At 42.8% G+C, this 130,130-nt stretch overlaps 1 protein-coding gene across 2 annotated transcripts; it reads right to left on the bottom strand.

Annotated features, from left to right (window-relative positions):
- Positions 1 to 24,075: 24,075 nt before the first annotated feature.
- LOC134392915 (cytosolic phospholipase A2 epsilon-like) lies at positions 24,076 to 100,598 on the bottom strand. 2 transcript variants are annotated; one of them, XM_063117674.1, is made up of 20 exons: positions 100,552 to 100,598; positions 91,932 to 92,004; positions 83,305 to 83,441; positions 79,946 to 79,987; positions 75,354 to 75,394; positions 73,327 to 73,369; positions 71,948 to 72,014; positions 65,343 to 65,497; positions 61,348 to 61,437; positions 58,696 to 58,733; positions 51,068 to 51,203; positions 48,314 to 48,450; positions 47,187 to 47,409; positions 45,142 to 45,256; positions 43,979 to 44,116; positions 36,221 to 36,331; positions 34,258 to 34,449; positions 31,952 to 32,118; positions 30,185 to 30,371; positions 24,076 to 24,318 (listed from the first exon to the last, which is right to left on the bottom strand). In XM_063117674.1, exons 1-20 carry the CDS (start codon positions 100,576 to 100,578, stop codon positions 24,110 to 24,112), a joined length of 2,328 nt encoding a protein of 775 aa, XP_062973744.1. In that variant the 5' UTR covers positions 100,579 to 100,598; the 3' UTR covers positions 24,076 to 24,109. The 2 variants fall into 2 exon arrangements, with proteins under 2 accessions (XP_062973744.1, XP_062973746.1); XM_063117676.1 differs by lacking the exons at positions 73,327 to 73,369; positions 79,946 to 79,987; positions 83,305 to 83,441; positions 91,932 to 92,004; positions 100,552 to 100,598 and having other exon boundaries at positions 75,354 to 75,390.
- Between the last annotated feature and the right edge of the window lie 29,532 nt (positions 100,599 to 130,130).

The following is a 130,130-nucleotide window of genomic DNA, read 5'->3' as shown; positions in this document are numbered from 1 at the left end:
GGGCCTTGGGGCTGGATGTAAAGCCGCCTGTACCAGCTCTAGAGTTTGGGAGGGGGGGAAGAACAGAATCCTTGAATGCTCTGATTCACATCTACTTCCTTTCTAACATAGTTCTGCTATTTTCTGAGAGCCCCAGAACAGCAGATAAAACAACAACAACAACAACAGAATATGCCTTCCTGGAAGGGAAAAAAACCACAAGCTCTTTTGTCTTAAAATGTTCCTTACCGGGTATGAATGGCAGCATGATGCGTTTGGTAGGTGATCCTGAAACATATTTACAGCTGTTATGCTGGCACGAGTCATTGAGCAGCTGTCTTAAAACGAAACCCAAGGCCCGCCCTTCTGCATTGCAGAAGGGAAATGAATCCCAGCCCATTTTCTCCTGCTCCAGTCTGCAGTAAAAGAGGAAGCCAATCAAATGATTACAAAAGGAAGAGACTCATGGCCTAGAGGAATGGGGTTGTGAAAGCTGATGCCTTTGCTTCTCTCCTTCTCCCTGCTTCCCTGTTTTTCTCCTTGATATGTTTGCAATGGAGGACCAAATACCTGGGAACTTTGGATCCATGGTAGATAATGAGCACTTGAATAACATCATCATTTCCCTCCCTTCCTGTGAAAGAAAACATATTCTATACGGTTAATTTTAAATCCTTGCCCACGGCATGGCTCAGCAGAACATCTCAGATCTACTTACAATGTAAATAGAGATGAGATGCTGCTGCTGTCTAAAGGGAGTGCAGGGCTGAATGTTTCGCTAGCTAGGGGCCTTTTTCAACACATTGGTTGGGGACAGAAAGAGTAGAGAAAAGCAAAATCATCATCAGTGGGCTGGAGAAATTTGTTTAAACATTGGGCATTTCTAGACCAGGGGGGTGGAGGGGGAGGATTTTGCAATATGCTGATCGTGAGATCCACCCCCTCAGTCTACATGCAGCACGCGACATCCAGGGAGGAAGAGGACATTGCACCCGCCATGTTTTTTTTAAATTGGAAATGAGTGCAGGAGTGCTCCAGTGACAAAGGTATTTTTTTTAAAAAAAACCCTCCCGCTCCCCCCACCCCACCCCTGATGGGTGCCTCATGCCCTGTTTCCAGCTCCTCACAGTTACTCATGAGGAGCCGGAACAAAAACAAGACAGCTGCCCACACCTCCCACAGTCTCTGGACGATCCCAAGACCACAGGAAAAACTGGGATTAAAGCTGTCCTGGTTATCCCGGGGCAAGAAGGGATGGGATCATCCCTCCCTGCCCCCAGGATCCCCCGTGTGTCATGTGGACACACAAGGATGATCCCAGGGCGATCCCCAGGATATCCCATCGTCCAGACATGCCCGTTGTTGCTTAAGGACTTATGTTTAATAGCAGGAAGCAGAAGCTTTTTTCCCCACTTCTCTTTCTTTCTGTTTTAAAGCATTTTTTGCTGCTGCAGCGAACAGTGGCAGCACCCACTCTAGGGCCATTTTGACCACTAACGCTTCTGTGGAAGAATGCCACATTATGATGTAGTGTCCTTCCAGTGGCATTTTTGGAGAGGGGCTCTTCCCACTGTCCCATAGGGAGCAGCCATTTTGTTTTATTTTTATTTCATTTTAATTACTACATTTCTATTTCTCCCAATAACCAGAGCTCTCTGGGAGGTGTGAGGAAATAAAATAGTATTCACCTGACATCAAAAATACCACAATGTAGCCTCTCTTTCCACCTCATGAAGGAGGCATTGCATGTGATTCTGTGTGTGGGAGGTGGATTTCCCCAAGTGTGCTGAGAGCCCTGCTGCCTATTGAGGCAGAAGAAAACAAACAAACAAGCAAACACCCCACAAGTCTTTAAAAAGAAAAGGGCTGAGCATGGGAAGCACCTGGAGGAGCTTCTGCTCCTACATGGAAGGCGGTTTCCAGAACGAAATGTTGGGAGATTACTGATTGGCTGGGTTAGGACAACACGCTAAACAACTGGAGGGGTTAAAAGAGGCAATTGTCCATTGTGTTGATTATTTTGTCATCTGGGGGGCAACACACAATGGGAACACAACTCACAGTACATCATTTTCTGGAATTAAACAACCGGGTGGAAAGAACGGGCTGCTCCAGTGCTTATCCAGAGACCCATTGATTAAAATGTTGTGCGGCCAGCTCTGTTGTGTAATTTTCCCTGTCAAGTGCACTATTCCAGAAGGTCATAGAGTTCTCCGACAGGAGCTACCGAAAGCACCTTGGCTGCTCCTCTACAGCCAGCAGAACTCACAATGCTTGATGGGATAGGGCCGGGAGGGAGGCCAGGAGGAGGACCAGCCTCCCAGAAGGATGCCGGGACTTTCAGCCGTGCGACGGGGAAAGTGGCAACATGCCATGCGAGGAGTACCTCTGGAATAAGGTACTGTGCATTGCCTATTCCTTCCTCCACTGCCTAAAGTGTCATCCAAATGTGGCCACTGACTCCTTGGCAGTTATACTTTGATCTTTCTGATCTCCATCCTATGTTGTTTAACAATTGCATGAAACAGCTGAGAGAGGTTATCTGAATATTTGATCTGAAGTGCCACCATTTCGTGGACAACACCCAGCTTTTATCTCTCTTTTGCAACAGATACAAGTAAAGCTGTGGCTCTCCTAGAACAGGACTTGGGTGTGGTAATGCGACGAGAGCAAACAAACTGAATCTCAGGTATGGTTGGCTGGTGGCTTATCAATCCAGGTGAAGAATGTTCAGCCTATTCTAGATGGGATCACATTCTCCCTAAAGGTTCAGGATCTCAATCTGGGGTTGCTTATTGATCCAGCGCTGTTGTTGGAGGCACAAGTCACCTCTATGGCTCAAATTGCCTTTGGTCTGTTTCAGCTGAGATGCCCACTCCAACCTTCCCTGGATGGAGATAGCTTGCCTGCAACTTACCCACACACTGGGCACCTCCTGTTTAGACTATTGCAATTTGTTGTGTGTACATTATTGCAATAATGTAGTAACCCTGTGTGCACCAGTTGCTGGGGAACATGGGTGGGAGGGTGCTGTTGCACCATGTCCTGCTTGTTCAGCCCTGGCTGATGGTTGGTTGGCCACTGTGTGAACAGAGTGCTGGACTAGATGGGCCCTTGGTCTGATCCAGCAGGGCTCTACTTACGTTCATTGTAGCTGCCATTAAAAATAGATTGGCTACTACAGGGCCACTTGGTTTTAATTTTTGTGAACCGCCCAGAGAGCTTCAGCTATTGAGCAGTACAGAAATGCAATCAATCAATCAATAAAAACTGGGCAATTTGACCATATTGTGCTTATGTTTTTCTAGCAGTATTAGCTCCCTGTTTATGTCAAAGTCCTCCTTCTCCCTTATGCACCTACCCAAACCTTAAGATCTTTTTCAGAGGCCCTGCTCCAAGTGCCTCCACTGAATGAAGTGAGGCCAGTTAATCCCTAGGGAGAGGGCCTTTTTGGTAGTGGCATCCTGGTGCCATCTTTGTGGTATTTTTGGTGCCAGGTGAAGAGCATATTTTTTTCCCTGCCAAGATTTTCTAAGATGCTGTTTTTGATTTTATGGTCTTTATTTTGTATTTAAATTGCTTTTAGGTTTGTGTCTTGCCAGCCAGCAAGAAAACTTTATGTTACAGAGTAGCATACTAGGCATGTGCTCCGCTCCGATTAGGAGCGGAGAAGCAGTAGCGAATTGGCCTGCTCCGCCTTACCCAGAGGCGGAGTAGAAGCAGACCACGGACCCCTAGAAGCAAGGCGAAGAGAAGCGACCATTTTTCGGAGCTCCTTTTTCAGGCGGACCGCTCCGGTCACCATCTTGAAAACACTTTGCCCATAGGATTGCATTGCGGGAAATAATCGCGGATAACTGGGTTGTTTTTGAAGCTATTGTTCTGAATATTCTTGTGCTCAGAGAGTCGTGGATGGGGGTCATTTTGAGACTACTCTCACCTCTCTGCGTCGTGCGGGTCGCGTGCTAGAATTTTTTAAAAATCGGGTAAACAAACGGACAGCGCAGGTCAAACGGCGGTTTTCGCCCATAGGATTGCATTGTGGGAAATAATCATGGATAACTGGGTTGTTTTTGAAGCTATCGTTCTGAAAATTCTTGTGCACAGAGAGTCGTGGATGGGGGTCATTTTGAGACTACTCTCACCTCTCTGCGTGGTGCGGGTCGCGCGCTAGAATTTTTTAAAAAATCGGCGGGAAAAATACCTTTTTCAAAGGGCTGAGGGGCAGAGTCAGCTCCCGGTCATGATGATCCCAAAGTTGGAGGAGGGCATAGGCAAAACGGGTAACTTGGGATTCTGGGAAACTTCTCTTTCTTAATCTGAACAGACTTTTCCCAGTGTTTTTTAACACAGTAGCCCCACCAAATGCACAAACACAACCTGAAATCATATACTAAGCCAATAATAAGAGATAGAAACACAGCACTGCTACCCACCCTAACTTTGGGGAACAACTGAAAAGATGTGGTGCAAGGGGATGAGCTCCCCTAGGGCATCTCATTGTGGATGTGCCCCCACTCTCTCCTGTACTGGAAGGCCATCAGAGCCTTCCAAAGAGAGTAACCCGGTGGAGCAATGCCTATCATGAGTCGAAGTGAGCGTTTACTTCTTAGTGGTGGAGCGATGCCTATTATGAGTTGAAGTGAGCGTTTACTTCTCAGAGCTCTTGGTGAAGCAATGGCTTTCTTGAGCTGAACTGGCAGCTGCTTCCCTCTCCCTCGGGCACGTCCCCCTATTACTGGTAAAAGACAGATATAGCCTTTTTTAAAAAGTTCTTCTTCTTGTTTATTCAGCAACACTGCTGCTTTTAATTCCACCCCTCCTTTGTTTATTGATTGATTTATTCCATTTTATATGCATTACTGGCTTATCCTTGGCTCACTTCCTTATGGCCCCAGAAATGCCAGCTGCATGCCTGCCTGCCTTCCCTCCCTCCTCCCCTGCCCACCTCGCAGGGATGTTGTGTGTGTGAGGCTTTGACTCAGGGGAGAAGTCCTTCCTGCGCTCACTTGGAGTTTTGGAAGTTCCAAATTTTGCAGGTTTAAGCCCCGCCAAAAAACAGGGGATAATGGGACTGCCTTGAGTCTCGGCATGCGGCGTATGTATCCCTGGATAAGCTGTCATGGTGGTGAGTTTGAAGGTTTTTTTTAACGTACAAATTGACGGAGCTATTGGAAAGGGGTGTGAATGGGTATTGGATTTTCATAAATTCCCCAAAAATCAGGGGATGATGGGACTGCCTTGAGTCTTGGCGTGCGTATGTATCCCTGGATAAGCTTTCATGGTGGTGAGTTTGAGGTTTCCAACGTGCAAATTGACGGAGCTATGGAAAGGGGTCTGAATGGGGTGCCCGATTTTCAAAAATTCCCCAAAAATCAGGGGATGATGGGATTGCCTTGAAACTTGGCATCCATGTGGACACATGGATAAGCTATCATGGTGGTGAGTTTGAGGTTTCTAACGTGCAAATTGACGGAGCTATGGAAAGGGGTGTGAATGGGGTGCCCGATTTTCAAAAATTCCCCAAAAATCAGGGGATGATGGGATTGCCTTGAAACTTGGCATGCGTGTGTCATGGTGCCAAACGTGAGGTTTCTAACTTGAACAGAAAAAAAGTTGTATAATTTTTTAGCTTTCAATGCAATCCTATGGGGGGGAAACGGAGCTCCGATCCGGATCCAGAGCTCCGAGCGGAGCGGAGCGGAAGTGGGCGGAGTGGGGGCGGGGCGAAGCGGCCCGCTCCAAAAATCGCGGATCTGCAAGTGAAGCGGAGCGGGGGGTCCGTGCACATCCCTATAGCATACAAATGTCACAAATAAATAAATAAATAAATAAATAAATATTTACTAATCTCTCCTCTCCCCACTCAAAATGGTAAAAAGTATTTCCCCCCTTTTGCAGCCAGAGAATGGGGTAACAATTGTAGGGAGGCTCCACCATTTTTGGCTCAGCATGATATTAGAACAAAAAGACTGACAGGCAGATTTTATCTATACAGTATTGGAATGAGAATTATGATAATGCTTGTTGAGTCACGTTCTTTGTTTTTCATGTTACCAAACATCTTCATTTATTCATTTATTTATTTATTACATTTCTACACCACCCAATAGCTGAAGCTCTCTGGGTGGTTCACAACAATGTAAACCATTAGAAAAAAATAAAATACAAACGACAGTTTAAAATGAAGTAAAAACCAGAATAAAATCTAGCAGCAATGCAGAGATCCAGAAGACAATATCAGATTTAAAACAACAGAGCTAAAAGACTAAAATACATGGGGAAATAAAAAAAGGTCTTCATCTGGTGTGAGGAGGTGCACAATGTAGGCACCATGTAAGCTTCTCTGGGAAGCTCATTCCACATCTGTGGTGCCACAGCAGAAAAGGCCCTCTTCTTTGTAGCCACTTACAATACTTCCTTTGGCAGCAGCTCCCGGAGAAGGACTGGTGAAGATGAACTTAGGATCCAGGCAGGTACACATAGGAGGAGATGATCCTTCAGACAACTTGATCTCAAGTTATTTAGAGCTTTGAATGTTAATATCAGCAGTTTGAATCGGACTGGGAAATGGACTGGCAGCCAGTGCAGCTGCAAAGTACTGGGATAATGTGATTACATTGGCCAGTCTCTATTAACAGTCTTGCTGCCCTATTTTAGACCAGCTGAAGTTTCTGGACTGTTTTCAAAGGCAGCCCTATGTATAACATATTCCAATAATCTGGATGAGAGGTTACCAGAGCATGGATAACTGTAGGTAGGCTATCTCTGTCCAGACAAGGGCATACACAGTATATGAGCCTGAGCTGATAAAAGGTGCTCCATGTCACTGAGTCCATCTGTGCCTCTATACATTATTGTGACTTGCATATATAACTATAAATTAAATAGGGTAATCATATGAAAAAGAGGACAGGGCTCCTGTATCTTTAACAGTTGCATAGAAAAGGGAATTTCAGCAGGTGTCATTTGTATATATGGAAAACCTGGTGAAATTTCCTCTTCATCACAACAGTTAAAGCTGCAGGAGCTATACTAGAGTGACCAGATTTAAAAGAGGGCAGGGCACCTGCAGCTTTAACTGTTGTGATGAAGAGGAAATTTCACCAGGTTCCCCATATATACAAATGACACCTGCTGAAATTTCCTTTTCAATACAACTGTTAAAGAAACAGGAGCCCTGTCCTCCTTTTCATATGGTCATCCTAAATTAAAGTCTATAAACAGATATGAACATCATCAGATCCACCAGAAGCTTGGCGGGTTCTCAGTTGCGGCACCCCACTTATGGAATGCCCTAACTAAAGCTCTGTATTTAATATTGTTCTTTTCGGTTCCAGGCAAAGATCTTCCTTTTCACCCAGACATTTTAGAGACCTAGGATAGATCGACCCCAGAGGGAGAGGCATCACGCCTGCCATTTTCTTTCTTTTTTCTTAAAGGGACAGCAGCGCACGAATGCTCATGTGCAAAAGGTGAGTGATTTTTTTAAAAAATACTTTCCCCACTCCCTCCACCTCAACCCCGATGGGCGCAGTGCTCCTGAGGAGCGCTGCACCCCATGTGTGGGTCCTGGCTCCTTGTGAGGAATTATGAGGAGCTGGGACAAACTGTGGTGCCTGGCCACACGTTGGCCTCCCTGATCCTGGGATCCCCTGTGTGTCATGTGGATGCACAGGGACGATCCCAGGGATCACCCTGGGATTTCGCCCCATCTAGCTATGGCCATGGAGAGTCTTCAGATGGGGGAGGGGAACCATATATCCCTACCATCACTATGGCCTCCTTCTGCTGTCCCACAATAGCAACAATTTCTTTACACAGGGAAAGAAAGAGGAAGCAGCAACAACCATGTGACCCATTCTGTGGGTGTTTTTATTGCACTGCTTTTCCTGCACACTGCAGGAAATAGCAGCAAGTTTCGCTTTAAAAAAATAAGTCGGATTTACTGGGTCTTTTTTTTTTTTTTGCAATGGGAAAATGAGCAGAAAAGGTGGGAGAATTGCGGAAGGTGGATGACATCATTAAGAGGACGTGTGAAAAACCAGGAGTTGGGCAGTAACAAGCATGAGATAAAACACTCGTCTGATGACGCCCCTACACTACTGCTTTACAGCAGTATTGAAGTGCAGTAATATATGTTGGGGCACATTACACATTCGTAAACCGCTTTCATGGTGTTATTTCTTGCTTTTTATTCGATATTATCCAAAATGCTGCATGAAATGTCAGTGTATGTCCTACAAGTCGGAGGTAGCATTATCATGATGGGATCATAATGATTTGACATAAGGTGTGGACCTGGCCCTAGTTTTAGATTTTGATGGCTGTTCTTATATATCTTTATCTATTCCTGAGCCGTTAGTTGTTTTATATTATACTTGATTCTTTTTAAATATTTGTATTACATTTTCAACTGTTTGTATTACATTTTAGTCTTGTAACCATTTGCAATCCACATAGAGAACATTTGTTATTGGGTGGATTAAAAATATTGCAAATAAATCAATGTTAGAGTGAAAAGTTATACCATTCTTCCAAAATGTTTGACAGAATCAAATGGTTTTAGTCATTGCCCAGAAACGTTAAACAGGGTGGCCTGACAAACTTCATATATGAGGATGTTCCTTAGGAGGTGCTATTGCTGAAAAGTCTTGTTCAGATAAAAAACGTCATTCTCACAGAGGCCTTAGCTAGACCTACCTGATAGTCCGCGATGGAGGAGGGAAGATCTCGCATTGTGTTTAACGCGAGATCCCTCCTCCATTTACACATGAGGCGCAACGACCTCAGGAAGAGAGTTATTGCGCCCACCATTTTTTATCTTTAAAGAAAGAGGAGCGCACGAACGGTCATGCACAAAGATAGGTGCTTTTTAAAAAATAATTTAATTTCCCCACTCCCCCCACCCTACCCTCGATGGGCGCAGCTCCCGGCTCTGCGAGAGGAATTGCGCGGAGCCTGGTCAAACCACGGCAATGGGCCACACATCATGGGGATGCACAAGGACGATCCCTGGGTTTTCCCCCAGATTTTGCCCGGTCTAGCTAAGGCTGGAGATAGTAAATCTGGGTCTCCTTGTCTATCGCTTCAGATTGTAGTTCAGAACTCACACACTAGAAAGATGTGTCATGTAAAATATAACAAAACTAGAATTACAAGTAGGAATGGGTAAGAAATTTAACTCAGTTCTCATTTCAGTGGGAACTTACCAAATTCACATCTCACATGAACCTGAATTGGAATGCAGATAGACGTTGACATCCATTTCCCCCCTCAAGTTTGTGATGCAGTTTACAGAGGGAGAAACGCATACATTTTTTAAAAAAAAATGCACAAAAATATATAGATTTGAAACACTGTGTACAAAAAATTCAGATATTTGGGGAAATGCACACAAAAACATTTTATTCAATGGAAGAAAAATGTGTACCTTTGCAAAAAATGTGTACCTTTGAAAAAAAAGGTGTGCAGAAAAATGTATACAAAACATTTATTTTTAGACAAATGTGCACGAAATTAAATATAATTGTCATGCAAAATTTTAAAAATCGCAGACCACTACAGAAATGAGGTGGAACAAGCTGAGCAGTGGAAAAATGAGAACCTGAGTGAAATCAAGCTTGACAGAGTCTCCTATCCTGTTTCCTGGAGGCAAAAATGCACTAGGGAGGATCTCAGTTTGTGGGGAGGCTGAATTTTCCCAAAAAATTTCTGGGAATGTACTTATCACAGACAGCTTGGCAGGATTTACAGTTTACTCATTGTATCTCTTCCCCCCCTTCCCCCCTTTTTCCACCACCTGTGGCAGCAGTTTTGCCTTCTTGTAGTGGCTGGCCGTGGCTGGCCACCATTGTTCTCCTCCAGAATGATGCAGTGTCAAAAAATAGTGTCATTCTGAGGGAGGTTCTTGGGGTAAAATATGACAGCACCCAATGTCCTGCTTGTGCATTTCCCATAAGCCACTGTGTGAACAGAATGCTAGACTTGATGAACCATTGGTTCGATCCAACATGGCTCTTATTTTCTAATGAGTCTTCCCCTTTCCTGACACTACTATTCCAATTTTAAAAGAAAATACAGGAGTATATCCCAGACTATTCCTGTCCTATATCTCAATTTCATACCTGGGTAAACTTGCACATTATCAAGCTAAGATCAGGCAGCAGCTGACTTTTATAGCTAGTACAATTTAAATATAAAAACAGAACCATGAGTAATTTGAGCCAGGTCTTGTCAGCTTTAGGCTGAAGAATATTTCAGAAGGAACCTACTAGCAGACATATTAAGTGAGACAGGCCTTAGCTAGACCAGGCTTTATCACAGTGCGAACCCGAGGATCGTCCCTGTGTGTCCATTTGACACACAGGGGATCCCAGGATCAGGGAGGGATGATCCCTCCCTTGTTCTGGGATAGAGCCCTCCCCTTTGGGCCCGCTTTTTCTGCAACCCCGGGCTGATCCCAAGACCGTGGAACGTGTGGCCCATTGCCGTAGTTTGATCCAGCTCTGCACGATTACTCACACAGAGCCAGGAGCTGTGCCCATCAGGGTTAGGGTTGGGGGAGCAGGGAAACTAAATTAAATTAGGAAAAAAACTTACCTTCAGCGCATGAGTGTTCATGCACTGCTTCTCCTTTAAAAAATAAAAATGGCGGGCGTGACACCTCTGTTCCTGAGATCATCGCGCCTCACATGTAAACAGAGGAGGGATGTCGCATTAAACACAATGCGTGATCTTCCCTCCTCCGTCCTGGATTATAAGGTAGGTCTAGCTAAGGCCACAGTTTCCACTGTACACATGGGCAAAAATAGATGAAAATGTTCCTCTAATCTTTCCTCACTAATAGTTTGGCACAGCTAGCCTATATACATTTGGGTCTAGGGGACAAGAAATACATTGTGTACCATTGTGTACAGAAATACATATTCAAGTTTCAGTTGACCTTTTCATGACACCACATGGCATTAGGTTCAAGATCTGAAAAATCTATGTCTGTGGAATAAATACATGTTCATTCATGTACATGACTGAGGAGATGTGCTAATAGCACAAAATCGCTGTTAAATGTAAGTTGAGAGAGATTGTTTCTGGGCTAAAGCACAGCTGAAGGAAACCTGAACCAACCCATCAAAAGTGTGTCATGAAATAAACAGCTGTTCTTATTTTTCATTGAACACTACCTCATCAAAACTTGAGTCTGAGATTTAAAATTAAGTTATATGAGATTAGGGACACTAAAACAATTGAACAGTGATGAATTATGAAGACGTCCTTTTTCAAAAACTAAAATCAGAAAGAATTATTTATTTATTTATTTATTTATTACATTTATATACCGCTCCCATAGCCAGGGCTCTCTGGGCAGTTTACAGAAATTCTAAAATTGAGGTAAAAACAAGTATACAAAATTTAAAACTAAATATTAAATAATAAAATTAAAACAAGTATACTAAATTTAAAACAAAATTTAAAACTCACTTCTGTTTGAGTAAGAAGACCTCATGACCGGGGATTTTTGTTGTTGTTGTTCTACATTTACACAGTGTGTGATGATTTTCCCCCTCCCCCTTATGTGCAACAGTGTTAACATTGGCTCTAATGTAATGCTGTGAACCTGTCACAATCACTCTCTATAGCTGACAGAACTTCAAATATAAAAAAAGTGTTGTGAATAACGTGCATCTTCAAAATCCAACCTCAAGTGTAAGTGTTAGCAAGCATACTGCGGAAGTCATAATACAGCTAAACTATGATAATGATTTGCACAACATTCCACACTGTGGGAAGATATCACATACCTACACAAACCGGCTGGTTTAGCCCATATTGCATAGTAATAGCTCATAGGTCATTCCATGTCACATATGGAAGTGGAAGTCTTGAGATGCAGCATAAAAGGGGGGATTAAATGCATTGCAGGAGCAAAAGAATAATGAAAGCCTGTTACTTATGTTTCCTGGGTATTCTTGTAACAAAATAGGGAGGGGGGACCCAGGAAAAGTGGAATTATTCTCTTTTTATTCTGCTCATGTTGTTGTGTTGTTTTGCTGGTCTTGTGACCATAAATAAAATTCATCATCATTCTCTCAGTATTTTAACACTTAATTTTAACTTAAATTTAAATTTTATAGTTCTTTTTTAATTTTTTTATTAAACTACTACATAAAATACAAACCAACATAACAGTTTAACACACCATACAAAAAGAAAAAATACATAACAGATTACTTGATTATATAATTGTTAACAAATAATACTTTATCCATAACATAATCTAACATAATTCAACATAATCCAACAAGTGCTCCCCCTTCCCTCCGGGATCATTCCAGTTTCCAAAATCTTAACACCTCTTCTGCTGGTGGTTTCCCACTTCCCTTAGAAAACACAAATATTAGGAACTGTTTCCAAATTTCCTCAAAATCGTTCGTTTTTACTATACCTCTTCTCACTTTAATATTACATGTCAATTTATTGTTAATAGCAATATCCCATACTTCTTTATACCATTCTTCAATACAATAATCACCTTGAATCTTCCAGTTCCTAGCTACAATTAACCTTGCTGCAGTCAGCAAATTTGTTATCAGTTCCTTCATTTCTTTTTTACATTTTAAATCTTCATATAGTGAGAGTAATGCAACTCTTGGTGTTTCTTCTATTTTCATTCCAACAATTTCTTCAATCTCTGAAAACACCATCTTCCACAACTTTTGCACATATTTGCATTCCCACCACATATTAAATACGTTCCTTTATCCCCACAACCTCTCCAACAATTTGCTGAATGCTGCTTGTTTATCTTATTAATCTAACCGGGGTTAGGTACCACCTCCATATAATTTTATAATAATTTTCTTTTATTCTCACTGACATATTTCTCAACACTCTTTGTCTCCATAATCCTCCCCAATTTTATAGTTCTAATTCTGTATTTTAATCTTATATCAATTTTGCTGCGTGGTTTTATCCTGGTTGTGCTTTTTATACTGTATTTTGTATTTGTGCTTTTAATCTGTTGGTTGTTTTATTATGGTTTAAATTTTTGTGAACTGCCCAGAGAGCTTCGGCTATTGGGCGGTATAGAAATGTAATAAATAAATAAATAAATTCATTGTGATAAGCAGGGCCAGCCCTACCAGAGTGATGCAGCTGCCTCTGGTAGTAGCTGGTGAAGAGTGTCAATGAACCTGTTCAGATGACACACTAAGCCACAGTGGTTAAGCATTTTGAGCTAAACATTGGGCCTGTTCAGGCAACACGCTAAGCCATGGTTAGGCCACTAACCCTTGTGCAGCAAATGGTTAGTGAGTGTGTTTAAACTATACTTATGTAGTTTAACCACTTTACTAACCACCATGGTTAGGAAAGGTTCACACAACACACTAAGACCTTTGCTAGACCTAAGTGAAAATCCGGGGGAGAGGAGGGGAGACCTAGCATTATGAATAATGTGAGATCTCACCCTAGTTTACATGTGAGGCGCGACAAGCTCAAGGAGAGAGCCATCGCGGCCACCATTTTTAAAAAAACATTTAAAGGGCCGGCTGCGCATGAGAGGACGAGTGGCAAGGTAATTTTTTTTTAAAGAACTTGATTTCCCCACTCCCCACCCCCACCCTAGCCCTGATGGGCACAGCACTCCAGGATATAGGCTGGTCTAGCAAAGGCCTAAGACATGGTTCACATGATATGCTAAGCCATAATGATCAGCTCAAAATGCTTAACCACCGTGGCTTAGCGTATTATGTGAACAGGGTCACTATGGCTTAGTGTGTTGTGTGAACCATTCCTAACCATGGTGGTTACATAAACACCGTTTAAACATGCTCACTAACCATTTGCTACAAAAGGGTTAGCAGCCTAACCATGGCTTAGCATGTTGCCTGAACAGGCCCAGTAAAGTGTTGGAGGGCAGGGCTGTGTGTGGCAGACACCCTCAAGCTTCCCTTAAATGCAGTGGAGAATGTTGAGGAAGGAGTCAACCTGGCCAGTCAAGTTAGCTTTAGTACATGGAATGGGGTGGGCACGATCTAATTTATTTATTTATTTATTATTTATTTATTACATTTTTATACCGCCCAATATCCGAAGCTCTCTGGGCGGTTCACAAAAATTAAAACCATAATAAAACAACCAACAGGTTAAAAGCACAAATACAAAATACAGTATAAAAAGCACAACCAGGATAAAACCACGCAGCAAAATTGATATAAAATTAAAATACAGAGTTAAAACAGTAAAATTTAAATTTAAGTTAAAATTAAGTGTTAAAATACTGAGAGAATAAAAAGGTCTTCAGCTGGCGACGAAAGGAGTACAGTGTAAGCACCAGGCGGACCTCTCTGCGGAGCTCATTCCACAACTGGGGTGCCACAGAAAGCCCTCCTCCTAGTAGTCACCTGCCTCACTTCCTTTGGCAGGGGCTCATGGAGAAGGGCCCCTGTAGATGAACTTAAGGTCCAGGCAGGTACATATGGGAGGAGGCGTTCCTTCAAATAACTTGGCCCCAAACCGTTTTGGGCTTTAAATGTCAATACCAGCACTTTGAATTGGGCCCGGACCTGGACTGGCAGCCAATGAAGTTGTAAAAGGACTGGTGTAATGTGATCTCGCCGGCCAGTCCCTGTTAGTAAACGGGCTGCCCTGTTTTGTACCAGCTGAAGCTTCCGGACCATTTTCAAAGGCAGCCCCACGTATAACGCCTTGCAGTAATCCAAACGAGAGGTTATCAGAGCATGGATAACTGTAGCTAGGCAATCTCTGTCCAGATGGCATAGTTGGTATATCAACCTGAGCTGATAAAAGGTGCTCCTTGCCACTGAGTTCACCTGTGCCTCAGGTGACAGTTCTGGATCCAAGAGCACCCCCAAACTATGGACCCGATCCTTTAGGGAGAGTGCAACCCCGTCCAGGACAGGGCAAACATCACCTCGCCGGACAAATGAACCACCCGCTAACAGTACCTCCGTCTTGTCTGGATTGAGTCTCAGTTTGTTAGCCCTCATCCAGTCCATTACCGTGCCCAAGCACTGGTTCAGAACAGTCACTGCCTCATCTGGGTTTGATGAAAAGGAAAGGTAGAGCTGGGTCCTGTCCTTCACCTCAGGCAGTAACATATCTGCGCATAAGAAGTGGTGACAGCCATCAACTTAGATGGCTTTCAAAGACCTTAGAAAAAATAATGGATAAGGTTAGCAATGGCTACTAACTAGTCATGATGACTTTATGCTACCTCCAAGATTAAAGCAACAGAATACCAGTTGGTCGGGAACAACAGCACAAGAAGGCTCTTTCCCCACATCCTGTGTGTGGGCTTCCCAGAAGCATGAGGTTGGCCATTGTGGGAAACCAGGTGTTGGACTAGATATGCCTTTGGTCAGATCCACCAAGGCTCTTTTGTCCTCATATGATCAACATGTTTATACTCCCAAGGATTAAGGGAATAAGTAAGCAAAGTTAGACAACATTCAAAACACATATGCCATTGCAACTAGCAGTATTTTTTTTAAAAAAAAATGTTGGGTTTTTAGGGCAAATTCAAGATGTAATATCATCAACAGCAGCAGTACATTCTCCCAACCCAATCTGGATAGGTTATATGAAAATCAAATTATTCAAGTAAAATTCCTGCTTGGTAAGGTGAATTCCTCTGAAATTACCAGATCTTAGTCTCCCCAAATTTTCCATCCTACATTTAAGCACTGAGACTGGTGAACTTTATTTATTTATTTATTTATTACATTTCTATACCGCCCAATAGCCGGAGCTCTCTGGGCGGTTCACGAAAATTAAAATGGTACTTGGGGTACCATTTCACCAAATATTCCAAGATGGGAAGAAAAAATTCTCCAACAGTTCCTTGTGGGGGCGGATTTGCCCATCAGCAGTAGCAGTGATTTCATGGCTTCTCCCCCACCATTTTTTGGGGGCAGCTCTGGGGCAATATTTTGTACCCCGAACAATGTTCCAGTGAATTGGCATCTTTTGGAGCAGCACTAGTGCAAGCTCTTCCACTGTCTGGGGTGGGAGGCCACACATGCGCACACACTTCTGCCACCACATGCTGCCACATGTCACCATGTACCCCCATCCCATCCCCCTTTCTTTCAGGTCGTGTCACCACCACACCCCATTGCTGCCACTGGCTGCCCTCTGAAGAGCTGCACCGGTTGCTTCTTCCAACTGACGCAGCTCTCCAGAGCTACCCTCTAGCTCATGTTGAGAGGAATCTCAGCACAAGCCAAAGGGCAGGTGGCGAAAAGCAGCTGCCCATCCTCATTATTGCTCTGAGAAGGAAACAGAAGGAAACATCCTCATTATTACCTCAGAAGGAAACAGAGGGTGGGCAGCTGCTCTCTCACTGCAGCAGTTGCCACAGTGGGAGAGTAGGAGGGGATCTACACTAGTCAAGTTAGAACGTGTCTTATTGTTTTTAAGTGTGCATTTGGTAGTATTTCGCCACATGACATTCAGTTTGTGACATTTTATTGTTGTCTGTTCTCTGGTTTTTATTTTGAACTTCTCTGAAATAAGTCTTTCTATTTGGTATGATGTGGCCAATTTCTCGTATTAAATGGGTTTCCTGTAGTTCTTAATTAGCCAATCGCATTCCTGGGGGGCATGTTTATGTAATTTCCATGCCCAAAGTTGGAGCCGTTTTTTTTCTTTCAAGCCTCTTTTGTGTAGACAGTTTTAGTTTCACTTTTCGGAGGCTGCTGGCTGGATCGTTTGTAAGTGGAGGATTCTCGGAGAGAAGAGGAAGTGGGAGGGGAAATTAGCAGATGGGGGGAAAGAACAAACGGATTTCTTTTCTTAGTGTGGCCAAAAGGAATGCATTCCCATGAAAAGAGAAAAGTAAGTAAACGTTTTAAAAACTGCTACATTTTAAATCATTCAAAAACAAAAGGTTCAATAACTGTAAAAACAACGTTTCATATACTAGTGTAGATCCCCTGCAGGACTGATGGGGCTCTCTGGAGCACTCACTACTGTCTCTAAGCAGGCAGCTGCTCCAGATAGCTCTGACAGCCTCACTCTCTTGTTGTGGCAAATGCCACAGCAGGAGAGCAGCCAGTGGGGCTTTCTGGAGCACCCACTGTAGTACTTCACGTAGAGCCGTGTCTGCCCTGCTCTTCTGTTGTAGTAAATGTCATGGCAGAAGAGCAGCTGGCCAGGCTCTCTAGAGCACCTGCTGGAGGGTGGTGGCGATGAGCCCTCCTGGTAGGGGCAGGTGTGGTGGTGCACAATTTGCTGCTCATCCCGCTCTTCTTCCTGAGGCGGAGTTTTCTGGCATTGTGTGTGTGTGTGTGTGTGTGTGTGTGTGTGTGTGTGTGTGTGTGTGTGTGTGGAAATGGCAAGCACCACACAAAAAATGGCAGAGAATATTTTGCAATATGGCTCTCTTTTTCAGGCAGGGGGCAGGAAATGATGAGAGAATTTGTTTCCACCAAATCTCTTCTGAGAAGCTTTAGCTCAGCTCAGATACTGAGTCTACATGTTTGAAAACATATGCAACACACCACACTGTGGATTTTAAATACACCAAGATCAGGGGTGGGGGTATCATCAGCTTGTTATTTCAGAGAAGAAAGAAAAACAAGAAAACAAAACCAATTTCTCAAATGAACATTAGACCCAAACTCAACAACAAGAGATGTCCTGAGTAACTGGAAGAGCATATCTGCAAGACATGCTTAAGCAACATCCCTGGAATGCTACAGTACCATCATAATTAAAGAGATCAAATTAAAGAGCAATGCAGCGCCCAATTGGTAATGTGTGTATCATTAAGTATTTGAATATTTTATGCATGTCTCTAAACAGCACAAACTTGAAACAAATAATTAACACTTTCAACATCTAACCTAATATCAATTTGGGCAGAGGGCAATTAGAAGGACAAGAGAAGGAAGTGAAAACTGAACCGAGAGCAAATATATTTGCTTGCAAGGAGGGCTTAGGATTGGATCCCCCTTTTAAAATATTGTGGAAATTCTAATGGTCATATTTACTTCAGACTACAGTAGTAGCAAGGTTACTTTTAATTGGGCCTACTAAAGTATCTAAGACAAAATATGAGCACGTAGCATAGCACGGTTTTTTTTTAATAAATTAATGGAAGCATGTACATATAAATTATCTAGGTGTCAATTTGAAAGAATTTTATAAAACAAAATCATCCAGTTAAAATATCTATGATTTTTCCAGTTGTAACAAATAGGCGTTAGAGATGCAGGAGTAGAAGGGGAACTTCTCCATATGTGGTAGTATCATCATCTAGATAAAGAATATTGGAGTATATTAAAAACCATGTGGCCTGTGACTATGCGGTGATGGTATTGTACATGTTAATTGCAGCACAGATTACGTTGGCAAAAGTTTGCCTAACAGCTCATATAACATCAAATGATCAATGGAAGAAGATACGGCCTATCATGCATATGAACAAAATCACCGGCTACAAACTGGGTGAGAAGATGTAGATGGTACACATATTGTAATGTAGGGTGACCAGATGACCTGGAAAACCCTGGAGACTTCCAGAAAAATGAAGATCTCCAGGGCAACAGGGGCTAGGCCCCAATTTACCAGGGAAAAGGCCCAGAGGATTTATTCCCAGACTTCAAGGAATGCATCCTCCAGCCCCTGCCCCCAGTGCCAATTTGGCCTTCTCCTTGGCTGGCACGATCACGCCAGCCATGGAGAAGGCCAGGATCGGCGCTGGGAGGGGCTAGAACAACACGTTCCTGGACTTCCAGGAATGCGTCCTCCCCCAGTGCTGATCTGGCCTTCTCCTTGGCCAGTACACTGGCCAAGGAGAAGGCTCAGATTGACCTGGGAGGGGGGCTGGAGGACAAAGGAAGAAGCAAGAGGAAGAAACAAGTAGGAGATAAGACTGAGGTGTGTGTGAGAGAGAGTATGGGTGAATGGGGTGCATTGGGTGCCTGGTTGTTTGAGTGAATGGATGCATGTGTTTTGGAGTGAGTGATTCTGAGTGTATGCGTGTGTTTGTGTCCTGGCAGTGTGTGAGTGTATTGATGAGATGTCTGAATGGGATGCCTGGTTGTTTGACTATGATTGGATGCATGTGCATGTTTGCTGTGTGGGGGAGGCTGTAGTTTTCTGTGTATGAGTTGGGGGATGATTTGGAGGTGATATTCCTATTAAATAATGCATTTTGACGCATAGATCTTCCTCTCCAATTTGTTTGATATAATTGGCATGACGTATATTTTGTAAAAATTGCTGATAATTGTTCATCCTTCTTAAAAATCTTTTTAAAAATCAACAGGGTTGCCATCATCATCATCATCATTTATCTCTCTTTTCTTGCTTGTGGTGGTTTTTCTAGATGAACATGATGAGCTTTGCCAAGTCATGCTTTCTTTTACTGATTCAGAAATATCCTGAATATTGAACATGTTTTAAGTATGACTGCTTTCTGGATGTTGCTGTGCATGTATTTTGGTAGGCCTAATTTCTGAAGGTTTTCTGTAAAAATAAATAAATGATGTGATCCTGGTGAGTGATGTGACTAACAAAATAATTGTAACTTTTCCCCGTTGCCATAGTTCTTTAACTTCCATAGCCAGTGGTGTACATTTCTCTCTCTTGTCCTCTTCCTTTTCTGCAACATTTTTGTCATCAGGTATTGCTATGTCAATGAGGTAGGTGTGTTTTTCTTTGTTGTTTTTTACTGTTATGTCTGGTTGAAGTTGAAACAAGCTAAGAGGTGCTAGCCTTTTAGTCCATTTTGTTCCATGTCTATTGTTTGCAGGGTAATAGTAGTTTATACTCTTTCTGGATACTTGTTTACTTTTTTGTTGTACGATTTTACTTGTCAACTGCTTCATTTGTTCAGTGGCAGCAGTATGTGAGTATGGATATGAGAAAGGTGGTGAGGAAAGAGTGTTAAATGTTAGGAAAGGTTAGACTATGGTCATCCAGTGAAGGATTTGCAGTCAGAAAAGATATTTGAGCGAAGGGGAGACTGTGTCACACAGAGTATAGCAAAAGCTTCGAAGTACAGCAAAAGCTACAAAAGTAGGAATGAGTGAAGTTAATTTCAGATACACTGAATGTATCACTTGTTCTTTATTTCAGTGATTTTAACATTAAAATGTTTTGTAGAACAGGTTTGTCTTGTGTGCTGTGAAATCAAACATGTAACCAAGGCCATGTTTGGATGGGCACACCCCTTTGGGGGCTGGACATGTTGGTGAACATGCCCCCTTGGGGGCGGCCATGTTGTCCCCCTTTTTGGTTTCCAAAATATGGTCACCCTATTGTAATGCTGAGCTTCAAATGAAGACAAAATCAGTGCATGTAACACTAGCGAACTAACCCAGCTTTGCATGGGTTGATATTGGTTTTAGGTTGATACGGAGAAGCCTTTAAGCAAAGTGTCCCACCCCTGCCTGACTGAAGGCATGGCCTATTATGGTCTACCCTTATAGCCCTCCTGAGAGAGGGGCCTGTCCACTCCTTGCCTCTTAGATGGAGCACCCCCAAAGCACAGGGGAGGGGGCATGCCTATAACTCAGCCTACTAATCGTCCCTGGCTTCAAACTGTGCTTGCTCTTTTTTTTTCTTTCCATACTTTGATGTGGGGTTTCTCCCTCTCAATATTTGGGGCTTGATTGAAAAAAAGAGAGTCTAAAACACATGAATATTGTATTTAAAATCTGTTCACTGCAGTGCTGACTCATGATGGGAAGTTTGATTAAAAATGCTCCAATGGTACTGAAGCAGTAAATCTTTTTTAAAAAACTGATTGGCCACCTTTCGGGTTCAAGATGGTGATTGAAATGTTCACTATGCTAAAATTATCCCAGATAGAGTAGAACAAATTCTAACTGTTCCTTAGCAATCTGATGTATGATTTTTGAGTCATCAAGGCCAAATAAACACTCTTTTATTTATATAGAAGATAACATATTATTTATTAATTTCTTTACTTAAAAAAATCTGATGAAATGTCCCCAGACTGATACTTATTTGAAGCTTGTAATCACTAGCAACCAGAAATGTAACTCAAGGGAAAAACTCTTTCTCTCACACACCATTCTATGGTAAGTGCCCAATAGAAAATTAAATGTCATACCCTAAAATCCATTTATAACAAGAGTTGGTGTTTTCCTTCTATATTCCATTGAATAACAGTGATATCTGGTTAAGTGTTAAAGGTATATTTAGGAGACTCTATCCCACATTCTTTAGAGTTTAGTAAATACACCCAAACTCAGAACTGACCTGAATTCTCCTAACCAAAATTGGAAGAGCCTGGATCATTTTTCTAAGTCAAAATGGAGTGCTTGGAAAAATGCAACCTCTCATCTTTTCCCACCCCATGTATCCCAAATACAGTGCTTCTTTCCATTCCTTACCTTCCAAATGGTGGCAAGAGCAGCAGTAAGAGCACAAAGGACTTCTAAAAGGGATTTCCCTCTTCCCAGCCTTCTTCTCAATGTGCTGATTAAAAGTGTGTAGGGAAACAAAGCCTGGTGGCTGATGGGAGATAGGAGTTTTCTCTGGGGTAAAATAGTCAAATACTTAATAACATGCAAATAAAGTTATACAATTGCAGCTCCATCTCCCATCAGCCAATAGGCTTTGCCTTTGAACACATTATTCATCAGCATATTGGAGAGAATGGGAGAGAAAAACACACCCCTTTTTAAACTCTTCCACACTCCTACTGGTAGTTCTGTTGCCACTTGGAAGGTAAGGGAAGGCTTCCAAGGATGATTGGTGGGGATAGCAGGGGATTCATGATATGGAATATGTTTGTGTTAGGGTGACCAACTGACTGGTTTTGCCTGGATATCTCCGGGTTTTCGTGCCCTCAGGGGGGATTTTCAATTTATTTGAAAATCTCAGGGAAAGGCATGGGTGGGGAGAGCAGGTCATGCATTTTCCAGGCCTTGAGAAAGTGCATAGATTGTCTACCCATTAGCCTGACTGGGGAATATCTGTGCACACAAGTGCAGACATCCTCCCAGCCACGCTAATGGCACAGGTGATGTACGCATTTTCCACGCTAATGGCACGGGCGATGTATGCATTTCCCCAAACTCTTATGTTCCATGTGTGGCAGGGCCTTTCATGAATGGCTGTCTGAGGTCACTAACTGATTAGATGAAGGTACATAAACTGAAACTCAAAAGATGGAGATGATGATGTAGCTAAAGCTATGGATATGGGAAGGGGATATATTAATTCATAATGGGATCACACTTTCCTTTTTTGAGCAGGTATGCAGCCCGGGAGTACTCCTAGACCTAGCATTTTATTTGGGTATCCAGGTGATGCCTGTAGTCAAGAGAATATCAATTCACCTTTAACTATGATGGCAGTTTGCCGCTTTCTGTAGGCAATGGATCAGGCCACTATCTTCCATGGCTGTGTAACCTCTAAATGTGACTACCAAAAAATGTTGTATGTGAGGTTTTCCTTCAAAATAGTTCAGAAACTTCAACTGGTCCAGAATGTGGCAGGTTAGTTTTTGCCTGGAGCTAACTGTAGGACACACTAATTCTTGCTGATCTCTACTGATTACCTGTTTGTTTCTAGGTTTTTGGAAGTCCACTTGGAATAGCAGCCATGTTATAGAATTCCCTCCCAAGGGAGATTCACCAGACCTGCTCTGTTGAAGTATTCATGCAGATGGTAAGAAAATATGTTTTGTAAGGCTTTGGGGCACATGATGGAATATTCTTTTTGTTTAACTTTTTCAAATTTTAAAGGTTAATTGTAGAAGAATGTGTAAACTGCTTTGAGGTCCAATGGCTGAGAAGTTTCATTGTAAATAAGTATTTAAATAAATTACTGACAGTTTATTTATTTATTTATTTATTATATTTATTTACAATAATACCATGGCCAAGGGTATTGAGGAATACCATTGCTGGTGGTATTGAAAGCTGCTGAGAGATCCAAGAAGATCAACAGGGTTGCACTCCCCATGTCCCTCTCATAGCAAAGGTTATCCCAGAGGGTAACCAAGGCAGTTTCTGTTACAAAACCAAGCCTGAAGCCCGATCGAAATGAGTCTAGATAATCAGTTTCATTCAAGAGTTCCTTGAATTGTCTGGCAACCAATCGCTCAAGCACCTTGCCCAGGAAGGGAACATTGGCTACTGGGCTATGATTGTTATCATCATCCAGGTCCATGTTAGGCTTTTTCAGGAGTGGCACCACCTCTTTTAAAGAGGCCGACACCACTCCCTCTCTCAGGGAGGAATTTACAATTTCCAGGACCCAGGCAGATATCCCCTCCTTCTTTGATGTGATAAGCCATGAAGGGCAAGGGTCAAGCACACAGGTGGTCACCTGGACTTAGCTAAGCACCTTGTCTGCGTCTTTGGGTCTCAACAGCTGAAACTCATCCAATTTTCTAAGGAATAACTGCATAGGTACAATGACAGGAGTGAAAACCATACCTTCTATTTGCAATATGTTTCATAGTGACAAAAATATAATTGCTTAAAATGAGACAAAACTATTTAACCAATAACTATTCAGAAATATAGCGACTTTACAGCTTTACCGTTATGATTATATAGATAAATGATAGTATGAAGTCCAAGATACAATCACAATGCAATCCTACACATATTAGAAATAAGTCCCAATGGGAGTTACTCCCAGATACAGCTTTAAAAAGTCTCTTTAAACAAAGTATATAAACATTGCACTTCATTTGTAACTTGGGCAGGATCTACACTACTGCTTTAAAGTGCTTTATATCAGTTTTGAGAACTGTTGTGGCCCAGGACACACTCCATATACAGTTGTCAAAACTGTTATAAAGCGCTTTAAAGCAGTAGTGTAGATCCGGCCCAGTGAAATTCAAGCTAGTAATATTAGGGACTTTCATATTTTAAATCAGCATTTGAGTCTGATATGTAGTGCAATGATTTAAGAGAGGGTACAAGGCAAATCTTAAGTAAAATCAAAATTCTTTTAAAGAGTCTCCTGAGCAAAAGGTTTGCAAACCACTGGTTTACATTCATGGTCACAATTAATCATGATCATATTCTTTTAAACTGAGGTAGGCAGTGGAAATAAACTAATTTGTAGAAATGCATCCATTTACCAAACATGTTTTGTTTTGATATGGTGCCTATTCCTCCTGGTGTTTTTTTCTTTCTATTGCTCTTTGCAAAGCCTGGAATATCAAGTTTTTATTATTCTGAATATTGTAGCTTGTCAGTCCCACCAGTTTATCAAAATCCTCCTCCGTGTACTGAAAGCTTTGTAATCCATATGGAGACAGGGGACTAGTCAAATCCACTTCACCTTGTTTCAGTTCAAAGGGGCTGCGTTTCACACCTGAAAAACAGAGATCATCGTTACAGTATCACATTACTGGGAGCCCAAGGCTCTCTGCCTGCATGAGTTGTCCTCTGTGTTGCAAAAGCTGGCTGTTGCCATTTTTGCAAATAAGGGCTGATCAATACCCTCTCTTGCCACGGAAACAGGATCTTGATGGGCTCTACCATGGAGAGAGTTGTTTGTGTGAATGGACTCCTCATGTGAATGTGACGATTTTAACCATATCAGCAAAATACCATATTTTCTTTTGCTGGTGTGGTTAAAATTGCTTAACCCATGTGAGAAGATAATACTAGCTCATGGTTTCCTGCATGCATCAGAGTCCTCTGGTTCAACTTCTGCATTGCCACTATGCCACAGAGGTAACCTACAGATTAGACATATGTTTGTTCCAGTACCTTCTACTTATGTGTAATTTATACTGTTACTATTTTATACTATTACTTTGGCTAAGAATCCAAAGTGGCACATATGGGGCATGTCTACACCAGTCCTATATCCCGGGATCGTCCTGGGATCATCCCTGTGTATCCAAATGCCACACAGGGGATCCTGGAAGCAGGCAGGGATGATCCCTCCATTTTCCTGAGATAACCCTTAGGTGTAGAAAGGGCCATGGATTACCCAGGCAATTTCCCAGTCAGGTACTTCCTAAATCCAGACCTTGTTACTCTCTAATCTATCTCCAGCTAGATCTACACTACTGTTTTATAGTGGTATTGAAGTGCACTGATAACTGTTAAGGCACATTACAGATTCCGTATACCGCTTTCATAGGCCTTAGCTAGACTTATTTCGATTTGTGTTTAACGCAAGATTCCTCCTCCGTTTACACATGAGGTGCGACGACCTCAGGAAGAGAGGTGTTGGGCCCACCATTTTTTATTTTTTATAGGAGAAACAGCGTGCGAACACTCATGCGCTGAAGGTAAGTTTTCTAAAATTTAATTTAGTTTCCCTGCTCCCCCCACCCTAACCCTGATGGGTGCAGCGCTCCTGAGAAGAGCTGCGCCCCATGCATGGCTCCCGGCTCCGTGAGAGTAACCGTGCGAAGCCATGGAAAAAGCAGGCCCAAAAGAGAGGGCTCTATCCTTGGGCAAGGGAGGGATGATCCCTGCCTGATCCCGGGATCCCCTGTGCGTCATGTGGATGCACAGGGACGATCCTGGGGTTCGCCCTGTGATAAAGCCCGGTCTAGCTAAGGCCATAGTGTTATTTCCTGCTTTTTATTCCACATTATACGAAATACTGCAACAAATGTCATTATGTGTCCTAGAAGGTATAAATGTGCAAGAGGAATATAGCATTACCATGATGGAATCATCATGATTAGAGATAAAGTGTGGATCACACCATTCTTGGCCACAGGTTGAGCCATTTTTTTTTTTAAAAAAAAATCCATGTAGATTGAGTGAAGCAAGATTTCTATTACCTTTTTATCAATGCAATCCTATGCATGTCTACTCAGACATTCTATGGGATTTACTTCCAGGTAAGTGTGTATAAGATGGCAGCCTTACAGATCCTACAGGATGTGTATGTGTGGAAAAAGAATCTGTGGCAAAGGTACCAACATTTCCTAAACCCTGCTGGCTCATGCCAACCAGATTTTCCAGCCACCACCCCTTTTCTGTCTTTATTTTTTAAAATAAAATAAAATAAATCCCATTGACACTAACGGAGGGGAAATAAGTGGGCCAGCTTCACGGCTGCCATGAGTTCCCAGGATGTTGGGGTAGGGGAATAAGGGGGCATTGGGTCCAATGGATCCACACATATCTGGAAAGCCTCCCTCAACATGTCCCTAGAACACCTTATTTATTTATTTATTTATTTATTTATTAAAACATTTGTATCCTGCCCTATATCACTAGGATCTGAGGGTGGCATACAGATAATTTCAGGGAGACCTACATTTCTGCCCCAACTTCCTTTTTGCTCTGGCTTGTTGCTGAGCTAACAAAGAAGTAATCATGATGAGATGCAATGACTGCTGCACTTTTTGTATGCATAGTAAAAAGGATCCAAACATCAAAGAACTGTCTGAGTATGATGAATAAGTCACTACAAGGTTCTACTATGATGTAAATGAATGTGTATTCAATTGCAAATTGAATATAATAGATATATACTTAGAACTAATACAACTTGCTCCATCACACATGTTGTTTATATAATTAAATGCCCCTGCAAGAAACTGTATGTGGGACAAACAACTCGCCCTCTCAGGGTAAGAATTTTGGAACATAAAAGCAGGATCTGTACTAGAAATATGGAGGCACCATTGACAGCACATTTTGTTCAATTTGCCCATTCTGAAGACTCTTTTGAATTTTTTGAAGTTGAACATTTTACAAACAAATCTTTTCAACGTACCAATTTAAATACGGTCCTACTCAGAAGAGAGGCGTGGTGGATTTTCACATTACAAACGATGACTCCACTTGGGCTTAATGATAAATATGATTTTTCTGTATTTCTGTAAATTTGTGTAGCTCTGGGGTTTCGATCAATAACACCTTTTGGGCTTAATGATCCACAAGATCTGTTGATTTTTATACAATCAAGTTAGCCTTGATATACTTATTTAACGCCAACCGGATCCTTCATGCACTTAACGAGGTTTTTCCTCAGAGGGAGGAGCTCCCATAGAGGAGCATTTAAGGCTGTTTTCCTGTCTCCCCTCCAAATTGTTTCCTTTGAATTAGAGATGGAGTACAGTATTTGGGTATGTTATTAAAAATTCTTTCAATATTGATTGTAGCATGAATTGTAATGAACAAGTAATGACACATGTTTTTGTATTTTACAGAACATTATGTTTAAACATTATGTTTAAACCTACATACTGTTGAGAAGTCAAAAATGGTAGTTGAACATTGCTTATTACCAACCCTTAAAAAACTTTTTTCCGTCTGTTGTAAAAGGAAAGTGTAATTTATGAATGAACTGCCTTATCTAAAACACAGATGGTTACTGAAGAAGGAATTTGAAATGTAGTTAAATTTCCGGAATCTTCGTTTATCCATTATCCATAAGAGTTGCAGTGAATGAGTATCCATAAGAATTGTAGTCAACGAGGTTTTACAAACTGTGAAACTATAGACTCTTATTGCCAGCAGCCCACCAATTGATAGTTGTGCTATACAGGTAGCGAACCTGATTGTTTAACCTGGGTGATTTACTTGAATACTTGTGGGTGTAATATATAGGTGCTTGGTATATTGTAGAATGTAGGATTTACGTGAAAAAAAATTCTATGTAGTATTGATAGTATGTGATCATTGTTTCATCTTCATCGACTGTATGCAGTAAGATGTATGTATAAGTATCTCTATGTTAATTGTGGTGTTACACTTATCTGCACCTTTTGAAGTGTTAATGATCCTCTGATAATGTATTTGTAAGAGAGGAGTTGCTAAGTCTAATGGTGTCATTGCAATTGAATACACATTCATTTACATCATAGTAGAACCTTGTAGTGACTTATTCATCATACTCAGACAGTTCTTTGACGTTTGGATCCTTTCCACAGTGTTTTCACAGTAGAGTTCCTCTCCGCCCCCCCCCCCCCCCCCGTGGCACTTTTTGCATGAGCATAATAAACTGATCTCAATGTGCCATCAGAGCAAGGTGGATTGTAATTATTGTGAAATGACTACTGTGTAATGTAGACACATGATTATTGTGTAATGTAGACACAATCGAGTCACTATACAATACACTATACAACAGACATAATAGAGTCATTACAACTCTATGCAAAGCCCTATGAGGAGAGACTGAAAGAACTGGGCATGTTTAGCCTGGAGAAGAGAAGATTGAGGGGAGACATGATAGCACTCTTCAAATACTTGAAAGGTTGTCACACAGATGGGGCCAGGATCTCTCCTCGATCCTCCTAGAATGCAGGACACGGAATAATGGGCTCAAGTTACAGAAAGCCAGATTCCGGCTGGACATCAGGAAAAATGTCCTGACTGTTAGAGCAGTATGATAATGGAACCAATTACCTAAGAAGGTCGTGGGCTCTCCCACACTAGAGGCATTCAAGAGGCAGCTGGACAGCCATCTGTCAGGGATGCTTTAAGGTAGTTTCCTGCATTGAGCAGGGGGTTGGACTCAATGGCCTTATAGGCCCCTTCCAACTCTACTATTCTATGAAATAGTAACAACCTTTTATAGAAAAGTTTGCAACTGACAGGTTGATGCACATCAGAACAGTTTTGAAAGTCACTGAGATGCAAGAGGATACAGGGAGCATATGTTCTTTGTTCTTTCTGATTCCATGCTCTCAAGGTCTGAAGTGGAACTTTTGCATCTTTGGTCTTACCCCAGATGAGATGAACAAATTGTCCCCAGACTGGAAATGTGTACATCGCTCCACTTGGAGGGATAGGAACGTTTTACCCTACCCTGTGCCTGCTTACCCTACCCTGTGCCTGTTTGCATTCTCTTCCCCTCCTTATTGTTTTACTATGATTTTATTAGATTGTAAGCCTATGCGGCAGGGTCTTGCTATTTACTGTTTTACTCTGTACAGCACCATGTACATTGATGGTGCTATATAAATAAATAAATAAATAAATAAATAATAATAATAATAAGTGGAGAAACTGGAAACAGTTCCCCTACACCTCCATCACTCTCAGTATAACCTGAGTTTCCAAAGGCCACTAGGACGGCGGTCAGATGGAATAAAACAACAACCACCTAAATTTATTTAACTCACTCTTGAATATTTTTATATGAAGTATTATGCTGGGTGGTTTTGTTGGGTAGCTAAAATAATTGATGGTGTATAATGATTGTGTTGCATATGTTGTATATTTTTCATTAAAAATTGAAAACAACAACTCTGAGCAATTCATCCAGTTTCCCCCCCATTTCAATAAGCAACAAACAAAATGTCCAACATCCTTTTATGTGTTGTCAATATAAGCCATTCTGAAGACAGCTGAAGACAACAAAGGATGGAGACACAATGGAACTCTTTGAAGAGCAGCAGGAGAATATTTGTGCTTTAAATGCATGATATTGTCTTTTTTATTATTATCATTTAGACATGTTATTATTATTATTATTATTTATTTATATAGCACCATCAATGTACATGGTGCTGTACTGAGTAAAACAGTAAATAGCAAGACCCTGCCCCTTAGGCTTACATTCTATTATTATTATTATTTATTTATTTATATAGCACTATCAATGTACATGGTGCTGTACAGAGTAAAACAGTAAATAGCAAGACCCTGCCGCTTAGGCTTACATTCTATTATTATTATTATTTATTTATTTATATAGCACCATCTATGTACATGGTGCTGTACAGAGTAAAACAGTAAATAGCAAGACCCTGCCACATAGGCTTACAATCTAATAAAATCATAATAAAACAATAAGGAGGGGAAGAGAATGCAAACAGGCACAGGGTAGGGTAAACAGGCACTGGGTAGGGTAAAACTAACAGTATAAAGTCAGAACAAAATCAAGTTTTAAAAGCTTTAGGAAAAAGAAAAGTTTTTAGCTGAGCTTTAAAAGCTGCGGTTGAACTTGTAGTTCTCAAATGTTCTGGAAGAGCGTTCCAGGCATAAGGGGCAGCAGAAGAAAATGGGCGAAGCCGAGCAAGGGAAATTTAGTTTATAATCCTCCTGACAATTCCAGGACATACACCAGTCAGGGCAATTCTAAGCTAAAATGTTTAAATGATGATAATAACTTAATTTTTTTTTAACATTTAAATTATATTTTTTTAAAAAAAGGCTTACATGAACCTAAAAGCTGAAAGGTGGTTTAATTCTACTTAACCAGGAAAGAAGCAAAGATGGAAAAATTGCTGAAGCCATTTTTGATGACTTACCGGGTGCTTTGTATTTTTTGAAGGTGTCATTTATGAGAGGGAAGAAAACCACAATAGGTGCCTTCGGATTCCTGGGATCTTCAAAAACATAGCACTCCTTCAGATCCTCGTCCTTAATATTACTCAAATCTACTTTGGGGAAAGGAATCCCTTGCTTGGAAAAGTATCTGGAGGCTTCAGCTATAGCCTGGGTATCATGAGAGATAAGAAACAGAAATAAGTCTTTACTATTCTTATTTAATATTTTAAAAGTTGTTTAAAAAGGAAACGCTTAAATTTGCAACTTAAAATTTGATGAGGGCTGGTCTACATGCTATTATGGCTTCCACATGGAGACTTTTCTGAAAGGTTTCTGGATTGCAGTTGCTGCACATGGTGATACGACCATGTAGAACAGTCTATCAGTTCATTACATTTCTGACACTGGTATTCACATCAGTGCCAGTAAAAACACTGCTTGAGAGGCAGAGAGCCAGTGAGCAAGTAGGCAGGGGCACCTACTATTCCTCCTCCTTGCCACTACTGTTGCCTGGGCCAAAGTGAGAGAGGAACAAGCAGCAGGAGGAGGAGCAAGTCCCCGGGGCTCTAGTCAATGGGCCCCTGCTGCGGTGTGAGCACACGGTACTTGCCTGACTATGCCTAGCCTTGACACAAGCCCTGAGACTGAGTGTCCCTGTGATGTTGCAGGCAGTCCTCCCCTGCTGGTAGGAGGGCTCTTATCAGTGGGCCTGCTGGGATGTGGAGACTTCACAAGTGCCCAACTGTGCCTACTCTTGATGCCAGAGCTCATCATAAAATAGGGACAATCCATATAAGCTTTGTTACATTGCAGTGTGGAGTAACTGCCACACAGAAGCTATTTCAAGCAGCTTTCAAGTGATATTCATAGCATACCAATGTGTAAACTGGCACTTAGGGCCTTGCTAGACCTACCTTTAAATCCCGGCTTGTGGAGGGGCCAGCGCGTGCTAGAAGTAGCACGGGCTGTCGCTCCTGTCTACACGTGACACGCGACGGTGTAAAGGAAAGCCCCATCGAGTTGGCCATTTTTTTTTTTACATTTAAAGGGGCCATGTACGCAGGAGCGCACCGATAAGGTAGGCCTTTTTTTAAAAAGGGTTCCCCGCTCCCCCCTGCCCCCAATTCCCCCCTGCGATGTCCGATGCCTCCTGCCTTCCCGCCATGTCTGATGTCCCCCTGCCCACCATGTCCGATGCCCCCCGCCCACCATGTCTGATGCCCCGCCCACCTGCCATGTCCAATGTCCTCCCCGCCCCCCCCCGGCCACAATCTCCCTGCCCTCCGGCCGTGATCTCCCCACCCTGGCTCCGCTCTTCCCCCCATCTCTCCCACCGGGTCTGCTCTTCCACCCCTGGCCCCCATCTCTCCCCCCACGATTTCCCTCCCTGGCCCCGATCTCCTTCACCCCCATGATTTCACACACACCCGGCCTGATGGGCACAGTGCTCAGCTTCTCCTGGCTACTTGCGAGTAAACCGCATAGCCGGGAAAAGCCACGGAGCTGGCTAGACCTTTCGCAGCCCTGGTTTCAGCCCGGGGCTGCGGAAATACCGGGCCACAACTGGTGCTGGTTATCTCGGGCCAAGGGAGGGTTTAGCCCGGGCTGACCCCGGGATCCCCTGTGCGTCATCTGGATGCACAGGGGTGAGCCCGGGTATCAGCCCAGGCTAAACCCTCGTTTATAGGTATTCATCGCCTTAGTCAATGATTCCAAACCCACAAACATCTAACTGCAATTCATCTCACTGAGGTTTGCGATCCTGAAGAATAATTTAAATGCAGAATGACATCCACTTTTCTCTCTCGCCTCAGGAGTGGTGGGTAGCTGATATCTATATAGGCTGCAGTATCAACAAGGAACAGGTATTCTGCGGTAGCTGTCAACTGGTTAGGAAGAGTGTCTAACACGGTATCTAGAAGGCAAACATTCTTATTAGCAGTTTATAGTTTCAAGAAGTAATCTGCTGCTTCTTGGATCAATTTACCGTTTTCCAGTTTTCTGTTGGTTGTGATATATCTATCTGTATAAGGAGTATTGCATCCCCAAATCCCAGGTGCATTATCTCTAGCAGCCACCACAACAAAATGTGAGCCTTTGTTTTAGTTCAGACATAATATTCCCAGCCTCATAAATCATGGTTTATGAGGCTGGGAAAGAGACTCTGGCCCTCTTCCCTTTCAGTTAGAATGGGGAATTCTGGTTTAAACAACCCAGGATCTCTACATCAAAGCTGGTGCATGAAGGGAGGAGGGATGGAACTAGGGAGAAACAGATGAGCCCACTGCTTATGCTAGCCCAGTAGCTTCATTCACTGATTTTCAGTGTGGGGTGGTGGGTAGTAGATTGCACTGTTCCATAACCACCACACAATACTGATGGGAAAGAATGGGGATTATGTGATTATCTGGAAGAGGCAGCAGTGGACTAAGATGGGGAGCACCCAACTGTGTGCAGCATAGGATTAGGAAGTCATTGATCCACAATTGCTTTGGCTATTTCTGACCAGTCTCTGCATGATAGGTCTCAGCTTATGCCATGCCTCTTCTGACTCCATTCAGCAGTGACTGCCAAACAATGCATGCCTCCCCCAGATAGGGATGGATGGGTGGGTCTGTCTTGCTAAGATTCTCGATGGGGAGGGGCACTGAAGTCAAGCTTGTTCTGTCCCATTTTCTCACGAGCTTGATTTTTTTAAAAAAGTCTGTATCAAAATTCATATTTTTGGTGGACATTTTTCCTAATATACACTTTTTAAAGGTACACATGCACAATTTTTAAATGTATGCATTCCACACACATCATACTTTATATTGGTGAAATACAATTATGTGTTCATGTTTCTCAAATATATGCATTTTGTGTACACTTTGCCCTAACGTGCACGTTTTTGTGCACATTTTTTTCTGAAACAAGCAGCATCGGAAAAGAATGCAAAAATACTGATTTCAGTACGTAGCTCCGTCTCAGCTCACTGAAAAACTCAGGAGGGGTGGACTGGGTACAGCTGTTAAAAGAAAAGCCTTGACAGATTTAATATCTCACCCATCCCTACCCCAGCATGCGCCACTTCATAGTCCACATAGTGGATTGTAAGTTCTAGAAATGTAACTACAATTTATTATCCCTTTGTGTTTCCAACTATAAATATCAGGTAACAGCACTTCAAACCATTTAGATTCCAATCTCTTTCTTTCTCAACCCAGTTAAAAATTAAAAGCTTGAAGATTAGCCAAGGCCAACCCTATTCACTCTTCTGGTTTTTTCCTACCTTAAAATGTAACTATTGCACTTTTACTATTATGGGTCCTGTTGTTAGGAAGCTAAACAAATGAACAGCATAGTCTTGTAATCTGAAACTAAGTTACACTACTACATAATTTATATGGGTGTGTGTGCATGCGCAACAACCCCTAGCAAGACATTTATTTTAATTATGTACAAACATTTGTATCTAGTTTTTAATGTGAAACTCACCACGTTTTCTCCAAATCAGCTCTTATCTATTATTATTATTTGCATTTGTATACCGCCCCATAGCCGAAGCTCTCTGGGCAGTTCACATAAGGTAAAAACACTTAAAAACAATATACAAAAATTAAAAACCACAAAAACATGCAACATGCACATACATTTAAAACCACTATAACAACTTTACAAATGATGAGCCAAAAAAACCTGACCCAGGCTTATTATATATGGCTAAATGTCTGGGAGAAGAGAAAAGTCTTGACCTGGCGCCGAAAAGATGATAATGTCGGCACCAAGAAGCCCCCATCAGGGAGACTGTTCCAGAGTTGGGGGGCCACCGCAGAGAAGGCCCTCTCTCTAGCTTATGCGGCAGAGTCTTGCTATTTACTGTTTTACTCTGTACAGCACCATGTACATTGATGGTGCTATATAAAATAATAATAATAATAATAATAATAATAATAATAATAATAATAATAATCTTGTTGCCACCCTCAGATGTTGAACAGAGTGTTCAGGTAGGTTCATGTCTAAATAAATGTCAAATTATGCAAATAGTCTTAGACTTTCTGAGACCACTTACCTTTCCATATATGAAAGTTCTCATTATCTAGATACCCATTGTTTAACTGCAATCCCATTAAGAAATTATAGAATTCTGGAGTTGTTAAGGGCTGTGTTATGATTTCACGAAGGACTTTAGCAAATGGACAGGCAGGGATAACGAGGCGAGTATTCAACTCTTGTGGTCCTGGTGGTTGAGGAGGCATTTCTTCTGCAGGTCAGAAGAAAGTATAAGAGTTAATTTACAAAAGCAGCCATATGGAGTAGACCAATGATACGGACTGATGTAGTTTATAATTATTTTGTTTTTACATTTTGGATTATCACATGGTTATATATTTTTCAAATTTATTTATTTTATTTTAAGTAATGTTTAGGCTGCCTCTAAAAGTAGAACCATTTCACAATATGGAAGCCCTTTATAGGTATTCATTAATGCCGAAAGAATGCATATGATGGGGGGAGACTTTGCCCCTGACTTCCACACATTAATTAGATGTCTGTGTGCTCTTGCACATACAGTTGTACCCAGAGGTACAAAGAAGTATGCAGGTCGGGTGCAGAGTTTGCTCATCATGATGGGCAGAGAGCTGTTATGTTCATGCTCTATTGTGGAAGTATCAGAAGCATCTGGCAGGCAAGTACATACAGTGGCCAGTGCTGAGGGAAAGGAAGAGACAAGTTCTGCATGGGCAGGGGCAAAAGAGAAGCATTGAGTTCTGCACTACTTAGGCGCACCATTAGAATGTTTTGTCTGTTATTTAAATAGTTACTATGAAAGGATGTCCTTTTGAACTCTTTCATGCAGTCAGTGAATGCACAAGCAGTGCTGGGCAGGGGAAGCAAGATTGTGCTCCCATATTACAATGTATTGCATTGTATTGTATTATTGCATTTATATCCTGCCTTTTTTCCTCCAAGAAACCCAAGGCAGTGTACATAATCCTCCTCCTCTCCATTTTATCCTCACAACAACAACCTTCGTGAGGTGGGTTGGACTGAGAGTCTGTGACTGGGCCAAAGTCACCCAGTGGGTTTCCATGGCCGAGTGGGGACTAGAACCCGGATCTCCTGACTCCCACTCCAACACTTTAGCCACTACACCACACTGGCCCCTGCTGGCCAGGTTCCCTGGAACCCATGCAGTCTGCGATAGTGAGAATGGGGTTCCATGCATGTGTTACGAGCAGAGGCCGTGAGGCATGCACTCCTTTACCTCATGAACTGTAAATGTGGGAGATTCACATGAATGTCACTTATGTTAATTCTAGAACATGAGCACTGCTTGAGTAGACTCTCCAAACAAACTTGCCCCTGATCCATAGCTGAGTGGCCAATCCAATGAGCACAATGACTTTCCTTATGTGCAGGCTTCCCCATTCATTTAAATGGTGGTGGTGGAGGCGGAGAGCACCACACGTACCAGGGATGGATACTGAGTGCTTTCTCTTCTTCCCACATGACACAAAAGGGGAAAGGCCTTGTAGACATGGAAGCTCTTGCAAGCTGATACTTCACAGTATTGCCTCACATTAATCCACAAGTTTTTATCTAATTTTTTCTAAAAGTATCACTCAGGGTTACATTTCAAAAAGCTAAAGGTGAGAGTATCTGAAATTTAAAAATAAATAAATCTGAAGTTTGCTGAATGTCGAATTTGTGTGATTTCTGCTCTGTTTGTATGTTTTTGTTTTGTATAAGACGCAAAGAAAAAGACCCAGCCCACCAGTTCACATACATTACATCAAGTTAGCCATAAAATAACATTAATTCAAAAGTGAAATGTCTTAGCCTGTAGCTCAGCTGAAAGACCTACAATAATAACAAGCAATGTTCTGGAACATGATAAAATCAATAATTTGCTGCAATGGGATAATTTGACCTTGGCGATAATGGAGTTGCTTAGATTTAGCTTGGTGGAAAATCTCTTCCCAAATTAGTCATTGCTGGTGTAGGCAAGGATTCTGTCACATATGACTAACCTATATCCTTTATCTTGTCCCGGGTAAATCTGTGCCAAATGCTTTCTTCTGAAGTGTCAAGTGCACGCCAGGAATCCAGAAGGTTATAGGAAAAAACGTTACTCCACAGACCTAGAGAGAGATTGAGATCTAATAAGTAGGGCTGTGCACGGACCACCCAATCCACAACTTCTGGATTGGGTCCACTCCTTCCCACACCGATCCGCCTAGGGTGCGCTCCGCTCCACAGCGGGGCTCAGGATTCGGATCGGAGCTCTGTGTTTCCCCCATAGACTTACATTGAAAATCAAATGCCTATAACTTTTTTACTTTTAATGTTAGAAACCTCAAAATCAGCACCATGACAGCTTATCCATGTATCCACATTCATAGTCAGTTTGAAACAAATCCAAGCATTCAGAGATTTTTGGCAAATATGTAAAAATCCCCCACCCCATTTTAAGAAACGCAAATACCTCTGTTGTTTTTTGAGATAAAAACTTTAAAATGGGCACCATCCCAGCTTCCACTTAGATCCACATTTATGCCAAGTTTCAAGGAAATCTGAGCATGCCCTGATTTTTAACGATTTTTTTAAAAAAATTAACCCTCAACCCTAACCCCAATTAACAAACCTTTTCTACATCTCCGTCACCTTTAATGTTAGAAACCTCAAAATTGGCACCATGACAGCTTATCCATGTATCCACATTCATGGCCAGTTTGAAGCAAATCCAAGCATCCAGTGATTTTTGGCGAATATGTAAAAAAAACCATCCCATTTTAAGAAATGCATCTATCTCTGGGAAGTACTAAAACAAAGGAAAGTACTTGCCCATAGGGAACCATACTTGCTCATAGGAATCCATTGCAAAGCACTTGCCCATAGGGAAACATAGGACAATTCTCCCCTACAGACTGCTATGAGCAAGCACTTTGCAATGGATTCCTATGGGCAAGTATGGTTTCTCTATGGGCAAAAATGGTTTCCCTATGGGCAAGTACTGTCGTTTGTTTTAGTACGTTCTTCTATCTCAGGGATTTTGTTAGCTGCAGACAGCTAAATGGGCTTCTAAATAAATAGATCCCTATTCATGGCCATTTGAAAGGAAATCCCAACATGCCATGCATTGTGGGGAATATTTATTTATTTATTTATTACATTTTTATACCGCCCAATAGCCGAAGCTCTCTGGGTGGTTCACAAAAATTAAAACCACAGTAAAACACCCAACAGGTTAAAACACAATTACGAAATACAATATAAAAAGCGCAACCAGGATAAAACCACACAGCAAAGTTGATATAAGATTAAAATACAGAGTTAAAACAGTAAAATTTAAATTTAAGTTAAAATTAAGTGTTAAAATACTGAGTGAATAAAAAGGTCTTCAGCTGGCGACGAAAGGAGTACAGTGTAGGCGCCAGGCGGACCTCTCTGGGGAGCTCATTCCACAACCGGGGTGCCACAGCGGAGAAAGCCCTCCTCCTAGTAGCCACCTGCCTCACTTCCTTTGGCAGGGGCTCACGGAGAAGGGCCCCTGTAGATGATCTTAAGGTCCGGGTAGGTACATACGGGAGGAGGCGTTCCTTCAGATAACCTGGCCCCAAACTGTTTAGGGCTTTAAATGTCAATACCAGCACTTTGAATTGGGCCCGGACCTGGACTGGCAGCCAATGAAGTTGTAAAAGGACTGGCGTAATGTGATCTTGCCGGCCAGTCCCTGTTAATAACCTTGCTGCCCTGTTTTGCACCAGTTGAAGTTTCCAGACCGTTTTCAAAGGCAGCCCCACGTATAACGCATTGCAGTAATCCAAACGAGAGGTTATAATATTTAAAGATACACCTAAATAAGAATCTTCAACACTTCAAAAATTAACAAGGAACTTCATCAGGGTGAGCGCAGCAGCAATGCAGCTGCCTTCATCAGGAAGAAGGACTAATGCCCTGAGTGAAAGCAAGACACACACAAACCAGCCCTGTGAGGCAGGCACAGAAGAGGAGAGGCAGCAGCAGGCGGCGGCAATGCCCTGGACTGAAGCACTGGGAGCAAGTATGCAAGAGGCTTGTGGGGTTGACCCATACAGCCTATCCACATCTCCCAGGCACCAGGAGGGCAGAGAGGCAGGCAGAGAGGTGCTACACACACACACACACACACATACACACACACACACACACACACACTGTGCCATAGATCTATGGGGAAGTAAGTCCCAGGCAGCAGATCCCAATACCCCACAACAACAGCACCCAGGCAGAGGCGGGAAGGCGGGCATGCAACAGACGTTTCTGGGGGCACAAGTAAGTGAGCCAAGGATTGTTTCCACTTTCCAGGCCATCAAGGCCAATAATGCAAACCAGCCCTGTGAGGCGGGAACAGCACAGAGAGATGCCTTTTGCATCCCATAACTAATAGGGGGCTAGGACGATAAGAGTAAACCTTTGTCTTCCTTGCTTCAGAGTTGATTGCCTGCACTGTGATCACACAGCCATTAGTAAACAATAATAATAATGTTAATAATAGCAGTACTAGTAATATTAATAATAATAATCACAACAACAATAAGAACTTGAACCACAGTGAAAGCCTGCCTGACTTCACTGAAGAGGGAAAGCCAGGAGAGCTTTGGCTATGGGGTGGTATATACATTTAATAAATAAATAAATAAACACAGGAGGGGTGGAATTAAAAGCAGCAGTCTTGCTAAATTTAGGAATAATCATAACAACAAGAATTTTTTAAAAAGGCTTTGTCTGACTTTATTACCAGTAAGGGGAAAGTGGACGTGCCAGAGGGACAGGGGATTCCAATCATTTGACCAGTCCTGTCTAGGTACATGCCTTTGAGAAGCCACATCACACTTCAACTCATGCATGTCATTGGCTTCTCCAAATGGCTAACCTTTGGAGGGTTCTGATGACCCCCCAAGGCAGGGCAGTGTGCACTGGGCATGTCCATATTCCGTATGGACATAATCCCTTTGCACCACATCTATTGAGTTGTTCCCCAAGGTGATGGTGGGTACCTTGCAGAGGTGTGTTGCCTATCTGTTATTTTACTTAGTATATGATTTAAGGTTGTGTGTGAGAGTTTACTGAGGCTACTGCTTCAAAACACTGAAAAAAGTCCAATAAGACAAATAAATCAAAGTTACTAGTATCCCAAGTTACTAAGTATCCCATTTTGTTTATTCCCCCATCCAACATTGGGACTGGAGGATGCTTCACATCAGGTGATCACTTATCATGATTGGGCATTGAATCTGTCAATCATCAAGGTGGAAAAAAAGTGCTTCCCCCCTCCTGTTTTTAACCATTCTAAAGAAATTAATAGCAAGCAAAACACACAATGAAACCTTCTGAAAATCAGCACAAATGACTCCCAATGACCACTCTCTAAGCACAGTAAGTTTCAAGGATGTAGCTTGAAAAACAAAAAAGTTATATGCGGCGCTTAGTTCGCACCATGCAATCCTATGGGGAAAAAGTTCCAAAATGGCGGGCGGGTCGCTCCACTACAAGCAGAGTGCTCTGCTTGTGGGAGCTCCACTTCGTTATGCTTCGCCCCACCCCCGACTCGCTTCTCCTCTGCCTTTACTGGAGGCGAATCAGGCCGCTCCGATGTCGCTTCTACGACCCTAAGCACAGCACAGCCCTACTAATAAGAAATCCAATGTAGTATCAAATATGTACGTTGGGAGGTGCATTTAGGGACATTTACCAATTCTTATTAAGATGCAGGTCAAAAACTTGTATGGGAAGGAGCTGGACAGTAGAATATATGTTCTGCGTGGAGAAAGTGTGGCATAGTGGCTAAAGTGTTGTACTGGGAGTCAGGAGATCTGGCTTCTAGTCCCCACTTGGCCATGGAAAACCTACTGGGTGACTTTGGGCCAGTTACAGCCTCTCAGCCTAACCCACCTCACAGGGTTGTTGTTGTGAGGATAAAATGGAGAGGAGGAGGATTATATACACCACCTTGGTTCCTTGGAGGGAAAAAGGCAGGATATAAATGCAATAATAAATAAATAAATAAAATAGAAAGTCACAGGTTCAATCCTTCCATTAAAGGACTTCAGGTGGTCTGAGAGCTTAAAGAACCACTACCACTCAGTGCAAATGTAATGGATAAAGTACAGTAGTGGGACCAGAAAAGAAAAGAAAAAAGGGGGGGCACAGAAGGGGCAAAAGTCTAATTCTAGGTCGGTAAGATGTGTCCCATATGTTAAGATCTCTGAAAGAAAAATAATGATATATGTCGCATTAAAACTTCCATTCTAAATATATTATTTCTGAAAATTTTTGAAAATTTTTAATTTGTGGTTAGGATTTCCTTTCCTTCTTTCTTTCATTCATTCATTCTTAAACTATTAGTTAACTATTAGTTAATTATCTCACCTGCATGTCAGATGTTTCCCCTTTCCCCTCAGTGCATTGCCACTGATCTGTTGGCATCCTGAAGAGTATGTCAGTAGCCTTTGTTGGGTCAAGAGCTGCATTTCAACTGTAGAAGAGCTACAGAGATGGTAATGTGCAAATGCATTTGGATATGTGAAAAGTAGGGCTGTGCATGGACCCCACCCCCCGATCCCCTTTGGATCCCAATCCGCAACTTCCAGATTAGGTCCGCTCTGCTCCGCCAGTAGTCAGCTCTGCTTCGTTGCGGAGCTCTGGATCTGAATTCCGGATTTCAGAAACGGGATTTACTCTGACATTTTTACAGATACAAACTTGGAAGTGGGCACCCTCACAGATGTCATCTAGATCCACATTCATGGCAAGCTTCAAGCAAATCCTATCTTCCCCTGATTTTTGGCAGGATTTTTTCCCTTTTAACTCACCCCAATTCACACCCCTTTCTAGAACTCTGTCAGTTTTCATGTTAGAAACCTCAAAATCAGTAGCATGAGAGCTTAACAATGTATCCACCTTCATGCCCAGTTAGAAGTCAATCCAAGCCTCCCCTGATTTGGGGGGAATTTTTGAAAATCCGACACCCCATTTTCAGAAATGGGATTTACTCCGACATTTTTACAGATACAAACTTGGAAGTGGGTACCCTCACAGATGCCATCCAGATCCACATTCATGGCAAGCTTCAAGAAAATCCCATCATCCCCTGATTTTTGGCGGTTTTTTTTCCTTTTAACTCACCCCAATTCAAGTCCCATGCTAGAACTCAATCAGTTTTCACATTAGAAACCTCAAAATCAGCACCATGAGAGCTTATCCATGTATCCACCTTCATGCCCAGTTGGAAGGAAATCCGAGCCTCCCCTGATTTGGGGGGAATTTTTGAAAATCCAACACCCCATTTTCAGAAATGGGATTTACTCTGATATTTTAACAGATACAAACTTGGAAGTGGGCACCCTCACAGATGCCATCTAGATCCACATTCATGGAAAGTTTCAAGCAAATCCCATCATCCCCTGATTTTTGGCGGGGTTTTTTCCCCTTTTAATTCACTCCAATTCACACCCCTTTCTAGAACTCAGTCAGTTTTCACGTTAGAAACCTCAAAAAAATTCTGAACCGCCCAGAGAGCTTCAGCTATTTGGCAGTATAGAAATGAAATAAATAAATAAATAAAATTGGGACAATGAGAGCTTATCCATGTATCCACCTTCATGCCAAGTTGGAAGGAAATCCGAGCTTCCACTGATTTGGGGGAAATATATGAAAAATTCCCCACCAAGGACAGTATGCCCATAAGGAAACCATACCTGCCCATAGGGATCCATTGCAGAGTGCTTGCCCATAGCAATCAATAGCACAGATGATTTGGGGGAATCAAGATTTTTTTTCTAAATAAAGATCTTCATCTCAGGTGAAACACTTCCAAAAATGCACACACACACACACACACCAAGAGCGTGCAATGCAGCTGCCTTTTATCACATGGAAGGATACCCTCTCTGAGTCAAAGTAAGACACGCACAAACCATCCCTGCGAGGCAGGCACAGAGGAGGACAGGCAGCACTAGGAGCAAACATGCCAGAGGTTTGTGGGGTTGAACCACAAAGCCCATCATGTAGTACATCTCCCAGGCACCAGGAGGGCAGAGAGGCAGGCAGAGGTGTATGACTATGCCAAAGATCTATGGGGAAGTCAGTCCCAGCAGATACCCCACCACAACAGCACCCAGGCAGAGGTGGGAAGGCAGGCATGCAGCAGACATTTCTGGGGGCCCAAGGAAGTGAGCCAAGAATTGTTTCAAAGCCAGTAATGCAAACCGTCCCTGTGAGGCGGGAACAGCACAAAGAGATGGCTTTTCTTTTGCATCCCATAACCAGGGGACTAGGAGGATAAGAGTAAAGCTTTGTGATCCTTGCTTCAGAGTTGATTGACTGCACTGTGATCACAGCCTTTACTAATGTTAATAATAGCAGTACTAATATTAATATTAATAGTAGTAGTAATAATAAACAAACACAACAATAAGAACTTGAACCACAATGAAAGCCTGCCTGACATCACTGAAGAGGGAAAGCCAGGAGAGCTTGGGCTATGAGGTGTAGAGTAAACATAATAAATAAATAAACAAACAAAGGAGGGGTGGAATTAAAAGCAGCAGTGTTGCTGAATCACAACAAGAAGAATTTTTTTTAAAAGCTATGTCTGTCTTTTACCAGTAAGAGGAACATGGTTTTGTCTCATGTGAAATCATTTCCAGGAAGACTGGTTATGTTATCCTAATTTAATTCTATGCTTTGAGCATTGTTTTGCACGTTGCTTGGCATTATGTATGTGTTCCATGAGCTAAAAATTGGATGTAGAAGTAGTAGTTTTGTTTGTTTTTCTCTTTTTTATTATGAGTATTAACAAAACAGAACAAAAAAATCATGAAAAAGAAAAACAAAGAAACATTACATATATAGGGATATCTTCATTTTCCCCATCAGATATACCATTCGTTAAAAAAGTGGGGGGAGAGTTATGCTTAAATTTCAAGAAAAGCAGACAATATGTAGCAGTAGTAATAAAATTGTAGAGCTTTTGACAATCAAAGGATGTGGTAGTTTTGCTTTGAACTGCCAAATGAAGAGAGAGCAATAAGAAGGAAGTAGTGGAAGTCTGTCTTTGTGTTATTTTTGTGCTATCTCTGCTCTACATATATTGTAGAGCAAAATGTACGCATTCAAAATAATCATGTTGCATAGTGCTTGGACAGTCCTTTAAATACCCATTCCCAAGGAATATATTACTTTAAAATCAACACTTTGAATTGTGCTTTGAAATGAACAAGCAAGAAATAACATTACGCACTAGTGAGGCGTATTCCATCAGACTAATCCGGGTCTGTTTGCGAACAACTGACGTTTCCACTTAGTCTTAAAAGCAAATCTTAAAAGTGCATTGCATTGTAATCAGTGCAGGCACCAGGTTTTTGAGGGGCTTTGGGCTAGGCATCCTCAATGGGGCCCCTCTCTCAGTATGTCTACATTCTCACTGCCATTGTCACCCACACTTATTGCTCCTCAGCCTCTTTCTCATCATTTCCCTCAGTGAACACGTTGAACAGGCCAATTGTATGCCTCACTATGATCCTCTTAATGCTCAATCTCCATCATATCATTGTAAACCCATTTACATCACCTCAGTGGAGCTTATTGCCAAGTAAGTATATTGAAGGAAAAAACCTCTGTGATATTTTAGGAAATAAAAATACCTCATGCTGCATCATAGATTTTTTACAAATTGGAATTTATGGGATTTTATAAGCATTATAGTATCTTGAAAGTCGTATCAAGTTAAGACAAATTTAAGTCACCTTTCATGAAGCAGATTCTAGATTCTTGAAGCTTCTTCATTAGACGACCCATGAAGAATTTGCTTCCAAAATCCTCAGAACGAACATAGGCACCATATTTTAGTAATCCAGTCTCAAAGGGGGTAAATTCCATCCATTCTACAAAAGGACAAGAATGATTATAGGCTCAAATTGAAGGTTAGCTTTGTGAAATCTGGGTTTGTGAGTGTTCAACATTGATTCTAAAGTAGTTTTTTTAAAAAAATTAAAGCAAATAAATGTATTTATTCCAATAATTTATTAGTCGGTTTTGAGAGGCAGACCTTCACAAAATGAAAGAAATAACAGAACATTTAAGCAGAATAACTAATTTAGCTGCCCTTAGTTTCTTTTTTGTGTGAAGTATGTTTCTGTCATAGAGCCCAGGAATGTGGGCTCAAAGAAGGGTATTAATGTGTTGTGGAGATTAGACCCAAACTCTCCTTTTCAATCACTTCTGTAGTGGCCTCCTGAACTCTTATCCCTCCCTTTCTTGTCCCTACTCATTAAGTTTTTTAACCAGGTTAGCTGTAATTATCCAAAAGCTAAATACATTACTTATATTACCTAGGTATGTTAGATATGATCAACATCAAGTATGCAAGAAACTCAGCCTGTCATAAGGGAGGAGTGAAGCAGAGAATCAGATAGCTAATCAGTTAGAGACATTTATTTTACTTGTACACCGCCCTGAGATCCCAATGATATAGGGTTGGATACAAATGTTTAAATAAATACATAAATAAAAAATAAAATAAATACTGACACCCACTGCATCAGAGATCTTTCAGCATGAGATATGCAACAGACTCTACATTACATGGCAGAACATTTATGGTACAGAAGGAAATATGTCTTCTCTGATTCATTTTCTTGATTAAAACTGAAAGAATTTGGCCTTACTTCTTTGTCTTACATTTGAGCTCACGCTGTAAAAAAAAACACCCTCACACCTGATAAATTCCCTCACACTATTCAATGTTGACCATATCACTAGAAGTAGGAAAGGGAGTGTTCAGAATCTCATGTGTCTGAAAGTGGGAGCACATGTGTGAAAGAAAAGTCCATCTTGACTGGTGCACAAGCTCAAAACAGGACCTGAGCTCTTTCCATTTTCAAATCAAATGCAATATGGATAACATTACCTTTAAATTCCGGAAGGCTGTAGTTGTTCCTGGTGTTAAGAACCATGTATATAGGCAGAGGATTCTGGCCATGACTCAGGGCATGCTTCTGCTCGGAGAGCGTGCCGCTGCATGTCTGTAAAAAAAAATTATTTAATCAACACCAGATTATTAAAACCACAGAGTTCTAATCAGTGGCATAGTAGTACATTTTGACGTCCAGGCGCTCATCATGACACTCTCCATAGCTGTGTTGCGCCATAACAACAAACCACTTCTAGGAATTTCATCTCCACCAGGAACAGGTCATTTGTAAAACTAATACCTCTTAAATAGGGATGTCATGAGCATCTGACTGGTCCGTGAGGGCAGTAGACCCGACCCCCCCGGCTGTGTTTGGCCCTCACACTTGGGTGTGAACGGACCTGTGCCTGAGTGCTCGTGAGTCCCCTGCAAGCACTTAGCAATCACCCAGTATTGCTTCCAGCATCACGCCCTTCCCCCCCCCCCCCCACTTTCCGTAGGCTCTGGAAATCACACTGCCTCCCTGTGCCAATAGGGGCCTTAAAGGCCGTATTAATGCAAGAGTAAGGCTTGCGCTAATAGAGCCCTGAAGGCTCCATTGGCATGGAGGGGAGAGCAATTTCCGGAGCCTTCAGAAAGTCCGCATTTCCCCCTTCTATACTAATGGAAGCTGCCATTAATGCAGCAGGGGAAATTGTGCACTTCCCCCCACTGCACTGATGTGGGCCACCATTAACAGAGCAAGCCAAGGTGGCTGGTTGACAAGCACTCAAGAGCCTTACGAACACTTGGCGGAGGCTTGCGCAACTCAGCTCGTGGGGGCAAGCATCAGCAGTGGCGGGGCGAGTGCTCACTGTTTTTCCCCACCCCTAGTCTTAAATGCCCATTCAAAACCAAGCCATGGCAAAATACTTTGCGTTGTAATAGGGAACAATGAATTGTTGTTCAGAAAACCCATTTCCCTGCAGCTACTATGAGAATTGCAGCTAAAGCTAAACACATAGGGAACAGGGAATTCTAAGGAAGATGGCAGATGACATCAGTGTCCCTGCTAATAAAAAAAAATAGTGCCAATGCTCCATCCCCGAGCACCCTGGCTTCATTATACCACTGGATCTAGTCCTATGGCTAGCTACAAAAATTGGGAAGGAATGGTGAGAAGACAGGCTTACTCCCTAACCCTGATTTCACCCACATACTTCTGATCCAGCTATGAGGATTGCAATCTAATATTGGTGAAGGAAGTAACAGGCTCAGAGCGAAGGCAAACATCAACAGGCCCCATCCTATTTTCTAGGCTAATGAGTGGCAGCCTTTCTCTAGCATGAGGGAGAAACTGGCTTGTCTCTGATCACTTGGTGACTCCGGGGCAAGTCCCTTTCTCCATGCAGAGAGGTGCATATTGTTGAGTCTGACCCACCCTGTACAGAGAAAGGAACCTCTATGATGTCAATGAGTGGGGCCTTAGGAAAGGGGTGGGGCTTCAGGGGAAGCTGCAGGCTTTGAGAGGGACCCCACCTCTGATGTAATCCAAGCTCTGGGAGGTGATTGGGAATAGTTCCCCACCTCAAAAGATGGGGCTGGTCTGTTTCTAATTTGCCAAGTGCTGGATATACCGTACTCCCTCCAGTCCAGACCATCACACTCTGAACATACTTAGGCCACAGCTAGACCTAAGGTTTATCCTGGGATCATCCAGGGTTCGCCCCTGCCTGAGCACTGGATCCCCTGTGTGTCACCTAGATGAACAGGTTTGACCCCTGGATGATCCAGGGATAAACCTTAGGTCTAGCTATGGCCTTAGAATCTCCATTCAGGCTTTTGCACTGAATGCACTGAAGTCAGGAGTAGAGGAGGTGGAATGGCACATGTTGTAACGTTGGGGGCACAACTGGTGTTGCATGCATCTCTGCCCCCTAAACACTTATTGCTGTCACATGTTCAGGGTAAATATCTGGATAGGGCTACGGTGTTGCTTTTTTCTACATTTTGCATAGACAGCATTTCAATTTCATTTTCTGTAAAGTAGAAATATGTATTACCCCATCGCTTAATGCTTTGTCAATAAAAAGCCCCCAAAGATCAGTAATACATGTTTTGTAGCCTTCCTTTTGCCGCTGCTCCAGTGCATTACTGTATTCCTTTAAGTTTTCTATGGAAAAGAGATCCAGCTTGCATTTGGTCATATTCTTGCGGGCCTCTGCAATTGCCCCTGAAAGGTCCCGCTGTGACCAATCAGCCTGTTTGTACAGATTTGACATGGCCCTAGGGAAAGAGATAGTTTAAAAATAATTGCTGCAAGACACATTGTCAACCACGTAGTTCACAAAGAGTCTGATAATTATACAAAATTTGATTGATTCGATTCTTTGGAAGGAATCTAATACATGCATGGGATTTTTCAGCCCAAATAACATAAGGACAGTACTCAGCAGTCTTGAAAATAAAGACCATTTTATTACGACAAAAACAAAGAAACACACACAAAAAACCCTCCAACAAAACGAAGCTATTTTATTGATAACAAAAGATCTTAACATTTTTCAAGCGCTTAACTTGATATGCAGTTTTATGCTTGGTCGCTATGCCTTGGAGCTGTTTGCCAGCTTGTCAATAAATATTTTCCATATACATATATGAAAACACTGATGAGAAGAGCAGCAAAAGGGATAATGTTTCAAAGGACTGAGAACTGTAGACTGTAAGCTTGTTCACATGCCCAGTGATATTAGACTTTGGAGGCAGTATCCAATGGGGCTGCTGCACAAACAGCCCCTCCCACCAATTCTGTGGCACAAGAATCGAATGCTTGTGCAACGGAGATTTAACACTTCCTATAGGAAGCCCTGAACCGAATGAAAACACTAGTTTGTGGATCATGACTGGTCAGCGGAGTTCTCTTATGCAAGCTGACCTGCCGTGTTCCAGGAACAAGTGTTTCCGCTTATTTCTAGCTGCTCCTGGAACTGCTCTGCAAGCAGTGGGTCTCACTTGCACAACAGAATTAGTATGTCGCAGCACGACAGAATCAGCAGGGGCCTAGTTCCCTATCAGATACTGTTCATACTACATAACCGTAAGTGCATGACAAAACAAACGACATGGTAAATAATTGGTATGAATAGACGACAGAAATGTCAAAAGGAAATCCTTCTTATACAATCCTTACCAGGTGGAGCCAGAAGATCCAGTGATATATGAAATGCAATCTAGGAGGCCTAATTTTTGAAGACCAAATAGGTTACCATGTAAAGCTGTGAATGCCCTGGCGGCACCCCCTGTTGTCATAACAGCCACCACTGGCACCTGTCCAACATAAAACACAATGACATTAAAATATCAGTCATAAAAAGGAATAGAGGGAGATGGCCGATAGACAAATAAATCATAAAATAAATTATCTCCCTTTCTAAACAGGAAGATGAAGGAGTAGAGGGCATTAAAGAAAGATTGTTCTGATTCACAGAGATTCACACAAGTTGTCATTTTGAAACTATGGGCTGGTTTGCATGATCAACACAGCCAACCCTGGCTTACTTATGCCACATGCTGGCGGTCATTGTAAATATTCAAACCACAGAGGGGGTTGTCACATCTTATTGTGAGGTGCGAACCCCAAGGTGGGTTGTTGCCATGTGAACCATCCATAACCCCCAAACAGCCCATATTTTAAAAAGCAGCGGTAGGCCTCAGTGATCATGGGACCAGGCCTATATCTGGTTTGTTAGATTAAACTTTTAAATGTAACCACTTAATATAACTAACTCTGACTAATTAATAATAATAAAAAAACTAGTTTAAAATCATCACACCAAATCAGATCATTTTTATTTACATAAACTTAATGTTGTTCTTTTGTGTAGAGGAATCTAAGGAAGAATAGAAGTGCAAAAACATTACATTGGAATGGGAACGTTATACTCCAACACAAAGTTTTTCAAGTAAGAACATAAGAAGAGCCCTGCTAGATCACGCCAAGAGTCCATCTAGTCCAGCATTCTGTTCAAACAAAGCCCAACCAACTGGTCATGGGACACCAACCTGCAGATATGAGTGCAACAGCACCCTCTCACCCATGTTCCCCAGTAACTGCTATACATAGGCATACTGCCTCTGGTACTGGAGATAGCATATTGCCATTTGGACTAGTAGTCATCCATAGCCTTCTCTTCCAGGGATTTGACTAACTCCCTTTTGAAGCCATCCAAATCGGTGGCCATAAGCTTCAGGGGCATGGTACAAAACTTAGATGCGTAGTGATCAGAAGACTGTAGTTTTAACTAGATGTCCAGTGTAAATACAAAAGTAGGATATTAAAGAAGGATATTAAATGTTACAAACAAATAAATACGTTCTGCCTAGCTCACTTAGAGAGGACCTATAGCTAATAATAATAATAATAATAATAATAATAATAATAATAATAATAATAATAATAGAAAGAGGGTTAGGAAAGAGCTCTGCCAGAGACCTTGGAAAGTCAGATAGGGCTGAGCTAGATGGACAAATGATCAGGAAAGGAAAGGAAAGGAACCTCTCATGCAAGCACTGAGTCATTACTGACTCTTGGAGGGATGCCAGCTTTCGCTGACGTTTTCTTGGCAGGCCTTATAGCGGGGTAGTTTGCCGTTGCCTTCCCCGGCCATTATTACTTTCCCCCCAGCTAACTGAGTACTTGGGAGGATGGAAGGCTGAGTCGACCCAAGCCAGCTGCCTGAAACCAGCTTCCACTGGGATCGAACTCAGGCCGTGGGGAGAGTTTCAGCTGCAGAAACTGCTGCTTTACAGACCAAACAAAAAAGGACAGCTTTACATATTCGTCCCTTCCAGTAACCAGGAATTGACCTCAGTCTCCAAGAACCTTTTGAGGTCAATGCTGGAGATGTGACAAATAAACAAGTTGGTATCTTTTGCACTTTCTGTTTCTGTCTCTAAAACCTACTGTGAGAGAGTTTTCAGTTTAATGACAAATCTATGGAGCAAGGACAAAACAGGCTGAGTGATGGTATCATGAAGGCTGAGCTGCAGGTGAAACTGAACATTAACATGACCTGTGCAGAGTTTCTAGACATCTTTAAAAAGAACCCGGATCTGCTAAAAGCAGCTAGAGTCCAGCTTAAGTATAAATTTAAAAATCAGGAAGCTGGGGACAAGCAAAAACGGGTGAAAACATCACATTACACTTCAAGTATTTTAGTATGAAGGTGTTATCCTGCCCAACTAGCTGCAGAGAGGGAAGATAGAACAAGCTTACGAGGGTGACAGAAATGGCCTCCAGTAGTGGTTGCAGTCTCTACCTGGGGCTTACTGTTTGCTTTTTTAAAATATTCTTTATTTTAAAGGTTATCATCTTTTTTTACAGAATGACAAAATGGCGTGTAGAAGGAAAACAGAGTATACTGAGAGAAGAAAACACAAAAAATAACAAAAATATTATAAAATAAATTAACAAAATAAATAACAAGGGGTGTGCTCGCTGAATTCTAAAAGTCTGTTTTTCCAAGTCTGGGTTTAAACAGTAAAGGTTAATTAAAAAGGTGAAAATGGGTCTGTGAATTTAGACAGGTAAAGCAATATGTAGAAGCTTGATCTCAGTTGGAAAAAAATCTCCAGGAGTTTCCTCTGCCAGAGTTGACAACCTGTTTGCTGGCCAGGTAGAGAGTCACTGAGGAAGCTGCCAGTGGCATCTACTGCTCTACCATTACACAACTGCCATTGTCTGGGCCAGAGGGAAAGGCAGATGGATACGTCTGTTGTAATGATGAGGAGTAGGTGCAGATCCAGAGGAGTCTTGTCAATAAGCCCCTGCTGTGCTGTGGACCCCTGGCAGTTGCCTGACCATTCTGACCTATGGCTCTGCTCCCAAGATAGTGTGGGCCTTAATTTTTCAAACTGAATATTTACCAAGCTGTGTCCTACATACCTCATCAACCTGCAAATCCTTCTGTAAGCAGAGAGCTTTTTTCAGGGCAACTGCAGCAATCTTCTTCCGTTTGTGTATTAGGATTTGTTCATCCAAACATAGCTCATATCCCAAACGCACATCTAGGTCTTTTGGCCTTGCAAAGAATCAACATCCAGAACAAACAAAAAGTCAATGTCTTGCATTTAATTATTTACTCTGTCCAATACAGAGCTGTTACTATGAAAGGAATCCAAGACAAATCATACCTGTACCTCTACACAGACACAGGAATACAACATGTGCATGTGAAATGGAGTGCATGGGTAAGGGTGAGGGATGAGATAATTGTGTCATACACAAACATATTTGGGAAATCCAAAAAGAGGACACCCAGTGGAAGGCAGTGGAAAAGCGCACTTTCTGGGGCCTCCAGAAAGTGTGCTCTCCCCCCAACCCTCACCATGCTAATGGTAACACCCAGGATAGAACAAAAACCCAGACACATCTGGGGAAATCCTGACAATTGGTCACCCTGCACAAACACCAAATGTATTGGTGCATAGGGCCATGCAAGGTTCGAACGTCGGATATTTGAATCTGAGGCTTGGAGGCCATTTTGTGGCAGATCTGCCATTTTAGGACAGGTCTGCAATTTTCCTTCACAGCCCTGGGCCCCAGCACAGCCTATAGCCCCCAGCATGCAGTGCCTGGGAGGGCTGGACTTACCATGACCCAGGAGCAGAGGGAAGACGTGTTCTCGCCATGTGCAATCGCTTTCTTCTTGATGCAATCACCAGCTTCCCTGCTGCCATGCCGGCATCCTCTCGCAAGATTGCATCCTCTCATGAGATTGCCAGCATCCTCTCGTAAGATTGCTGGTTTGAAGTGGCAATCTCACAAGAGGATGCCAGTGATCTCACAAGAGGAGGCTGGCAATGGCGGTGGGGAAGTGGGCAATCACGCACGATGAGGACACGTCTGCCCTCTGCTCTTGGGCCCCAGTAAGTCCAGCCCTCCGAGACACAACATGCTGGGAGCTGTAGGCTATACCGGGGTTCTGGTGTGGTCAGTGGGCTTATGTAGTATTGTGCTCTCTGCAAAAGTCACTGGTTTTACCATAATTACAGGGAAACACAGGAGTGTTTCCCTGTGTTAAGGATGAAGAGTGCATACAGCATTCCACAATGTTACGGCCGTAATTGGGGGTGGGTCATTCTGACGTTCATAAAATGGAAAATGTTTCACCAATCTTTTTGAAAATGAGATCTGCCAGAAAGAAAAACTTGTTTTACATACCCTGCGCATTTCAAGAAGATTGGTGAAATATTGAGGGCAGGATGGCAGTTCAAAGTACCAAAGTCGGAAAAGCCTCTCTGGCTCAAAATGACTTTCTTCTTCTGGGTGGTGACCATTTTTTTGCACACTAAAAGCTCCGAATTGGGACCCTTACCCTTCAATCCAGTGGTGGGATCTTGTCCTCCTGTCCTTCTAGTTCGTGGAATGGCTTTTCTTTTTTCAAAATTCACTTCCGTTGATTTTTAATGAATATATTTCTTTGCCCCATTAAAGTCAATGCAGACCTCAATGGAGGCCTGATAGAACAGAGCATGCTCAGTTGCGTCACTCTCCCCTCTCCCTCCTGTCTCAGATAGATTGGAAAGTTGGAAATAAGATGGCCACCTGGCTCATCTAGCAGCCATTTCCTTTTGCAGTTGAGCCAAGGCCCTATCTGGGCTCTCTCCTTCCCCACAGTGCTATGCAGGCCAGAGAGGGAGAGAGAAATGATCTGCCTTGCTTGGAGGGAGGTCCTTCCCTGGCCTCCAAGGAAAAAGAAAACCTGCCTGGCTCAGGTAGGGGTTTGATAGGGGGATTGACTTTGTTGTGTGTCTGAGATTGTGAAGAGGGAGGGATGTGTGTGTGTGTGTGTGTGTGTGTTTGAGTTTGAAGTTCTGGTGCATCCTTCTTAATTCAAAGTAAAGAATATATGGCAAACTTTCCTTTGGGGTGGCAGTTTAAACTTTATGGAAAGAAATATTGAGACTAGGAATGAGAAGAGGTTAACCCTGGCCTATCTGCCATGAGTTTAAACTTCTTCAGGTAGTGTGTGTTTCTTTGAAAGGTGCTGAACTACATTTTAAGCTTTCTTTTATAGATTTGTCTGTCTGTGTGTGTGTGTGTATTTTGAATTTGAACACAGATATAGGTCTCTTTAAAAAAAATCTCTGGTGTGAAGGAAGGTGAATGGTTTTGGTGTGAAGGAAAGTGAATGGTTTTGATTGTATATAGAAAATATTTTCCTTTCTCTGTGTACCTGCTTCTTATAAGCTAAATCTGCTGCTTTATGTTTGTATGAAAGGAAAACGTTTTCTAAAACGTACATCCATGAATCTTATACCCAAAGCATTACTTCACACCAGAGAAATGCTTACGGGACCTAGTTTTTGCTACAACCTGGCACCCTCCAGTTGCTGTAGACTTAAATTCACAGAATCATAGAATTCGATGCCCCTCAGTAGTTGCAGTACTCTAGGGCATGTAGTCCTCTTCATCCTCCTCCTCATTTTATGTCTGAGATTTAAAAGATATCTGGTCATCCGTTACACAAATTTTAAAATACTGCTTCCAAAAACTGCATTTGCCTTTTATGCTGCAACCTTACACTGTTAGCTCACATTGAGAAATTGATTCAAAAGGTGAGCTTCTTTCCACCTGCCTATCCCAAAGTACACCCAAGTCATATGGGATATGTGCTTTGGGATAGCTAGGTGGAAAGAAGGTAACCTTTTGGATAGATTTCTCAATGTGAGCTAACAGTGTAAGGTTGCAGCATAAAAGGCAAATGCAATTTTTGGAAACAGTATTTTAAAATTCATTTAAATCCCTGATGTGTGTATTACATGTGACTTCCAAGTCATATGTAACAGGCATGTCTGAGATTTAAAAGTTATCTGGTCATCCGTTACACAAAGCTATGAAATTCAATAAACAAAAAACCTACGGTTTACAAAACAACGTTAAGGCTGTACAGTTTTCAACCATGCACCAAAAAGCAGGGAAATTGGGAGTTAAGGCTCACAAGCCTTAACGACACATCCTCCCGAAGGAGGCTGAAAGTACCAGTGAAATTCTTATTCTCCCAAAGCAGATAAACCATGAGGACAGGATGGAGAATAGGATATGCAGAGGTGACTGTGGGGTTGTGGAAAACTGATGACGAACAACTTAGAGCCACCTACTTCTCTTTTTTTGTTTAGAGCAGCCCTTCCCCAACCTGGTGCCCTCCAAAGGTGTTGGACTACAACTCCCATCATTGCAAGTCAGTATGTCCCATTGTCAGGAATGCTGCGACTTATACTTTCAAACATCTGGAAGGAAGCATGCTATCGTACGCAGAGGTGACTGTGGGGTTGTGGGAAACTGATTGGGGAATGCTGTTCTAGAGCAAGGGCAGGCAGAATGTAGATCACAAGATGTTTTGAAATTCAACGCATAAAAGTCCCTGTCAGCACGGACAATGATCAGGAATTCTGCCAATGCTGTGACCACAGAGGAGTTTTCTTACGTGCTCAGCATTGTGAGATGAAAGACAGAGCTAACACCTAATAGAGTCATGTGTAAGGATTATTTTGAAACTATTGAAGAAAATGTTTTTTGTCCTCACCATAACATGGAAGTTGCAGTGCAACACATTTGGAGAGCACCAGGCTGGAGAAGGTTGGTTTACACTTGGATCCTATACATGTCTTGTCAGAACTCAGTGCCGCTGAGTTTACTAGAGTTTCCTCCCAAGTGGTATAGGGTTGCAAACTAATTTCATCTGAAAGGAGTTCAAGACAACCAAACTAATCCTTTTCTTTTCCTCTGTCACTCTGATGAGATGATGTATTGTGGAGGGATTGTGGGGAGTGAACAGTATATTTTGAATGAACACATTTTAAGGGTGTGTGTGTGGAAACATTGGTTCTTTGAAGGGCAGGGCATTGTCCAAAAGTTGAAAATGCCAGCCCTTGCTCTGGTTCTACATCTCCAACAAATAGTGCCGCTTCTGTTATCAATCATGCTGCTCTATGCGAGATGTGTGTGAGAAAAATATATATTGCGCAGCACCTGTATTTGGTAAAGATATAGAACAGCGTTCCCCATCCTGCTGTCCCAGCATTCCTGACCATAGGACATACTGACTTGCAATGATGGGAGTTGTAGTCCAACACCTTTGGAGGGCACCAGGTTGGGGAAGGGCTGCTCTAAACAAAACAAAACAAAAGATAAGTAGATAGCTCTAAGTTGTTTGTCATCAGTTTTCCACAACCCCACAGTCACCTCTGCATATCCTATTCTCCATCCAGTCCTCATGGTTTATCTGCTTTGGGAGAATGAGAATTTCACTGGTACTTTCTGCTTCCTTAGGGAGGCTGTGTCATTAAGGCTTGTGAGCCTTAACTCTCTATTTCTCTGCTTTTTGGTGCTTGGTTGAAAACTATACAGCCTTAACGTTGTTTTGTAAACCGTAGGTTTTTTGTTTATTGAATTAATAAATATAATAATAAGTAGTCTAGTTTCCTATTGTTGTTTTAAAAAATTATCCACCCACCAAAATCACTACTATAAAACTTACAACACTGAATAAAAATGCTAATGAAAGTCAAATATACTCACTGGCAGAGAATAAATAATGTAATAAGGAGAAGGAAAGAGGGAAGGTTGCAATAGAAGCAAGCTGGATAACAGTAAAATTTAAGGAAGTCTCTAAATAAAGCAAATAGGAAGGAATGAGGTCCAATAAAACATTTTATCCAGCAGAAATGAAGTGCTTTGGGTCTCTCATCATCAGTCCTGCCAGCCGCTACACAGCCCTGGGCTGGAATGCATCTGTAGGCCTCAGCCTGTCACTCTCTGGCCTCAGAAGCACTGCTGAATAAAAGCTGTGTGAGAGTGTTTGGCTGTATTTCTCCCCTCCATTGTCTTCTCTAGTTGGTGCTTTTTATTTCCCCTGTGGTCTTCTCAGTCCCTTTCCTCTCTGAAATGTTCCACTTTCACAAAATTGCCTCACAAAAAAACTTCCTCTCAGAACCTATGGCAGCACATCAAGGCCAAAATGGGTTGTATTCCAGGCATAGTTACATGAAGTGTACATGCATTCATCTATTCACAGAAGCATATTGTGTTCATTCTATGCACTTATACATGTGTGTCTCAATGCACTTGATCCAAAATGGCCTATTAGTGCTCCACTAGTAGGCCATTTGGGGGGAAAGAAACACCTTTTATCAGCTCTAAACTTTTGGGCACTGGAAAAACTTAGCCTTACAGGTAAAACAACAACAACAACAACCCACTGCTGAGAAAAGAAATGGAGTGGATTTTAAAATTAAATGCCCTTACTCCACCAGGTCTAAATGAGGAGTTGGAATTCATGCCACTCCTGTAATTGTCCTGCAATCCCTGGCCTGTAGCTCAGTCCAGATATAAAAGACCATGACTGAATTGCCCTGGCATGGCAACACTTGTAAGAAACTCTAAGAAAAAACTTTGTCCATATAAAAAACATAGACTTATTTATTTATTTATTTATTTATTACATTTCTATACCGCCCAATAGCCAAAGCTCTCTGGGCGGTTCACTTAGCATGTTCTTTCCAGTTGCCAGTGTTTACAGCACTCTCTGAAGACATTTTTATAAATGGGTATGGAATGTTTTAACTGTTGTATCATGTTTAAACATTTCCATAGGCCTTGCTTGCAATGCGCCTTACCTAATATACTATAAAGCTGTATATGAAGTAATGTAACTGTTTTATATTGTTTAAATATGTGCACAGGCAATGCTTGCAATGTGCTCTTCTGATTTCCAAGAAACTTTATTCATGTGTTGTCTTATCCATGTTCTACATATGCATTGGTTTTGTATGGGTTTGTTTTTGTATGTTTTTGTGGTTTTAAATTGTATGTTTTTGTGATTTTAAATTTTTATATATTGTTTTTAAGTGTTTTTATCCTATGTAAACCGCCCAGAGAGCCTTGGCTATTAGGCAGTATAGAAATGCAATAAATAAATAAATAAATAAATACAGGCCTAATATTACAGAAAGAGGCCGAAATGCATTTCATCAATAAAGTTGTTTACAGCATCTGAGATTATTCTCTTTTTGTGCATAGCTATGGAATGCCCTGCCCTAAGGCTAGGTTAGAGCTAGGGATGTATAGATTTTGTTACGTCCATTCTGCCTGCATTTTGTGGTTTTTCAGATAACATTTGTTATTCTCTCATTGATGGAATTGGGGTTTTTTTAGGGATGTATGAGAATTTTGTTCCACTGGCCCAAGTGCGCATTAGCGCAAATGCCGCTGTGCTAATGTGCATTAGCTCAAATCCTCCCTTGAAGTCAAAAATTGGTCCACAGGCCTCTGGAAAAACAGGTCTGTTGCAGAACCCGCAGGTCAGATACACAGTAATCCGAACTCATTTAAATCCAGTCCAGTTGTCTGTGACATCCCTAGTTTGCACCATTTTCACCACAGGACTTTCATGTTCAGGCACTCATTCGCTTTACCAGATGAGTAACTTTTATATAAACACTTTATCTGCTCTAGCCATCCATTTTTATTACATAGTTATTGTTTTGGGATTTTATTGTATTTTATTATAAGTTTTAATTGTCAAGCTTTTCTAGTTGAGATTTTTATTGTGTGCTCATCATAGCATACTCACAGTTGTTTATGAATGCTTTAGACGATGTCATCACTACCCAGTTTTGCTGCTTTTTTAAAAATGCAATTCCACAGGGTGCAGTGTTGGAGCAGGGGAAATGCAGTATTTTTTGCCAAAGCAAACAAGGTGCTAAACCCAACAGTGTACTTGCATTACTCCACAACACCACCTTGAAGTTATTTACCAGAAAGTAAGAAGGGCAAGACAGGAAAATAAGTAGTGCTGGGTCAAAATTTTGACCATTCAATTTTTGGCATTCCGGGGGGGGGGGGGGGGGGAATGAAAACTCAGGTGAAAGAGGCTGGGAGAGATGACAATTCTGGAGAATTTTTCTCCTTGGGGAGGGGACAGGTATTCCACATCCCATTTTATACGTAGCCAGTTGTTGAGGGGGTCTTCTTTCTTTCTTTTTATTTTTTGAAAACACCCCTAGCACTTGCAGGAGCCCAAGCTTTCTTCATGAGTGCTTATTGGACAGGGAGAGGTCTCCAAAAGCATTCACTTAGACCTGCTGGGCTCCTTCAAATGCCAAGTTAACAGGGGTGGTGTATGTGTGTGTGTGTGTGTATTTGGTTTTTTTAAAAAAAAATCTATAAAAAAGAAGCCCCCTCAGCAACTAGCTGCACTTAAAAATGGTATATAGAACCCCTGGCCCTCTCCCAAGGAGAAAATTCTCCAATTCCTCCCCCACCACCACCGCAAAAGAGGCAGAAAAAACACCTCTTTCACAGGGAGAAAATTCCCAAAGATAGGGAGCAGGATTTGGCCCAGCACTAAAAGTAATCAACATAGAGCTCCAATCTTAATTCTGCAGCAAAAGTAGAAAGAGCAGGTTCAACTAGAAAAGTGCATTGTTAGTTCTCCTGAGTGGTGCATAAGCACCAGAATAAAGAACAATTAATTAATTAATTAATTAATTAAATAAGAATGTTCTTACCAATCTTTTACTTTTACACATAGATCAATTTTTTTGTCCTAGAGATGAAAAAAATTGGAAAGTATTGTTAGCATCCTGTTATAACATTAAATGTTGTTCATTTGACTGGAAGACATTGTTGGTACTGCTTGAGCTTCCTGTCTGGAACCCCTAGAGGGAGGAAAGGCAACTTCCACTTCCTCCTGTTTGCTCCCATACACAACTCCCTCTCCTGTTCACCAACACACATACCAACTGAGGGCCTTAATAAAGCAGGCAAGCTAATGTGCTCCAAGTACAGCATCTCTGTGTTGTAGGTACTTAACAGCAGCAGCAGCAGCAGCAGCAACAACAACAACATATTTATCATTACTTCTACAACCATTACTACAGCACCCTTGGCTGGTCTTCTTAACAAATGCTACTTGTCACAGGGCAGAGGGGTACTAATCTTATCCTCAACTCTTTCCTCTGGCAGGTTTCCCCAAGCCCTTTTTATGCATTTCTTCCTAATCCACAGTAGCAGACTATCTGAGCAAGCATAGTTTCCCCACTTGTATCTACACACACACATATGAATGAATGTGTGGGTTGGTTCTACTATACTGGTAACAGACTATTTCCCTTGATTTAGTGCAGCAACCATTCAAAAAGATCTGATGAAATGTGGCTAAAATTCCCTCTTTACACACCCACACACCCACCCACCCACACACACACCCCATTTCCTTGGAATCTATTTTAGACTGACCCTGTTCAGATGACATGCTAAGCCAGGGTGGTTAAACATTCTGAGCTAAACATGATGGCTTAGCATACTGTGAGAACCATTTCAAATAATGGTGGCTACATAACCATGCTCACTAACCATTTTCTGCAAAAGGATTAGTGGTCTAACCATGGCTTAGTGTGGCATCTGAATAGCCCCATTGTAAACTCTCTTTGCGAACAAGGACCTGTTTATATAACTTTGTAAGACAGGTACCTACTCCAAAGGAAGCTTGGAGTATGGCAAAAAGGGAGAGGGCCTTTTCAGTGCTGGCCCCCCAGATCTCTGCAATGAGGCTTGCCTGGCACCAACATTGTTACCTTTTTGGTGCCAGGTCAAGACTTTTCTCCCAGGCACTTAAGAGCATATGCTGGTTTTTTTAACTGACCAAAGAATAGTTGTTTTAAATGGGTATTGTCTGTTTTTATGCTTTTTATTGTTTTAAATTTTCTAGATTTGTTTTTAATGTTCACTGTTTTAATCTTTGTAAATCACCCAGAGAGCTTCAGCTATAGGGCGGTATATAAATGTAATAAAATAAATAAATAAATAAATAAATAATACACAATGATGGAATAGTATAAATGATAATAAAAATGTTGATTAGCAGAAATGGTCCTCGAGGAGCTGAAATACGGTATTTATTTATTTATTTATTTATTACAATTTTATACCGCCCAATAGCCAAAGCTCTCTGGGTGGTTCACAAAAATTAAAACCATAATAAAACAACCAACAGGTTAAAAGCACAAATACAAAAACTAAATTCAGTGTGGTTTCCATTGATAAGCCACACACGAGAAAGGTTTTGTCTCAATTAAGATGCCACCTGAGCTGCAACACTAAAATGCATACCCTGCACCAGCTGTAGTGCCCTGAATTTATAGAATCAAGGTATAAGTTAGAACTTTTCACAATTCTGGGGAGGTTCACAAAGAGATATAGGGATCTGCAGGGCAGTCAAAACAACCTTTAGAAATCACTAGATGAAAAAATGTAAATAGGGAGAAGGCATGTAGACCAGCTAAAAAGTATAACCAGCTAAAATGGAAGACAGTATTCGTATATCTTTAATAGATGTATAGAAGAGATGAAGAAAGCAGATACATCTTGTCACCCTGGATGAGAAACAATATACTAGTTGAAGTTCTTTGTTTAACACAAAATAATAGGGCTTTGTTCTCCATTGACTGTGGTCACCTCATACACAAGCATAATGGAGAAAACATATGAATCATTCAAACTGCAAACTTCAAAATTAGCTGAAGCTTCAGGGAACAGGCACCACCACCAGGCAGAGAAACCCTTAAGACCTATCCACACACGTACTTGCAATGGTGTGCAATCTGCTTTCCTTTGTTTCTTCCTACACCATTATATTGATGTTCTATAGATTTTCCTCTACCTGTGTTTTGTACCTTCAATGCCCCAGATTTGGTACATTCAAACACTGAAGAGCAACATCTTTGTCCTGCGTGCTTGTGATAATTTTTTATTTCTGCCTTATAGTTATAAAACTCAACACTGTCTTTACTCTGCTTGGGAAGAACTATAAATCAGTGGTTGAGCAAAGCTGTTGCATGAAAAAAAAAGTTCCAAGTTCAGTTCCTGGCATCTCAACTCACTTTTGGGTTGCCTCCCACTAGTTGAAAACGATGCAGCTAGATGAACCAATGGTCTGACTTGGTAAAAGGCAGCTTCATATGTTCCAGCTACAAATACTGAATCATCTATCTATATATTTATTATCTACAAAATCTATCACAAAGTTGCATGTGTTTAAACTCATTAATACCAACAGACTGAAGCACTCTTAACCCTGTGATGGGCAGTGGTTATTCACTTTCTGATCTTCTGTGTTTGGTTTTTTGATTTGCTTATTCCACCTATGACACAAGCTTTACCTTGGATAAAGTAACTTCCTTTTCTGTATGAAGTGAATCCACCGGCAAAGTGAGACAAACTTTTTCATCTGTATTTCCACTAGAACAACACTAAAAGAGAAAGATTTAAAAACCTCTTAGCACACAAATACCTGTCACTTAACTATTCAAATAGACTTAGGCCTTAGCTAGACCTAAGGTTTATCCCGGGATCATCCCTGTTCATGTAAATGACACATAGGGGATCCAGGGAGCAGGCAGGGACGACCCCGGGACGATCCCAGGATAAACCTTAGGTCTAGCTAAGGCCTAAGTGTGTCTCATCAGCACATAACATCAGCCAATTTTTATTTATTATTGCAATAGTAGCAGTTTTGAACCTGTTCATGTTTGGAACACTACTGACATGGCTGGCTGGGGCATGCTGGGCGTTACAGGACTTCTTCTAAACATGCATGGGATTGCGCCTTAATCTCAGTTTCCAGCAAGTTCATTCTCAGTTGTAGTGGCAACAAAGCCTGGATGTCTTTCACAAACAACACTAAGAAATATATTAGATTCCAGAAGAGAAGCCATTTTGGCCTTTGCGGATTCTTGTGGTATATTCATTGTGGCATGGGCTTTTGAGGTCCCACAAGGCCAGTTTGTCAGATGTGTTCATCTAAATATGTAGGTAGTGCTACACCAAAAATGCTTCCCAGTACTACTTTAACTCAAAAAGGGAGGGGATTTTAGAGATTTTCAGGAGAGCACAGAGTGACAGCTTTTGTACATTAGGCTGTTAATCAGCTGTATCTACCTTCGGCTTCATAGCAGAATTGAGATCTGAGCACTACACAAGAAGTGGTCTTCTTTCCTGCTTTAGTGCTACATAACCCCTAGGTGGCACTGTGGTATAGTGGAGTAGTCCAAATACTCAAGAGGAAATTACTCTTTCCCTTACACAATTAAATGCCGCATTTTCTAAGTTCTAAAAAAAACTCAGTGAAAGTGCTGTTTAGACATAAAAGTGAAACTAGAAGGTTACAACGTTGTCGAAAGAACCTGTAAACAACTGTGAGTAGAGAATAATGAGCACATGATAAAAGTCTTGTGTATAAATTATTATTATTATTATTATTATTTATTTATATAGCACCATCAATGTACATAAACACCCTGAAACACATTGGTGCACCTCCTGGTTCCTTTTGGCTAGCAGCGACCTCCCCTACCACAGTATAACCTGGAGCATAGCCCTTAAACACAGCATCATTCCAGAGCACTTGAGGGGTGGACAGTGGCTATCAACTGAGAGGACTGGTAGTGATTTCACTCCAAAAAAGATGAAATTCCCACTTTTGTCCCTGAACCCTATCCCAATTTGTCTGCGAATTTTCACTGGAGAACTTTCAGCCCTGCCCCAGATAGACTTGAGTACAGAGAGGAGAAGAAAAGTGTTAAGACAGTGAGAACAAAAGGTTAAGCAATGCATGAGATTGCAGTAGGTGTGCCACAGTACTATGCAAATCTATCTATATAAAACATATAAATCTATATATGTTTCTGTAAAGGCTTCAGCTGATACAGGTTGCTAAGCAACAGTAACAACGTGTAACATCAGCTGATACAGGTTGCTAAGCCCCTCGCCTGACTCCTCCGGGCTTTCCAAGGTAATCCTACCCCCCTTTCTGCCTCTTCGCTCCCCCCCCCACAAAGGGGGCAGCGCCATGGTCTGGAGCATGAGCGAGGCACGGCCAGGGCCCTTGGTGGCCAGGTGGGAGGCTGCTCGCCTGCTGCAAGCCCAGGCCCTGGCCTAATCTCATGCAAGCTAGGCGGGCGGCCCAAGGCTGACAGGAACCCCAGGGATAGGGTCCGGATCATGAGCGAGGCACGGCCAGGGCCCTTGGTGGCCGGGTGGGAGGCCGCTCACCTGCTGCAAACCCAGGCCCCAGCCTAATCTCATGCGAGCTGGGCAGGCAGCCCAAGGCTGACAGGAACCCCGGGGAGAGGGTCCGGATCATGAGCGAGGCACGGCCAGGGCCCTTGGTGGCCGGGTGGGAGGCCGCTCGCCTGCTGCAAGCCCAGGCCCCAGCCTAATCTCATGCGAGCTGGGCGGGCGGCCCAAGGCTGACAGGAAACCCGGGGAGACAGGGAACACCTGCTCCCCCTCCCCCCAACCTCCCTGCCCCTCAGGTCTGCCAGATGGCGCTGTATCGGAAGCCTCCAAGCAGCCCGTGCCCCCACAATGATATTTAATTAATAAACTTTAAGATATGCTACAACAGCATATGTTATGCCTGGTACAGCTAGTGAATATAAAATCCCATCAAATAAGCAAGGTCCAATCAGCATGAGTGTAAACTCCTGACTAAAGACACAGGTGCTGAAAAAGTAAAGCAAAAGCAATATAGTAAGTAAAGTAAAAACACCTAACGAAGGACAATTATTTTCTGTAGCGAGCTAAAGATTGTCAAAATTGCAATGAATTCTATCATCTGGCAACAATACACTCATGCCATTTACATAGGATGAACAGGTCAATCCCTGCACAAGAGGATTTATGTTTTAGATTCTAAGCCTTTGGGCAGGATATTGTTGCTGTTTTATTTGTACATACTGTACAGCACCAAGTACATTGGTGGTGCTATATAAATAATAATAATAATAATAATAATAATAATAATAATAATAATAATAATCACTGCAAAGGAACATTTCAATTTCCCATGACATTCTGCAACAGACCTTAAGGTTGCCATACTCAAACAAAAATGTTTCAGGAGCAATATGCAGAAGAGGGACAATATTTTTTTTGGCTTGGCATTAGTTTTAGCAGATCTTTTGATTTTCAAACACTCTACAAAAGGTAGTTTTCAGTTTGTTGTTTTAAATCTGTTACTGTATTTTTAAATTGCACTGGTGTGTTTGCACTGCTGCTAGGTTTTATTTTGGTTTATGGTTTTAACTATGATGAACTGCCCCGAGCGCTTCGGCTATTGAGTGGTACAGAAATGTGATGAATAAAATAAATTGTCTCTCTTTGGGGGTTTATTAGATGTATTGTGTTTGCTATGCCTATTAATCACCAGTGGCTGCTAGTCAGGATGCGTCATACATCCACTGACTGAATTCTGTATTAATTCATGTTCTGCCTAGTACTGCAACATGCCTATTGTAGCCTTTTGCATTTTGTGACCTTTTTTTAAAAATCAAACTTACATGTTTCCTTCTCTCTGTAGACATGATGAATTCATGCATCTGACAAAGAGGTTTCTGTCCCTTTGAAGTTTATACTACAATATATCTGTTAATTTTTAAAGGTGCCACAAGAATCTTCCTTATATTTGACGTAGGCCATAGCTAGATGGGACTTTATCCTGGGGCGATCCCCGGGATCGACCCTGTGCGTTCACATGACGCACAGGGGATCCCGGGATCAGGAAGGGATGATCCCTCCCTTGCCCCGGGATATGGCCCTACACTTTAGGCCTGCTTTTTCCATGGTCTCGGGATGATCCCGAGACCGTGGAAAGTGTAGCCCACCATCACGGTTTGTCCCGGCTCCTCCCGGTTATTCGCGAGGAGCTGGGACCAGCGCACGGGGCACAGAGCTCCTCAGGAGCTCTGCACCCATCGGGGTTGGGGTTGGGGGAGCGAATTTTTTTTTAAAAAACCACTTGCCTTTTATGCATGAGAGCTCGTGCACTGCTTCCTCTTTAAAAAAAACACAAGATAGCGGGCGCGATACGCTCTCCCTCTGAGGTCGTCACGCGCCACATGTAAACAGAGGGGGAGATCTTGCGATAAAAATATCGCGAGATCTTCACCCCTCCATTACACTAGACCCGTAGGTCTAGCTAAGGCCATAGAAAGATGTAGGATATTCACATTTTTGTAGAGAATCTGAAAATGCAACTAGAAAATGTATCCTCATTATTTTACTCTAAAATGAAAGTACTTTAATAGGATACATTGTAAGTAGCTTTTCATTTCTTCCTAAATTAAAACAGCTTTTAAAAGCATACAGTTCCTACAGCATGTGACTTCCTTGGTAGTTCAATTACCAGTGCAGATTCCATATACTTGATGTAGTGAAACACAAGAGGATCAGCAGGATGCAACTTAGACCCTAACGAAAGCTCCTGGGTTTCTTCAAAGGATCCTTGCATGGTAAATGTGAAGTTTTTCTCTACAGGGCAAAAACAAAATACAAAGAGAACTCTGTTATTATTGTGACATGTTTTATTCAGTTTGTGAACACTAACACGAACATAGCTATTATAAAAGCAAGAAAAGGACACGGTAGTATGTACTTCGGTAGTATGATGTGACAATAAATATAGATATCTCCATATGACCCCCCCTTTTATTTGGTTGATAGCTGAGTCGTCAGCTCAAAAAAGAAGCATAATGCTTATAAAATATTTTGTGAGCAAATGCATTCAAAATGTTAGTTAATTACAAATTTTGTGCATTTTTTTTTTGAAAAAAGCACAGATTAATGCAGAAAAGGGATGGAATGAATTCACAAATAAACAATGAGAAACTGAAATAGACTGATCTGTCCAACCAAAGGCTCATTCTATAAAATTGTCTTTGGCAGTACCAAGAAAGCAGTATTCCAAAGGATGGTCTCTTCTAATTCCCCCCACTTTAACCCTTCCTCCCCACTGTGTCCCCAATCCGGATTGGACTTCTCACACCTGTGATATATTTTACCAAATAGTGACCCATTTGCATTAATGGATCAATATCAGGCAATAGAATTGCAGATGTGTTCAGTGCCTATGCAGCTGAACTGTGGCTCCAGAGGAGAGAAAGGTTAAAGGCCCTCTACTTCCAAGCTAGGATCTGGATTGGGGGCTCTACACTTACTCTGTGACCTCATCTACACCAGGCAGGATATTGCACTATGAAAGTGGTATATAAGATGCAGGAGCTACAGTACTGCTTTACAGCAGTATTGAAGTGCACTGACAACTGTTTAGGTCCATTGACACATTAGGCCTGTGATTGCCAGCGCCAAGGTGCAGTCTTCCCAGTATTTTAAAGTAAAGTAAAGTGTACTTGACAAGATTCCAGAGTTGAGAGAAAGATTCCCTGATCTTGGATGAGAGACTCACGCAAAAATCCCCCTTCTGGCAGCTGTACTAGGAGTAATATTTGAGTTTGAATGACATTTTCTATTGCCTTCTAGATTAATGACAAGTTCTTTCTTCTTCAAGTCCTTCTCCACTTGCTGCTGCATCACCAGAGGACTGGGCCTGGTGTCCTGACAGAGGCTATTGAAACCAACTGTCCCGTGAGCAGAAGAGGAAGTGGACTGTCACCATCACCATCTCTTCAAATAGGCTGTTAAACCATTTCAATTATATCTCCTTTGTCCTTATCCCTTGTATGGGGCAGCAAGTGTCACACTACTTATTTTTGAATGCTGCTCTGGGAGCCTTTTTGGCTCAAGAGCAGAGTATAAATGCTGTCAACAAATGCCTTGCTTCCACGCCCAATGCAGCCTGGGCTTGGGGAGGCTATTGTGGGTGGGAGTGGGAGATGAGCGCCCCTTCCTAGAGTCAGAAGACCTAAAGACAGTAGTGCACGTGCTGGTAACTTCGAGGCTCGACTTCTGCAATGCGCTCTACATAGGGCTACCTTTGTGCCTAGTCTGGAAACTTCAACTAGTTCCAAATATGGCAGCCAGGCTGGTCACCGGTACACCTAGGGGTGACCACATTATACCAGTTTTAAAATCTCTACACTGGCTGCCAATTAGTTTCCTGGCAAAGTATAAAGTGCTGGTTATCACCTTTAAAACCCTACATGGTTTGAGTCCAGGCTACCTGTGGGATCGCCTTCTCCCGTACAATCTGCCCCGCACACTAAGGTCCTCTGGGAAGAATCTACTTCAGTCAGTCAAAGTTAGGCTGACAATTGTTACCCAGGGGACCTTCTCTTCTGCTGCTCCAAGACTGTGGAATGGTCTGCCGGAGGAGACTTGTCAACTTAACAGTTTATTAGCATTCAAGAAAGCTATAAAGACTAATATCTTCCGGCAGGCCTATCCAGTGGAATTTTAGGATGTTTTTTAGGATGTTTTTAGGATGATTTAACAATATATATTATGTTTTAATTCAGTTTTATGTATTTTATATTTACTGTTGTTCCCTGCCTTGATCAAAATGGAGAGCTGGGTAAGAAATAAATTTATGATGAAGATGTATGGAGGAAGGCCATTTGCAGCTTCCACGTGGCACCACTGGAGGGGGGAGGGGGAATCCTAGCCCATAAATTGGCAATCACCCATCCCCTCCTTCTCCTCTTTGAAATGTAGCTCCCTCCCTCTCTCCTTCTTTGTGGGCAGTGTGGGCTTGGTGGTTGTCCTTTAGGGGGGCCGAGTAGGATTTTTTTGCTCATAAACTTTAATTGGTTATGAGGTTTTTTCCCCTACTTCACTGTAAGACAGGTGGGGAGAAATAATTAGGTTAATTTGACTGTTAAGAATCTGGTCACATTTGATGATAAGCAGGTATGTGCAGGCATCTTGAGCGGGTTAGGGTCAGTGAGCATTCAGAGGCACCATTGCAGTGATCAGTAATGCCTGAGGCTCCCCAGCTGCAAGCCCTGCGGCCCAGCAGGCGATGGTAAGGGTTACGTTTGAGGCTAACCTTCTTCACCGACTTGTAGCCCTGCGGTACGAGGGGCAGTTGACAAGGAAGGCCTCCCTACCTCAAAAGGAGAAGCCTGGGAGATGGCGAACTTTGATGCACCACTCTCAGGCCATGAATATCTTGCCTGATAAAACAACGGCATTAGGCTGGATTAGAGAAGATGCCCGCTTAGGTTTTCCCTTTCTGCAGATCTATTAATAAATGTGGCGCTGTTTAAATCCCAATCTTGTGTCTGCCTCGTTATTTCCCACACTCCACATTCCCCACAAATAAGCATCACACATTGGAGTTTTACCCTTTTCTTAATTACAGATGCCAAAGCTGTTGCTAAAGATATAATTTGGTAAGCTAATTTGTTCTATTAAAGTGCTAAGATCTCTTATTATTAATTATTAACATTGCATTACACCACCCTTCAATCAAGTTGAGGCTGGATGCAGACTTGCATAGAACAGGCATACCATCCAGAAGATAGACAAATTAATCTAATTCCAGTCTGTCACTTTTGCAGGTGTTTACTCATCAGTCTGTCCTATCCAATTTCCACATTAAATTTCGGATTCAAAAAACTGTATGAAAATTTATATTTAAATATTTATTTTAATACTTTAAAACATTCATCATCATCATCATCATCATATATTTATTTGTTACCCTCCTCTCCCTCTGGATCGAGGTGGGGCACAACACAAATGCAAACACCATAAAATACATATAATTGATTTAAAACTAATACATTATTAAAAGCAGCACATCATTAAAAGGCATTGGCATAGGGGACAGAAAATGGCGTTGGAGGCTGCAGTGCTGTGTGAGTCTCCGTGACTCATGTAATTTAGTTTAGAAGTGTTACTGTTTTATTGACCTATTTTAAGCAGTTTATTGTTTTACTCTTTAGTCGTTCACTTGTTTTTATTGCTCTTACTGCCCTCTGCATTTCCAGCTTGCAGTTTTGTAGCTCTTTGATGTGCTGCCTCTTTCTTTGAACTGCAAACTGCAGTGCCTTTTCTACCAAGAGTTTAATTAACACCCGGCAGCTCTCGAGTATTAGTTGCCACTCCCTGAAAGGGTTTTTTAAGGTTAGGGTTTTTAGTTTGCTTACCTCTAGGTCATTTGGCTGACTATGAGAAGGAAAAGAGTTTTATTGCCTCCACAAAATGTGAGTAATGCACTCCGCGCCAAACAGTGCAGGCTCGACAGTTTTATTGTTCAGCAGCCTCCTCATGCCGTCTCTGCTGCTTTTCCCACAGATGAAATCACTTTGTCTAACAGATATGCTCCTCTGGCCGAGGGAGGTGAAGTTACTGGTGAGTCAGACGCTGGCGTTTCTCAAACAAACCGTCCAGCTGGCAAATCCATGGAAAACTCCCAAAGTGAAGCTTTTCCCCTTGAATTACTGGCTGAGCAATGTTTCCTAACAGCGAGGACACTCCAATTGATTAGTTCTAACCTAGAAATTGTGCTTAGCTCTTTAAATAAACTGTTGACATGGCTCCCAGAAAAGCTTCTCAGCCAAGGCATCCAGGCTCAACCTCCACCACCACCCACCCCCGTTTAGACCCAGTAATCGAACCTCACTGCAATAATGGAGGCCATTTATCTACAGCCCCCAATATTGGTCCAGATATTGGAATAATAGAGTGAAAAAATGGTGGCCTAGTTCTACAGCCTTTTTCGGCGGTTATTGATGTACATCCCCATGGAGGCCAACACCCATTCTGGGGATCGGTTCAAAGTGCCAACTTAAACCTCAAATGGCTGCTAAATATTCAGCCATAATATTTGTTGGCTGTGGAACTACTTTTCTCTTCCCCTGTTTATAAGAGGTACCTATTGAAGTTTACTAAACCTACCATCCCAAATTTACTAATGAAGGAAAAACTTTTCCTGCATACTGTGGGGATCTACCCGTCACAGCTTTTTAAAGATCTCCAGGTTAAACCATTAATATCCATCAAAAGCCGTTCTAATTCTGTCCTCCACCCACAGTTTAATGCCCCTAAACTGAGTAGCAGCAAATCCACGGCTTTTTCAACTGTGGCGACTGAAGAAGCAGATCTACCACACAAAAGCTTTATACCATCTTTCTGCTCACTGTGTTAAGACCAGCCTCAAAGCATCCAGCAATCATTGAGCAGGCCCACCAACTCCTTCATGTTGGAACAGGAACTGTCTCCCGATTCACTTCATTCGGGGGTGGAGGACGATTTCTTTTGCGCTCAGCCCTTGGTCAAAGGGCAACATACTATCACTACCTTGCAAGATCTGATCTGATTAAAAGGCATCTTAAAATTCAACTGGGTAGACCTGCCGGAAGAGATCAGTCCTTATGGCTTTCTTAAATTCCGTAAGACTGTTAAGTTGACGAATCTCTCCCGGCAGGCCATTCCACAATCTGGGAGCAGAAGAAGAAAAGGTCCTCTGAGTAATAGTTGTCATTCAGCCTTGTTTTCGGTGACTGGAGTAAATTCTTCCCAGAGGACCTGAGTGTGCGGGGCAGATTGTACGGGAGAAGGCTATCCTGCAGGTAGCCTGGATCCAAACTATGTAGGGCTTTAAAGGTAATAATCAACACTGAGCAATTCAGTGGTTTGATGGGATGGGGCCAAAGAGGCAGACCCAGCAGACTGAGGCCTTTGCTAGACCTACCTTAAAATACGGGGGAGAGGAGGGGAGATCCCGCGATGCTAGTATTGCAGGATGTCATTCCAGTCTAGACGTCAGATGCAACGAGCTCAAGAAGAGAGCCGTTGCATCCGCCATTTTTTTCATTCTTAAAGGGACAATGTGCACGAACGGTCGTGTGCACAGTAAGGGTGGTTTTTTTACATTAAATTCATTTCCCCGCTCCTCCCACCCTACCCCTGATGGACGCAGTGCTTCTGGGGAGCGCTGCACCCCGTATGCTGCTTCTCCTGGCTAATTGCGCAGAGCCAGGAAAAGCCGTGGAATGGGCTACACGCTCGCAGTCTCGGGCTCAGCCCAAGACTGTGAGAAAAATCAGGCTTAAAGAGGTAGGCTATATCTCAGGGCCAAGGAGGGTTGATCCCTCCCTGAGCCCGGGATCCCCTGTGCATCATCTGGACACACAGGGTGATCCCGGGTATCAGCCCGGGATATAGCCTGGTCTAGCAATGGCCTGAGATCCATCATTTGTTCTCACTCTAGTTCAACCCGAGTCTCCTAAAGGGCAGACCTCCCATGTGGCTACAGGATTGCAGTGTCTGACTTCCCCAGGCAGCCACTCCAGGTAGTAAGATGTCTTACAGTGGAAGAATAAGTTGCCAGTTAATGTGGCTGGGACGGAATTTTACCTGCATACCAATTGGCAAAGACTGTGCAGGTTTTGGCCTTCCCCATTACAAGATTAATTCCATTGTAAATAAGGTGATTTTCTCAGTAATTTTTTTGTGGGTGCTTCATTGTATAACATTTGTCACAACTTACATAGATGAGATAGGCATTGGGCTGGATTCATTGGTGAGGGGGAGCAGGATTAGGCACCCTGCTCCCCCACAGTAAGGATTCTCGTAAGGGATTTCGGGGACTTGGCATCAAGACCAGATCAGCACGGGGGCTGCACACATCCGTGGTGGTGGAAAGGGGTTCACATTAGTGGTCCGCACCATGGTGTGTCCCTAGCCCTGCCATCTACCGCCAGTGTTCCTGGCATGCAGACCAGGAAGGGAAATAGGTCATCAGGAGGAATTGCTGATGACAAGATCCACGCCCTATGCCGCCACCAAGCCTATTCAAGTGGCTCAATAAGGTTGTGGCCAATTTATTATTCCAGCTATGCCTTTGTGTCTAATTTGTTCTCTTCCATTTGCTAACCTGACCCAATTAACTGCTGCCAAAACAAATTGCTTATTTGTAAAGGTCCAAAAGTGAGATTTAAGAAGTTTAAATGATAAAACTCTTTAAATTATATATCTTAAACTGATCTTTCTTTAAAAGAAGATGTGAATAATAACCTCTTGATTCCTTTTCCATCATCTTTCCTCCATTCGCTTGTACCTCCAAGCAGGAAATTTCACGAGACTATCAAAAGAGAAAGGCAAAAGAGCGAAAAGTAAAATCTTTCTGACCAAGGTAAGACAGCTGTAAAGTAACAGGTCCTTACTTAGCAACTTAAAAAATAAACAAACTACAACCTTCTAGAATATGCCAATAAGAGATAGGGCCAGAGTTATTTGCCTATTTTAAATGCATGAAGTTAACATACATTTTCAGAAATACTAGACCACAAGAGACATACATGATGCGCTGATTCAATGCTATTTTGATCTGAAATTGCCTAGCCAAGCAGTCCAAATGTAAAATCCTTGATTAACCTTTTTAAAAATAAAAATTGAAGGGCAGAGCAGTCCTAACCTCCAGCTACACTGGCTGGGGCATGGGGTGTAGTGGACAGACAGGAGACAATTGTTAGTCCAAGGAACTAGTGGTGCACAGATTGCTCTTTCGGTTACTTTTAGTGATTGGGCCTATTGCTTTTAGTCTTTAGCCACAGTTCTCTTTCTTTCCAATAGTTCCCAGTTCCAATTATATCTGTTTGAGATTGGACAGCATGAGAGGCTAGTAGATACGCCTCTGGTGAATTCTCAAGATTAGGTCACTTCTTGTGGGAGTATCTATACTGGGTTGCGGCCAAACATTTTTAAAGTCAGTGGAGCAGAGCTTCAGAATAGCGGAGCGGTACATATTAGCATATAAGGTGGGGGGAGTCCTATGACTCCCAGCATTCCTCAGCCAGCATGTCTGGCTGGGGAATCCTGGGAGTTGTAGGACTTTTTCTGTCTAAACATGCATACGAATGTACCCTAATAGTATACATGAATCCCTGAGACACTCTCAGGGTGGGGAATTTTGATGTCAGCTGATCTGGAAAAGTGCTGCATGTTTGGGAGTCATATTTTAACGGGATCCCTGACAATATTAGGGATGCAAGCTTATGGTCTTGCTTTAACTGTTGTGATGAAGAGGGAATTTCACCAGGTTCTCCATGCATACAAATGACACCTGCTGAAATTCCCTTTTCTATACAACTATTAAAGATATGGGAGCCCTGTCCTCCTTCCCATACGGTCACCCTAATAACCTTGCTTCTTCTAAAGCCATTAAGCCTACTTCAAACTAAGGTTTAAGGCTGTTTGTTGGGCAAAAAGGGGCATTCATATTAAGGTGAGTTATGATAGCATGTACACTGTTCTTGTCTTTCCCTGGCACACTAACCTGGTGGGCCAAATAATTTTAGAACCCAGAAGCTTTAGGACTACAGTAAAATATCACAATCATATGGTCACAACTACTGTATGATTAAAAAAGAGAAATAAGCTAAAATTGAGATTACCACTAATATGCCATTGGTAACAATATGCTCATCAGGAACGGGACTGCAAAACAAAATAAAAATATTTGACTTGTCATAATTGGACTTCAGTAACTTCAATCTGCACTTCAATGACTTCAATTTGCACTTCAGTGACTTCAATCTGCATCCCAAACTAAACTGGATTAAATGTGCTGGGGAATTGTCTTCCTCATACCCTTCACCCCCTGGAAATGTCATACAGAGGCTCTGCTAAATGGTGAGAGCCATGGTGCACACAAAATTGCGCATGGTGTCCTTCTGTGCGGAAGGTTTCTTTTCTCACAGAAGGCAGATCCTGGATCCAACCCCTAGTTGCTAGCATTAAACTCTGTGTTAATTTATTTAGTTTAGTTTAGCTCATATATAATCTAACAGAACAAGATTTACTGAAAAGTTTTTTTAAAAAAATTATTGGATGGTTACCCTTACAGGCTTTGAAAGATCACAGTTAACCTGAGTTTCAGATCACATTTGATAGGAGGAAGGCTTTCTCTGCTGTGGCACCCCAGCTGTGGAATGAGCTCCCCAGAGAGGTTCGCCTGGCGCCTACACTGTATTCCTTCTGTTGCCATCTGAAGAACTTTTTTATTTTCTCAGTATTAAATTTAAACTTTGCTCTTTTAATATCATATTTTAACCTATATCAATTTTTGCTGTGTGGTTTTATCCTGATTGTGCTTTTTATATTATAGTATTTTGTATTTGTGTTTTTAGATTGTTGGTTGTTTTTATGCTCTTCATGATTTTAATTTTTGTGAACCGTCCAGAGAGCTTTGACTATTGGGTGGTATAAAAATGTAATAAATAAATAAATAAATAAATAATAAATAAACATAGTTCATAGGGTTTTTTCAGGGGCATGCCAGAATAATGATAGGGTAACTAGGTATAGCACATTTCATTAGGGTGTGCACTCAGGGTGCACTTATTATTATTATTCATTTATTAAACACTGTAGACACTGATGCCCTACTCCGCTTTTGGTTTGTCTGATCACAGGAGGGCCATTGCAGGGGAGGGGGAGGGAATGAGGACATACTCCTCAAGCCCCAGCATTGGTGGAGCTTTGTGGTGACACTGGCCAGAGGAGGGGCTTATAAGGTGATATTAGCCTTCAGGGGCCCTCCTCCTGGCCTCTTTGAAGCATGGTTCCCAGCAGAGAGGCTCCAAGTAGAGTGATTCCTGCTGCAGGTAGCAATGGTGCGCTGTCAAGAGTGGCAGCAGCAGAGCAGCTGGAAGGCAGCCAGAGGACTGATCCCACTGTGTCTGGATCCCCCTCTGGATCTCTACTCAGTGGCCCCCCTCAATTCAGCACTTATTATTTGAGACACACCCAGCACCTTCCTTGTGCATGCCTATGTAACTAGGACCAAAGTGTATTAATAATGACAAACCAGGATCTAGAACAATAACAGGGCATGAAGCTTAAGCTCTGGAGCTGCCATAGGCTCAGGTTGCTTGCAGGTAAAGGGCAAGGTTAACCCTGTCTCTGAAGTGTGGACAGTCCAAGCACCTAAACCCTTGCAGGTGTTGAAGATGGTCTCCCTGATTTACTTTCCCACCAGGGGTTGACAGCTCTGGGTAGGTAAAAAGGTAGTCCTTAAAAGCAATCTGCATCCCACCCTCCAGGTCACATGGCCCTGAGATAGAGGTTTTTGTTTTCTAGTTTGGCCCTCTCCACTTTTGCCTCTGGCCCCACCCACCACTGGAATACAGCCCCTGGGAGCTCCTCCAAAATAGAATTTGGTTCCCCATCCGTGACGTATATAGTTTGGCATCCATGCCCCACAACAGAGCCAGCAGGTTATTGGGCGGTATAGAAATGTAATAAATAAATAAAATAAATAAATAAACATGCACATCGTTGGACATGCCCCACCTAATATCAGGGTCCCAGGGCCTTGAGAAATGTCTCTCTCCTACTCACACCATTCAAAGCAGGCATAGTGGGTGCTTTTCTGATGTTATATACTCTTAAATATGCCATATTACTGGTCAGTACTTACATGCTGTCCAGGCTAAATTCTACCTCCAGCTCCTCTTGAATCTGTGAAAGGACAAACCTTTTATTAGCAGGCTGGAAAAACTCATGCAGAAGTATGATAAATAATATACATTGATACAAACATGACAAATCAGTACAATTTTCACCCTCAGCATTTCTAAAATCCCTGGCCAAAAAATCTTAGACACCCAGGAAAATGTAGCTCCTTATGTTGCTTCGATAATGAACACTGTATCAGCATATTTGAGATTGATAAACAAATGGTCAAAGATCACCTAATTTCCTTGACTGAGTTCAAATCTCCAGGGCTCGATGAACTGCATCCTAGAGTAATGAAGGAGCTAGCGGAAGAACTCTCAGAACCTTTGTCTATTATCTTTGCAAAATCATGGAAGACGGGTGAGGTGCCGGACGACTGGAGGAGGGCTAACGTTGTCCCTATCTTCAAAAAGGGCAAAAAGGAGGAACCTGGGAACTACAGACCAGTCAGTCTGACATCCATCCCTGGGGAAATTCTGGAGCAGATTATAAAGAAGTCAATCTGTAAACACCTTGAAATCAATGCGGTGATCACTAGAAGCCAACATAGATTTGTCAGGAACAAGTCCTGTCAGACTAATTTGATCTCATTTTTTGATCAGGTAACCTCCCTTGTGGACTGTGGGAATGCTGTGGATGTCATATATCTTGACTTCAGCAAAGCTTTTGACAAAGTGCCCCATGATATTCTGATTAACAAACTAGCTAAAAGTGGGCTAGATGGAACAACTATTAGGTGGATTCACAGTTGACTACAGAATCGGACTCAAAGAGTACTTATCAATGGAACCTTCTCAAACTGGGGAGAGGCAACGAGTGGGGTACCGCAGGGCTCAGTCCTGGGCCCAGTGCTCTTCAACATTTTTATTAATGATTTGGACGAGGAGGTGCAGGGAATGCTGATCAAATTTGCAGATGACACAAAATTGGGTGGGATAGCTAATACCCTGGAAGACAGAAACAAACTTCAAAGTGATCTTGATAGGCTGGAGTGCTGGGCTGAAAACAACAGAATGAAATTTAATAGGGATAAATGCCAAGTTCTACATTTAGGAAATAGAAACCAAATGCACAGTTACAAGATGGGGGATACTTGGCTCAGCAATACTACAAACGAAAAGGATCTTGGAATTATTGTAGATCGCAAGCTGAATATGAGCCAACAGTGCGATATGGCTGCAAGAAAGGCAAATGCTATTTTGGGCTGCATTAATAGAAGTATAGCTTTCAAATCATGTGAGGTACTGGTTCCTCTCTATTCGGCCCTGGTTAGGCCTCATCTAAAGTATTGTGTCAAGTTCTGGGCTCCACAATTCAAGAAGGATACAGACAAGCTGGAGCATGTTCAGAGGAGGGCAACCAGGATGATCAGGGGTCTGGAAACAGAGCCCTGTGAAGAGAGACTGAAAGAACTGGGCATGTTTAGCCTGGAGAAGAGAAGATTGAGGGGAGACATGATAGCACTCTTCAAATACTTAAAAGGTTGTCACACAGAGGAGGGCCAGGATCTCTTCTCGATCCTCCCAGAGTGCAGGACATGGAATAACGGGCTCAAGTTAAAGGAAGCCAGATTCCAGCTGGACATCAGGAAAAACTTCCTGACTGTTAGAGCAGTATGACAATGGAATCATTTGCCTGGTGAGGTTGTGGGCTCTCCCACACTAGAGGCCTTCAAGAGGCAGCTGGATCACCATCTGTCAGGGATGCTTTAGGGTGGATTCCTGCATTGAGCAGGGGGTTGGACTCGATGGCCTTGTAGGCCCCTTCCAACTCTGCTATTCTATGATTCTATGATTCTATGAACCCGGTAAGGGACCAAAGGGGAGGGGGGCCTTACCTGCGTCCGTCCGTGGTCCGTCGGCTTCTTCAATTGAGCCCGCGGTTCAACCAGGAAGTCTGGGCCACAAGTGCGGCCCAGACTTCCTGGTTGAACCGCAGGCTCAATTGAAGAAGCCGACAGACCGCAGACGGACGCAGGTAAGGGAGAGGAGGGGGGGTTACCGGGCCCTGCCGCTGTCGCCGCATGGGCGACAGCGACAGCGGCAGGGCCCGGTAAACCCCACTTACCTTTCTGGCAGAGCTCCGGATTGAGGCGAAGGATCCGCCTTCACCTCGATCCTCTTCACCACCCTCCGTCGGCCCCCCAATCCTCTTCGCCTCCGCCTTAAGGGCAGGCGAAGCCCCCCGCTCTGCTCCTGCTTCTCCAGTTCGAGAAGAAGCGGAGCACATCCCTAGTAATATTGGTGGTAGAGAGTACTTTTTCTGCAGCCACACTTAAGATAGAAACAACTGAAAGCTTTAAACTGGAGCTTTTTTCAACATTATCAGGCAACTTCTTGATCCCATTGAAACAAGCCACGTTAAGTAGGCAAAAGTGAAACCAAAACCAGCACTGCACAGGAAGAGGGGAAAAAAATACCCAACTTCCTGCATTAACTATTTAATGGTTTTCAACCAGCCATTTTCTCTCCCTCATTACTGGGGTTCTATGTAATGATTGAAGCTTATTGCAACAATTTGGAGAAATATTTCACCATGATGTGGTTGATTTGGCATACAGCCTTTTCTGGTCACAACCCACAGGTTCAGAGTGAGTTGGGAAGGATTTAAGGATAGGCTTACTTAGTGAGAACTCTGAGGCTTCTTAATGGAGCCAACCAGCTTGAGAGGAAAAGTTACCCTGAGGTCCTGGAATCTTCATAGAATCTAAAGCTTCTTAGCTGTGGAGATGAGGTAGTCAGTTGCCTCCTTTGCATATCTTTAATGTGAGCAGGTGAGGAAAAGCTCGGATCAGTTAATGGACAGATCTGGCATCTGGAGCCAGGGTAGACTCACCCATTTAAGGAAAGCAATATGAAAGGTGTCCTCCCAGCTGAGAGGTGTTCGTAGCTCAGTGGTAGAGCATATGCTTTAGATGCAGAAGGTCAACAGTTCAATCCCTGGCATCTCCAGGTAGGCCTAGTTAATAATCCTGCGTGAATCCCTAGAACTGCTACAAATCAGGCCTAATCTACACCAAGCTGCATATTGCAGTATGAAAGTTGTATATAAAAGGCAGGAGCCAGAGTACTGCTTTATAGTGCTATTGAAGTGCACTGACAACTGCTGGGGCCCATTGACACATACCATATACCACTTTCATAGTGCTATATCCTGCTTGGTGTAGATTAGGCCTATATGTTGACAATACTGAACTAGATGGACTAATGGCTTGACTGAGTATAAGGCAACTTTCTATGTTCCTGCAGATTGTAAGCCTATGCGGCAGGGTCTTGCTATTTACTGTTTTACTCTGTACAGCACCATGTACATTGATGGTGCTATATAAATAAATAATAATAATAATTCAGTGTTAGGTGATCTGCACTGTTGAGTGGAATTTGTTGCTAATATGTTTGTGCTTGTTACAGATCCCAGCTAAATTAAATAAAACTTGATTAATCCCATTTACTTTCTTATGTCTTCATATTCTCTCTCTCTCTGTGTGTAGCAATGCTTATTATCTGATATCTGCTTACTTACAGGACATGAAGGCAATGGTGCTCTGACTGTGGCCTTAGCTAGACCAGGCTTTATCACGAGGTGAACCCCGGGATCGTCCTTGTGCATCCACATGATGCACAGGGGATCCCGAGATCAGGGAGGGATCATCCCTCCCTTGCCCCGGGATAGAGCCTTCGCCTTTGGGCCCGCTTTTTCTGCAGTATCAGGCTGAGCCCAAGACCGCAGAACGTGTGGTCTGTTGCCACGGTTTGACCCAGCTCCATGCAATTCCTTGCCAGGAGCCACGCCCATCGGGGATAGGGTGAGGGGAGCGGGGAAATTAAGTTAAATTTTAAAAAACCCTACCTTTAGCACACGAGCGTTCGTGCACTCCGTCTCCTCTAAAAATAAAAAATAGTTGGCGCGGCGCCTCTCTTCCTGAGGTCGTCGCGCCTCACGTGTAAATGGAGGAGGGATCTTGCATTAATCGCAATGCGAGATCTTCCCTCCTCCATCGTGGACTATCAGGTAGGTCTAGCTACGGCCATCGTACATCCTCAGTACCTGCTCTTCAGAGATCTTTGACTGTGGACATGCCATGCAGCAAACACAGGCATTCAGGAAGGCCTCTTTGCACAATCCGCTCTGAAACTGTAGTACAGTGAAATTGTCTTTCTGCTCTCTGCCAAAATTGGTTCTGCTCATTCCTGACAAGCACCGCTTGCTTTCCATTCAACCACCACAAGGACAAGGACAACTCTGGGGAGGCTAACATCTCTCTCCAAGAGATCTTGCACCATTTCAATTACTGTTTCTGTATATTATTTTCATCTCCCTATTCTACTTATCATTCTAAGGTTTCAAGAACTTTTGGGCACACTACTCCCCAACAACAGCTGAGGTGACTAAAATACCCTTCCTTCCTTACCTCCTCTGCTAGCGAGGGTGAAGAGGACAGAGAGATTCTACACTGTTAAATGCCTCTGTCCCTTCTTTCCCCAAGGTAAATTCTTGCAGTATTTCTACTTGTTAATAACATCTTTCCAATGGTCTGTAGTTCTGCCTTCTTACTTTTGGATCCAATGGAAATGTGAGGCAAACATTTTCTCCAAGCTGGATTTTGGAAACATCAAAGAGAACAGTGAGGAGATGGTAGTCCATGAGGCAGTTGTTTTCGTCATGAACAATCAGCTCTAAAACATTCTAAGGACAGAAAGAAAGTTATAAAATCAGGTCTTGATTCTGGAGGGACACAAGCCCAAAGGAGCTAGAGAAGTGTGTGTGTGAGTAAGTGAGTGAGAGAGAGAGAGAGAGAGAGAATTGACAAAAACTATAATTTTTTAAAATTAGAATTATATATGGAATCTTATGGTTAAAACCTAGAACTAGGTTTATAGCTTGAACCCACAGATTCATACAGCTTATGCAATTAGTTAATTAATTATGCAATTAATTTCCCACCTCCCCCCCCCCCAAATTCAATGCAAGTGGATTCGGTTCATTGTTTTCTGCTGCTAGTCTACTGTAATTCTACTGGAGCAACTTAGATTGGTATTGGTGTAGCTAGCTCTGTGAGAAAGATATGCATAAATGGCCTTGGGATTGTCCAAAACTCAAGTGCTGCAATAAATTCTGGTATGCTTAAAGGAGGACTCCTACATTGAGCAGGGGTTGGAATCAATGGCTTTATAGGCCCCTTCCTACTCTACTATTCTATGATTGTTGAAATAATTTAGAACTTTTTGTCAGACAGAACAAAAAGTATAGTAAAACTGTAATGTGTTTTTGCAAGAAGCCAAGTAGACATAAATGGATTATGGACAGCCAGAATATTGACCAACCTTAGACCTTCAGATATTTGGAAGTCTTGCTGCATGAGCATATGACATGGAAACAGCATAAATGTGGGCATTGCAATTGTTGTCCACAATCTGTTCAAACTCAGGAATTTCATAATCCTACTGATAAGAAATATTCATTGAGATCCTTCACCACTTGTGCTACATCAAATGTTATTGATGTCGTAAGTGTCCTTGTCCTAAACTATACGTAGGTCAAACTTCTCGACCACTTAGAATCAGAATTTCTGAACATAAGAGCCGAATTCACAATCTAATGATGGAAGTTCCATTGACCTCTCATTTTCAACAGTTTCATCAATCGCCTGATTCTTTAAGTTTCTTTGTATTAGAACATATTCAACACAGGCCATTTAAACATATCTGTTTATCCAAAGTTTTATCTAAAAGAGAGGCTTTCTGGATTTATAGGTTAAATACATTGACACCTATAAGTCTCAATGATAAATTACACTTTTCATCTTATCTTTAAATGCTTTCTTATAATGGTTTTGCTAATGACATCTGACTAGAATTTGTTCCTTCGTTCTCTTTATATTCATTGTCACCTCGTTCACCAAATTGCTAATCTGCTAACTAACCAGTTTATTATACTTAATGGCAATTTTTCAATTTACCTCTTTAAAACATTTCAGTCTGACAGCCTATTTGTGCTCTCACATTGGACCTCATTAACCTTAACGCAATAGTGATTCTGTGATCACACCTACTTAATTGCTTCTAACATATTACTTATATATTGGCACTCCTTTCACTTGACATTCACATCCTCCCACTGGTTAAGGAATAGCACAAGTTTAAGGAGGCTCTTTAGGCAAGTTATCTGTTATCATTGTTTTCCAGTAGAAAAAAAAACTTTGTTAAAAACAGAACTGTGAATTTATTCTCACCAACTATATGTTATCAGGTGAAAATATACATCTTTCTGTTTACTCAATGCAGCATGGTGGCCTATTCCAAACTACATAAAAATCCTATTTAGGAAGGTAATAATTTTATTTACCTCATAACAATCTATGACTTTTTCAGATTTTTTTGAATAACCATACAGGAATATTTATTTGCCTTTACTCTATACTTTAGTGCTTACTCTCCACGAGTGCAAAGCGTCTTTTATCATCTTTACTGTAATGTGCTGTTTACTGACGAAGCTTTGAAATGGATAACACATTCCGAAGTTGCTGTCTCTGGCCGTTGCTAGACAAGGAGTTAGCGTGGTGTGAGGCCCGGTCTCCCTGCTGTGCATCTATATGACGCACAGGGGATCCCGGGGTCAGGCCGGGCTAAGTCCTCCATTGACCCGGGATAAGCGGATCCGCTTATGGCCCAGCTTTTCCGCAGCCCCAGGCTGAGGAAGGTCTAGCAGTGTCCGTGGCTTTTCCCAGCTACTCACTTACTCAAGAGTAGCTGGGAGAAGCCACACACTGGGCACAGCATTCCATAGGAGCGCTGTGCCCATCAGGCCGGGGGGGGGAATCACAGGGGGGGAGATGGGGGCCGGGGGAAAGAGCGGACCCGGCAGGAGAGAGGGGAGAAGAAGAACGGGGACAGGCATGGGGGATGGGGGGAAGAAGAATGGGGACAGGCATGGTGGGCGGGGACAGGGCATGGTGAGCGGGGACAGGGCATGGAGGATGGGGGGAGTATTGGAATCCTGGAATGGATCCTGTTTTGTATTTTCCACTATTTTTACTGTTACCCGGGGACCTGGCAGAAGTGAGGATTCAGCAGAACACTTAAAGGTCAACGGTGCAGCTGGACACTAATTGTATAATTGAATTATTGCCTGGGACTGTATTTGCATTAATTGGTCAATTAGTGATTGCATCAGATGTACAGGATTTATTATAAAAGTAGCTGTGTTTTGTAAGGTACCTTCCCTTCTCTCAAGTTACTCCAACTCGATGTATGCTGTGTAATTTGAACGTCTGTGAGTATATTTGTATATAATGTGCCATTGCTAAATTATTTATATCTGTCAGTAAAGGATTACTTTTAACCATACCAAGAAATCCTTTGTCTCATTGTGTTTTGCTGTTATAGCTGAGCCGCTGCTATTACTGCTACAAATATTAGTTCAAGCCTGTGCGGCCCAAACAGGTTAATGAGTTTCAGAACTAACACTCTGAACATCCTGAACTAATAATTTTCCAACAAGGAGAAGAACGGGGACAGGCATGGCGGATGGGGACAGGGCATGGCAAGCAGGGACGGGGACAGGGGATGGCGAGCGGGGGGAAGACGAGTGAGAAAGCAGGCAGGGGGCATCAGGCATTGTGTGGGGTAAATCAGGGGCAGGGGGAGCAGGAAACCCTTTATTTTTTTAAAAAAAATACTTACTGTTCTGTTGGTGCACTCCTGCACACATGGCCCTTTAAGGAAAAAAAATGGAGGACGCGACGGGGCTTCCCTCGGCCCCGTTGCGTCTAGCGCGGCCTGGCCCCTCCTCCCACACAGATTACCTGGTAGGTCTAGCAAGGCCCCCAATTACATTTTACTTGTGTTTTGTCATTGTCTGAACACAGCCAAAGAGTTCAGTCAACATGATTAATTACTGAATTTGTGCCTTACTTTGACCTTCTTCTGTATCCTGAAGCAGAAAGTTTCATTCCACTTTGGATTGTTACAGTCCTTAATAGTCTTAGTCCAGGACTTTTTAAATGAAGCCGTTGGCAGAAACAAGCTCACATAGCAATCAGACTGGCTAACTGTTTGAAAAAGGAACAAGTTAAGCAGGATTCGTAGGACACATTCTAACATTGTTAATATCAAACATAGTTTACAACAAGAAAATACATAAAATCTAAGACTTTTGTTCTTCATCATATCCCATCTCTGTGCTCATGATGAAACTTGGTGCCCTTCAGATGCTTTGGACCAGCGGTCTCCAAGCTTTTTGCATCAGTGAACAGATTAGGAATTTTGAGGGAGCGTTATGTGTGCTCTCACAAAATGGTTGCCATGGGAGGCATGCCTATTAATAAAATGACTCCCATCTGATTAATAAAATGGCTCCCAAAACACTCAGTTTCCCAGAAGGCAAATTGGTGAGATTAAAAAAGTTTAGACTACAAATCCTAGCATTCCTGACCACTGGCCATGCTGGCTGGGGCTAATGGCAGTTGAAGTCCAAAACATCTGGAGGGCACTAGGTTGGGGAAAGCTGGTTTAGACCATAAAAACCTGTAACATCACATTTATACAACATTTATATACCACTCCACATCTAAACAGACTCTGTAGTGGCAAAGCACATAAGCACAACTGGAACAATTTTGTCTGCTATGCAGCTGCAATCAGTGAATGTTGTTAGGAGTCTGATGTATTGCACTTTCTCAGAGCATGCACAGAGTGCAAGCACACGTTAGCAGAGATAGAGGTCACTGGCTCTGAGATTGAGCCAGTGATGGCTTCTTCCCAAATACAAGGAAGTATGGAGTGGTATTAATTGCTGTGCTCCAAAGCCTGTTCACAATGTAATTGGCTGTAAGCAGTGTTTCACTTCAAATTGGGTGTGTTGCTTAAAACAGAATATACATCTTTAGAACTTCTTAGTCCCTTGGGCAACATTTCATAGAGATTGTTCTTTAGCACACTTAATGCCAAAACTTTATCATCTTTGAGCACTTTACATTTCTTGTTGGAAAACAAAACGCTGTATCCTGCATTGTCTAAACAAGACACACTCAACAAGTTATGCTCTAAACTTGGCACACACAGTACTTTGTTTACATTCTCACTCAAGCACGGAATGAAAACAGGTCTTTCTCTAGTCACGGCTGACACCTTGCCATCAGCTAAAGTAACACAGTCCCGGCTGGTAGAATGTAAACTTGTAAACAACCCCCTTTTGTTCACAATATGCTGACTGGAACCACTGTCCATCAGCTATGTGCTCTTTGGGTCATTTTCAGCAGCTTTGACTACAGAGGTTTTGCAGTTTTTTTCTTGCTTGTTTCAGCTTTCCTCTCTGTCTGGTTTGGGCAATTTCTCTGCAGATGCCCAGTGGAACCGCAACAAAAACAGTGTCTAACTGCAAACACTTTCTCTTTATCTTCGCAAGCTGCTTGTTTGGTGGGCATACCTCTTGGTTTGGCAGTCTGCCTCTCAAGCTTTTTTTGTTCTTCTTCCAGCAGCCGTCTGGTAAGATAGCGTAGCATCAGCTCATTCTCATGCATAGCTTCCAAACTCATAACGAGGCTATCCCACGAATCATCTAGTGAGCTGAGAATGACATGTACTTTATGGGACTCATTAAAAGTCATGCCACACTCCTCCAGGTCTGCAAACAGTTGCCTCATCATGTTGTTAGATCAATGTTCTTTTCACCCAAGGACGAGATCCAAACAGCCCTTAAGCAGTTTGCCTCATCATGTTGAGGTGTTCAGACACTCTGGAACCTGGCTGCAGTTGCACTCTGTACAGCTTCCACGTTAACGTGACCTTGCTCGCTGCTGTGTCTCTCACATAAATCTGAGAGTTTTCCAGCATTCTTGTGCAGACACCAGTCCTCTAACATGAACAAGCTGATTGTCTTCCAAACACAAAATAATGCTAGCCAGAGCTTTCTCTATGCTTCTCTGTTTCTCTTCATCTGGCTGGGCTGGGGGATTACTGACGACCTTCCATAAATCCTCCCTTCGGAGATACTGCTCCATCTTAACACTCTATGCCAGATAGTTGCTCTCATTCAAGCGGCTCAGGGGCAAGCCACCCATCACCATACTTGTTGCCATCTCAAGTACTGCACACAGATGTCTTGCTTGCCTTTTCTTAGCCCCTCCTTGGCACACAGCAACGACACTCACCAAACTGCAGATTGAGAAGCCACTTCTTTACTTCCAGGATTCCAACAACACTCTGCTGCCACACAGGAACACCTCTGGACTAGCTGGGCCCATAACCTGTTAGGAGTCTGATGTAATGCACTCCCTCAGAGCATGCACAGAGTGCAAGCACACGTCAGCAGAGATGGAGGTCACTGGCAGCAGGCAGATGTTAACGAAGTGAAAGAATACTCAGACACAGTATTTTGGACTACTAATCTAAGTTTACTTTAAAAGTATTTACATAGAGCATAACATAGTTGAGGAACTTTACACAATAATTCTTCACACAAACTCTCCACACTCTTCAATCACATGTCACATATTAATAGCTTTGTGAGCCAATCATAGTGTCCACATGCAATATGAACACTGGATTGCATCACCGGGATTGTGTTGCTATGCCTCAAGAAAAAAAAACATGGGCAAATGGCCTTGGTCAGAGAGCCATCCAGCTGCACATCCTGGCCGCTCTCAAAGACTTTGAGATAGCTATCTCAGAAGTTGTTACTTTTGTTCTTCAGTTTCAGAAAAACTTCTACTTAGATATGAACAAATCAAATACCTGACAAATGTGTAGGACTGCTTTGATGTAGCCTCTGTAGTGTCTACTAGGCATGTGCTCCGCTCCGATTAGAAGCGTAGAAGCAGGAGCGAATTGGCCTGCTCCGCCTTGCCCAGAGGCGGAGTAGACGCGGACCACGGACCCCTAGAAGCAAGGCGAAGAGAAGCACCCATTTTCGGAGCGATCCTCTTTCCGCGGTCCGATCCGATTGCCATCTTGAAACATTTCGCCCATAGGATTGCATTGCGGAAAAGAAAGGGGGATAGCTGTGTTGTTTTTGAAGCTATCTTTCTGAAAATTCTTGTGCTTAGAGAGTCGTGGATGGGGGTCATTTTGAGCCTACTCTCAGCTCTCTGCATGGTGCGGTTCGTGTACTAGAATTTTTTTAAAAACCGGCAGGAAAAATACCTTTTCCAAAGGGCTGAGGGGCAGAGTCAACTCCCGGTCATGATCACATGATCCCAAAGTTGGAGGAGGGGATAGGCAAAACGGGTAACTTGGGAATCTGGGAACTTCTCTTTCTTAGTCTGAACGGACTTTTCCCAGTGTTTTTTAACACAGTAGCCCCACCAAATGCACAAACACAACCTGAAATCATATACTAAGCCAATAATAAGAGATAGAAAAAGCACAGCACTGCTACCCACCCTAACTTTGGGGAACAACTGAAAAGATGTGGTGCGAGGGGATGAGTTCCCCTAGGGCATGCCATGTGGACGTGCCCTCACTCTCTCCTGTACTTGGAGGGCCATCAGAGCCCTCCAAAGAGAGTAAACCGGTGGAGCAATGCCTATCATGAGTTGAAATGAGAGCTTTACTCCTTAGAGCTCTCGTGGTGGAGCAATGGCTTTCATGAGTTGAACTGACAGCGTTGCTTCTTAAAAGACTGGTCACTAGGACCAGTCAAATTGGCAGCTGCTTCCCTCTCCACTGGGCACGTCCCCCTATTACTGGTAAAAGACAGATATAGCCTTTTTAAAAAAGTTCTTCTTGTTGTTTATTCAGCAACACTGCTGCTTTTAATTCCACCCCCTTCGTTTATTTATTTATTTATTTATTTATTCCATTTTATATGCATTACTGGCTTATCCTTGGCTCACTTCCTTATGCCCCCAGAAATGTCTGCTGCCTGCCTGCCTTCCCTCTCTCCTCCCCTGCCCGCCTTGCAGGGATGTTGTGTGTGTCTGGCTTTGACTCAGGGGAGAAGTCCTTCCTGCGCTCAATTAGACTTTTGGAAGTTCCAAATCCATTTTTCAAGTGTGGAAGAAGATTCATAGGTTTATCTCTACTCCCCAATTCATGGCATGTTGGGATTTCCTTTGAAATGGCCCCATTGAGATGTCTGCAGGTTTAAGCCCCGCCAAAAAACAGGGGATGATGGGATTGCCTTGTACCTTGGCATGATTGTGGGTCTAGATGGCATCTGTGAGTGTGCTCACTTCCCTTTTTTTTTATCTGTCCAAATGTCAGAGAACAGTCCACGTCTGCAAATGGGGTGTTGGATTTTCATAAATTCCTCAAAGATCAGGGGATGATAGGACTGCCTTGAGTCTTGGTGTGCATGTGTATCCCTGGATAAGCTATCAGGGTGGCGAGTTTGAGGTTTCTAACGTGCAAATTGACGGAGCTATCGAAAGGGGTGTGAATGGCGTGTTGGATTTTCATAAATTCCCCAAAAATCAGGGGATGATGGGACTGCCTTGAGTCTGGGCGTGTGTGTGTATCACTGGATAAGCTATCATGGTGGTGAGTTTGAGGTTTCTAACATGCAAATTGACGGAGCTATCGAAAGGGGTGTGAATGGGGTGCCCGATTTTCATAAATTCCCCAAAAATCAGGGGATGATGGGATTGCCTTGAGTCTTGGCGTGCATGTGTATACCTCCATGAGGTGTCATGGTGCCAAACTTGAGGTTTCTAACTTTCACAGAAAAAAGTTGTATACTTTTTTAGCTTAATGCAAGCCTATGGGGGGGGGGGAAACGGAGCTCCGATCCAGATCTGGAGCTCCGCAGCGGAGCGGAACAGACATGGGCGGAGTGGGGGCGGAGCGAAGTGGCCCGATCCGCAAATCGCAGATCTGGAAGAGAAGCGGAGCGGGGGGTCCGTGCACACCCCTAGTGTCTACATAGAGGTACTCTGAAGTGCCTTTAGGACTCAGTATAGGTGGGCTGTCACACTCAGACCCCTCCAGTCAAGTGACAATTTTATGGAAGACTTCTCTTATCTGAAAGCTCCATAAATACCAAACGTGATCCAGAACTGCTGCGCCAGTATGACATTTTAAGCCAGCTCAATATGCCAATGCAATGCCACAGAAGCTGACATTATCTGCAGCATCCAAATAATATGACTCACAGCTGTAGATTGTCTTGATGCTCATAAAACCAAATTTCAAAAGGTTACACTGACTTATGGGTGTGTATATTAGGGGTGTGCACGGACCCCCCGCTCCGCTTCACTTGCAGATCCGCCATTTTTCGGATCAGGCCGCTCCGCCCCGCCCCTGCTCCGCCCACTTCCGCTCCGCTCCGGATCCGGATCAGAGCTCCGTTTTTTCCCCCCTATAGGCTTGCATTGAAAGCTAAAAAATTATACAACTTTTTTTCTGTTCAAGTTAGAAACCTCACGTTTGGCACCTTGACCCCTCATGGGGGTATACACACGCACGCCAAGTTTCAAAGCAATCCCATCATCCCCTGATTTTTGGGGAATTTTTGAAAATCGGGCACCCCATTCACACCCCTTTCGATAGCTCCGTCAATTTGCACGTTAGAAACCTCAAACACGCCACCATGAAAGCTTATCCAGGGATACATACGCATGCCAAGACTCAAGGCAGTCCCATCATCCCCTGATTTTTTGGGAATTTATGAAAATCCAACACCCCTTTCCATAGCTCCGTCAATTTTGCACGTTAAAAAAAAACCTCAAACTCACCACCATGACAGCTTATCCAGGGATACATACACACGCCGAGACTCAAGGCAGTCCCATCATCCCCTGTTTTTTGGCAGGGCTTAAACCTGCAAAATTTGGAACTTCCAAAACTCCAAGTGAGCGCAGGAAGGACTTCTCCCCTGAGTCAAAGCCACACACACACAACATCCCTGCGAGGTGGGCAGGGGAGGAGGGAGGGAAGGCAGGCAGGCATGCAGCTGGCATTTCTGGGGACATAAGGAAGTGAGCCAAGGATAAGCCAGTAATGCATATAAAATGGAATAAATCAATCAATAAACAAAGGAGGGGTGGAATTAAAAGCAGCAGTGTTGCTCAATAAACAGCAAGAAGAATTTTTTAAAAAGGCTATATCTGTCTTTTACCAGCAATAGGGGGACGTGCCCGGGGGAGGGGGAAGTAGCTGCCAGTTCAACTCAAGACAGCCATTGCTTCACCAACAGCTCTGAGATTGAGAAGTAAACGCTCACTTCAACTCATAACAGGCATCGCTCCACCACTAAGAAGTAAACGCTCACTTCGACTCATGATAGGCATTGCTCCACCGTTTTACTCTCTTTGGAAGGCTCTAATGGCCTTCCAGTGCAGGAGAGAGTGGGGGCATGTCCACGATGAGATGCCCTAGGGGAGCTCAGCCCCTTGCACCACATCTTTTCAGTTGTTCCCCAAAGTTAGGGTGGGTAGCAGTGCTGTGTTTCTATCTCTTATTCTTGGCTTAGTATATGATTTCAGGTTGTGTTTGTGCATTTGGTGGGGCTACTGTGTTAAAAAACACTGGGAAAAGTCCGTTCACATGAAGAAAGAGAAGTTTCCCAGAATCCCAAGTTACCCGTTTTGCCTATGCCCTCCTCTAACTTTGGGATCATGTGATCATGACCGGGAGCTGACTCTGCCCCTCAGCCCTTTGAAAAAGGTATTTTTCCCGCCGATTTTTTTAAAAATTCTAGCGCGCGACCCGCACGACGCAGAGAGGTGAGAGTAGTCTCAAAATGACCCCCATCCACGACTCTCTGTGCACAAGAATTTTCAGAACGATAGCTTAAAAATCAACCCAGTTATCCCCGATTGTTTTCCACAATGCAATCCTATGGGCGAAATGTTTCAAGATGGCGACCGGAGCGCTCCGCCTGAAAGAGGAGCTCCGAAAAATGGCCGCTTCTCTTCGCCTTGCTTCTAGGGGTCCGCGGTCCGCTTCTACTCCGCCTCTGGGTAAGGCGGAGCAGGCCAATCCGCTACTGCTTCTCCGCTCCTAATCGGAGTGGAGCACATGCCTAGTGTATATGTCAAAAAGTGGTTTTGATCAAATGCATAATTCCATGAGCAATACATCTCACCACTCACTTCCATCTAAAAGTGCCTGCAGACAAATATGTTGTTTATCCACCTTACACCGACAGAGATAGGGTGGTTTTACAAATCTAATGAATAAACAAATGTCTACTTTCCCAATTGCTTTTTTCATCCTTCAGCACAATTCAGAAACAAAACACCCATTAGCATATCTTTTATTTGCTATTTTGCCAGTTGCACAATATATGTCAAAAGCAAGCCTATATCAAGAAGAAATAATGATTTAAACACAGTATTTTCATTTCCTTATGGAACATCATTATGTCTGATTTTTAAAGTTACTTTAAGTCAGCAGGTTAAACCATCTACCACAGGCATAAAATCCGCCTACTCTCTGTTCTTTAACTCCACCTATCTTGTGCTAAGGGGGTGGGGGTGGGGGTGGGGCTTTCAGATCATTGTGGCTTTTGCAAGGCATAGTTTAAGCAGTTTGCCTTTGTGGCTAAGTCTGTAAATGATAGGTTAAGTTATGATGTTAAAAATTAGCGCTGTTTGCCTATGCATGTAGCAGCAGGATCTCAAAGTAATTAAAATCACTTGGAGTAGGATCCAGATTTAAGCTGGACCAGATACAAAAGAAGGCAGGGCTCCTGCAGCTTTAACTGTTGTGATGAAAAGGGAATTTCACCAATGACACCTGCTGAAATTCCCTTTTCCATACAACTGTTAAAGATACAGGAGCCCTGTCCTCCTTTCCCTATGGCCATTTCTACAGCTGCCTTTTTTCCACAGATCATCCCTGTGCATGCAAATGACACACAGGGGATTCCGGGGGCAGGCAGGGATGATCCCTCCATTTTCCTGGGATAATCCTTAGGTGTAGAAAGGGCCAATGGTCACCCTAAACTAGGGTTGTAGTTAAGCTAGGACCATTCTGCTCTCCCCCTCCTTCCTTTCTTCCCTTTCCCCAAAGCCTGCATTTCAGCAGCAGACACGGAGGAGCTACAAAAGGGAGGATTGCTCCTTGAGCCTTCATTGAACTCAAAAGACCCCAGTGCAAAAGAATCTCTGGGAATTATAAAATAGTGTCCAGTGTTTGTCCTACTCAGAGTAGACACATTGAAATGAATAGGATTTAAGTTAAATAGGGTTTAAGTTAGACATCACTAACTTAAGTTTTAGTCATTTCAAGGGGTCTATGAGTAGGATGAACATTGGATACTACCCATACTTTGAGAGGCTTTGGAGCATGTATGTGTGTGTTCTATCCATATTAACAATAAGTTTCCAATAAACACTACATCTTCACAAAGCTCTCCTCAAAAGAGTAGGTAGAATGAACAAGGTAAAACAACAACAGTGAATAATAAACATTAATCTGATGAAGTTTAGACATATCATCTTAGTAGCTTTTCTATGCTTACATGCCCCTGCAACAATTTTGTGGTGCTATCCCAATGGGAATGCTGCTCCATGTCAGGGCAAACTAACAGCTGCTCCACAGAATCCCTAATGGAAGTAAATGTTACCATAGATTTGTGGAAGCACCAAGATACTCACATAAATCCGCCTTTCGTAAATTTTTTATTTGTATAATTTTCACAGACAGCAAATTGCAAGGAGAGACTTCCATCTGTAGAACAAGGGCAAATGAAACATTTATTGAACCATGCATATCTATTGTACCAAATAGGGGTGTGCACGGACCCCCCGCTCCGCTTCACTTGCAGATCCGCCATTTTCCGGATCGGGCCGCTCCGCCCCGCCCCCGCTCCGCCCACTTCCGCTCCGCTCCGCCCGGAGCTCCGGATCCGGATCCGGAGCTCCGTTTCCCCCCCCCCCATAGGCTTGCATTGAAAGCTAAAAAATTATACAACTTTTTTTCTGTTCAAGTTAGAAACCTCATGTTTGGCACCATGACACCTCATGGGGATATACACACGCATGCCAAGTTTCAAAGCAATCCCATCATCCCCTGATTTTTGGCGAATTTTTGAAAATCGGGCACCCCACACACAACATCCCTGCGAGGTGGGCAGGGGAGGAGGGAGGGAAGGCAGGCAGGCATGCAGCTGGCATTTCTGGGGGCATAAGGAAGTGAGCCAAGGATAAGCCAGTAATGCATATAAAATGGAATAAATCAATCAATAAACAAAGGAGGGGTGGAATTAAAAGCAGCAGTGTTGCTCAATAAACAACAAGAAGAACTTTTTTTAAAAGGCTATATCTGTCTTTTACCAGCAATAGGGGGACGTGCCCGGGGGAGGGGGAAGTAGCTGCCAGTTCAAGACACTGACAGCCACAGCTCCGAGAAGAAGTAAAACGCTCACTTCGACTCAGAACAGGCATTGCTCCACCACTGAAAAGTGACCATTCACTTCAACTCATGAGAGGCATTGCTCCACCGTTTTACTCTCTTTGGAAGGCTCTATGGCCTTCCAGTGCAGGAGAGAGTGGGGGCACGTCCACGATGAGATGCCCTAGGGGAGCTCATCCCCTTGCACCACATCGATTCAGTTGTTCACCAAGGTTAGGGTGGGGAGCAGTGCTGTGTTTCTATCTCTTATTCTTGGCTTAGTATATGATTTCAGGTTGTGTTTGTGCATTTGGTGGGGCTACTGTGTTAAAAAACACGGGGAAAAGCCCGTTCAGATGAAGAAAGAGAAGTTTCCCAGAATCCCAAGTTACCTGTTTTGCCTATGCCCTCCTCCAACTTTGGGATCATCATGACCGGGAGCTGACTCTGCCCCTCAGCCCTTTGAAAAAGGTATTTTTCCCGCCGATTTTTTAAAAACTTCTAGCCCGCGACCCGTACGATGCAGAAAGTTGAGAGTGGTCTCAAAATGACCCCCATCCACGACTCTCTGTGCACAAGAATTTTCAGAATGATAGCTTAAACCCCCCCCCAGTTATCCCCGATTCTTTCCCTCAATGCAATCCTATGGGCGAAAAGCCGAAAACGCAGTTTGAGCCGTGCGGTTGACCCGATTTTCACAAAAACATTGCACGTGAACCACAGCACGCAGAAAGTTGAGAGTAGTCTCAAAATGACCCCCATCCACGACTCTCTGTGCACAAGAATTTTCAGAACGATAGCTTAAACCCCCCCCCCCAGTTATCCCCGATTCTTTCCCTCAATGCAATCCTATGGGCGAAAAGCCGAAAACGCAGTTTGAGCCATGCGGTTGACCCGATTTTCACAAAAACATTGCACGTGAACCACAGCACGCAGAAAGTTGAGAGTAGTCTCAAAATGACCCCCATCCACGACTCTCTGTGCACAAGAATTTTCAGAACGATAGCTTAAACCCCCCCCCCCCAGTTATCCCCGATTCTTTCCCTCAATGCAATCCTATGGGCGAAAAGCCAAAACGCAGTTTGAGCCGCGCGGTTGACCCGATTTTCAAAAAAATATAGCACGCGACACGGACAACGCAGAGAGGTGAGAGTGGTCTCAAAATGACCCCCATCCACGACTCTCTGAGCACAAGAATTTCCAGAGTGATAGCTTCAAAAACAACATAGTTATGCGCGATTATTTGCCGCAATGCAATCCTATGGCGAAATGTTTTCAAGATGGCGACCGGAGCGCTCCGCCTGAACTCGGAGCTCCGAAAAATGGTCGCTTCTCTTCGCCTTGCTTCTAGGGGGTCCACGGTCCGCTCCTACTCCGCCTCTGGGTAAGGCGGAGCAGGCCAATCCGCTACTGCTTCTACGCTCCTAATCGGAGCGGAGCACATCCCTAGTACCAAACATGGTTTATTGAACCAAACATGGAATTGAACACAACCTGTAGTCAAAGTCCATACATCTCCGAAGATGTGATGTGTTTCATGATAATGAAAGGGGAATAGTAGTCCTTGCTTAGGCTGCACTACTAGATATACTTTGTGAGGAGTCAACCTACTGAACTTCTGAGTCAACATGCATTGGATTGCCATGCACGATGGCTTTAGTGCTATTTATCAAAAAACTTTTCATAAGGTCTTACTCTTACTGAAGTTCATCAATTAAAAGAATCCCAAATTCGTGGTCTAAAACAAAATTAACCTTGATACATAAGGAAAGAATCCATCTTGTGTCAGAGTATACAGGGCTATATGATTCTATAGTATGGCTTCTAAACTCTTGCAGGAATATTAGCATACATATCTGACTCAAATTATTGGCAACTGTGTGTGCATGTATAACAATGCAGTATTAATGGAAATTTCATTGGCTCTAATTTTTCTGGATGTAGAGACTTTTGAAACTGGACAGAATAGCCTTGCCTTTTTGAAGTCATGGAGAACTTTAGTGTGCGGTAGGCAACTTTACAGTGGAGTAAAACTATTCTACAACAGCTCAAATTATGAATTACGGGAAACTCTGAAATATATTTTGATTGTCCTGGGGACATTATCATAATTTCTTGTTGTAACTAATGATAGAACCATCATTAACCAATACAATGGCAGAAAAAAGAGCCTCTAAATCTAATTTATAATTAGTTAATATATTTGTTAAGGTTTTGGAGTTAAAGATCATTACAGATTTTCATAAAATCTTCAGGTATTATAAGCCTGTAATTATACAAATCAAAGCAGAATTAGATCATTAGAAGAAATTAAAATTATCATGGACAACAAGAATATCTACAATTGAGTTGTCCTTCATTCCTAAATTAAAATCATTTATTTACTTGTCCCTGTAAAATAACTGAAGAAATGGTGAAATATAATATAACTTTGTATCTGGGGAGCACGAGTGCCTAAAATATTATTTTTAAAAAGCACAAAAGGATTAGCAGTTTGCAATGTAAAGAAAAACATAACATGAAGCCATAAATATTAGTTAATATTTATTTAATAATCCTGGGGCGATCCCCGGGATTGTCCCTGTGTGTTCACATGACGCACAGAGGATCCCGAGATCAGGGAGGGATGACCCCTCCCTTGCCCCGGGATCTCACCCTACCATTTGAGCCTGTTTTTTCCACGGTTCCAGGCTGAGCCCGAGACTGTGGAATGTGTGGCTGGGCATTGCGGTTTGTCCCAGTTCCTCACGGTTCCTCGTGAGGAGCCGGGACCCACACACAGGCCGCAGAGCTCCTCAGGAGCACTGTACCCATCGGGCGTAGGGTGGAGGAGCAGGGAAAATACTTTTTTTTTAAAAAGCTTACCTTTTGCGCACGAGCACGCATGCGCATCTTCCCCTTTAAGAAAAAACAAAATGGCGGGTGTGACACCTCTCCCTCTGAAGTCGTTGCACACCGCATGTCAACAGAGGGTGGATCTCATGATAAAAACATCGCGAGATCTTCACCCCTCCGTCACGCAATGACAGGTAGGTCTAGCTGAGGCCCAGGTAAAAAGATCATCGCTATTGTGGGACAGCAGACCAAATATCTGTATATTTATCCATGTGCAAGTTGTGTCTATGTAACACTCATTCAGAAGTTAATAATGTTATTAGGTTCTTGATCCATTGCATTATGGGAGGTGTGGATTTGTCCTTCCAGTGTGATAATGTAAGTCTTTTGGCTGTCATAAGGACTCTGAAGATCCATCTGTGCTGACCATGTGTTAACTTCCAAGAATCCGGTAGGTAATTTAGGAGGACATGCATGTTCTTCTATATTATAGATGGTTTTAGTACAAAGTTCATCCTCTCCCCCCCTCCCTCCTTTTTCAGATAGATTGGAATGTTGGAAATAAGGTGGCCATCTGGCTCATCTAGCAGCCATTTCCTTCTGCAGTTGAGCCAAGGCCCTGTCTGGGCCCTCTCCTTCCCCACAATGCTGTGGGGGCCAGAGAGGGAGAGAGAAATGATCTTCTTTGCTTGGGGGGAGGCCCTTCCCTGGCCTCCAAGGAAAAAGAAAACCTAGCTGGCTCAGGTAGGGGTTTGATAGAGGGATTGACTTTGTTGTGTGTCTATGACTGTGAAGAGGGAGGTGTGTGTGTGTGTGTGTGTGTGTGTGTGTTTAAATTGCTGGTGCATCCTTCTTAATTCAAAGTAAAGAATACATGGCAAATTTTGCTTTGGGGTGGCAGCTCCTCACCCAAGCCTCTTAAAGTTTAACCTTTATGGAAAGAAATATTGAATAATTTTCATCAAGATCACATGGAGGAGGAGGAGGAAGAGGAGGTTAACCCTGGCCTATCTGCCATGCATGGTCCTGATTAAAATAATTTCTAGCCTCTCTCAATATTTCTTTCCATGTAGTTTAAACTTCTGCAGGTAGTGTGCATTTCTTTAAAAGGTGCTGAACTACATTTTAAGCTTTCTTTTATAGATTTGTGTGTGTGTGCGTGTATTTTGAATTTGAACACAGATATAGGTCTCTTAAAAAAATCTCTGGTGTGAAGGAAGGTGAATGGTTTTTGTGTTATAAGATACATGGCTGTACATTTTAGAAAATATTTTCCTTTCTCTGTGTACCTGCTCTTATAAACTAAATCTGCTGTTTTATGTTTGTATGAAAGAAAAACATTTTCTAAAACGCACAGCCATGAATCTTATACCCAAAGTATTACTTCACACCAGAGGAATGGTTAAGGGACCTAGTTTTTGCTATAACCTGGCACCCTCCAGTTGCTGCAGACCTAGATTCACAGAATCATAGAATTCAGTGCCCCTCAGTAGTTGCAGTAGTCTAGGGCAAGTAGTCCTCTTCATCCTCCTCTTCATTTTATGTCTGAGATTTAAAAGATATCTGGTCATCCGTTACACAAATTTTAAAATACTGCTTCCAAAAACTGCATTTGCCTTTTATGCTGCAACCTTACACTGTTAGCTCACATTGAGAAATTGATTCAAAAGGTGAGCTTCTTTCCACCTGCCTATCCCAAAGTACACCCAAGTCATATGGGATATGTGCTTTGGGATAGCCAGGTGGAAAGAAGGTAACCTTTTGGATGGATTTCTCAATGTGAGCTAACAGTGTAAGGCTGCAGCAGAAAAGGCAAATGCAGTTTTTGGAAGCAGTATTTTAAAATTCATTAAATCTCTGATGTGCGTATTACATGTGACTTCCAAGTCACATGTAATAGGCATGTCTGAGATTTAAAAGATATCTGGTCATCCGATACACAAAGCTATGAAATTCAATAAACAAAAAACCTACGGTTTACAAAACAACGTTAAGGCTGTACAGTTTTCAACCAAGCACCAAAAAGCAGGGAAATTGTGAGTTAAGGCTCACAAGCCTTAACGACACAGCCTCCCTAAGGAGGCAGAAAGTACCAGTGAAATTCTTATTCTCCCAAAGCAGATAAACCATGAGGACAGGATGGAGAATAGGATATGCAGAGGTGACTGTGGGGTTGTGGAAAACTGATGACGAAAAACTTAGAGCCACCTACTTCTCTTTTTTTGTTTAGAGCAGCCTTTCCCCAACTTCTTGCCCTGCAAAAGTGTTGGACTACAACGCATTATTGTTGAAAATATTTACCAAGTATAAGTAAAGGATGAAGAAGATGGTGAACTCACCATAGGCCTCAGCTAGACCTGAGTCTAGCGCAATGGAGGGGTGACGATCTTGCCATATTTTTACCGTGAGATCTCCCCCTCTGTTTACACGTGGCATGCGACAGCCTCAGAGGAATAGGATGCTGTGCCTGCCATTTTGGTTTTTTTTTTTTTTTTTTTTAAAGAGGGACCACACAAGCGCTTGTGTCCTGAAAGGTAAGTGTTTTTTTTTTTTTTTTTTTTAAATTCCCTGCTCCCGCTACCCCACCCTGAGGAGCTGTGGTTTTAATTTTTGCGAACCGCCCAGAGAGCTTTGGCTATTGGGCGGTATAAAAATATAATAAATAAATAAATAAATAAAATCATCCCTCCCTGCTCCCGGGATTCCCTGTGCTTCACGTGGGCACACAGGGATGATCCTGAGATGATCCCTGGGATATCAACCCGTCTAGCTATGACTATACATTAAAGAGAAGCCCTGACTGTCAAGAACTGACTAGGTATATAGTACAGGAGGAAGATAAATGTAGTATTTTTCAACCATACCTACACTCTCCCTCCCTCTCTCCCTCCCTCTGAACACATAGACAAGATTCAATCTAATTAATAGATAAGATAACAGCTGAAGTAATTTAGAATAGCAAGAACCTCCTTTTTTTTTGTACTTACAATCACTAAAGCATTAGTATTGCTTCTTCATCCATCAGGTATGCATATGTAGAAAGTGTGCTAAAACTGGACAAAGGGCTCATCTACACCAAGCAGGATTTTGAGTTATGCAAATAGCACAGTGTAGGGTGACCATATTTTGGAAACCAAAAAGGAGGACAACATGGTCGCCCCCAAGAGGGCGTGTCCAGTACCAAGGGTGCGTGCCCACCCGAACATAGCCTTGGTCACATGTCTGATTTTACAGCACACATTGAAGACAAATCTGTTCTACATAACATCTTAATGTTAAAATCAATGAAATAAAGAACGAGTGAAAGATTCAATGTATCTGAAATTAACTTCACTCACTCCTACTTTTGTATTTTTTGCTGTACTTTGAAGCTTTTTCTATACTCTGTGTGTTACATTCTCCCCTTCCCTCAAATATCTTTTCTGACTGTATCTTCACTCATTGCAAGCTGCTGTTGTTGTTAACAGGGTTTGCTACTGGCCCCAGATCCTTTTCAAATTTGGTATGGCTAAAGCTCTACCTAAAAGCTATCATGGTGCCAACTTTCAGCTCTTTATCTTTAAAAATGACAGTTTTAAAAATAATAATTTTAAAACCACATTTTTAAAAAAATTCCTAAAAAATCAATGGATGAACAGATGTTTCAAATTTGGTGTGGCTAAAGCTCTACCTAAATCCTATCATGGTACAAAGTTTCATGTCTTTATCTTTAAAAATGACAATTTTAAAAATAATAACTTTAAAACCTCAATTTTTAAAAAGTTTCTAAAAAATCAATGGATGAATGGATCTTTTTCAAATTTGGTGTGGCTAAAGCTCTACCTAAATCCTATCATGGTACAAAGTTTCATCTCTTTAACTTTAAAAATGACGATTTTAAAAATAATAATTTTAAAACCTCAATTTTTTAAAAAATCCTAAAAAATCAATGCATGAACGGATCTGTTTCAAATTTGGTGTGGTTAAAGCTCTACCTAAACCCTTTCATGGTGCAAAGTTTCATCTCTTTATCTTTAAAAATGACAATTTAAAAAATAATAATTTTGAAACCTCAATTTTTAAAAAATTCCTTAAAAATCAATGGATGAACGGATATGTTTCAAATTTGGTATGCCTAAAGACCTTCCTAAGAGCTACCATTGTGCCAAATTTCATGTCTTTATCTTAAAAAATGACGGAGTTATAAGCATTTTTGTTAATTCCCATTAGAGCTGCTCTTTGGGGAAAAATCCGGATTTCCCCTCACCCTCCCGGATTTGTCAACAAAAACCGGGCAGATCCGGGCAAATCCGGCCATATGGTCACCCTAGTGCTTATACATGTCTTCTCAGAAATAAGTCTCATTGCGTTCAGCAGAGCTTAGTCCTAGGCAAGTGGATCTAAGATAACAATCAGAACGTGTTAAAAGTCCCTTTTATGTGGAAATTGAACTTGAAATATGCCTCCTAAAGTATGATACATTATGCTGCTTCCCGCTTTAATAAAGGTTTATAGAGAGAGTTGGATCCAGGCTTGGTTATGTGTAGAGTAGACCCACGGAAATCAAAAGGACTTAAGTTTGTTGTGACTAACTTGACCTATTAATTTCTAAGCATAACTAAATCTGAATCTAATCCATAATTTTTCAATTGAATTATGTTATTGCAGACCCAATGGATCAGATACAGCCTTAGTCAAGCTTAGGATAGATCCATTGAAATAAATGGGATAAGCATAGCTAAGTCTGGATCCAACTAAATTATACATTATTCTATCCTCATGACTGCCTTACCAGAGAATATTTAAATCTTCACCAAAGATAAGGCAATTAAATAGAAATAAAGGTTATTCCTTGCACAATATCTTCTATTATATTTTTTAAAAGAAAGAAAAAGACTATAGGAACTTTGCCAAACTGTAAGCAAAAAGAAAAGCATAGAAGAGATTCTTCTTATAACACTTCTGAAATAGAAATAACATTACATGCATTTTTTGCCTAAAGGACAGGTAAGGTTGATCAAAAATATGGAATACAATATTAATTTTCAGAGCATAACCCTGCTTCCTTACCTCTTTTGCACTGCTGAGTGATGCCATTGTGGTCTCTGTAGCATGGAGGTCAGTGGCACTTGAGAACATGGCAACAATGCTTATTGAAATGCAGCTGCAATCTGGCTGGTACACAAGAGCCCAGGATTTATGAAGACTAACAGAGCCCCACCCTTTCTCAGCAATTCTGTAAAATGTGAGAATACAGGATTGAGCAAATGAGTTCAGACCTGCAGCTTAGGTGTAAGTTCCCTGCTTCTTTCCTCCAAAAGGTTTTCTTTTTATAATGAAAAAGGAGCTCCTTCCCAGCCTTTTGTTAGCCAGCCAACTAAGAGGAGGGCTATTTGAGGAAATAGCTGGGAAAGGTCCCCTGCTGAAGCTGCACCCAGCTGCTTGACACTGTTGTGCATTTGTGTGTGTTTGTGCGTAGTCCAGTTTGCACCCCACAACCTACCACTCATCACTTACAGCTCTTGGAGGCAGAAAAGGTTACTCATCCCTGATCGAACTCATTATTAGGGTGACCATATGGGAAGGAGGACGGGGCTCCTGTATCTTTAACAGTTGTTAGAAAGGGGAATTTCAGCAGGTGTCATTTGTATGCATGGAGCACCTGGTGAAATTCCCTAATCATCACAATTAGGGGTGTGCACGGACCCCCTGATCCGCTTCTCTTCCAGATCCGCAACTTCCAGATCGGGTCCGCTCCGCTCCGCCTATAGTCCGCTCCGGTTCACTGCGAAGCTCCGGATCGGGATCAGAGCTCCACTTTTTCCCCCCATAGGCTTGCATTGAAATCCAAAAAAGTCTACAACTTTTTTCTGTTAAAGTTAGAAACCTCAAATTCGGCACCATGACACCTCATGGATGTATACACACACATGCCAAGACTCAAGCCAATCCAAGCCTCCCCTGATTTTTGGGATTTTTTTGAAAATCGGACACCCCATTTTCAGACATGGACTGTTTTCCGACATTTTGACAGATAAAAACTTGGAAGCAGGCACCCTCACAGATGCCATCTAGATCCACATTTATGGCAAGTTTCAAGCACATCCCATCATCCCCTGATTTTTGGCGGGGCTTTAACCTTTTAACTCACCCCAAATCAAGTCCCATGCTAGAACTACGTCAATTTTCACCTTAGAAACCTCAAGTTCAGCACCATGACACCTCATGGATGTATACACATGCATGCCAAGACTCAAACCAATCCAAGCCTCCCCTGATTTTTGGGGAATTTTTGAAAATTGGACACCCCAGTATCTCAGGGATTTAAAGCTGCAGACAGCTCATTGGGGCCATTTCAAAGGAAATCCCAACATGCCATGAATTGGGGAGTAGATAAACCTATATGAATCTTCTTCCACACTTGAAAAATTTATTTGGAACTTCAAAAAGTCTAAGTGAGCGCAGGGAGGACTTATCCCCTGAGTCAAAGCAAGACACACACAAACCATCCCTGCGAGGCGGGCAGGGGAGGAGGCAGGGAAGGCAGGCAGGCAGCAGACATTTCTGGGGGCACAACAAAGTGTGGCAAGGATGGCTTGTTTCTTTCTAAGCCAGCAGTAACACATTGCAAACCAACCCTGCGAGGCGGTCATAGAGGAGGAGGACAGGCGGGCAGAGAGCCAGGCAGAGATATGCCATAGATCTAGTATGGGGGAGTCAGTCCCGGCAGATGCACCACCACAGCAGCACCCCGGGGGGAAGGCAGGCAGGCAGCAGACATTTCTGGGGGCCCAAGGAAGTGAGCCAAGGATAGTTTCAACGTTAGTAATGCAAACCATCCCTGTGAGGCGGGAGCAGCACAGAGAGATGCCTTTTCTTTTGCATCCCATAACTAGGAGGCTAGGAGGATAAGAGTAAAGCTTTGTGATCCTTGCTTCAGAGTTGATTGACTGCACTGTGATCACAGCCATTATTAAACAACAACAACAACAATAGTAACGTTAAAAATAGCAGTACTAATTAATATTAATAGCAATAATAATAACAACAACAACAACAATAAGGAGTTGAACCACAATGAAAGCCTGCCTGACTTCACTGAAGAGGAAAAGCCAGGAGAGCTTGGGCAATGGGGTGTAAATATAAAATGGAATAAATAAATAAATAAATAAATAAACAAAGGAGGGGTGGAATTAAAAGCAGCAGTGTTGCTGAATAAACAACAACAAGAATTTTTTTTAAAAGGCTATGTCTGACTTTTTCCAGTAAGAGGAAAGTGGACGTGCCCAGGGGGAGGGGGATATGCCAATTTTTGACTGGCCCTAAGTAAGTACCAGTCTTAAGAAGCTACCTGTCACTTCAACTCATGATAGGCATTAGTCTCCACTGGTTACTCTTTGGAGGGCTCTGATGACCCTCCAAGGGCAGGACACAGTGTGTGTGCACTGGGCACGTCCACATGCCCTAGGGGACCTCATCCCCTTGCACCACATCTATTCAGTTGTTCACCAAGGTTAGGGTGGGTAGCAGTGCTGTGTTTCCTATCTGTTATTTATTTGCTTAGTATATGATTTCAGGTTGTGTTTGTGCATTTGGTGGGGCTACTGTTTTAAAAAACACTGGGAAAAGTCCGTTCAGAGACTAAGAAAGAGAAGTTTCCCAGTATCCCAAGTTACTAGTATCCCATTTTGCCTATCCCCTCCTCCAACTTTGGGATCATGTGATCATGAATCTGCCTCTCAGCACTTCAAAAAGGTACCTCTCCCACTTTTTTTACCCGATTTTTTTAAAAATATAGCAAGTGAACCGCACCACGCAGAGAGCTGAGAGTAGGCTCAAAATGACCCCCAGCCACAACTCTCTAAGCACAAGAAATTTCAGAAAGATAGCTTTAAAAACAACACAGCTATCCCCTATTCTTTTCCACAATGCAATCCTATGGGCGAAATTATCCAAAAAGGTGGGCGGATCGCTCCGCGAAAAGAGAAGTGTTTCTCCTATGGCCGCTTCTCTTCGCCATGCTTCTAAGGGTCCACGGTCCACTTCTACTCCACCTCTGGGCAAGGCGGAGCAGGCCAATTCGCTTCTGATTCTCCGATTCTAATCGGAGCGGAGCACATCCCTAATCACAACGGTTAAAGCTGCAGGAGCCCTGCCCTCTTTTGTATCTGGTCAAGAGAGTAGGGCTCCACCATATATGATGATGATGATGATGAAGATGATGATGATGATGATGATGATGATTTCTTACCCGCCTCTCCATTTTGATCAAGGCGGGGAACAACAACAAATATAAAATTAAAATGAATTAAGAACATAATATACATTGTTAAAACATCCTAAAAACATTCTAAAAACATCCTAAACTCCCCTGGATAGGCCTGCCAGAACAGATCAGTCTTGATAGCTTTCTTGAATGCTAATAGACGGTCAAGTTGACGAGTCTTCTCTAGCAAGCCATTCCACAGTCTGGGAGCAGCAGAAGAGAAGGTTCTTCTGCTGGTCCCAGAGAATCAGGTATGCTTTAAGGTGGATTTCTGCATTGAGCAGGGGGTTGGACTCGATGGCCTTGTAAGTTCTTACAACTCTACTATTCTATGATTCTATGATTCCTCTGGGTAATACCCGTCAGCCTAACTTTTCTTCCCAGAGGACCTGAGTGAGTAGGTCAGATTGTATGGGAAAAGGCAATCCTGCAGGTAGCCTGGACCCAAACCATGTAGGGCTTTAAAGGTGATAGGGAAAAAAAGGAAAGGAACCTCTCGTGCAAGCACTTGAGTCATTGCTGACTCCAAGAGGGACGCCTGCTTTCACTGACGTTCTCTTGGCAGACTTTGTAGCAGGGTGGTTTGCCATTGCCTCCCCTAGTCGCAGTTACCTTTCCCCCAGCTAGCTGGGTACTCATTTTACCGACCAAGGAAGGATGGAAGGCTGAGTTGACCTGAGCCAGCTCCCTGAAAACCAGCTTCCGCTGGGATCGAACTCAGGCAGTGGGGAAGTTTTGGCTGCAGTAACTGCCGCTTACCACTCTGTGCCACACGAGGCTCAGTAAAGGTGATAACCAGCACTTTATAGTTCACCCAGAAACTAATTGGTAGCCAGTGAAGAGATTTTAAAACTGGTGTAATGTGGTCACCCCTAGGTGTACCGGTGACCAGACTGGCTTTCATATTTTAAACTAGTTGAAGTTTCCAGACTAGGCACAAAGGTAGCCATATGTAGAGTGCATTGCAGAAGTTAAGCCTCAAAGTTACTAGCATGTGCACTACCGTCTTTAGGTCTTCCGACCCTAGGAAGGAGTGTAGCTGGCGTATCAGCCAAAGCTGACAGTAAGCACTCCTAGTCATCGCATCTATCTGGGTTGTCATTTTGAGCGACAGATCCAGAAGCACTGACAAGTTGTGATCACAGTCTTTCAGGGGGAGTGTAACCCCATCCAGAACTGGTTGATACACTTCAAAACCTAGGTTGTGGCTTTGACAACAAGTACCTCCATCTTGTCTGGAATCAGCTTTAGTTTGTTTTCCGTCATCCAGCCTCTAAGCATTAATTCAGAGGAGACATACTATGCTTAGCTGACACTGTTCTTGAAGGCATAGAGAAATATATTTCGGTGTCATCAGCATATTCATTTCACCCCACCCCATGCCTCTGGATGATCTCTCCCAGTGGTTTCATGTAAATATTAAATAGCATTGGGGTTAGGATGGCACCTTGTGGTACACCACACAGTAACTCGTTCTTTGAGGAGCAGCTATACACAAGCATCACCATCTGGAACCTGCCCAAGAGGTAGGACTAGAACCACTGAAGTACAGTGCCCCCAATTTCCAATCCCCCCAGGCGATCCAGAAGGATACCATGGTCGATGGTATCGAAAGCTGTTGAGAGGTCCAAAAGTACCAGCAGAGACACACTCCCCCTGACACACTGCTCCTCAGGCATAGATCATCCGCTAAGGCAACCATAGTGGCCTCAACTCCGTATCCTGCTCTGAAGCCGGTTTGAAATTGGTCTAGAAAATCTGTGTCATCCAACACGGCTTGGAGTTGGTTTGCAACCACCTTTTTGATCACCTTACCCAAAAGTGGAAGATTTGATATTGGTCTATAGTTATTAAGATCCAGGGTTCCAGGGAGGGCTTTTTTAGAAGTGGCCATACCACCACCTCTTTTAAGCATGATGGAAAACTCCACTCTCTGAGAGATGCATTGATAGTCCTTTGTAATTGTATCTCCTCTCTGGACAACCAGCCATGAAGGACAGGGATCGAGAGGGAAAGTCATTATCCTCACTTGTCCAAGCAGCTTGTTCATGTCCTCAGTACTCATCAACTGAAACTGATCCACTGTAATTCTACTCGCAGAGTTGCTGGACACTCCATTGTCAGCCTCTGCTATAATGAGTGCATCTAAGTCAGCTGTTATCCGAGAGATTTTATCTGTGAAGTAAAGGCATCGCAGTGAACTACCGGAAGCTCTAAAGTCTGGTTCAGGGGGGAAGGTGTCTGTGTTAGACCCCTCACAACGCTGAACAGTTCTGCTGGATGTGAATTCTCAGACGCAATGAGTGCAGAGAAGAAAGCTTTCTTTGCTGCACATATTGCCACCCCATAGGAAAGAAGATTTCTCTATGTCGTGTCTTGTCGGATATAAGTCGAGTTTTCCACCATCGGCACTTCAGCCGTCATCCTTCCCACTTCAGCTTCCTGAGATCTTCTGTATACCAGGGTGCCCTATTAGAAGCAGGCTGGAGAGGATGTTTGAGGGAGATTGTGTCGATAGCCCTAGTCAGGTCTCGTTTCCATCTGTTAACCAGGGCTTCAACAGGATCATCAATGGTACCAGCCACAGAACTCTCTAAGGCTTTCTGGAATCCAAGAGAATCCATCAGCCTTCAAGGGCGGACCATCTAAATAGGTCTGTCATCCCTGCAGGGGCAGATAGCAGCCACGATACTACGCTGAAGAGAATGATCTGTCCACAAATCTGCCTGTTCGGAACTACTTACAGCATCAAGGGTGTGACATGCTGAATGTGTGGATCCAGAGACCAATTGGGATATGCCCGTTTGTCATGGATGCCATGAACTCCCGAGCTGCACCTGACAAACTGGCCTCGAATTGGTTGTTGAAGTCACCCAGGACCAATAGCCTGGGTGACTCCAACACCAACTCCAAGACCAGTTCTGTGAGCTTGGCCAGTGAGTCTGCTACGCAGCATGGAGGCCAGTACACTAACAGAATCCCTAGTCTATTCCTAGTCTTCAGGCTCAGGTACACACACTTGATGTGGTTCAATTCACAGACAGGAAGTCTGGTCAGGGTGAGATTATCCTTATAAACCGCAGCTACTCCACCCACCCCCTGCCCACTTTCCCTCACCTGCTCACTAACACAGTTCCCAGCTGGGAGGGCCTGGGCCTATGTTGGACCACTGTCATCTCCCAGCCACGGAGATGTTCTCTCTGCAGATACCAATTGGGCCATATGTCCTTGTGGAAACACCAAGAGCATGCCTGCTGATGAAATCAGTGAACGGGCAGGTTGGTAAGGGAGAAGACACTGGCTGAATTCAGACGACATGGTAATCAGCAGGGGGATAATAGGAACAAAATGGAAAACAAACATTGATTAGTGTGTTGTCTGAACTCAGCTGAGTTTGGACGACATACTAATCAACAGTTATTTCCCATTCTGTTCCCATTACAGCCCCTCCCCGCCCTCCCAGTTGATTAGTGTGTCATCCAAACTCAGCCACTCTCTTAGGTATCCTGTAGGGGTGTGCACAGACCCCCCGCTCCGCCCCGCGGGCCGATCTGAAAATTTTGGATCAGCCCGCTCCGCTCCACCCATACTCCGCTCCTCTTCGCCGCGGAGCTCCGGCTCCGAATTGGAGCGCCGCAGTGGAGGGGAGTGACGCCAGGTAAGGCCGGGAGAGGAGGGAGGGAAGTTTACCAGGCCCTGCCACCATCACCGCCTGTGCAGTAACGGCGGCAGAGCCCGGTAAGGGACCAAGGGGGAGGGGGGCCTTACCTGCCTCCATCCGTGGTCCGTCGGTGTCTTCAATTGAGCCCGTGGTTCAACCAGGAAATCTGGGCCGCAAGACTTCCTGGTTGAACCGCGGGCTCAATTGAAGACGCCGACGGACCGCGGACGGAAGCAGGTAAGGGAGAGGAGGGCAGGGGGGGTTACCGGGTCCTGCCGCCGTCGCTGCCCATGCGGCGATGGCGGCAGAGCCCGGTAAGGGACCAAAGCAGAGTTGGTTTGCTTGGAGTTGGTTTGCAACCGCCCTCTTGATCACCTTACCCAAAAATGGAAGCTTTGATATTGGTCTATAGTTATTAAGATTCAGGGGGTCCGAGGAGGGCTTTTTTAGAAGCGGCTGTACCACTGCTTCTTTTAAAGAGTTGACACAATCGCGCTCAAGCACCCTCTCCTCTGAGCAGAGCCCGGTCAGCTCCTTGGTATACACCTGAGCTGAGGGCAATGAATCAAGAGGGGAGACGGCTAGAACGCAGGTGGAGGAAAACTCATGCTGGGTCTGATCGAACACGGGTTAGAGCTCACTATCGAGCCTACTCTGTGGCAGTAAGGGTGGCAAAGAGACAGTTCTTTTCCACCAGCATTGCATCTTCTCAGTGTCGTCCGGTGGAGCTTTTCCTGGTGGTTCGCAGCCTGTTACACTCTGGGCCAGGGCGTGAGATAGTTGAACCCTCGATAGCACACTGTGACGAGTTTACACGGCACTTTGAAGATAAAGTCGCTCAGATTCGTCATGAATTGGACACCACACTTAATGCAGCACCACTAGTAGAGGCGTTCAGAACGCCGTCCGGCTCAGTTTTATTGGATGAGTTTCAGTTATTGAGGCCTGAGGATGTGGACAAGGTGCTTGGCCAAGTCCGGTCGATCACCTGTGTGCTTGACCCTTGCCCCTCGTGGCTCATTACATCAAATAAGGAGGGGATCGCCAGCTGGGTCCAGGAGGTTGTAAATGCCTCCTTGAGAGAGAGAGTGGTGCCAGCCTCTTTAAAAGAGGCGGTAATTAGACCACTCCTGAAGAAGCCTAATCTGGACCCGGAGGATGTTAACAACTACAGGCTGGTGGCTAATATCCCTTTCCTGGGCAAGGTGCTTGAGCGGGTGGTTGCAGGACAACTCCAGGCAGTCTTGAATGAAACAGATTATCTAGATCCATTTCAATAGGGTTTCAGGCCTGGTTTTGGAACGGAAACTGCCTTGGTCACCCTGTGGGATGGCCTCTGTCAGGAGAGAGACAGGGGGAGTGTGACCCTGTTGGTTTTCCTGGACCTCTCAGCGGCCTTCGATACCATCGACCATGGTATCCTTCTGGATAGGTTGTCTGAGCTGGGAGTTGGAGGTACGGCGTTGCAGTGGTTCCACTCCTACTTGGATGGCCGATTCCAGAAGGTGGTGCTGGGGGATTATTGCTCTGTGCCGTGGCTTCTAAGCCATGGGGTTCCACAGGGCTCTATCTTATCCCCTATGCTGTTCAACATATACATGAAGCCGCTGGGGGAGGTTATCCGGAGATGTGGACTGAGGGGTCATCAATATGCAGATGATACCCAGCTCTACCTTTCCTTTTCATCAAACCCAGGTGAGGCAGTGAGTGTTCTGAACCAGTGCCTGGGCATGGTAATGGACTGGATGAGGGCTAACAAACTGAGACTCAATCCAGACAAGACGGAGGTACTGTTAGTGGGTGGTTCATTTGTCCGGCGAGGTGATGTTTACCCTGTCCTGGACGGGGTTGCACTCTCCCTAAAAGATCGGGTCTGTAGTTTGGGGGTGTTCTTCGATCCAGAACTGTCACTTGAGGCACAGGTGAACTCAGTGGCAAAGAGCACCTTTTATCAGCTTAGGCTGATATATCAACTGCGCCCTTATCTGGACAGAGATAGCCTAGCTACAGTTATCCATGCTCTGATAACCTCTCATTTGGATTACTGCAAGGCGTTATACGTGGGGCTGCCTTTGAAAATGGTCCGGAAGCTTCAGCTGGTACAAAACAGGGCAGCCCATTTACTAACAGGGACTGGCCAGCGAGATCACATTACACCAGTCCTTTTACAACTTCATTGGCTGCCAGTCCAGGTCCGGGCCCGATTCAAAATGCTGGTACTGACATTTAAAGCCCTAAACGGTTTGGGGCCAGGTTATCTGAAGTGACGCCTCCTTCCATAGGTACCTGCCTGGACCTTAAGATCATCTACAGGGGCCCTTCTCCGTAAGCCCCTGCCAAAGGAAGTGAGGCAGGTGGCTACTAGGAGGAGGGCTTTCTCCGCTGTGGCACCCCGGTTGTAGAATGAGCTCCCCAGAGAGGTCCGCCTGGCGCCTACACTGTATTCTTTTCGTCGCCAGCTGAAGACCTTTTTATTCACTCAGTATTTTAACACTTAATTTTAACTTAAATTTAAATTTTACTGTTTTAACTCTGTATTTTAATCTTATATCAATTTTGCTGCGTGGTTTTATCCTGGTTGTGCTTTTTATACTGTATTTTGTATTTGTGCTTTTAACCTGTTGGTTGTTTTATGATGGTTTTAATTTTTGTGAACCGCCCAGAGAGCTTTGGCTATTGGGCGGTATAAAAATGTAATAAATAAATAAATTAATAAATAAACATGATGGAAAACTCCCCTCCCTGAGAGATGCATTAATAATACATTGTAATTGTAATCTAACTGCATCTCCTCCTTGAGAGGGCAAGTCATCTTCTTTACTCATCCAAGCAGCTTATCTATGTCCTCAGTACTCACCAACTGAAACTAATCCAGTGTAATCCTACTCGCAGAGTTGCTCCACACTCCATTGTCAGCTTCTGCCAAAATGAGTGCTTATAAGTCAGCTCTTATCTGAGAGATTTTATCTGTGAAATAATCGTTAAAAGCATCACAGCGAACTACAGTAAGTTCTAAAGTTGGGTTCAGGGGAAAGGTGTCTTTGTTAGACCCCTCACCACCCTGAACAGTTCTGCTAGACACAAATTCGCAGACACAGTGCGTGCAGAGAGGAAAGCTTTCTTTGCTGCACGTATTGCCATGTCATAGGAACTAAGATGTTCTCTGTCGTGTCTTGTCGGATATAAGTCGAGTTTTAAACAATTAAAAAATTGTGTAAAAGTCATCCATCAGGGTGACTAAGGTTGATTCAGTCCTGTAACTAGGTTGAAACTCATACTAGAATGGGTCTAGATAATTAGTATCCTCCAAGAGTGCCTGCAGACGTTCCACCACAACCCTGTCAAGTACCTTCCCTAAGAAAGGAGTATTTGAAACTAGTTGTCTAATACCATTGGATTCAGAATGGTATTTAGACAACTAGTTTCAAATACTACTGAATCCTTAAGGGCAGCAGGGACTACCCTGAACCTAAATGGAACAGGTGGAGGCCTGGCAGGTCTGAAGACTGGAACCCTCCTACCTCCAAGAGAAATACAAAGCAGAAGCCCTGAAAAGAAATTTGTTTGTTTGTTAAATGTGTACCCCCACTTTTTCACCTTTTGGGGTTATTGCTAAGCCCAAGAGGGCTATTCCCAAGAGTTTTGTGGAACAATTCGCTCTGAACAAACAGATGGCCCATTTGATGGCTGTGTGCAAAAAGAACTCAGATTAGAGTAAGTCATTACCATACACCCACATTGTTCATGTTTCTTTGTAAAACAAGAGTATGTCATAGGTAGTAAACACATAAAACAAACCGATCTATGGACATATCTATCAGTCATGAGCTTCTCTACACACAAGAAAAATTGTGCACCTTACTGTGGCTTTTGTCCTCACAGTAAACCCATCTTTGTGACTTGCTCTTTCACATGTAATTTGTTCCCTTCTTGGAAAGGCCCATTGTGTTTTAATGAGACATCGCCATCTAGTGGCAGAGAGATCCCGCGATATGCAGATAATACCACATTATCTGTGTGTTTTTCAAATGCACAATTTCCAATCGCTCATTTAAAGAAGTTTCTCAGTCTTGCCAAGATTGGTGCATTTTTTTAGTTTAAGCTCATTCAATCCCATTGCTCCACAAGCTTGAGATAATATTTTTTTAAAAAAAATAATATGGAAATTTGTATGCACTCACAATGGCCCTGTTTTAAATGGGCATAGTTTGGACACATGCACCCATTGACAAAATCATGTTTGTGCTCATTTTTGAAATGTAGCCGGTGCTACCACCGGAAATGAAAGGGAGTAGGCCATGTGATTTTAAGTTACCGCGCGGTCTACTCCCTTTCATTTCCAGCGGCACCGGAAGCTGCCAGATGAAAGATGGCGCTGGCGACGGAGGCAACAGGTAAGCCCTCTCCTCCTTCCCTATTTACCTGCGTCCGCCACCACCGCCGGACGCAAGCCAGCAGTGGCGGTGGTGGACCCAAGTAAGCCCCCCTCCCCCCTTCCCCACTTATCCACATCCGCCGTCTGCTGCTGGCAGCTTGCATCCAGCGGCTTCCACTCGAGGACACTGAAGGCCGGAAGCATTCCATGGCCTGCTTCTGGCCTTCAGCATCTTCGAGTGGAAGCCACCAGACACAAGCCGGTGGCGGTGGACAGCAGATGCAGGTAAGTGGGGAAGGCGTGGGGGGCTTACTTGGTGCCTCTGCCATCTACAGCAGTGGACGGTGGAGGCACCAGGTAAGCGGGGAGAGTTTTCTGGGTGAGAGTTTTCTTGGCACCCAGAAAATGCCAAGTCGCCTTGGAGATTCCAAGGCGCTGAGGCAGATCGGGAACCCTCGAGGCAGCCCCAAGGTGGATCGGGGCTGCTTTGGGGACTCTGGATTGGCTGCCGAGGTGGATCAGGCGGTCCTTGCACAGCCCTAATAAAAGGGCACTGAGGCTGAATTCCTCAGTAACTCCCAGAAAGCTGGGCTCCTTGAAAGTCTCTATGATCTCTGGCTGCGGGGTGGGGTGGGGGAATCCTATTATGCAGCTAAAGATGGCAGGTTGTGGTTCTGTAGTCCCAACTTTAATACTGCCCTGTCCCATGCAGCCCAAACCCACTTCTGCATTCCTCCAACTGAATGGCATCTCCAGCTCCAGGGGTGGTACAGACTTCCTCCTGTGTTGGGAGCATGTTTGGAGACTGCAGATCCAACACCTCCCATGGTTTGCCCCCCTCATCCACCCTTTACTTCCCAACATCTGGGAGGTAAGGACTGTGGAAATTTGCAGGAGCTGGGCGGGAGGAACAGAGGTCAGATCTCTGCCTCCAAGAGTGGGCGTTTCTGTCCATTCTTGGGATCCGAAGAGTACTATGGTCCTTGGAATCCCTCCTCCCAGCAACCATAGGGTTGCAAACCAAAACATATTATGAACTGGGTGCCTCGCTGGGCATGACCCAAGCTCTTTTGTGGGGCCCTTTGAAAGCAGTGGTACAAGGTCTTTTCATTAAAGCCCTACATGGTTTGGGTCCAGGTTACCTGTGGGATTGCCTTCTCCCATACAATCTGCCCCACATACTCAGGAACTCTGGGAAGGGTTTACTCCAGTCAGCCACCACTAGGCTGGCAACTGTTACCCAGAGGACCTTCTCTTCGGCTGCCCCCAGACTGTGGAATGGCCTGACGGAGGAGATTCATCAGCTTAATGCTCTTGCTGAGTTTAAGACACCTGTAAAGACTGGTCTCTTCTGGCAGGCCTACCCAGATGAATTTTAAACCTAAGAATTTTAAGATGCTGTGATTGTTATTTTAATATTGTATTGGTTTTATAAGCTCTTTTAACTAATTTTATGTATTATATTTTATTTAGTGTTGTTCCTTGCCTCGATCCAGAGAGAGAGGTGGGTAATAAATACATTATTTATTTTATTATTATTATTATTATTATTATTATTATTATTATTATTATTATTATTATTATTATTGCCTCCTTGCTTAAAAAGTAAAAGGAACAGGAACTCCTGAAGGAAACTAAAGCACCAGGAAAACATAAGCAAACAGGCAGTAATAAAATGCTACAGGCACTGGAAAAGGAAAGGGCTGGTACTTCAGGCATATGAAACACAGAAGATGCAAGCAATACTATAATCTGGAAATAAAAATTCTAAATTGCTTGCTAAAGGACTGAAAAAGGTGCTCAGAAATAGAGTAACAAAGACAATGGGCGGATCTACACAGTGCACTGAAGGCGCTTGCATGCGCCTGCAGTGCGCCCCGAAAGCGATTGTGTAGATCCTGCCCTGGAAGAGGAGGAGGAGGAGGAGGCTGGGGAATCTGGCCGCGTCCTTGCCGCTGCCGCCCACCTCCCCGCCGGCCTCCTGCTGCCGGTGAAAGAGCCACTCGGCGGAAGAAGGCGGGGCAGAGAGCGGAAGAAGCTCTCCGACCCGGGTGGCTCTTTCGCCGGCAGCAGGAGGCCGGCGGGGAGGTGGGCGGCAGCAGCAAGGACGCGGCTGGATTCCCCAGCTGCCTCCTCCTCCGCCTCTTCCTCCGCCTCTTCCAGGGCAGGATCTACACAAGCGCTTTCGGGGTGCACTGCAGGCGCATGCAAGCGCCTTCAGTGCGCTGTGTAGATCCGCCCAATGTTGCACAAACCACAGGGAATCTGTGCTGCTTTGCCAACTTCTCTGAAAATGTTGACACATCTGCTGTTTATGATTTACATAAGAGAGACTCATTTTAGCTCATAGATCATCTTCACATCTCTCTAATGCCCACAGGGAGCAACTTAATAACCTCATGACAATAGATGGAATAAAAAGAACTTATTAAACATTGGAAGCAAGCAGAAGCCCTAGGTTTTTTTTGCGTCATGTCAAGTGAATTTTACGAGACATTTGGCAATGTAAAAATTCCCTAGTTAAAATTGTTCAAAGAAACGTTGGAGGGAGGCAAACCACTGGATTCTTGTCAGTCCAAACAGTAGTCAGCCCAAGGCTAGGGTGACCATATTTTGTGAATTAATCTTTTTTTATTGTTTCCAAACACCAATAAATAAAAAACACTACAGAGCAAAATATAATACATATAGCAGACACACACACACAAACCATACAAAGCAAATAAATAAATAAAATAAAAATAAAATGTTCTTCCAATATTCTCCCCAGCAAAACAATGTGACAATGTTGTTATTTTTTTCTTACTCCAAAGAAAATCCAAATCTCATTTTTCTCTCTTAACGTTTTCGACATTATTGGTAGAATCCACAGATGTACAAGTCATCTTTTTCTCATCCCTTCATAAAGTTTACAAAAGGTTCCATTCAGTTATCAATCTTAAAGTCGATTTTTCTGTCATTATTGCCGTGAGTTTCGCCATCTCCGCTAGCTCAAACATCTTCAGTAGCCATTCCTTTGTTGTGGGCACTATTTTGCCCTTCCATCTTCGTGCATATAGTAATCTTGCAGCTGTCATCATATAAAAGAATATAGACCCATGGTTCTTTTTCATCTGCTCATCCATAAATTCCAAAAGAAAGTATTCCTGTTTCAGTTGGATATTAATTTTTAGGATTTTTTGGATTACAGAATGAATTTGTATCCAGAAAGTTTTTGCTTTTTTACAGGTCCACCATGCATAGTAGAATGTTCCTTCCTGCTCTTCACATTTCCAGCACAATCCTGATGCTCCTTTATACATTTTAGCCAATTTCGCTGGTGGCATATGATTTACAAAATACATCATTTTGTAAAAAAATTCTTTAAGGTTAGTACTTGACATAAATTTTAACCCTCTTGTCCACATATTTTCCAATTGTGCCATTGGTATACTATGTCCCATATTCTGGCCCCATTTTATCATACATTCTTTCACTTGTTCTTCCTCCATCTCAAACCTCAATAAAAGTTTATAAATTTTAGCAATAACATGTTCATCTTTCATACATAATGCCCTTTCGAATTCTGACTTTGTTGTTTCAAAGCCACAAGCTTTTTTGTCCATTTTAAACCTTTCTGACATTTGCATATATTCAAACCATTGACATGGATACCCTTCTTTTGTCAACCCTTCTCTTGACTTTAATTTATAATCCCCTTGCCACGATTCTAAAATATTGTGATATGTCCACCAATTGTAACTACTTGTCCTCTCCCTTCTTTGGTATGCTTCTTGCACTGCTATCCATAATGGCGTTTTTTTATATGGTTTGGGTTTATATTTATTCCATATTTTCAGAATAGTGCACCATACATAATGGTTGTTGAACTCTACATTAACTTTGACTTTCTCATACCATATATAACCCATGCCACCCAAATCTTAGTTCATGTCCCTCTAAATCCAATAGTCTTTTATTTTTCAACAGTATCCAATCTTTCATCCATACCAAGCCACATGCAGCAAAGTATAATTTTAGATTTGGCAAACCTAGACTCCCCTTTCTTTTGCATCCTGTAATAGTTTATATTTAATTCTTGGGTTTTTTGTTTTCCATATAAATTTGGATATATCCTTCTCCCATAGTTTCAATGGTAATTGAATTCACTATGGGTATTGTCTGGAACAAGAACAACATTCTTGGTAACACATTCATCTTAATAGTGGCAATTCTCCCCAACATTGATAGTTGAACTTTATCCCATTTAATTAAGTCTTTTTTGTTTTCATTCCACACCTTGACATAGTTATTATAAAACAACATGCAATTCAAATTTGTTAATGTTATTCCTAAGTATTTTACCTTCTTTTCAATCTTAAACCCTGTTTTTTCTATTAGTTTTGATTGGTCTTGGGGATTCATATTTTTTTTGTTAATATCTTTGTCTTCTGTTTATTAACCTTAAAGCCTGCTACTACACCAAATCCTTTTTGTTTATACATCAAGATTTCTATTACTTTTAATGGCTCTTCCAGAGTAAGTACCAGATCATCTGCAAAAGCTCTCAATTTATATGACTCTTTTTTCATCTTTATCCCTCTAATTCTTTTATCTTGTCTTATACCCCTGTTCATTATTTCCAAAACTAAAATAAATAACAAGGGTGATAACTAAAATTATCAATTACCAAAACTAAAATAAATAACAAGGGGAACAAAGCCTTGCCTTGTTCCTCTCTGTATTATTATTATTATTATTATTATTATTATTATTTATTTATTTATATAGCACCATCAATGTACATGGTGCTGTACAGAGTAAGACAGTAAATAGCAAGACCCTGCCGCATAGGCTTACATTCTAATAAAATCATAATAAAACAATAAGGAGGGGAAGAGAATGCAAACAGGCACAGGGTAGGGTAAAACTAATAGTATAAAGTCAGAACAAAATCAAGTTTTAAAAGCTTTAGGAAAAAGAAAAGTTTTTAGCTGAGCTTTAAAAGCTGCGGTTGAACTTGTAGTTCTCAAATGTTCTGGAAGAGCGTTCCAGGCATAAGGGGCAGCAGAAGAAAATGGACGAAGCCGAGCAAGGGAAGTAGAGACCCTTGGGCAGGCGAGAAGCATGGCATCAGAGGAGCGAAGAGCATGAGCGGGGCAATAGTGTGAGATGAGAGAGGAGAGATAGGAAGGAGCTAGACAATGAAAAGCTTTGTAGGTCAACAGGAGAAGTTTATATTGGATTCTGAAGTGAATTGGAAGCCAATGAAGAGATTTCAGAAGTGGAGTTACATGGTCAGAGCGGCGAGCCAAGAAGATGATCTTAGCAGCAGAGTGGTGAACAGAAACCAACGGACTGATGTGAGAAGAAGGAAGGCCAGTGAGAAGAAGGTTGCAGTAGTCCAACCGAGAAATAACCAATGCATGAACAAGAGTCTTGGCAGAAGAGACAGACAAAAATGATTGAATCCTGGCAATATTATACAGGGGAAAACGACAGGATTTAGCTACTGCCTCAATATGAGGAATAAAGGAGAGCGAGGAATCAAATATAAAGCCAAGACTACAAGCTTCCTTGACTGGAGTAAGTGTAACATCATTGACAGTAAGAGAGAATGAGAGATGAGGAGGTGGTTTAGGAGGAAAAACAAGCAATTCAGTCTTTGCCATATTAAGTTTCAAACAACGATGAAGCAACCAAGCTGAGATATCTGAAAGGCATGCCGAGATACGATCATGAACATCAGGAGAAAGATCCGGAGAAGAAAGATATAATTGTATATCATCGGCATACAGATGATATTGGAGGCCATGAGATTGAATAAGATTACCCAAGGGCAACATGTATAAAGAAAACAATATCTGAATATATAGGAGAAGACCAATGTGGATTTGTGGCGGGGAGGCAGATGCATACTTTAGTGGGAAGAGTTTTAAATGCAATACATGTGATAAAAAAATCTAAGGTCAAGGCAGGAATTTTGGCATTGGATATCTTTAAGGCTTTTGATTGTGTGAGCTGGCAGGCACTAAAGATCATTCTAAATAAAATGGGATTTGGAAATAAATTTAAAACCATAATAGAACAGTTATATTCCCAAAATACAGCTGCAGTGGTGGTAAACGACGGACTCACCGATAAGATACGACTAGCCAGAGGTACAAGACAAGGATGTCCGCTCTCGCCGGTCCTGTTTGTAATGGTTATGGAAGTATTGGCGAACGCAATAAGAGATGATGGAGAGATAGAAGGAATTGGTGATGTAAAAAAAATCAAATTGAATATGTTTGCGGATGATACCCTATTAACTATTAAGAATCCAATAAGAAAAATAGATAGAATTAAACAACAATTGAGAGAATTTGAAGAAGCTACTGGATTAAGAATAAATTGGTCCAAATCAGAGATGATTTTGTTTAATTATACTAAAAAGGAAGAAAAGGAATGGGAACGAAAGGGAATAGAAATGAGAGCTAAGGAACAGATTAGATATTTGGGAATCAAACTTACAAAAAATTTAGATAATTTAGAAAAGGAGAATTTAACTAGGTTAAAAAAAGAGGTTTTAGCAAAATTGGAAAAATATAAAAGATTAAATTTATCCTGGTTTGGAAGAATAGCATTAATAAAAATGAAGATTTTAGCAAAGATTAATTTTGTGTTTAGGATGTTACCAATAAAAATTTCAGAAGCTGAGATAAAAAGTTGGCAAAATATTATTAACAAATATTGTAACGGAGATAAGAAAGCGAGGGTAAATAAGAATAAATGGTATTTAAGTCAAAAAAAGGGAGGATTGGGTCTCCCAAATATAAAATTATACTATGCAGCAAACAGGTTAAGACATATTGTAGAAGCAATTATAGGAGTAGGAGATTTAGATTGGATGGAGGATAAAACTACATGTAATGTAGAGATGAGTTTGGAAAATGTTTTTTTTAAGGAAGGAGGGAGAAAGTGGGTTGAAAGTATAGATAATCCACTCCTGAGGTCTCAATGGGAAATTTGGAGTAAATTTAAAGGGAAGCTGCTTCCGAGCAACTCTCCCTTGTCACCGGTAATAATGTTAAAGAATTTCCCAGAGGAACTGAAGGGTAGATTAAGTAAAATATTAAAAGAGAAAAATAAAATGAAATTAAAGGATTGGTTAAGAGATATAAATACAAGAGAAGATATGGAAGAGCTGTTAAAGGAGAAAAAATTATCTTGATTAGAGTATAGGCAATTAGAACAATGGAATAAAAAGTGGATTAAAGAAAATAGAGTTTGTAGAGAAATGACGAAGTTTGAGGAGTTAATAGTAAATAAGGAAAAAGGTAAAGGAGGATGTATAGTCTTAAAAGGGTTAACGAGCGAAATATATAAAATATTGTTAGAAAAGGGGCTAATGGATAGCTCAGGAAAAACGGTATGGGAGACAGATTTGAAGGTACAAATAGGACGACAGAGCTGGGAGGGACTGTGGAAACAAAGAGTGTTGAGAAGTATGTCAGTGAGAATAAAAGAGAATTACTTTAAAATTTTGTGGAGGTGGTACCTAACCCCGATTAGATTGAATAAGATAAATAATCAGCATTCAGCAAATTGTTGGAGAGGTTGTGGGGAAAAAGGAACGTATTTACATATGTGGTGGGAATGCAAATATGTACAAAGATTATGGAAGATGGTGTTTTTTGAAATTGAAGAAATAGTGGGAATGAAAATAGAACAAACACCAAAGATTGCATTACTGTCACTATTTGAAGATTTAAAATGTGGAAAAGAAATTAAAGAATTGATGTCGAGTTTGCTGACTGCAGCACGATTGATAGTAGCTAGGAACTGGAAGATTCAGGGGGAATATTCTATTGAAGAATGGTATAGAGAAGTTTGGGATATAGCTATTAATGATAAATTGACTTGTAATATTAACTGGAGGAAAGGTATAACCAAAATAAATGAGTTTGAAGGAATTTGGAAACAGTTCCTAATATTTGTGTTTTCTAAGGGAAGAGGGAAACCGCCAGCGGAAGAAAGCATGAGATTTTGGAAGCAGGAATAGATCCCGAGGTGGGGGGTGCATTTATATGTTAAGAATGGTTATATTGTATGATAAGATAGGTTATAGATAATATTTATTCAATATATATGTATTCAACATTTATTCAAAATGTATGTAGTATGTTGTGTTGTTGTTCTTTGTAAGATGTTTATTTTGTGTTTTAAAATAATAAAAAAATTATATAAGAATCCTCATCAGCTATTGGAGGATCCACAGTAGCCCATGACAATGTATCAGCAATATACATAAACTTGCCTGGGGTATACACTACATTTAGTTGATACCTCTGGAGCTGTAAAAGCATACGCTGCAAGCAAGCAGGAGCAGCACCTATGATTTTTGAAAAAAATGTTTCCAAGTGTTTATGATCAGTCTGGACAGAGGCCTTAGCTAGACCTACCTGAAAGTCCAGGGGAGAGGAGGGAAAACTTTGCGTTGTGAATAATGTGAGATCTCACCCGTTTACATGCAAGGTGCGACGACCTCAGGAAGAGAGGTGTTGCACTCGCCATTTTTTATTTTTTAAGAGACAGGAGCGCAGAAGCGCTCGAGCGACTAACAGTGAGGTTTTTTTTTAAAAAAAATGATTTCCCCATTCCCCCTACCCTACCCCCGATGGGCACAGCACTCCTAAGGAGCACTGCACCCCATGCGCGGCTCCCAGCTCTGCGCGAGTGATTGCGCGGAGCCGGGTAAACCCACAGAAATGGGCCACATACTCCGTGGTTGAGACTGGAAAAAATGGGGCCAAAGGGTAGGGCTGTATCCCAGGGCAAGGGAGGGATGATCCCTCCCTGATCCCGGGATCCCTTGTGCGTCATGTGGACGCACAGGGACAATCCCAGTATCACCCCGGGATATAGCCTTGTCTAGCTAAGGCCTAAGACAACCTTGCCAACACAAACAAATGGATTTTTTTCATTGCATACAAAACAGCAAGCAATTCTTTCTCTATTTGGGTGTAATTTTGTTCTGACATATTACCGTATTTCTTCGATTCTAAGACGCCATCGATTGTAAGACACACACTAATTTCAGTACCACCAACAGAAAAAAAAAGCTTTGATTCTAAGAAATAATAAACGCACCAGTGATTCTAAGACGCACCCTGTTTTTAGAGATGTTTATATGGGGGAAAAGTGTGTCTTAGAATCGAAGAAATATGGTAAGTCGCCTTGATGCATAAAGTACTGGTTTATTCTCCTGATGCGAACATGCTCTCAGACCATCTTTTGATGCATCAGCTTGCACAACAACTGGTTTTGTAACATCAAAATACTGGAGTACAGGTGCCTGACACAACTGCTGTTTAATCATCTCAAAAGCCTTCTGATGTTCTGGTATCCACTGAAATACTACATTCTTCCTCAGTAAATTTCTTAAGAGTGCCGTCGATTCTGCCTCCTGTGGAATATACTTTGATAGATATTGTATGGCCCCTAAAAATCTGAGCACCCCTTGTCTATCTTGTGGAGGCGCCATTTCTCGAATGGCCTTAATTTTATCATCATCGGGTCAAACTCCCTGAGCCTTCACTATCTGACCCATTTATTTCACAGAATCAACTTTAAACTGAATCTTTTCTTTATTAAATTTGATGCTCTTGGCACGCGCTGTTTCCATAACTTGATGTAATATCTCATCATGCTGCTCAACTGTCTCTGCTGTTATGATCAGCTATCATGTAGACCCCTTTTATGTGCCCAAAAGTCTCATTTTTTTTGCTGAAACACTTCACTAGCAGATTTAAGCCCAAATGGCAAATGATGAAAACAATATCTTCCCCAATATGTATTGAATGCACATAAACATAATGAAGATTTGTCTAACTTCACCTGCCAATAACCATCTTTCTCATCTATAATAGTAAAGAATTTCATTCCAGCTAGATGACTCAAAACTTCTTCAATTGTGGGAATAATGCTGCCTTCTAAATGCTTTGTTAAGATCACGAGGATCAAGACATATATGCAGTTTCCCATTCTTCCCCCCCCCCCAATAATAACAAGGCTTGTTTGGAAAGCACTTGTTCCCTCTAGCCTGGGCATGTCTACTTTCAAATGATGACTTTTTGACTCTAAGGGCCTTGCTAGACCCTGCTGGATAAGCCAGCAGGGAGGCGAGGCGACGGCGTGCTAACATTAGCGCGTGCCGCGCAGGGACTGCGGAAGCCCTGCAGTGTCGGCCATATATATATATATTTTTTTGGTTATTGAAGGGGCCACGTGCGGCCCGAAGACTCCGGACAAGGTAAGGTGTTTTTTTAGTTAAACCCTCCCCATCCGGTCCTGATCCCTTCCCATGCCTCCTGCCCACTCTTTCCCTGTCCTCCCTCTCCCTCCGTGTGTCCCGTGTCGCTCGTCCTCCCTCTCCCTCCGTGTGTCCCGTGTCGCCCGTCCTCCCTCTCCCTCCGTGTGTCCCGTGTCGCTCGTCCTCCCTCTCCCCCCCCGGGATCCCCCCTGGCCCGATGGGCACAGCACTCGGCGCTGTGCCCAGTCCGTGGCTTCTCCCGGCTACTCGCGACTAAGCGAGTAGCCACAAAAAGCCACGGCCCTTGCTAGACGTTCCGCAGCCCCGGCCTCAGGCCGGGGCTGCGGAAAAGGCGCGCCATAAGCGACTTCGCTTATGGCGCGTTAAAGCAGCCTTTAGTCTCAAAGCGCGCTAAGGCCTCGTCTAGCAAGGCCCTATGGCAATTCCCTCTGAGGAGCTGCATGAGGTATATGCAACTGACAAAATCATGGAGAGATTCCAGCTTGAATTCTTAGGGCCTTGCTAGACGAGGCCTTAGCGCACTTTGAGACCCAGTTTCCCTGCTGTGCGCCCAGATGACGCACAGGGGAATCCAGGCCCAGGCCGCACTGAAGGCAGCTTTAATGTGCCATAAGCGAAGTCGCTTATGGCGCGCCTTTTCCGTAGCCCCGGCCTGAGGCCGGGGCTGCGGAACATCTAGCAAGGGCCGTGGCTTTTTGCGGCTACTCGAGAGGGAGGACGGGCGACACGGGACACACGGAGGGAGAGCGAGGACAGGGAAAGAGTGGGCAGGAGGCATGGGAAGGGATCAGGACCGGATGGGGGGGGGTTAACTAAAAAAAAAACCTTACCTTGTCCGGAGTCTTCGGGCCGCATGTGGCCCCTTTAATAACCAAAAAAATGGCCGACGCTGCAGGGCTTCCGCAGTCCCTGCGCGTCGGCCGTCTAGGAGGTGGGGCGGCGTGCGCTAATGTTAGCGCACCGTCGCCTCACCTCCCTGCCAGCTTATCCGGCAGGGTCTAGCAAGGCCCATAGTCTGCAACTGAGCTCTTGATATCTCAGCCACAGGGAATATTTCAACTGTTCTCTCAAGAGTGAGTTCAGATTCCTTCAAAAGACTTTCTTTTAATCCCTTCTCCTTCAAGCTAAACACAATTTTATCTCTTATATCATTAGCTGCACTGCCAAATTCACAGCTGCTAGCTTTCAGCTTAAGTTCAGTAACAAATTGTTTCATGGTTTCTCCTCTGTGATCTTTATGAAGACGGCTAGTTGACAGAAGACATTCTCTGCCTAGGCCTGCACCACCTAGAGAACAGTGATTGAAGTGCTTAAGCCCAGGAAAACACTTTAAGTCCACATATAAACCTAATCCAATCTATTTCGCTGTGCTTATTTACTTTATGCATTTACCCCTGGCTATATATCCCTATCAGGGAAAGCTCAAGGCTTTCTGTGCTGGAGCTTCTCAGGGAAAGGCAATGTTTCCTATGGCCAGAGCCAGTTCAAGTTGTATTTAACCATGAATGGCCCCCAGTGGATTCTCTCCAGTGATTCTAGAAAGGTGACAAAAGTGAGCTATATGTCACATTTCAGAGATAGCCCAACAGGTAAAAGAGATATGCACTGAACAGAATTTTGATTCTGAGTGGTTTGTTTGGTTGCCTAATGTATCTAAAATGTTCAAAACTGCTCTGAAGTATGCTCTCCTAAAGCCAATGTTGCTAGTAATATGTTATGTATTAATCATGTTGTGCTTAAAACTCGCTGCCTGCTGTATCCAGAAATGTACTGATAAAACTACTGAAGTTCTAACAGTCAAATTCACCAAATGATGTTACAGGAAGTAGAAAGTCAGGAATGGAAAAGAAAAGAAATTACTAAAATGTTGAAAATATGAAGGTGATTAAATACACCTTCAAAAGGAAGGAATTGTGAAAGTTGAACTCTGTACATGTGCTGTAATGTCTTAAGTATGTAATAAGGCTTGGGTAAAGAAAGGGATTTATGCAAGCAAGATTGAGATAAGCTAAGACATCCTATCTCTGGCTTTGCATTATTTGGTAAATACAGGGTGACCATATGAAAAGGAGGACAGGGCTCCAGTAACTTTAACAGTTGTACTGAAAATGAAATTTCAGCAGGTGTCATTTGTATATATGGAGAACCTGATGAAATTCCCTCTTCATCACAACAGTTAAAGCCCTGCCTAGCGTGACCAGATACAAAAGAGTTCAATTTGGATGCACACTTCTCTGCACCACTGGGCTTATTTCAAAAAGAAACACTTCTAGAGTTGCATATCAGACAGACAACAAAGAGTCTTGTGGCAACTTAAAGTCTAGCCATTTTCCCCCTGGCATAAGCTTTGGTGGACATTGTCCACTTCATCAGATGCATCGAGGATACTGTCCACAAATGCTTATGCCAGAATAAATCTTAGTTCTAAGGCGACACAAGACTCTTTATTATTATTTTTGCAATAGACTGACCCTCTGGAAATTTTAACTTCTAGCAGTGCAACCAAATACCTATATATTCAGAAGTAAGTTCCACTGAGTTCAGTGGGGCTTACTCCCAGTTAAGTGCGTATAGAACTGCAGTCTAAAGAAAATTAAATAGTGTGACATTAACCTTCCCCAGTCCACATGGGCAATTGGTTCCTTAGCTACAGCAAAGTGTTAAGATTTCTTGTTTTGATAAGTCACATACAAATCAAGCTATTTCCATTCACAAAAGGGAAGGCATGTGTCTATCTGTATACACATGAGTAGAGAGGAGAGGAGGACAAGTCGGAGTAACTGTCACTGCTTCTTTCCCAAAGAAATGCCAACCCCACTTCAGTCATCCATTCTGTCCACGGGCAAATGCACCTAATCCCACCGCTGTTCAAGGGAGAGCTTGCTGTGGTTTTCTCCAAATCGCCCACAATTACCAAGCAAAGCTGCCACTCCCCACCCCACAAATTTGCTCCTTTGTCTGCCATTTACCTAGGGGAAGGAGCTGTCATGCTGGTGGTTCTTGGGGTGATCCAAGCGGCCCTGATCCAGCATCAAGTAGAGCGAGATTACCACGTAGAGCCCGAAGAGAGGCGCACCTCTCAGAAGTCGCACGAGACTTCTGGGACTAGGTGTCTGACGTCTTGCAAGATGTCAGAAACCTCATCCCAGAAGTCTCATGAGACACATGACTTTGGAACAGTTGGGGAAGTCAAAGAGCAACAGCTAAAGAGCACTCTGTCCCAATGGGTCCGGATATTTTGTAGTTTTTCACAAAACTGGTCAGTCACTCCAGATTGGATCCCAGAACCAGGCAAATCTGAGGAATTCTGGTGATACTGTCACCCTACCCAAGGTCAAATAAGGACTCTACATATATGGGCTCAAATAGACCAATTGCCCTGCTTAACCAGGAGCCTAAGTTGTTCACAGCACTTCTAACTGAAATAATTAGGGCACAATCCTATACATGCTTAGGTGGAAAAAGGCAGGGTTAGCTAGGGAACTCTGGGAGTTGCAGGACTTTTTTCTGCCTAAACATGCAAATGATTGCACCCTTAATGAATTATTATTATTATTATTATTATTATTATTATTATTATTATTATTATTATTATGGTTTCAGACCCAGTTTATGCCAAACAGGTCGATGGCCAATGCCATTAGATGGGTATTACATATTCTCCATTATGGAAATTTAAATTTTATTGCACTAGTGTCCATTGACACATATAAACTTTTTGCTTGTTTCAAATGGTCATTTGCCATCAAACTTCGATTTGGCAATAATTTTTCACAACTCGTGAAATTATTCTATTCAACAGTGATACATATTAATGCAACATATGTAAACCATCCAGGCCAATAGTAACTACTTTGACCTCTTCGGGATAGTTCCTCTATTTCTAAATCTCTTCCTGTTGTGCTGCTATTTAATGTTTTTTAGGATCCTGGGGGCTAATTATTGTGGGTTCTCTATTTGTGTAAAAGGATTTTTGCCTCCCAGTGCCCTTGCACATCTAACTGGTAGTCCTTGCTGTAGCTGTAAATCAGACCAAACCTGGTTCAGATTGTGTCTCAACTGAGACATTTTGTAAGCTCTTGTCTAACTTCTCAACTGTAAAATCTGTGACTTGGGCTTCTTTGTTTCAATACTAAGGCCATAGCTAGACCTAAGGTTTATCCCAGGATTGTCCTGGGGTCAAACCTGTTCATCTAAGTGCCACACAGGGCATCCAGTGCTCAGGCAGGGATGAACCTAAGATGATCCGGGGATAAACCTTAGGTCTAGCTACGGCCTAAGATTCTTGCTTCACTTTTGGCATTGGTTCTTTTTGGTGTTAGGGTTATGATTAATTACCAACATGTCATCCCACAGTCTCAAAGTCCATGTTAACACCATGTAGGATTGGTCGTCTGGACTGAGCATCAGCATTTGTGTGTTGTTTTCCTGAGTGATGGCTGATCTTGTACTGTAGGCATCCCCATGGGTACATTTGGGAATTTCAAAACCTGCTGTGGGCACCAGCAGAAAATGCCTAATGCCAAGAAAATGCATCTACCTGTCACATCTATGGATGAAAGGCTGCCTCTCATTCAGGAAAAGACATTTGTTTCCTGTCTATTGCACACCACAATGTCTCTTTCATAAGGGAGGATCTCTTTCAACTAATTGCTAAAGCTTCTTTTAACCAAATGTTTTAACCATGTCCTGTGGTTGCTTCTATTTTGGGAGGAGGTTATCACAGATATAAATATAAATTCAAGGAGTCTTTAATATGCAATAGGGGTGTGCACGGACCCCCCGCTCCGCTTCACTTGCAGATCCGCCATTTTCCGGATCGGGCTGCTCCGCCCCGCCCCCACTCCACCCACTTCCGCTCCGCTCCGCCCGGAGCTCCGGATCCGGATCCGGAGCTCCGTTTCCCCCCCCCCCATAGGCTTGCATTGAAAGCTAAAAAATTATACAACTTTTTTTCTGTTCAAGTTAGAAACCTCATGTTTGGCACCATGACACCTCATGGAGATATACACACGCACGCCAAGTTTCAAAGCAATCCCATCATCCCCTGATTTTTGGCGAATTTTTGAAAATCGGGCACCCCACACACAACATCCCTGCGAGGTGGGCAGGGGAGGAGGGAGGGAAGGCAGGCAGGCATGCAGCTGGCATTTCTGGGGGCATAAGGAAGTGAGCCAAGGATAAGCCAGTAATGCATATAAAATGGAATAAATCAATAAATAAACAAAGGAGGGGTGGAATTAAAAGCAGCAGTGTTGCTCAATAAACAGCAAGAAGAATTTTTTTAAAAAGGCTATATCTGTCTTTTACCAGCAATAGGGGGACGTGCCCGGGGGAGGGGGAAGTAGCTGCCAGTTCAAGACAGCCACCAACAGCTCTGAGAAGAAGTAAAACGCTCACTTCAACTCATAACAGGCATTGCTCCACCACTGAGAAGTAAACGCTCACTTCGACTCATGATAGGCATTGCTCCACCGTTTTACTCTCTTTGGAAGGCTCTAATGGCCTTCCAGTGCAGGAGAGAGTGGGGGCATGTCCACGATGAGATGCCCTAGGGGAGCTCATCCCCTTGCACCACATCTTTTCAGTTGTTCACCAAGGTTAGGGTGGGGAGCAGTGCTGTGTTTCTATCTCTTATTCTTGGCTTAGTATATGATTTCAGGTTGTGTTTGTGCATTTGGTAGGGCTACTGTTTTAAAAAACACTGGGAAAAGCCCGTTCAGATGAAGAAAGAGAAGTTTCCCAGAATCCCAAGTTACCCGTTTTGCCTATCCCCTCCTCTAACTTTGGGATCATGTGATCATGACCGGGAGCTGACTCTGCCCCTCAGCCCTTTGAAAAAGGTATTTTTCCCGCCGATTTTTTTAAAACTTCTAGCGCGCGACCCGGACAACGCAGAAAGTTGAGAGTAGTCTCAAAATGACCCGCATCCACGACTCTCTGTGCACAAGAATTTTCAGAATGATAGCTTAAAAACCAACCCAGTTATGCCCGAGTCTTTCCCTCAATGCAATCCTATGGGCGAAAAGCCGAAAACGCCGTTTGAGCCGCGCGGTTGACCCGATTTTCACAAAAATATAGCACGCGACCCAGACAACGCAGAGAGGTGAGAGTGGTCTCAAAATGACCCCCATCCACGACTCTCTGAGCACAAGAATTTCTAGAACGATAGCTTCAAAAAGAACGTAGTTATGCGCGATTATTTGCCGCAATGCAATCCTATGGTGAAATGTTTTCAAGATGGCGACCGGAGCGCTCCGCCTGAACTAGGAGCTCCGAAAAATGGCCGCTTCTCTTCGCCTTGCTTCTAGGGGGTCCGCGGTCCGCTCCTACTCCGCCTCTGGGTAAGGCGGAGCAGGCCAATCCGCTACTGCTTCTACGCTCCTAATCGGAGCGGATCACACCCCTAATATGCACTGATGTACAAGATCTTTTAGATTATTTACCTGCTCCATGGAAATTAACAAATAGAGTAAATGGATTCTCCACAGCCTTTTGGCAGCTAAAAGACTGATATTATAACATTTGAAGAATAAATACTCATCTCTTATAATGCAATGGATCTGAGGCCTTTACAACACTTTCAGTATCTGAATGGGTGCCATATAGACAATACCTTCAAATAGATACTTATTTGGATATTCGGTCGGCTTTTGTTGAAGCCTATGTGTAATTGCTAGAAGGCTGTATGCCTTTTATATGTATTCATTGCTATGGATATATACAAATCCATATATATATATATATATATATATATATGGGGAAAATAAATAAAAATTAAAAGTTTTGTGGAAGTCGACAGTTACCACATTGGAGACCCATTCACGGAAACCATTGGAGGTGCTGGAAGTGCCATGACCACTGTGGGCGTCATGTTGAGGACCGCTGTCCCACGTCATCATCCCTCTAGAGAACACATCACTACAGTTTTTGTAACAAATTCCTTTTTCTCCACTGAGGCCTTTGCACAAGGTCTTCTACTTGCCACCTGTTCTTTGTCCACCTATGCGTGCTATCCTGGTGTACTTGTCTTAGCCGAGCAGAAATGTTTAACTGTAATGTTAGGATTTGAGGTGCCACATCTTCATAATCCCCCTCATCTGAATGGAGTGTTCCCAGATTCATGCCCTGATATACAATTTGGGATTCTGTTGTCACATTGGCCACTCACACTGGCAAACAGTCTTTCTGATTCCTGGCCATAGTTTGGGCAACCAGAAATTCACATTTATCTCATGATGTGGATTCAAGCATGCCTTTCCCTCCACCCCTAAGGTTTCCCTCCACCCTTCCAAATATAACAATTTTATGGTGTGTAGAAATAATTTCTAGTGTGACTTCACTTATCTCAATTTTCCCCCAATAAGTGTCATGGCAAACTTTTTTCCCCTTCACAGTGTAAAGACCCCTCCTAAAACCCAGATCAACATTATACTATTTGAGGAAATCAGTTCCCACTACACAGGTTAGATGAAGAGTACTTAGGGTGAGGGTGGCTTGACATATTCCCATGATGCTGAGCTTAGTCTGATTTGCAATCTCAACTACTCCTGGAAAATATGTTTTTAATTCTGCCAGTCTCCTTTTGTTGCCTTTTCCCAGAACTGTGAATACACAAGGGAAACCTGTGCTCCAGAATCAACCAAGATGTTGCATGAAAATCCATCAGTTTTATCAGAAATGATGTCCTTTGGCCCAGTCATATTGGCCTTCAAGGATATGTTGGGTAGGAGCATCTGGTTTCTGTATAGGAGTTTGGCCCATAACCCCCCACCCCCATGAAGATTCCTGGCACCCTGTGGGCACTCACATTTCAAATGACCTATTCTTCCACATTTGCAGCATTCTAGCTCTCCTAATTCTTCCCTCCTGGGCATCTGTCTGTGGTGGTTTGCTTTGTCTTTGTCTCACTCCTACCGCATTCAGTTTGCTGATGTTTCATGGCTTTCATGCCTTCAACCAGATCTTGGAGCTTTGAGTTAGATGTTTCCCTTGTCGCAGCAGCAACTTCTCATGATGTTATTGTGCTGTTATCTGCAGCCTCTTGGCTTGT

The sequence above is a fragment of the Elgaria multicarinata genome, chromosome 2, assembly GCF_023053635.1.
Source record: "Elgaria multicarinata webbii isolate HBS135686 ecotype San Diego chromosome 2, rElgMul1.1.pri, whole genome shotgun sequence".
Classification (NCBI taxonomy): Eukaryota; Metazoa; Chordata; class Lepidosauria; order Squamata; family Anguidae; genus Elgaria; species Elgaria multicarinata.
This window is presented reverse-complemented; position numbering and strand designations above follow the sequence as displayed.

Bases quoted from the DNA above. Each gene is read 5' to 3' on its own strand.
- LOC134392915 (XM_063117674.1), bottom strand. From the start codon at position 100,578: ATGGCATCACTCAGCAGTGCAAAAGAG. The intron at 79,988-83,304 runs GTAAGGCACAAA...TCCAAAATCCAG, and splicing joins GGATACAGAAGAAGGTCAAA to CTTGGAGAAAATGTTTGCCT. The intron at 72,015-73,326 runs GTAATCTCAATT...CTCTTTTGATAG, and splicing joins TTACCAATGGCATATTAGTG to TCTCGTGAAATTTCCTGCTT.